A 144,179-nucleotide genomic window follows, 5' to 3' on the forward strand; every position below is an offset into this window, starting at 1 on the left:
TCAGGTGACTCTTCTAACCATCCACCCAAGTATCCTTCTGGTAAAGAAAATGCAGTGAAATCCAAATGAGCAACCTGTCAGCAAAACACTGCTGCGGACATTATTAATCTTCCAAACTACCCAGATCTATCACATGCATAAAAACCCATCATTGGGCACTTGTGGAATGGGCATCCCTCACTTAAAGGAATGGTCACTGTCAGCAAAGTTTGAAGTGCAGAGACTTTCCATCAAATCAATCTTATTCTCCCATTGATTTCCATTACAAAATCTGAGGTGCATTCTGCCGTTAAATCCCATTAACTGTGCACCAAACCCTTTGGAAATGGCATGTTTAAAAGAAAAATGAAATTCTGATAAAACATTGACAGTGATATTTAATATATTAATAGTAATGCTGTGCTGTATTCGACATGTCAGAATGAAAATGCTCAGGATAAAACATAACGTAATCCTACAAAGTGTGCTTCATATACAGCGAAGGGTAATAATTCCCCAAACATCAGCCACTTCATTTCTTACTGGTTTCACAACTGTCTTGGCATTTCTATCACTACATAGCCAAAGGAGTGTTTTCTTTTTCTTATTTAAAAATATTTTCTCCTTTTCTGCTGGTCTCTTTCCCAAAATCTTTGTCCAGAACCCCTGAATAGTTTGTGATGCTATTCTTAGGTGGGGAAAACCAGCCAGCCTGGCCCGGTCACAGTGGTTTATTGAGTCCTAGAGCAAACTAAGCCTGGAACATCACTGAAGGCCAAACTCACAAAACTGAAGCTGCCTTACTGTGAGCACATCCAGAGAAGACAGCGTTCTTTGGAAAAGACAGTCACGGTGGGAAAAACACAGCAAGCAGGAAAAGAGGAGACGCATGTGAGATGGATCGGCTCCACAAAAGGAACCATAGGTGTGAGTCTGCAGGAATTGGGCAGGGCGGTGGAGGACAAAACACTGTGGACATCACTCATTCATAGGGTCACTGGGAGTCAAAGCAGATTCAGTGACACACAACACACACAACACACATGCTCCTGGGAGATGCCCATCAGTGGAGCGACTGGGCATCTCCCGGAAGGAACGCTGCAGAGGAAAGCAGGTCTCTGAACACTGGACTGGACACTGACTTCGGAGCTATATATAGTACTGCTGTCTGACATGGGCGAGATACCTGTGTTTGCTGTTTTATCTTCACCCTATGCACTTGTATAATATATGTTACATGATGAAATGTTTTGTACCATGTCTGTTGAATGACCGATTCAATTTAAATAACAATTTTGTCCTACATTAGAGGACAGTCACACTTCTAAGTGCTGGTAGCTCACGCTGGAGAGGTGACCTCAGTTACTAATCTTCACAGGATTTAGACACCACAGGTCATAACGGCATTGAATGTCCAACATGCTAAGGTCTGGGCAGGACATTCTGGACAATAAACTTTTGCTGAATTCCTGAATTCCTTCCCCTTATCATGTGGGAAGTCAACAATGTTAAGCAATGGACTACTTGAGTGAGAGCAATGTGCGCACCAGCAGTGCGTCCCAGGCCCTCCCTTAACCCCTTCGGTATGACACACTGCAGTGCAAAATTCAACATTCAGGGTTGGATTGAAGATTTTATTAAAAATAAATGTTTACTAAACTATAACATACCCACAGAACTCTGAAAAGTCAATAGCAAGATTGAGATGTTTTCTGGAGATCATCAGGCTACCTGCCAAGAGTTTTTGGTTAAATCACCAAGACCAAGAGGGTTTTTGCCCCCCGCATCATATGTCCAGAAATCTCAACATGTCAGAGTCTCAAAAGTGACACACGCAGGGAGTCAGATCCACACTAGTTAAACGCCCGAGGAACACAGTTCCAACTAAAATATCTTCATAGGGACAATAACAACCAGAACCATAACAATGGTCACCAGGCTCCCGTGGCTGTGACCAGCACATTCTTTCCCTGCAGGCAGGCCAACTGCGAAGCCAAATTATGAGCTGAGTACACAACGAAAACAAAAGGAGATGTGTCTTCTCGAGGAATGTTTTATGTGGGACATGATCGCCCCGATAACGCTGCCACCTTCCTCTTCAGTCATAAAACAACTCTCTGGTTTTATGTGTGCATGTATGTCAGTGTATGGACCGCCACCTCCATTTTCTTCCAGACTCAAATCATGTCTCTCACAGACTTGTTTGCCCACCTCCCCGTCTCTGACACGCCTGTTTTCTGATACAATCAAAGCAGGTTCCCCATGTTCCCAATACTCATCTACAGTAAGATTGTGAATGGAAACAAGTTACTTCATGAAAGTATTTATTGATGACATGGCCACTTACACATTAGTCCACCATTCAAACACCTCTTTAAAACCCCTGGATCCCTCTCCCCCTCTCGACCCGCCCCTCCCCATGGTGGTAAGCATTTACAATACAATGCAAATACATCAATTCCATTGCAAAGTAAAATTGCAAATCTTGCAACAGGTGTAATGTTTCATGATGTCAAAGAAAGTGAAGTTGGTAAAGCAACTGGCAAATGAGGATCTATAGAGTTAAACAAGTGAATAAAGGTACAGTCAACAGGGATGATGAGAATAATGAGCTTTACACAAGAAGGAGGGAATACTTTGGATATCAAAGAATTAATTGAGACCCTTGGGAAAACTATGACACCCTCAAATATTTATACAAAGTGACCCTCTTTTTGATTATGGTGTAAAAGTCAAATATGAAATAAAGCATATTTGATAAGGTGCTTCACACTTTGTAGAAAAAATTAAGCCAACACTAATCTCCTTGACTTATTACTTATTTATTCTATATTAGGACATAGTTGTACTTACAATGTAAATTTTGATCAACATAGGATAGAATAAATATATTCTAATAGTGTTGCTTTGTTTTTTTAAAAAAGTCCCCAGTAAACCTTTTCCCCCAACTAATTGCTCTGAAATTTGGTTCCTGTTTTAAGTAGCTTTACTTTAAGGAGGCTTTACCAGCGCTAATCACACAGTGCTAATGAGGACTTCCTGTACTAATGAAGCAGAACTTTTCCAGTAGTAACTGTCTGATGCCTGGATTGTGTCTATTTGCAAATTAAACTTTTACTCTTTTGTTCATTAAATATCCTCATTTCTTAATTCTTCGGGGGGGAGGTAACTTATTTACTCTTAGGAATTTCCTATAGGATCACTTCCAAGGGTGGTATTATTAAAAGTAATATTAGTGTTTAGAACCTGACCAACAAAAGAAACAAGCCAGCAAAATAGAATCAGAGACATGGGAATAAAGAACAAACTGATGGTGACCAGAGGGCAGGTGGGTGGCAGCAGAGGCGGGGGAATAACAGGGGAAAGCAGGGGAAGGGTCAAGTCAAGGAACATGAATAAAGGACCCATGGACAAAGACAAGGGTGGGGGGTGCGGACTGAATGTGGGAGGCGGGGGTGGGTAGCACAGGGGAGAGTAACCAGGAAGAATGGGGACAACTGTAACTAAACAATAATAAATTTTTATAAAAGTAATATTAGTGTTTCCAAAGGCAACTCATTTAAAGGACACAGACTTTGGAGTGAACTTGGAGTCAGACTTACATTTGAATCTGCTCCTGCCATTTAACAGACATATATGTTAATGAGCAAATTGTGTGCCCTCTCTGAACTTTGGTAGCTTCATTTGCGAACAAGGAGCAATAATAGCTCCCTCACAAGACCGTGGTGAAGGTCAGATGCAAACATGCGTACAATGCCATGTACAGAGAAGCCATTCAATATGCAGTAGTTAGAGCAGTGCTGTTTATTTTTGGTTTGTTTGACTGCCAAAATTCCCTTGTGATCTTCATTTGCTGATTAATTTGTACATTCAGAATCTTTGCATGTGTTTTACAATGTGCACCTAAAAGTAGCTAACTATGACTAATATTGAAAATATACCTTTAAGAGTGCCTTGTTGTGTAAATCTCTTGGAATGAATTCTAAAATATTCTGTAAAGTTTTGAAAAATGTCACAATGAGGTTTTCAGGATTTACACTGCGAAATTTTGGTTGACTTCTTCTGTAAGTTAGATGACTGATATTTACATGGGAAAAAACCTCAATGGAAGCCCCCCTTCTCCACACGCAAGCAAATTTTATAAACAAATCTTGACTTAAAAGCAAGAAACTGCCTTTTACCGCACAGAGAGTCCCATGTAGAACACAGTCTTGAAAGTCATATGCTTCTGGATTTGAACCCAGGCTCAACTGCTTCTTAGTTGTGTGACCTTGATTGATCAACATAATGTTTCTAAGCTAGGGCATCTTCATCCATAAAGTTGGAGATAACGAAAATACCTACCCCAGGGTTGTTGCGAGACTGAAGTGAGACATTACCTAGAAAATGTTCACGTGCCCACACAGCCCAGCACATTGAAAGTACTTAATAAATATTATTATTTGTAAAATCTTCAAATTCACAAGTTAACAAGTATGTCATGCTTTGTTAAAAAATGGCAATAGTGTAACTCAAAAAACAAAATTTAGTTCATTTGATGCTTAAACATCAAGTTATAGGCTTTGGTCTTTTGCCCCTGGAATTTCCTATATCTGAGTTCCTCTCCTTCCCCCGTTACTTCCCCATGAACCTGGCTTCCTCCCCAGTGCTTCTCAATGGCCTCCTCCCCATCCCCCCCCACAAAAGGAACAGCATGGTGGGCAGGGCGAGGAGGGGAGACCTTGTTATAGATTGGCAAGGGCCTTCTACTTCCCCTCCTTCTCCGAGACTCTGGTATATACCCCTATGGGTCCCACTCCTTCAGATATTATTTCATTTACTTAACTAAAGCCAGGGGATAACAATGGCTAACATTTGGTACTCACCTAAGAGCACTAGAACTATGTACTAGATGAGTTACAAACGTTATTTTGACTCTTCATTAACAACTAGGCAAGTTAGATACCACTGTTCCTATGTCGGAGATGGGTAAGCAGAGGGCCTGAGCCTGTAAGTTGCTTCAAGTCACACAGCGATTAGTTGCAGCAGCATCAATGACCACAAGGATCAAGTTAATGCTTTAATCAGGATGTGATGGCTCTAACTGGTTTTCTATGTCTGGGAAAGGCCTACCCTGTCTTCCAGAGAGGCACAGGGGCTCTCTCACACTGGTGCTAACACACTCATGTGCTATCACGGTATCATCTTAATCATGTATGACTTTTAATCTTTTTCTATCATTTGTCACCTAGTACTACGTTTGTATGCGTAATACTAAACGTACGAACACCCTCGCGCATACCATGCATTACTACAATAAATACACCAATTATACAATGGATGCTGTAGATCTGATCAACAGAATTCCAGATATCAGAAAGTAAACAAACTATACTCTCCTCAATCCCAGTAATTCCTGGTTAATTTCTCCTAGCAAATATTTAATTTCAAATCTGTTCGTTCTAGAAAGCACAATCTTTCAAACATTATGATACGGAATCCCACATAGTCAGAAGGGAAAACTGCGATGAGCCACTAAGGTGGACGTGTCTTTTCCACTAGGAGTAGAATTAAGTAACTGGATAAATAACGAATTCAGCAATCATTCCAAAAGTGGAAGTTCAGCTCACAGTCCATGTGGGAGAAGCTTGAACTACACTAACCATTTAAGGTCAAGAAAAGAACTGGTCAACCCTAACAACGAGCGCTCTTCAGGGTTTTCACCTGAGATTGAAGGATCCCTATACATTTCTACATGCCAGCTTCACTATACAATACGGTGCCACTTCCAGATAGAAACCTCTCCCGAAGCCACGGGGGCAGCCGGGCTAACGTTTAATCCCCCTAGAAAGCTGACGCCTCTCGCCTGCGCCCCATGTCTACTACTCACAGTCCCTCCATTCTTTTTAACACACTCGAGCGAAATGCCCCCTCCATCAATTCTAACTGGGAGCCGGACTCCCCGCCTGGCCCCCCACTGGGGGTCAGAAGGAAAGGGAGGGCGAGTGGCCGTGGCCGCGCGAACCCGAGCGCTCGCGGGGCGGGGCCGCGCGCGGCGCGCGCGGGGGACGGACCGGGCCGCTCTCCCGTCTGCTCCCCTTTGTTCTGTGCCATTGTGTAGCGCTTCCCCTCCAGGCGCTGGTGTGCTGTGTCCCGGCAGCCAGTGGGGGAATTTGTAAAGGGGCTTTTTCTCTTTTCAGTTTACTTTTTAGTAAGTGAGGATCTCCCTTGCACGGCCTCTCCCTTGAGGTTCTTTAAGCCCCGATGCCTAGGACCCAGGCGGAGTGGCAAGTGTCATTCCCTCCCCGCCGACAGCTTCTCCGCGGGTCTACTGCCCTGCTCCTCCTGCAGGAGGCGTCCTAACCCCGTATTCTGGACTTGCACCTCCAGACCGGCCGCGTTCGGGCCGTAAAGGCGACACGCGACCCCATCCCCTTCGAGGGGCGCAGGCACCAAGGCAAGGATCGGAGGCCGGTGGTCGGCCCGAGTCTGGCCGCCCAGGCGTCCGGGCTACCGGCGCGAGTGTCTCCCCGACCCTCCCCGTGCCTTGCGCTCGCGCTCCCAGACCGCCAAGCAGCCGGCTCAGCCCCCTTATATAGCCCTCTAAAAATAGCTCGCCTCGCACCGCCTTGTATGGCAGCAGGGAGATCCTCAGTGCACCAATCCGCGCTCGCCGTCAGGGACAAGCCCCGCCTCGGACCCCGTTTTGCGCTACCCATTGGTCCTCAGTGACTTCATGAGCCTCCTGTTTACCTTACATGGTCACACGCGGCCTAATGGACGCCCTCCTCCGAGATCCCACGGCTGCGCGGAGAGCTGGGCGGTGGGAGGGAGTTTGGGGAGGGGGAAGAGCAGGAGGAGGAGAAAAGGAGGAGAGGGGGGAGAGACTACAAACTAGCAAGGATGGGGTGGGGGTGGGGAGGGAAGGGAAGGGGGGGTGGGGAGAGAAGCGATCGCGAGAAAAAAAAATGCAACCTCCCAAAATAAAGAGCAAAGATTGCATTAGGAGCGAACAGCGCTGCAGAAATAGATGGCAGCTTCGTGTCAGTGAGTTTGCATCCCCCTTCCTGATCCACGAGCTGGAGTGATTAGAGCCCTGGAAGGCAATTGTTACTCCCGTGGAGAAGTCCCCTTTTCCTGGCAGCCGTCTGCACTGTACACGCTGGATGCCTCTCTCCATCCACCCCACTCTTTTCTCTCTCACCTTCTCTCGCCCTCTCTCCTGCATTGATTTTTTTTTCCTTTTTAGTTGACTGAAACAAAACAAAACAAAAGGGCCACTGGATGTCTGCCTTCTTGGGGGGTGAGCCAGACAGACTGACAAACAAACAGACCCAACTGAGTTCGGGGGAGGGTTTCTCCTCCCGTTTTGCCCGGCAGCAGCAGCATGGACGTGTTGGCTAGTTATAGTATATTCCAGGAGCTACAACTTGTCCACGACACCGGCTACTTCTCAGCTTTGCCATCCCTGGAGGAGACCTGGCAGCAGGTGAATGATTTAAATTACTTGTGTAAATCGTGTGGTGGCGGCGGAGACGCAGGGGCTGCGTTGGTGTGGGCTTTGGGTTTGAATTTTTTTGTTTTATTTTTCCCCCTCTTTTTGGCTGTTTGTTGTTTAAAATGTTTTCGGAGACAGTCATCTGCGCTTTACCTCTCCACCCACCCCCTAACCCCGTAGAGTGCCGAGCCGAGCAGCCGGTCGAGCTGCCTGCGTTTCAGTCACCAACATACATACATCCTTGCGCCCACGTTGTCGGGCTCACTGTCCCCCAGCAGAGACCTGCCTAACTTCTGGGGTTCGGAGGAGTGGAGAGGGAAGGTGGTTTGGGGTTTTACGAGGGGTGGCTGACAGGATGCCGCTCACGAGCTCACCTACCTGATACCTTGAATCAGGCTCATCTCTTTCAACTGGTACTGACAATCGTCAGTTCGGGGGGGGGGGTGGTGGTGGTTAGTGTCAGTAAAGAATAGGAACTTGATTTTGAGATCAGAAGGTGGGCAGCAGCGAGAGAAGCCCAGTGACAAAAGGTACCCAAGGCTGTCAGAAGGAGGACGGGAAGATGTAACGCTGACCGTGCGTTGTAGTTTTCCCCAGTGCAATGCCTCCAGAAAGAAAACACCCTCTATGTGTGTCCTTGTTTCTCTCTTTCTCTCTCTTATTTGTTTGGGGTCCCTTTCCAGTTAGACAGCAAAACCTCCGGCAAGGGACACGGTGTGCTTCCATGCCTCTGACTTTGTCCTAGAGGACTAGTTAAGAAACTCCTTAGGATGCTGAAGGGCACCAGTGCCAAGTTGGCTAGGCGTCCCAGTGAGGGCAAAGTGGGGCTGGTGACAAGTTCCCTGGGCTTCGTGAAGTGGAATAAAGTGCTGGTCAGTGAAAAGTGCTAGAGGTCTGCTGCAGAAACTGTGGTTTTCTCAGCAAGAATTAGGAGCTGCTGAGGATTCTGCAGGAAAGATGGTGTGTGGGAGGTTGAGGGGGTGGTGTAGGTATTCTTTGAAAATTCTACAGTGCTTACCAAAGAAAGTCCAAGAAAACGGTCTGGATTTACACTTTGGAAGTGTGAACTTGCACAGTCTATCTTAGAGAAATCCAGTTGCCCTTGGGGAGGGAGGGCTATAGAGGCATGGTGTGTGGTTGCTCTTGTAACTTCCCTGCTCCGTGACAGGAGCTTGTTATGGCTAATGAACGGCTGATTTTCCTCTGCCAGGATCCGAAGTGGGATTTGCCAGCTTGAGGCTGGGATGTAACAGTTGCTGCTTTAGTGAGTGAGGTTTGGCTTTCGGTACAACTAGCCGAGTGGCAAAGCTGATCCTCTGTACCATTGTTGCTAGTTGCCACTGTCCCTTGATTGGAGGCTGCCAGTTGTCCTCCAGGTATTGGCATCGGTTGTCTGTGTGTCCACGCGTGCATTCCTGCCCAAGGATGCTGGCAGGTATCCTTGACTTTGTCTCTCTGAATGCACACACAGTTCGTTTTTAGCAGAAGGCATTACTTCAATACAACCTTTCCCTATCCTTAACAAGATTATTTTATGAAGGGTCTCACTACATCTTCTTCCTCCTTTTATTTCACATGCTAATTGAACCAAAATACCCGAGTTTCATTTTCTGAAATAGCTGTCATTTCACACTGTCAGCTCACTGGTGTCAAATGGTTGGGTATTAACAACTGTCTAGACAGGTTAGGAAGGGAATCTGTTGATTTAGTCAGCATGCCTAAGGCAGCTCTTGTTTGTGACTAACTGTTAAGCAGTGTTGGAGGGAAGAAAGTTGGCTTTATTTGTTACAACGTTCCCTCCTGATGAATCACACAACTTTGTTTTGGTTCAAGTTTTCGCAGTAGTAAAGCCTGCTTTGGGGGAAGGCCTCTCCAGAGAAACCTGCTTTTTTAACATCAGTTTGGACCACGCAGGAGAAAATCTAGATCTGCAAAGTAACATCATTGGTTGGATAATTAGGGGATGTATTAGATCTATTGTTTCCTCAGAAGCCTTCTCAGCTTTTCGTTAACCCCTCTCCTCCCTCCCCACTCCGTCCACCCCTTTCAAGGAACCTCTTTCATAGTTTCTATCAGCCGGCAAAGGAATTTTCAGCTCCCTCCCACCCCCATGTCTTGCCTTAACCCTCTCCAACTGCCAACGACCATCATCTTAGAACCCTTCGCCAAGCTGTGTCAGAGGCATACACACAGTCCATACTGAAACATGGCTTGTGGGGAAGCGCTCCTAAATAACACCACTCAGAGGAGCTTTCTGCTGCGGACTCTATAGTCACAACTGCCGTATGTTAAGGTGACTGACTCTTAAGTTCATACTGATGACAAAACCTCCAACCTCTCTTCCTTCCTCCCTCTCCCCTGCCCCCCTTCCCCTTTCTGAGTGTAAGGAGGGGGGGTGGTTATATGCAACTGTTGGTTCCAAATCAACCATCAGATGGTGAAATTTTGAGACTCCTTTACTCAAAAGGCTCAAGAAGGTTGCCACAAAGAACCCGAGGCAGGAGGAAGTTTCTTCATGCTCTGGAGTAATGAGATTTTAGAGGTCAAATAAGGAGCAATTATTAGATGTTCTTTGGAAAGTGAACAGTGTACCTGGCCTCGAGGAGATGAGCAAAATACAGAGATTCCAGTAATCTGATTTAATTTTGTTTGTACAGAAAGAGTGGCTTGGATGATAAACCCAGGAACCTCTGTGCATTTGACAATTGCGGATGAACAATTTGGGGATTTTATTTTAAACATATGGTCTGGGATAACTGTCCTGCTTGATAGTCAAGTGACCGTATGATGGCCCTTCTGTCACAGGGTCACAGTCTGACATTGAGTTTCCAGGCAATGATGCCTTATCCACATACAGCTCCAACTCTGAAAATCATTACTGGTATAATTTTAAAATCCAGATGGACATCCAACATTAACTGCTCTCTGTTCCTGGGCTCTGACTGCATGCTTAAGTGCTCAGCCCAAGTATCATCCTCTCTGCCTGTCATATAGCTGTAAATTACACTGTGCTTATGTGGCCTGTTATTTTACAGAATTCAACTGATGTGCAAGTCTTAAGGCTACCAGCCTTAACCTCTTTGGAAACTTGCAGGACAATTTTCCAAGAGCTCTCTGAGCAAAAGTAGGAAAACGTCAAAGGGAGGACAGAAACTGGAGTAGCTCATAGGGTACCACTTGGGGATGGATAAGGGGAGAGCCATTGATGAGTTTTGTTGCCAATAGAAACCATGATTTCTCTGGACCCGCTGCTGACTTTAAAAATAAAAAGGATTTGATAAAATATACTCAGTTGTTTTTCTTCGGGCAGCTACAAAGACTTAGAATTTGGGTATATTCTTTACACCCCGCCTGCTTGTGTTGTAAGTGTAGGTCAAATGATGAGGTTCTCAGTCTCGTTTGTATTTTGCTCTGCTCCATGCCATTTTGTGGCATGGTGTATTTACTTGAAAACTCTTACAGAATTATGCTTGTTGTTAATGCTGATTCATAATTGGCAGATGGGGTCAGTTTCAGGCCTCCTTCTTGCTCAGAGAAAATTTTCCACTGCTACTGGAAACAAATAAATAAATCATAGAACATTCCTCCCTCCTCCCCCATTTCCCCATTGTTTTAAACTAATGGCATATTTGGCTACTGTGAGAACTCAAACGTCCCCATAACACTGCAATTTCATCTTGGTTTCAGGCACCCTGAAACACTTTTACAGGCCTTCGGAATGAGGCATCTCTAGGGGACAACCTACAAAAATGGTTGCCTTCCAAGAACAGCCTCATGGTACAGGGGATGGCGCTGGATCTGGGAGCTACTTTGCCTCTCCTTCTGTACAGCGATCTTGCCTCCGCACACTGCCTGGGCAGCCAGGTGCTGTCTCAGCCAGAAAGACAAAGCAAACTGGAGGGTCCCTGCATCCGCAGGTTTGCCTCTTTCCCCAATTTGCAGAAACCCTTGTCATGAATTAGAATTTCTTGGCAACAGCACCACCCAGGGAAATTTGTAGACACAAAGGAGCCTTGCTAACCACACTGAAAGGATAAAATAGCTGGTGCTTCTTCTTTTTTTTTTTTCAAATGTGATTTGTGTGCTCTTCAGTTACCATAAGTCTATTTTTTTTTTTTTGAAACAGTGTCTTGGTAGATAAAAAAAATGAGAACTGTCCCTGTTAGCCAGATTTTCCTGTATAAGGATGCAATCCCTACATAAAGTGTAGCTTTACAGATGAAAGCACGTGTGAATGCGATCAATCACCTACTTAGCCTTTCGTTAGGATTCATGTCCATGCTCTTTTTAATAGATACATCTTTGTGTAGGTGTAGGTGTTCTCAGACACCATTCAGTCTACCTGTTTGCAGTTTGGCATTTTAAATGTTACGATGCAGATTTTTTTTACTACGTCTGTCTTTAGTGGGTGGGGGGATATAAAGGAAGTGGTGACTTCTTTGTTCTCCATGAAACTCCCACCCCCACTTCTTACCCTGAGGAGAATGTGATGTTGGGGTCCAATCCATTTAAAGGGCAGAGCAGAAGATGCACTGTGACAGGCTCACCCTGAAATGATTTATATATGGGCATGCCAGAGACCTGCAGCCTTCAGATGTGGGCTCGTGCTCCCTCCCAGCCCGTTCTAAATATAAATGCCAGTGGGGGCTGTTTGCCTCTCCACTTAAATGGGAAGAGTTTAGAGAGGGTCCTAATGGGGCTTTTAGTAGCCATTCTTTTATAAATCTTCAGATCCTTCTCCTTTCAGAGAATTCCCACATTTTACATTTTCAGTACCAGAAGGCATTGCAATCTTCTTTAATCATGCTGCGCCTGTTGGGGAAAGAAGAATGCAGTTTGCTCCGGCCAGTCCCGACTGGCTCATTTTGGTAGGGCAGCTGCCCACACGCGGTAGGAGAGGCCCCTATCTTTGCAGTCTGTGGTAGCGTGTCAGGGGCTTTTACCGCCTTTGCTGGACCCCAGGATGGGCAAATGCAGAAACCGCCTCTGTGATTCTGGTTCACTCAGTTCTGTCAGTAAGCATGTGCGCAGGAATTGGGATTTGCTGAAACTTTAGGACAGCTCCCCAACTGAACCTGCCTGGCACCCGAAGGGCGAGGGGTGGAGATTTTGTCTCTGCAGTAAATCCCTTTGCTTTCCCAAATCAGTCGAAGGCTTGCTTTGCGTAAACAGGTGGAAACATTTTAACCCAAATTGCCGAGTCTTACCAAGTGCAGTGATTAAGAAACTCTACGACCATTGCTGCTGTTAAACTCCCTGAACAAGTGACAGTATCTAATCATTAATGTCACAGGTAATACTGACAAGTTAAGAAACATTCGTCTGCCCAGTTACCTCGTGTGTTATCTTAGAACGTCTGCATGAGAAAACATCTTGATTCAATTTAGTGTCAGAGTCCCTGAAATAAACAAAGCATTGCTGTTAATAGGACATGCTTTTACCTAAGATTGACCACCCCTTCTTGCTCCTCTCCCTACTTTGCCTTTATTTTCTGCGGCTGAGTTGGAGAACTATTTGTATTGCTTTGAGTCTCTTTTGTCTTCCTCACTCGATATTCTGGTGGGACCCTGAGAACTCGGTCCTGCTGAGTATACTGTGTCTGTTGCAGTCTCCATTGGGGCAGCTCCCCGCTGCCCTGTCCGCCACGTGTGTGAGGTGTGCGTGTTCCAGGGGAGCAGCGGTGGCCTTGGAGTGTGGGCCCAGGAGCAGCCTGCTTGAGATGTGAGTGACTTCTGATTGCCTGGTGAAGCCATTCCTGATTGAGCTGGTGGATGCACCTAGTCACACCTTGTGGGATTTTCTTTGTGTATATTAAATTGTGGTGTGAAAAATATTTCACAGAAAATACCTCATTTCTTGATTCTAGTTACGTGCAAATACTGTATGAGTGATGCAAAGTGGGTCCAGATTCTGCCTTGGGTGAGCTTGACAATTCAGTAGAGGAGAGTAAACATGTTAAAAACTAAGCAATACAAAGTTAGAATACAATTGCCAAAAAAAGAGGAATTTTAAGTTCTCTGAGTTTTTCAACACTTAATTGTGCCTGTCTATATTTACCCACCTTGTTGTAACCGTGTTTACAAAACCTGCTTGAATTTTACTAAGTTCTGTTGCGCTTTTAGCTAATGGCACAGGCAGGCGGACTGGTGGCCCTTTTAGGACAAATGAGTATACAGTGTGAATACACATCTGTCCATAATGGCCAGGAAACAGCATCCATGTCTGTGTCACTCGGAAATGACTGGAGGTAATTAAAATAATTAATGTAGAGCCATATGCAATATCTATTTCTGAATATGGGTTTATTGACATTTCCTGAGGGTCATATTGAAAGTCAGGCCCCGGGCCTTGTGCCATAGTTAGGGCCATAGACTTAGAATTTCATATCCTAAAAGGGTCTTGGTTTCCTCAACTGCAAAACACGAGGGTTGCCGCAAGTCATTGTTAAAGCCAGGTGAGATATTCGTCCTCCAGGTTCACTCTGCTGTTATCACTGATGGCTCTTCTGGACGCCCAAATCAGTCCACTTGCTTTTCATCACCTTGTTCTGAATATACTTTGAGCCATTTCTCCTCCCTCTGTCTCTCTTTCTTCTTAAAGGAGGCAAGAAAATCTCTCTGACTTTGGACAGTACTAGTACATGGAATTTTGGAATTGTCTGAGTCCTAAATGAATGTGTGGGAGAAGGCTTATATATGCAACTTAATCCCTTTTCCACTTTTAATAATGTGTGGTAACCTGGAAAATGTACACTGCCTTGAAGACAAAACCACAAAAGCCCTCAGTTACAACTTGAGTCTTATAAAAGCATGTACTGTCACTTAGCTCTAGCTGGCATGGCTCAGTGGATTGAGTGCCGGCCTTCAAACCAAAGGGTCGCTGGTTCGATTCCCAGTCAGGGCATATGCCTGCGTTGTGAGCCAGGTCCCCAATAGAGGGCACTCAAGAGGCAACTACACATTGATGTTTCTCTTTCTCTCTTTTCCCCCTCCCTTCCCCTCTCTCTAAAAATAAATAAATGTGATCTTTAAAAAAAATATGCTGTCACTTAAATAATATCAAATGGAGGGGGAGTTAAGGGGGGGCATTGAGAGAACTTGGAGGGGAGTTGGGTAGATGATAGAACTGGGATTTTGTGTAGAAAGCGTTGGATGTGAAATGGCTTTGTCTCCGATGCCTCTCCAACAACAGGCCTCCACGGACCTGTAATGACGCTCATGGGCAGATTCAGGAAACTCTTTTTTGAAGTGTTTTTAAATTTATTGAGAGGATTGGATGGACAGTGAGGTTGTAATGTTTTACAAATTTAAACAGAAAACAATGTTGTGATAAGCAGTTGGGAAGAAAGTCAGCTTCTGTGAGGTTTTTAAAAAGTCCTTTTTGGAAAGCAAATGCAGGGTTGCTCTACTCTTCTTTGCCCAGTGAAGTGTGGCCCTCTCCACCCAGTCTCTGGTGGTTGTGTTGGTGAAAATTCTTTGTTGGAGGTTGTTTCACAAATCTGTTTCACCACTAAGATCTCTGAAATGGAAATTCCCATCCCAAATGGAGGCTACTCGATTTCCTCAAAGCTGTACTCTACTTCTCCAACTCCAGACACGCCCCTGAGTTCCAGGCCCACACACCTGAACTGGGAGGTGGGACGGACCGCACAGCAGGCCTCGCGGCTCGTCCGGCGATCACGCTGCAGAGTTTTCCTCCTCCACCTTTTCCTGCCCGTCCTGGCTTTCCGATTTCTCGTACTGATAGGGGTGTTCTTCCTGTAATCTAGGTTTGAGGCTTCGGTTGGCTTCGGCCCCTCCCTTTCCCTGGAATCGAATCAGTAGAAAAATCCTATTGATTTGGCTCCTCCCAAATCTCAAGCTTGTCCACGTGCTGCTCCTCTGCCATTGTCTGAAGGCAGGCCCTGTCACCTCCCCGGGACTGACTTTCTACTTCCACGACCAGGGCTTCGAGTGGTCAGAGGTGCCCTGCAACACAGAGGATGAGGCCAGACTTGTACGAGTCAAGAGGTTCCAAGACTGGGTTTAGAGAATAGTGTACACACTCGTCCTTTTGTGTGTAGCAAAAGCCATCCAAATGGATGACTCTGCTTTTCCTGCTTCTGTCTTTATTTGTGTCATTTCTGTCAGCCTTTTCCTTCCTCCTCCCTCTTCCCCTCTGATGCTCTTTGTCCAAATCCTACCCATCAGTTAACAGGGTTGCCACATCTTCCAGGAAACTCCCCCGTCCCTTCCTCCGCCCCTTCCTTGGCCAATAATAATCGCTGCTGTTACTACATTCTTGTGTAGAACTTTGTATTTCCTTGTGATGCTTTTCAGTTTTGTCTTGTAGTACAGGTTTCCTTTTTATTTTCTTTTTTTTCCCCTGTTGTCTTGTTTTTCCAGTTGGGTTGTGTGATTTAGAGCAGACTTGATGCCTTAGGTATAATTTTGATGATAAACTTTTGGTACAGAACCCCGCAAGTCTTTAGAGAGCCTTGTGCTGGGCATTCCGTGGATATTTAAGGATTGTCATTTGACTTGACTTAAGCTTTGCCTGTCTGTAACAATGGTTTTTCAACCGTGGGTGCACCCCAGGCCAGTTAAATGAGTATCCATTTGGGTAGAATGGATAGCAGTCAGTGTTTTTTAAAGCTTGTAGGTGATTCCAGTATGCCACCAGGGCTCACAGGTTTAATAGTGTGTGTGTGTATATATGTATATACATATACATATACATATACATGTATACACATATATATGTATGTATGTCAGAGTTGTAGGTGCCTACTCCACTTATGGAAATAGTTCATTTCTTGTGTAACTCGAACCTGAGTGTGACAGGGGTTCATAACGAAGCAGGCCAGTGCTGGTGGATGTCGTTCCTCCAGCTCATTGATTACCAGCACCTGCCCAGGCTTTATTCCATCCTTTTTGCTTTGCTTTCCCTCCCCCGAAGTGTCTAACGCAGTCCCGTTTGGCTCACGTTTCCTATGACCCACCAGAGGTTTGCTTCACCTGGTCAAATTCCGTTTCTGGTAACTTTGTGTTGTTGGGCCTTAAACGCCAGCCATGCTGTGCTTCAAGTAATTCATTCTCGGAAAGCCCTCGGCCATGATTTTCCACTTACCTCAGCCTGCACTGTGGTTTTCAAAGGGTGGGTGCGTGCATGAACATGTGTTGGTCGATGCCAGATAGGCATTAAGTAGTAGCTCTCCATATTTGTTATTGACCTCACTGTTTGGAAGTGGACTCTATTTATGTGGAGTTTCAAAGGACCCATGCTTCTAGTAAGAGGAACAAAAATAAACGGGAAGAATTGCTGCTGAGGACATTCAGTGAAGGAGGCTACCTCCCCGTCCATAGAAGGCTTAGCGCTTGTGGTAATGACCGTGGGCATGTGGTGATCTTCACAAAGAAGCCTTAGAAATGCCTCTATTTCAAACTGTGATGTTTGCCAAAATGTATGTACTGTAGTTACATCCTTTCATCTATAAACTGCCTTTGATAGGGGTACGGTTGGCAAGAAAGAACATCCTGAGAGGAGCTCAGAGCTTAGGGTGCAAGGATGCCTTTTGGAAAGCTCAGTCCAGCTGTGAAAACGGCAATTAGCCGGGCAGCAATTGCTCTGGAAGGGAGTGCCTGCCTGCTCCTGCTCCTGACCCCACGCTCACCCTCACCTTCCAGAGCCCAGTGAGCAGGAATCCAATGGCGTGGTCATAGTGTCGGCTCTTATTTTTGGAAAGGCAGCAAATTCGCTCGGCGTACAAAGGAGTGGAAATAGATTCCTCCTTTTGAGCTTTTGTGGCTGGTTCATTTGGTCACGGTCAGACCCTGTTAACAGAGCACAGTTCCTGCCCATGACGGTGAAGGATGACTTCTGTGAGCAGGCCCCGATGCGGGGCTGAGCCTCCCGTGAGCTAGCTACCTGGGGTGCTGTTCAATGTCATTTTGAGTAGCTTGCTTCACTCCCGTGTCCCAGGGGTTTGTTCGGCCCTCACCTGTGCATTTGCCCCCCTCCATTGAGGTTATTAAGGTTCTTGCTTTCTTTGATATGGACTGAGAGATGACTTCTCTTGTTTAGCTGTGAAAGTCTAACAACCATCTGTATTGAACTTTTGTTCTCAGGAGCTCAGGGTGTTTCGCTCACAATCCCATCATTGGCACATTCCTTCTGTGACTAAGGAGCAGGCAGGTCACAGAAATTCCCTTTCAGAGGTGAGAAAATCGGGGCAGACGACGATTTAGCAAGTTGTCTTAATGTGGCTACAAAGCAAATGACTTGCAAAACCAGTGTTGGAACACACTTTCCTCTTTCCACTTGGCTAATCTTCTTATTCTCATAATAAGCATCCTCATAATATTCAATATATGTATATCAAATACTCCCTAGAGATAATATTTTTGAGCACTTACATTGAACATTTCCTTCAATCCTTACGACTGCCCATGTGTTAGACGTTCTGTTTATCCCCATTTTCCAGATGGAGACATTGAGGTTAGAGGTATTAAATGGGTGGCCTGAAGTCACACAAGTTGGAAGTGGTTGAGCCAGGGTGCAAACCGAGGCAGTCAGCTCAGTACTCAGAATTTTTCCACGTACACTCTCCTAGTTAGGTAGGAGGCAGCAAGGCAGAAGGCCAAGGTCATGGCCTGGCAACCAATGGACCTGTAGAGGTTTGAACAGCTCTCTGGTCTTTTTCTTGGGCCTTGGATTTCTCATCTAGGAGAGAAACTAAACTATACTAAATGTCCTTAAAGCCACAGTGTTTTTAGTAGTCAGATTACTTGGAGGCTTTGCAATAAGGCAGATCTGGAACCTTGAGAAAGCCACATAACATCTTTGAGTCTCAGTCCGTCACCGGTGGAACGGAGTTAATAATGCCTGCGTGTTAGCTCTGCTGCCCTGTGCCCGGAACAGAGCATCTACTCAGCACGCGCTGTTTCCTCCCCCGTTTTCAGCTGTTCTTCCTCCCCTCAGGGCTCTTTTTCTAAATACTGTCCCTTGCCCCTCTAAGATCCCTGTGATCCTGGAGTGTCTAAGAGAAGGCGAATGATGGGCGGCTGGGCAGGGGAGTGTGCTGAGCATCGGACATGGCATTCCTCCATGCACTCACAGGAGAGGCTCTCATGAAGCCACTTGTACTGAGAACTGGAGGAAGACTAGCAACACCCATTACCCCCAGAAACTGGCACTAGTCTTGACATCCTTGGAATTTGCTCGGTCTGTTCATGCAAATAGCCGACTCATTCCCTTTTCTTTCCCTCCAGTTTTGCTCATGACTTACTTCTCTAAAGTTTTTCCAGTATGCTGTTATTTTTTTCAGGAGCCGGAATTAGGCACAAATAACACAGTACAGTGCTGGTTACTACACCTGCCGTTTCTGCCTTACCTGATGACTGAGCTTACAGCAGCTTATGAGAGTGAAGGAGGTTTTATGAGATCTATAAATATCTCAGATAGGATTTTTATTTCATTTTCCCCCTTCAAATAAGACATAATGGAAGCACTCACACACACAAGGAATATTCTTCCCGTGATAAAGTAGGGCATTTTTGAATTGGCCTCTGAAAAGCAATAATTTGATGTGGTTGTTCGTGTGGGGAATTTTATGGGGGAGGGGAAGCGTCATGCATATGCTGCCATAAAACTCAAAGATCATTTCCTCATGTGAAGGGTTAGCCCAGCACCTACGGAGAGATTTATTTCAGAGATGCCAGCCCTGTGTGAGGCTGCACTCCCTCCTTCCTAGGAGGTGTGTATTTGTATTTTCTTAGATACATAGAAACCATGGGAGGTGAGCCCCGCTGGCTGGTGGCTGGCGGGAGGGGTTCCCTGACAGAATGTTTCCAGTTCTTGGTCTGGTGGCTCCCTGCTGTCCCCAGGGAGGTTGTTCGCCACCTACTCTCCCCTTCAGGGGTTTTCTGGGAAGATTTCACACCACTTAACTGATCACAATTGGATTTTTTTTTCCTGAAATTTCACTTAAAAAAAAGTCTTAGACTTATCCAATTAAAAAAATATGCATTAACCAATACCAAGAAATAGAAAGATTTTTTTCACCTTGCTCATTGACAAGTACCTAGAAGGAACCCTCAACTTGTAACTTAAAAAAAATACACATTTTTAAAAACAAGCGGTGATAGCTCTAGGTACCTCACTTTTCCTGTCTGTAAAATGGGAATCAGGAGCTCCATTTGCTGAATCTTACTCAGGGCCATTAGGACAAGTTTAACTACGGATTTAACTATTGTTTTTGAAAACTTGGCATCTGACTTTATGACTACTTAGATTGTTTGCTTGTTGGTTGGTTTTTGCACAGCCTCTCCTTACGTGTGTCTTCTCCCAGTTCTCAGTAGCTTTGTGTTTAACTAGATGATAGTTCAGTTTGTTCTCTGAAAGAGTAAACCATGTGAGTTTAGTACATTTGAACTAAAGGCATGCAGAGGATTTTTCCCTACTGCTGTTTAATTTTTTTTCCATTTAACGTCATCTCGGTGTGTCATGTAACCCTAGCACTTTCGCTGTGCTGCTTGCACCCACTCTTTCGTGCTTATCATCAAAAGATGCGACTTCTCTGATCCTCAGGGTCCTCACGTGTGTATTGTAGGGTAGAGGTAGGAGCGGTTAAACGATTGGAGATACAAACAGGAAGCGCTTAGGTTGAACTGGCTTGAAGAGGTGTTTTATTTGGCCAGCATACACGTTTCAAATTTCTTTTTAACTTGAACGCTTTTAGACAGATCATGCACTCTTCAGTTAACCTTGTCCCCACTGTTTCCACCTTGCTTCGTTTCTGATCCCTGATCTGGTGAGCAGGCGTTTGGGTTTTGACCCTCAGACTGGAAGCTCCCTAAGGCCCCTTCCTTCCCACAATGCTGTGACTTGGGGACAACCTGTGTTTCTCCATCACAGCCTCAAGCTGGCTTGCTTTCTACTCTTGCCCAGACTCCATGTTCAGTTCTTTTTAGATTTCTGTGCCTTGTTGAATGTCTTTGTTTGGGACTTTATTTTATAAAGCAGCTTTCAAATTGCAGCTCAGTTTCTCCTGGTCGTCCAGGTTCTGTTGTAGATCATCGAAATCTGGGATGGAAAAGACCATCTGGTTTACCCCCCTACCCGCCTGGGCTGAGCAGTTGCTCCAGAGCATGTTTATTCCTTATTGGTTGGTATTTGCAACATTTTCCAACTTGGAAACTGACTCGAAGTTTCCTGAGCATACAGTCTCTTCTTGGGCTAAGGGAGAACAAATGGGACAATACCAAACAAAAAGTTGTTTTGGTCAGACTGCCCTCACTAACAAGTGACTGCTATTGTCTTGGTTTCTTTTGTCCCCCTCAGAGACCCAACTGGTCAGTGGTGAGAAAAACTCTTCTTTGTGGAAGGAAAACCTGTAACCAGTGCTGAGGTTTCTGAGTCTGACGTTGGGGCATGTTGTATAGAATTCCATTAACTGCTTTCACTACTTATTTTTTCGTGGAGCTGGATTTTATATGACTTGTTTCACTGAGGAAATGATGCTTTTTGTGTGAGGAACTCCAGGGCATTATAATAAAGTACTTTCCTGAGGCTCAAGTAATTTGCTTTTTTCCTACCCTCGGCCCTCAAATACTGCCAGCAAGACACTTGCCCTTCATTTTCTAATGCTTTCAGGATGCTGTTCTACATTAGGGGGTGTTTGAAAAAATTTTATTCTTTTTTATTGACTACCTTATATTACTCAGGATATCATTTAGGTCGACCAGATGGTGCTTTTCAGGGTCATTCTTTTCCTGTTAAAAAAGCCATTCCTTTGAATTACTTGATGTTGAGTATTCCTTTTTGTTTTCTCCAATCTGCAATTACTTTTTTTCTTCTTAAATACTTCTGAGTGTTAAGTAAAGGTCCAGGGTCATTATCTTGTGTGTGTGTATATATATAAATTATCTTTAAAATTAATAACTTTATCTTACTATATGAACAAGCTACTATTAAAATATTTCTTAAAAATACTTCTAGAAAGGAGGGAGGGAAGGAAGCAAAGGAGATAGGAAAGAAGGGAGGAAAAGGAAAGAAAGAAAGAAAGGGAGAGATACTATGTGGACTTAAAATGCATTTGCATAGTTTTCCCTGTGAAAGAGAAGCAGAGTGCAAAGCTTTTGTCTTCCCACCTGAGATGCACCTGCCTACTTTTTTCTCCTACTTTTACATCTGTGAGCTCTTTTTTTTAATGCTCCTTATTTCCAGAGACTAGGATTTTACCAATATTAGAATTTGAGGGCCACTTGATGTCTCATGGCAGTCCTCCTTAATTTGTAGATAACCTGCCTGAGCTTTAGAGATCAGCATTTAAGTCCAAGCCAGTGTTGGCCTTCAAGAACTGGGGGCCGCTTTTCAATATTTTCAGCGCATTTGCATGTTGACACAGTGCAGGATGCAGCGTGGCTCACAGAGATGCTTCCCAAAGGATGCCCCGCTGTATTCTTCATGAGCACTGCGTTAAATAACATCAGAATCCCCGTGGGAGGCAGTATTTTTCCCTTTTCAGTCTTTTCCCCCCTCAAACCTTCCGATTAATTCAAGGAGAAAGACCCACCTTTGTGGGAGTATGTCTTTAACACCCAAGGCTTAATAACCTTTTCTTCTCCTCTGCCTCTTCCTTCTCCATCTTCTTTTTCTTTCTTTCTTTTATTTTCTGATGAAGAGGGAACAGATCTGTCTCAGACCCAGAAGTTTTGACAGGTAAACATCATCTAAAAGTTATTATTATTTTGGTTTTGTAGTTTTTATTTTATGATTGTCTGTTATTGATGGACATTTACAGGAAAAGTATTTAAAAAATGTGCAGCCTTAATAGACAGTGCCTTAGTGAGGCAATTGCAATATAAAACCAATAGGGAGATGACTGTGCTGATGAAATATTGATTTGGTAAAATGAATAAAGGTGGGATGAAAACGAAGTTGGGGGGACACTGGCGTGGTAGAAGATTCAAGTGGTTTGTAATGAGAAAACCTGGAATTTAGTCCTGACTTAGTAAGTATAAACCAGGGCAAACTGCTAAAGTGCATTTTCCCATTTGCAGTGTGGGGATTATAATAATAGCATTGTTCTCATCAAATGATATATGGCTGTGAAAGTGCTTTGTAAACTGTTACCATGCCACACAATGTTACTGTTTTCTGGTCTGTGGTGGAGGGGGAGGCTTTTGTTTCTAGCCTTAAACCAGGACTTCTTGTTGGCCTTCTTCCTCTTGGTTCCTATTCAGTTTTCTGAACAGAAATGCCGCAGCTCCTTATTTGTTAAAAAGGAGCTGTTACTTGTGCCTTACTCATGGAACTTGAAAAAACTTTCCTAGTGGTTGTCTAAAAGTGGGGATATAAAACTTTCTGATTTTTCTTTGTATGTGTGCATGTGTTAGCTTTTTAATAAATGTTGAGAAAGTAAAAATTAGTCTGTAGTATGAAGTCTCTTAAAACTTCTGGTTAAAGATAATATATTTGGCTTCATTATTTTTAGATAACACTTTTTAAAATGAAATATTTTATCACACGGCTGACACGATTGTGTACGTGTGTATGTGTGTCGGTGCCCATGGGTAAAGGAAGTTTGGGTTTTATGTAGAAGTGAGAACTCTGGGACGGTTTGCGTCTGGAAGTGGAAGTCTTTGTGGCTAAAGTGACTCATTAATAATGGATTGTCACATGTGTTAGATGACAAGAAGATGGGGACTTACCTGGAGAAGGAAGTCCTAGACTTACCAGGACCTGTCAGCCTGACTTCCAGGGAAGCCCACACAGGCGGCACTCTCTGGGACGTGGGCCCTGTCCCCATCCCAGGGCAGCCCTGGTCACAGCTAACTTGGTAAAAGGGAGATGGATCTTTCTGACGTGAGGACCACCCTGATGGTGGTGGTCAGGCCCCCTGAACTCTTCAACTAAGGATGCTCAGCTCTCCATGCTGCCTGAGACAGGTGCCACATGGACAAGGATTTGGGAGCCCAGAGTTTCAGGTCCAAAGGGCCACTCTCATCCTGTCTTACCTGGAGCGCTGACAGAAACGAGGGCACGCCGGGACCTCTGTCTCTGAGAGGGCCACCAGGGTTTTAGCCCACCTCTGTTTTGTGGGTTGAGTAGCTCTGCCTTTGTGCGTTCATTCGAAGTGAGAGCTGGCATCTGGGACGGCTCCGGGGAGCCGGCCGTGCGGTGTGAGGGGCACGGGCCTGTCTTGCTGTGTCTGCCTGCACCGGAGCACAGACTCGGTCCCCCTCTCGTCCTGGGTGGGGTGGCATGGGGAGCCCCAAGGCTCAGTTTCCACTTTGCTCCGGCTCCAGACTTTCAAGGGGGAAGTAGAGGTGGAGAGGGACAGCAGTGTCAGCTGTTTGACCCACTTCTGCAGCGATTTGTTGAGACATACCTTTGGCTCAACCTCTTACATGAGAAATTTGATTCTGGGGTCAGGCACGTGACAGAACACTTGAGTATGCAGCTGGGTTTTTGCCATAGGTGTGATTTGCAGGGAAGTGTGGCCATAAAATGCTTGAGATCATGAATTGGACGGACGCCGCATCTGGAGAGCCGTACCTTTCTTTGCAAAATTAAATATTTATGTACTTTGAAGGTTCGGTTTTGATTTTTAAAAAGAAGATAGAAACCCACTGAACAATTAAAAAGGCCAACCACCATGAAATGTTTGGAATCAAGCGGTAACATTTCCAAGTCCATAACAAATAGCTTTACTGGAAAACATTGTTTTGTTCTTTAAAGAAAATCTAACCCGTCCTAAACCATTTCAAGAACTGGCAGATGCTACTACAGCCCCAGCCAGCAGGCACCTTGGAGGTGGCAGAGGCCGGAGCTGGGGCTGGCTGGCCTTCAGCAGGAGCTCCTTCCTCATCCGTGACTCCTCCTCCTCTCACTGCAGGGTCCCTCCTCCATGGCCTCCCCCATCCGGCACTAACTTATTTCATTTTAAAATCACTTTTTATTTTAAAATAACTATAGACTTATAGTGAGTTGCAAAAATAATACACAGAGTCCCCTGTATCCTTCATCCAGGGTTGCCCTCTTATATAGCTACCAGAGGACTTAGCGCATTTCCAGGCTCTTGCTGTGTGGAGGTGGGGTGGGTGTGGCGAGAGGGACCCTCTGGAAGGGCGGGTGAAGCCCTTACCCGGCGCCGCTGGGGGGCAGAAGGGGAGAGAGAGGGGGCGAGGAGGAATCCAGGCCTCCCTCGCACCAGCCTCTGCGGACCTCAGGCTTCTCAGCTGTTAGAGTGAGAAGTCAATTGTCTTTTGTTTGAATGAGAAAAAGTAAGGAATGAAAATATCTGTTATATACGCTGATCCACATAACATTTCAAGTTAGAAGAATGTGTAAGCACTTGTTGACAGTTGAGGAGAGACGGGAGATTGCTGGGACGAGGGAAGGGAGATTTGAACTTTTCAGACCTTGTTTGTTCCATTTAAATGTTTTGGATCTTTACGTATGTTCATTACTTTTATTTTTTTTAAAAGAACAATCCAATGATGGAAAAATGGAGTATTTATGCTTTCCTCATTATGGTTTGCTAAAAAAAAGTTTTATATGTTCATGAAAAATATTTCAGACTTCTTGAGAAGCTCAATAATTTGGCTGTTCTTTTAGTGGGGCCAGTAAATTAGCCCCATTCTCCCTTCCCTACCTCATTAGAGAAAATACATACAAGAATAAGAGAGACAGAGGTTAAAAATCAGATTTATTGTTGATAAACTGTGGATTTAGACCCAGCTGGGTGGTGCCATGTCATTCTGGCCTCCCACTGAGGACCCCACCCCCACCCCCTGCCAACTTGCTGGCTGATGCCCCTGTGGGTGAGAGGTTCCCGAAAGCCGGGCAGGGGTTCCCCCAGGGCTGCCTGGCGCCAGTGCTCCCTCCCTCCCCGCGGCGCGGGCACAGTGAAGCCCTAGAGGGTCAGGGTGATGGGAGAAGAGTGGGCGTGGCCCTTCTTTTCCTTTTCTTTTTCTGTCTTGTCTTTCTGTATCGCCAGTCACCTTTCTCTCTGGGTCAGGAGTGAGTGAAGGGAGTAAAAGGAAGCTTTACTTCCAGGATATTCTTGGAGATAGTTACTTGTGGGAGTGGAGGCCACTCAGGGAAACATGGGACAAGGGAAAGGCTTCTCCTGGGCAGAAGACAGACCGAGGACTAGGGAGCACTGTGCCCCTGCGGGATTCCCAAGGAGGGGACAGAGGAGCCAGAGGTGCAAGGGGAGGGCCCCGGGTGCAGGGAGGAAGACCGGAAGCAGCAGCGACAGTTCTGCAGTGCTCCCACTCAGGGGAAGGGGGTGTCGGTACACTGTCCTGGGCCCTGGGACTTCAGGATCGTGGGCCGGGTGGGGACTGGGAGCAGCCAGGGAAGGGGAGGGACCCAGTGCATGTTTGGTTCTAGTGGGTCTCAAATTCCCCCAACCTCACCTGCAAGTGAAAGGGGAACGCATGTGAGGACTATTTACCTCACATGCGTTCCATGGGGGGCATGGAACATAACCCCCACAGGTAAGGAGGGACGACTGTACCCCTCTTCCAGTAGAGCTACAGTCGTCCCTCCTTACCTGTGGGGGTTATGTTCCATGCCCCCAGTTGGCTCCTGAAACCGCAGATCGTATTGAACTTTATATATACAGTGTTCTTCCCTGTACATACATACCTACAATAAAATTTAATTTTATACTAGGGACAGTAAGAAGTTAACAATAACTAATAACAAAATAGAACAATTATATCAATATACTGAAATAAAAGTTATGTGCAGGGCCCCTCTGTCTCTCTCGTGCTGTGATAATCCATCTGATAGTCAAGAAGGCCTCGAAGTGATGAATGAGTAGGGAGTCTGTGTAGTATGGATATGCCGGACAAAGGGGTGATTCGTGTCCGGGGCGGCACTGAGCAGGACAGCGTGAGATTTCATCATAGTACTCAGGAAGGCATGCGATTTAAAACTCATGCATTGTTTATTTCTGGAATTTCCCAGTGAATATTTTTGGAGCATGGTTGACCATGGATAACTAAAATGGCAGAAAGTGGAACCACAGGTGTTGGGGGAGCTACTGTGTAGGTGGAGAGTGAGAACAAGAGGCTCCCATGCCCCCAGAACACTGCGTTGGCGACTGCTGTGTTCTTTACCTTTCCACCTGTCCCCTCGCCCCTCCTTGGCCACTTCACATGAGAGCAGAACCCATTCCTTGTCCCTAAGTCAGCTGGCGTTTGCTGATTAGAGCATGCCACTTGCCAACACAGGATGACAACACTGGAATAAACCCACTGTTCGTAACAAACCATTGGGATTATTGAGAAGGAAGTAGAGAATGCTTCGCTTCGGAACTGTGCTCCATCTCCCTGCGGTGATTTCTTTTTTTGCTTCTCTTTCTTGAGGATTTTCTCAGTGGTGCCTGGTCCATGACTAGCTGTTAGTTACTCCTGCTCGAGGAAGTGAAATCAACCATGACCTATATCAACTTCTTGGTGTCACTCTCCCAGTTCTCTTTCTTTAACTTACTCATTTCATTCCTCCCTCTCTTTCTCCTTCCCTTCCTTTCCCTCTCCTTTTTTGGTATGCCAAGTGCTGAGGTCAGTGCTGAGGATGCGGTTGTGACCCAAACAGACGTGGTCCCTGCTCTCTTGGAGCTTAGAGCCCAGAGGCGGACCCAGAAGACCGATAACTAACTATGGAAATACGCATTGTGACCGGGACATAAAGGAGAGAACCAGGGTGCTGGGGAGAATAAATCTTTAGTGACTTTCCCAGTCACCCCTGAAAGAGGCAAGGAATTTTCCTATTCCTCTCATAGCTTTTATATACTTCCCCAAAGTGTTCTCAAAATCTTTTCCTGGAAGTTTACCGTTACTGCTCCAAAGGAACCTAAAATGGTACAGACGTGTGAGATCAAGAACACTTAAAGCGCGTATTTTACCTGTATTTCACTTGTTACTAGCTTCCTCTCGGGTTTATAACTTCCCAGCCACGTGGGATGTATTCGTAGATGGTGTTTTAATCTTGCTAAGCAAAGACGTTGTTACGCTTCATATTCTCTGTATATTGTTGGCCTTGAGTACATGTATTATTGTTTAAAGATCTGCTTTTAACCTCAACTTCTTTTCGAATAGGTTTATATTATTTCTTCCATTGGAAAAATAATGAGGGAAGTAAAGAAAAGGAAAAGTGAATGGGTCTCTCCATGTCACGGAGCAAATCACGTTAGGCAAGAGATCTGAGTAAGCCTGTCTGCTTGGGCCTTGGGGTGTTACTGTGTCGCGCGTCCGGACAAAGTCTGTGTATGTAAAAGCAGCAGGTAGTTTATGGTCATCAGTGGGGGCAATTTTTAAAAGTATAGATATATAAGCATTCCATCCCTTAAGTTCTGCCCCAGGACTTACTGGGGAGTCGCCATTGTCCCCTTTTGAGAGATGTGAATGAGATCAATAAAGTTATCAGCCACATTTGTCTGATTCAAGCTTGGTGTGTGGCTCAAGGAATAACCTTTCTGGGAAGAGGGATGCTTTTTTTAATAGCAAATGGATTAAATGGAGGTAAGTGTGCTTTGCAACAGGCACGCTTAACCTTTTACCTACAGTCAAACGCCAGAATCAGAGAAACTGCATTCAAAGAGGATGTTATAAAAATAAGACTTTTGCTTGATTTGTGCGAGTGGAGAAAAGATTTCGGGAGTCAGATGTATCTGAAAACTGACTTTGTTTGCCTTGCGTGCCTGCCAGTGTGCAACCTCTCAATGGCGATGACTGGCACCACTGAAGGATGGTGGCAGCATACCAGAGAGACCGAGGCGTGTCTCCGTAAGAAGGGAAGGATCCAGTGAACCCCTCTTCACTGGGGGTACGTGCGAGTTGGTGGTGATGCTGATTTGGTGATGGAGGTAGAGGGATTGGGTCATGTGACCTGGGTCAGGGAAGCCCGGACTCAGCTGTAGGGAAGGCCAGAGAGGGATCCTAGGCAAGTCAGAAGGGACTCAGGGTTGGCGGTTTCATTTCCAGGAGCTACAGCAATAGCACAACACCTTTTTCTGGGGAAAACAGTCGCAGAGGCTCATTTTGGTACTTGGCGGAGACTCAGAAAAGCAGAGTGAAAAGTTAGCAACAATAGGAGTCTCTAAAATTTGTGACTGCAGGTGACAGAGTCCCATTTGTGTGATGTATTTAAAACTTTCGTCTTGGGTTAGCCCCCTGGCGTGACTTGTTGGAAGTCTACACCAAACAACAACTCTTTGCCTTCCAGACCGTGCTCAGTCGAGCTGTATTTTCTTCCAGTATGACGACCCCTCGGCTAAGGGAAAGGTCTTTTTCGGAGGCTATCAACCACGGGTTTGCCTGTTAAGTGTACGCGGCAGTCACCTGCCCAGAGTTGACTTTAATGAAGCATCCTTTCCCTTGGAGCCAGCCTGCCTCCCCCCTACCTTCCTTCTCCACCCAGGCAAAGAGCGAAGCCCTCTCTTATGATTTTGCAGAGTTAATAAGGCTGCTCTATTGATTTTGTGAGCCTCTCAGGCACAGGGACTGTGTGGGGGTTGGGCCCAGCACTCATGGTGTGCTTCCTCCAACTGTCTTTCCAGCCCTGGAGCTTTTGTTTTGATTCTGGAAGCTTCCGACAAGGGCTGTATTTCCAAAGGTCAAATGCGCCCGCACATCTCGTCCTTAATGAAGTAGTGCTCGCCGAACTTGCCAGCGTTCTACCTGAGCAGTAGCAGCAGCGGCCTTGTGCCCAGATCCGATTGCTGGACGCTCCACCCTTGAGCAGTGCCTCAAGGAGCCACTGAGGACTATTGGCCAGGGGAATGTGGTCAGAAATGCATGTCTACAGGAATGGGTGAGGCTTCCTCTTTGCTTAGAAAGCCAGAAAAACATCAACAGAGAGCGGCTACAAAGGAGAAAAACATACTCAGGCACTGAACCTTTGGTTCCTTCACCAACAAAACATTGGATGGTTTTTAATGAGGGAATTTCACCTTTTTTTTTTAAAGGAGATAATATTTTTTCAATCACTTTCTTTCTTCCTTTTGTTCTTCTCTTCCATGTTTTCTCCTTCTTTTTCACTTTAAACCTGGTGTGCTCAGATCTACTGATCTCTGAGGAACTGATGTTTCTTTGAGGATGAGAATTTCTTAATACATTGACCTTTTTATTTTGCCTACCAGGAAACTCAGGGCTGAGTTTACTTCCATGCTTGATTCAATAGCATTTTTTTAGCTAAGATTTTTTTTGGAGGAGGGTAACATTTATTTCTGCGTTGTTCTCATTTCAAAGTTTGTTATATGTGCATTTTAAATTAGGAGTGTAAATGTGAAAAGGAAAGTACCTCAGATGATTTTCTAAAACATTTAGTTTCAGGAATATTACTTGGCAACATTAATTTGCCCATAGGGCCTCACTAGTATCTTTGAAACTCTTAATCTTTTCCCAAATTGATATTATTATTATCCAGAAGAACAAGCAATTTCTGTTGAGTAAGTGTACTTGTAAAACTCAACCAAGAGCAAACCAACATTATTGTCAGCCAGAAATATCGGCATGTTTTTTAGGCCCCGGGGATGCATTTCTTGCCGCCCTACAACATGCAGCCCGTGCATCGAATGTCTGATTTCCACACACTCAGCAGGGCTCGGTACACCGCCGCTCACGTCGTGTGCTCTTTCTAGAGCGTCACTGCTCCCTCTCTCCACTTGACAGAAGCTCACACGTTTTCAAGGCCAGCTCAAATGTGACATCTTCACATGGCCTTCACTGGCCTCTCCAGGAGTGAATTGGTTCCTTCTCTGTGTTGCCCTAACGCTTGATTCACCTCTCGTTATTAGTCGTACGTATACCCTGCTATTTTTAATTGCCTGTGTTTCTGTCCCTCTGGCCCTACTATGGCCTGGCCCCTTGTGGGCGGACATCAAGTCCCAGGGTTCTCGAAAGTGTCTAGCACAGTGTCTGATACAAAGGAGAAGTTTGGTCAAAAGTTGTTATGTTAATTTAAAAGAAGCACCAGATACAGTACCCTGTCCCTGAAAGGCCAACAAAATTCAAATAGGTACAGCCTGCTTATCTGGCAGAGTTCTTTCTCCCTGGTCATGCTCCCGTCAGACAAATCAGCCAGTCGGACCCAGGCATCCCAGAGAAGAGCATGCAATGAGGGGTAGTAGTGGCTCCTGTTTAGGAAGTATTTATGGAGAAGTTCCTGGTCACGACAGGGTGCTCAGCCCAAGCAAAGTTTAAAACTTGGTGCCAGACCTCCAGGCTCTTGAAGGCTTGTCATAGCACCGCCTTCCTCCTGCGTGACCTTTCACAAGTGCCATCGCAGCAACTTTCCCATTCTGGTTTGCGGTTCTTCTTCCGAGCAGGGATGCAAGCTGAACGGTGCCGGGCAAGAGTAGCTGAGCAGAGGATGAATGAAGAGCTGCTCATGCGTGATTTCCTCCAGCTGGGCCTCTCCTCAGACAAGGAATTTCATAGGACAGCTGTGGGACGTGTTTATCGCCGTCCCCACCAGTCCCCGCTGTCGTACTCCTGGACTGTTTCACCAGACTACGGTATACACCTGGTCCCTGTGGGAATTTGAGTTTGTGAATCCCCTCACCTAGTTTTGTCAGCAAGGGCATCGTCAGCTTCGAGAGGAAAGCATCCTCAGAAACAACACCTGTCTGCCACAGCACTCCAAGTGCAACTGGGTGGCCTTGTATGGTGAAGCCTCGTCTAGGAGACCAGACAGAAACCGCTGTCCAGAGTCTGCAACTGAGATACTTGGAGGCAAGCAATTCTATGAGCAGAGGGGTCAGAGTAGCAAACTTCATCCTGCTTGAGCCTCGCTCCCCTTAGGCGAGTAAGATTGGGTCATGAGAAACAGGACCAAGGAGGAAATGACTTGAGGAAGGCCACAAAGCTAGTTGTGTAGGAGAAGCTGGTAGAAGTCCCCCTGACTTCGGTCTGTTTGGTCTCCATGACATCGTATTGCCCTTGATTTTCTACACCTATAAAAAGTCCGAAGGTTGAAGGATCTGGATATCTAAGATTGATTAGGCACTTATCCCAATAAGATGCCTAACAACCTGATTTTCAGCAATGATGATGTTCCACTAGCACACATATCTAAATCACAGTGCTGTTTCGCACCCACTGGCCATTGTCCTTTTTAGGTTGTTCCTACCACATGATTATAGACGAAACCACTTGAAAATCATTGTTTAGGTTTCATGTAGGGAACAGGGCCAAGTGCCCATTTTGCCCTTGAGCTGATCTGGTGCCCGAAGTTGGATGGATCCCCCTCCCTGGAGGCATGTTACCTAATAAGAGCCGGCTGTTGGCACCCACAGTGTTTGCGCAGGCGTGGGGTGCCTGCAGTTCTCCTGTTCTCCAGGGCTGCTTCTTCCCTCCTTTTCTTCTTGCTGCTTTCACTCATCCCTTGCCCCTTTCCTAGCTGCATTTTCTGTCTGAAGATGAACAGAAGGGGTGAGTGATTGATAACAGTGGTATTGCAGCGAACCAAGAGCCACAACTGTTCTGAAGGACCTGGGGGAGGGCGAGTGTTGGATCTGGTTTGATCAAATTTGTATTTTGACATTTACTAAAATTAGGACATTTTAAAAATGATTATAACATTCAAATATCCCCTCTTAAAAAGAATATCACTTCTGCTTTCCATATATTTGGCATTAATCCAGTAAAGAAATGAAATTAAATTCTCAGTAAACTGTTTATAAATTTTCCGTGTTCCTCTCTTTACGAAAAGATACTAGATCCATTTCTTTCTGTCTCAGTGATTCCACTTGATGTTGACTGGCTGGAATGACTGAAATCCTGTTTACTTTTTAAAATCCAGCAAGATATGGAACAGGCAGGGAGAGCTCAGAAATCTCCTAATGAAGGGTGCAGCGTAAGCCGAGTGCAGTCTCCCGGGGAGAAATTACATAGAGATGCTAGTGCAAAAGCTTGTGAAAGAAATTTGGGATTGGTGGTTGTGTTTTCAATTTTAAGAGATCTTGAACTTTTGTCAGGCATCCTAATTCCTTCAAGGTTACTGCGAGATGATAGTTTGTTGAATTTTTTAGAATGTTTTGAGGCTCTGGTAGAAGATTCAGAGTTGGACCAGGAAAAGCTTACTCCTTAGTAGTCGAGAAACTTTTTGTTCTGTCTCTGGAATTATCGACAGCACGGCTACAGAACTGTAGAGAGCCCGATTTCCTTTACCAGACAGGATTCCCCACCAGCAGGACTTGAATCCTTGCCGTCTAATGGTCTCACAGGGGGATTCCAAGATGACATGATAAATATTGATAAGCATTTTCAGAAGCTTGAGCAACAGAATTCTCTGTAAACAAGTACATGTCATCTCATGTGGCTTGGACGGGAAAAGCCCAGGTTTCACCTGGCTGCTGCAGCTATGACTTGGGTCCTGATTCTGGTAGCCTGTTTTCTAGAGAGAAGGGAAGGCTTCTACAGATCTCTGACTCAGTGAACTGTGAGGGGGGAGCTCAGGGTGTGCTTTTAACAACAGCCCAGATAAAGCACCCTTTTCCTTAGCAAAAGTGATCCTTTCGTTCACGTAGTTGTTTGCAAATCCTGTGACCGTGAATGTCATTTTCACTTTCTTTTCCCCAAAAGCACATGCAAGAACTCAAGTTGTTTAAGATTAAGCCGAACATGGCCAAATTTCATGGCAATCGCAAATCTAGACACATCAAAATATCTTCTTAATTAAGGTACTGGCTCTGCTGGGGCACACATTCCAGGATTCTCGGCAGAGAAAACATGTTTTCTTTATAGGGGAGTTTTATTAGCAGCGATGTTCCGGTATGTGGTTCGGGTTAATTAATGATGTAGTCACACTGGTGTCTTGCCATGAGTTGTATTCCAGTAAGTAGGGCACTAGGAAATCGAATGGGCATATCCTGTTGTGCCAAAGAGGAACCCTTAATTTGGACCAATAAAATACATCTGAGTGAGGTCTGTCAACAGGGCCGACTAAGCAAAAATTCTTAATACGGATACCACCTGAAACTGAGAATTCTTTCCCCATAAACTATCAGGTAGCACGAGCATTGGTTTCCAAGAGGATATGCTGTTCTAAAACATTTTGTTGGCTGAGGTGATTGAGACCTCAAAGGCCCAGCCCACCCACAAGCTCTGGTGGACCTGACCTCCATTGTGTGAGGAGATTTGTACCAAGAACCACCTTTCCCCCGTGAGTGTTTTTATTCATTCTAAATCACGGCAGTGTTTTAAAACTTAATTTATGTTGTGCATGTGTAGCAAGCTTCCTTGGAGGTTGAAACAACAAAGCAACTGGATTGGAAATTAGATTTCCCCCCTTATGCTGCTAATGTGGTTCTTGTTCCACTGGGATTTCCCCTTTGCATGGGCTGATGATTTCTTTGAAACTGTATGGAAATTGGTTCCGACAGGAACAAAGGGAAGAGGGGATGGTAGTGATGATTCAAATTAGTGTCTCTTCTTCAATGAGCGTCTGGTGCGCCTGAAAGTGCGTGTCATCCCATATCAGCTGAGCCACCTAAGGTTAAGTAGCCAGAGCTACTGGAATCCAAACTTCAAGGGCCTCGGCACTTGATTCTTCCCTGTCAAGTTGGGTTGAATCGTTAATTTGAAACCTGCAACATTGTAGTGTGGGTCAGGAACGGGCCAAGCACAATTTCTGTACATGATGGAAAACCTCTTCCTCTCTCCCTCCTCTTTTGCAGCCAGCATGTGACAGATTTCTCTTGCCTACCATAGCGATTTTCGACCTTTTTCATCTCACGGCTCACTTAAGTAACTACTAAAATTCTGTGGCACACCAAAACAATATATTTTTTTGCCGATCTGACAAAAAAATAGGTATAATTTTGATTCATTCACACTGATGGCTGTTGTGTTGGCTGTTGTCATTTTTTTCTTTGACCATCTAAGGGAAAAGAGGTCAGTGCCCTGTACAATCAGGGAGTGCATGTTTTGAAAAACCTTGCGACACACCGATTGAAAATCGCTGGCGTGGCATAATGAACAGAAGAGGGAATGGCTTTGTGGCCATGGGAAGAATGACAGGTTTAGAAAAAGGCATCTGAAATACATGAAAAAGAACCTACACTTCATTGTCAGGGGCGTGTGTGTGCACACATACATATGCTCACAGACACACGTGCACATGAAACCCATGAAGCTTCTATTCAGTATTCGCACCCTTAGCTCTTGCCTGGTTCAAACGCCATACTCTCTTAATTGGATTTTGGCTCACTTCCAGTTTCAGTATTTGAGGGTTCCGTATCTGTGAAATAATGATCCTGAAATAAATAGCACCTCTCCGTAGAGATGTCTTTTTTATGTAAAATTCTTAAAGGGAATGGAGAGGAAAGAAATGCTCCTGTGTTTAGGAAGTTATGGGAAAGTCACCCGAATGGGCCAAAAGAGGAGTTTCCAGGGACCTCATCTGTGGAAGTAGAGTGTATGGCTGTGCAAGATGATAGAAGACACGAGTTTCTGATGACTGCGAGGTTTGAATGGGCTTTGCGTTTAAGGTCCGTTGAATGTGGGGATGCCAATATTGGGGACCGAATTGATGTGATCCTCAAGTGCTTCTGAGACCAGTGGCTAGAGATGCCTTTATCAGGGAGGTTCATTTGGGTGATAGAAATGGCAATAAATGACGTCAAGTGAGTTGAGCCCCTTTCTTTAATCCGTTCCCTCAGGACAGCAGTTAATAAGCACCGGGTTTGGAGGCCAGAAGAGGGGTGGGTTTTGTTCGTCTCTGTGACACTCAGGGCATATGATGCAACATGGACTGCTGAGAAGAAATACCCTCTTTGCACCTGTTTGAAACGGGCAGATGTGAGGACCAAGACTGACCGCTTCGTCTTGAGAAGAGACTCCATTTCACTACTTTCTGACGAGTGTGAGTCTGTGAGTGCTGAGAAGTTATGATTGAGCCTTTTGACCTAATGAGGCAGACACAGTAGGGTCAAATGAGCTGGGGAGACCAGGTAACACCTTCTGGAATTCCAGGATTGATTAATCAATTGGTCCATATATTCATTCACCTAGTAGGTCTTGAATGCCTTTTCCAGGCACTGTACTCCCTACACAGGTGCACAGTCTCACTTCTGCCCTGTGGCCTTTTTTGGACCTCTCAGTTTGGGATACCGGATCTGTATCAGAGAGTAAGCACCAAAAATTTTTTTTTAATTGAAAAACATTGAAGAGATAATAGATGAAATCACCTGTAGTTAAATCTTTAAATACTGAAATGTTGGTAATAAATGTATACACATTGTTTCTGATGCTCTTGGGGTGAAGAAGGAAGAATTTTTGGTTTTCATCATGCTCTTGGATCCCTGCCTGACCAGGATTGTGCTCACTGTTGCTTTTCAACTGGATTGCTTTTTGAGAGTTGCTCCATCCATCCATCCATCCATCCAACCATCCATCCACCCACCCATCCATATGACAAATGCTTGAGGCAGGCTGTGAATCAGGGCTCGTTGTGTTTGAATAGCCCACATCCCAGTGAAATTTACATTTAGATGCTGCTGGGGCTGATATCCATGATGAACCAGAGAACTGGTTTTATAGCATCATATTAACTTGGATTAGTGAGTGTCTTAGGCTTTGTGATCGAGGCAGTGAGGCCCCTGTGCAGAGGAAGGTCCATCTACCACCTCCTTCCAGGTTCTTCCCAATCGAGCAGCAGAGGCATTTGTCAGTGTCTTTGACCCTGTTCTGAACCAGCCCAGCCATTCTCACTTTGCAGTCTTGACTTTTCTCCTCCTATTTCCCAGCATCCCAGAACTCCAGACTAGTAGGCTCCTTCAAAGTCCAGTCTACCTGGTGCGTGAGAAAACGGATCCCAAGGAGGAAAGTCTCAGCCTGAGTTTCTTGTTTACTTAACCTTTTATGCGCACCAGCTTTACTTTGACAGTCATTTGGTATCGTTTATTTCCCCTTTCCATTTGTTTACATTTATTGTCTTCTTGGAGGTGGAGTGAAAATTAGCCACAGCACACACAGTGACAGTTGCAGGCCCTGCTCCCAGCACGTGACGCAGATCAAGTGATCGCATCCTCACACCCTCCCGTGTGGGAGGGTATATTATCATCTCATTTTACAGGTGAAGAAACTGAGGCACAGAGAGGTTAAGCAACTTGCCCAGTAGTGATGGGAACTGGTAAGTCTTGAACCTGAGTCTGGACCCAGGTGGTCTGGCTCCAGGGCTGGTAGTCTTACCTGCTTGCTCTCTTCTGCCTCCGAGTACATGCAGGGCCAGTCTGTCTCCTTAGCAGCACAGTGGCACACCCACGCAGCCATCGTAAATACTTCGGGAAACCCCAGATACCTCAGATTAGGTAAATGTACAACCATCCAGGTCAGGAAAAGCGGCTTAGGGCTTGCCTTCATTACTTTCTGACTGCCATCTTTCACAGCCTGAGGAGTGTGACAGACACCCCTCCCAGCACCCCCACATTGTCTTCCACATTCCACAGTGGAAGTTGAAAACTCTGTTTTCAACAAATTATCCTCTGGGATCACCAGCCACTAAATTGCATCTGCCACCCAGGGCCCCAATGGGATTTGAACCTGTTGTTTTTGGGAAATTTGTATATGTGTGCAACTGTGCTTTGGGGTAAAAGAAGCAATTGTGTAGATATATATACACATATATACACACACACACATATACACACATATATGTGTGTGTGTGTGTATACACACACGCACACATTTATATGGTGTATTTAATTAACCCAACTGAGAAGGATATAATATTGTTTCAGAAGGAAGTCAATGAAACGAGTTTGCTTTAAAAAAAAATCCCAGTAGCCTGAGTCAGGCTGTGCAAGTGATTTAGGAGAGGAAGGGGAGGTGATGTAATGGGTTCGGCATGTTCCCGTCTTGGCCGCTCTGTGCAAAGGGGCCGGGGGAGTTTGGGAGGGTGTGTACCAAGTGAACAGGAGCCGGTGGGGGTAAGAGCAGGTTGTAAAACAGGATTAATCACCCCTTGTCAGACCTTTCCCTGGAACTGTGTTGTCAGTAATTTTGGTTTGAATGAAGGCTGTCTAGCCAATTAATGTTTGTTTCCTTTGGCAAGCCCTGTTGGGGAAAAGGATGAGATTGGTGAATTTAAATTTTTTGTTTTGTTCCTGCATTTTGGAAGAAGAGGCGAGTAACGTGAGTTTGGGTTTGTAATGAAAGCTCCCCTGCCTGCCCCCCCACCCCCTTAAGAGGCAAGAGGCAAGACATGGCCAGCTGGTGCCTTGAACTGACACAGGTGCAGAGGCTGTGGGGGGTGGGGAGCCAAGAATAATTACAGGTTTCTGAAGCATTAGGCTTGCCTGACACAAGCACTGATGGTGAAAACTGCTTTTTATGGAAAATTAATGGCGAAGCTGAAAAACTGTCGGGGCCGTTGTTGTTCTTGGGAAGCCATCATTTCTCGGGGGTGGGGCTTCTCCCAGGTCCTTGGCCCAGGTCCTTGGCCCAGGTCATGAGCTTCTGGGACAGAGTGCCCCCTTTCCCAAGCAAAGAGGACGAGTGCGCTCCTGCACGGGGATGGGGTTTTCCTTTAGGAGTGTCTCTTATGCATTTTTCTTTCCGTCTTAAACTTCACTTTCAGCCAAGATCTAAGTCTTGGCTCTAGTGTAGGATGGTTTTTTAGGGACTCTTAAGGCATGAATTTAATTTTGTCTATGAAAATGTAATGACCAAAGCAAAGACAGCTAATGAAACTTATTTTCAAGCTATAGAGTAGCAGATGGGATTTCTTCCAGTATGTGTCCAACTACACGGAGGCTTAGTTGGGACAGAAGACAATAGCAGACCCAAGTATGTGGTCCAGCTTGCTGTACATGAGCAGTGGTGTCTCTTGACCACTCAGAAGACTGACTCTAGTTATGGCCTAAGTAACTAGCCAGGTGATAACGAGTGAGTCTTCTTCAACAGCCGTTGAGGGTAGAGGCCAGACTGATAGACTTCACACTGGCATGTTCTGAAAAGTGGCCTCTGGGAAAACAATGCTGGACCAAGATACAAATACCTCCGGGTGCATGGGCCATCAGGTCCCTCGTGGAGACCATTAACTTAAGGATCACAGTCGCCATGAAGGAAGACGGGGCTTTTCCAAGTTGGTGGAGGTATCGGGGAGCCCAGTGCCATCTTTCAAGGCACATAAGACCTGGGCCCCCCATCTTTGCCCAGGTTGTGTGACTTTAAAACTCACTTTAACATTTAATTCAGATTTGAGTTGTTTGGGGCATTTCTTTATATGCAGCAACTAAGGAATCCTTGGAAGATGAAAGAGGTTTTTGAGGCGTTTATTTCAAAGACATCACCCTCTTCCCCAGGCCTCTATTCTTGTCTTCTTCCTTCCCTACTTCCCCGAGGAAAATATACCAACACACATTTTCTTTCATGTTGGAACAATTTACAGAGAAGTGCTGAAGAGGTTGTGGTAGAAATTCCCCGACTTGCACGTTTATTTAGAATTCAGTTAATTTTCACAGCGTTGTCTCTCAGAATTTACAAATTACTAGAGGGAAATATTTAATTTGGCTTCAGCTCCAGCAACCAGTTGACGTGAGAAACAGCGGAGAGAAATGCGATCTCACACGGTTCCAGTACGGTGGTTATTTTGTGGAGTTCAGCAGTTCTGACAGTGATGTGTACTACCGGCGTACCTCTGGGGTGTGCTGTTGATGGTTGTTGTTGTTTTTTTTAACCTAATAGCTAAAAAATGCAGTAAGAGATTTTCTCTTATCCTATATACTTGTTTACCCACATTTTCTAGACTAAATTCATTCTCTCCTAACCTTCTACCCTAATATTCTCTGGCAATGAAAGTCAAGAAAAAGTAAACATTTATTTAAAATTTATATAGGAGTCACTTTCTGGATCTTAGAAGGTTGATTCTTGTCACTGGTTCATATATCTTTTCTGTGCAAGTTAGGTTCAGTGTTAGGTTCTCCTTCTCAAACCTGCTTTGAAATGTCTAGGAAGACAGGCAAGAAACTTGAAGTGCTTGGTGTCAGAGGTTCTCCCGTGGGCTTACTGAACTCGCTCATCACGGTGCTTCTGTCCCCTCCACCAGCCCCTGACAAAAATGGTACCAGACCTCTCTGGCCATGCTGACTGCTTCCTTTCCCATCTTTCAACTTGGACCTAATTTTAAAAGACTAGAAATGTGTCAGAATTATTACATCATATCATCCTTGGGAGGGAAATAAATCATACAATTCCCATAAATACCAATCTTTGCAATCCTACAGAGGTTTCCAAGTTGATTTCAGGGGTCAAAAAAATAAAGATTTTGCTAAAAAGTGTGATGTGTAGGCGCATTCATACTGAGCTAGAAAAGGATGGTATTTTAGAAGATTGCTTTTAAAAAGAAGCCCAAATTACCCTCCTATCTGTAGTTTGTTTGTGTCACTTGCAAATTTCACTCTGGAATATAGATGAAGATTTCAAAGCATAAAAAAGTAATTAAGCTTTGGGACACTCCCAGGAGAAAGGTAAGAGATTCGTCTCCTTGTTGCTGTACCTGAGACCCTCTGGGGACTATGGCACCATGGCTAATAGCACGTGACAAAACCACACATAGTAAATGTCAGGAAGGGGCTCCCACGGGCAGCCAAGTGCAGTTCACCTGTGGTGTGCAATTACCTGGGAGAGCGCTCTTTCCGGGAAGTCACGCCCACCCCTTGCTCACTGGAAAAGCATCAGCAGCATTATCGTTGTCACCAGATCAAGGTCTGATCTCAGAAGAAGCATGACTTGACGAATTTCCGTGAAGTGGAAAGCTATATTTCTGCATATTTTGCATCTGTGTTCTTTCTACAATTTTTTTTTCTGTCTTTGTACTTTTAATTCTTGAACCTTTTAGGTGAATGAAATAGGTGGGATACTTGGGATTAATACTTGGCAGTTAGCTGAAGGGACCACAGATGACTAATAATTGATTACAAACATAGGTGGCATTTTATTTCAATGATTCTATATTATTCCAGGAAAAAAATTAGCAAAATGCAACTTCTTTTATTTATTTATTTTTGACTCACCAACTCAAGTATACATGGACCCAAAGATGTCCAAGAATTTCTCATAATGGCACAGTTATTGAGTGGTGGCAAAAATAGTGGACCCATGACTTGGTATCCTGTTCAAATGAAAAGACACAGAAATAAAAACTAGGGCATTTTGTGTTCTAAACCCTTGGTTTTAAAGGGGTGGCGCTGGGGAACCTGAGCTAGAGTCTGCCCCACCCGGACCCAGATGTGACCAGAGCGATGGTGATGGGACAGGGTTGTGAGGTGATTCTGGCTCGCTTTTCCAGAAACTTCTACCTCTTACAACTCTACATCGCTTCAGACACTGAGACACCTCTGCCATCCGAGATGACACCGGTAGAAGTTTAGCTCTAAGTGATTGTTTTTATTGGTTGAGAACCCATGTGGTATAACTACTATGATCATTGCTTTTACGGAGATCATGGTCTTAATAAACCAGACACACCCACCGGTTTATGGGCTCTTAGATGCATTTTGGAGATACTCTTTAATTGTTGAGGATTGAGGAGGGGTGGCTTTCAACACTTGGCAGTCAGCTACTTTCAACACCATTTTTTTTCTAGGCCAGACTTTACTGAAAGAGACTTTATGTTGAACTTGGAATGAAAATGATCAGTGGGAGGGAAGGTGAAAGGATGTGTCAAGCATATGGGCATAATGTGAAGTAAAGAGAGGAAAACAGGTGAAGGATGATTCTTCGGGGAGGGTTGTAGGACAAATGGCAGAAGTGCCCAGATATGTGTGTAATCCTGACGGACAGGTTTTATGGAATTTATGGTGAGATAAGGACAGGTTGAACAAAAGTCATGTTGGCAACCTTGGCATCATCATACCCCTATATGACCCAGTTTTGGTTTGTTTTTAAAGATTTTATTTATTGTTAGGGAGGGAGAGAAACATCGATCTGTGAGAGAAACTGACCGGTTGCCTTTCGAAAGCCCCCAGTCAGGGACCTGCCCTGCAACCCAGGCATGCGCCCTGGTGGGGAATTGAACCTTTTGTTCTGCAGGACAACGCCCAGCCCACTGAGCCGCACCAGTCAGGGCTATATGACCCAATTTCTTACGTATCTCCTGAGCCTGTGAAAGTACCCCTCACCAATAGCTAGGAGATTTTGGTAAACTTAATTTGTACTACAAGACTTGGGACATCCTGTTCCCTGTCAACTTCTCACTGTGGAACCTGTCATAGAAGTAGTAGGCATGGCAATAATAGGTTTGAATTTTTTTTAAACTAGGTCTTGGATTATCTCTTTTAATAAGCATGTTTCAACAAGCGGTAAGGTTATGAACAGAATGGAGAAGGTATTAAAAAAGATTTTAGGGTGATCAGTTCAAAACTGATTCCATGTGGTATTGTTAGGCACCTAGGAGAAGAAAGCATGCATTTCAAAGTTGAGATATCAGAGAGCCTTTCAAAAGCTCAGCTGTGACTCGAGTAATAAGAAAACCCCTTTGCACCAGGTCCATTTCCATCCCATTGCTGACCCTAGTGGATTTTCGAGGGGGTGGAGGTTGAGCCAGTGGCTCCAGCCTTGAGTTGTATTGTTAGATGAGGCCGAGGGAAACCTTATTTTTCCAAGTTAAGGTACGAGGCAGACATAATCTGTCATTAAACTTATATCTACCAACTCAGATTTGGAGTTTGCTGTCTAGAGTGTCATCGGGACAGAGTAAATTTTGGGTTTTGGTGGAAAAACAAACACTTGAACTCTACATCCAAATGTATAGTCTGAAGATGCACCTGGTTTGCTGTTGGGTGTTTTCTTCTCTTTCTCCCTCTCTCTTTTGAAATTATTTAGACTTACAGAAAAGTTGCAAAATTAGTACTTAAAGTTCCTGTATATACTTTGCTCAGCTTCCCCTACTATTACATAACCATGGTACAATGATCAGAACCAGGAAATTAGCATCGATATGATACCGTTAACTGATCTGTGCACTTTGAAACGCAAATTTTTCCCACCAGCGTCCTTTTTAAAATCCAGTATCCACGCCAGGGTTCATTGCATTTTCTTGTATCTCCTTAGCCTCCTTCACTCTGTGGCAGCTTTTCAGCCCTCCTTTGTTCTTCATGACTTCGGTACTTTTAAAAAATACCAGCTAGTCATTTTATGAGTGCCCCTCAGTTTGGAGGGGTCTGGTGTTTTCTCCTGATCAGGTGGAGGTTATGTGGTTCTGGCAGGAGTGACCCAGAATAACATTGCACTCCTGTCAGCCTGTCATGGCAGTGGTACGTGACATGAGTGTGTCTTATGACAGATGCTGCCTCCTTTGATCATGTGATTCAGGTGGTACACGCCAGGTTTCTCTACTGTGAAATGACTGGTTTTGCCTTTGTAACTAATATTTCGTTGGGAGGTACACTTTGAGACTAGGCAGGTATCTTGTTTCTCATTATCCTCCCATCTACTAATTTTAACACCCATTGGTGATTCTTGCCTGTAGTTGTTATTATTGTGTTGTTTGCCTAATGGAGATTTTCTGTTTCCATCATTCCTTCTGTGTTTATTAATTGCAATTTTACTGTAAGGAGGAGCTGACTCTTCTTCATTTGTTTGTTCAGTTATTTACTTCTATCACTACAGACTCATAGGTATTAATTTTATTCCATGGGTTAGACACCATTATTGTCATTATTCATTTTTGTTGTTTAAATTGTCCAGACTTGGCCATCCAGAGCTCCTTCAAGTTGGCACCTGAGTCTTTTTGACATACCTCCATCACTTTATGAGCACACTTCCTTACCTTCTGGTACCACAAGATATTCTAGGTTCTTTTCTATTCTTTGCCCCAGCCTTTGAATCAACTATTTCTCCAAGGAGTCCTGGTTCCTTTATTGGACAATGATATTTAGAAGCCAAGACCTCTGTGGCAGGGGTGCTCATTGCTACTGGAGTATCTTTGCTTGTAGATTCTTCCCATAGACAGAGCTATACTGTGTGTGTGTGTGTGTGTGTGTGTGTGTGTGTGTGTGTGTGTGTAGAGAGAGAGAGAGAGAGACTCATACATGTATATACACATTTATTTCTATATATACCTCTGTGTGGTTGTATTAAAATCTATGTGTAACTAATGATACCTCAAAATCTAATTAAACATCATAAGGCATTTCTTTCTTTTTTAAAATAAAGTTCTTGTAATCATTTTAAAAATTGGAGACAAACTTTCTCTTTGGCTTGGAAATAATCTAACATTAAAACCCACCTCATTCTTAACATTTCAGTCTTCAACATTCTTGATGAGTTTTTGATTGACAGAATCTTCTCTAAGCTTTATCCCTAGCATGTATTACAAGAAGTTGCTTTCTCAAGACAAAAATTATTCCACAATGATTTCATAGGGCTATTCAGCACATCTTAATGGGTACTCATGCTTCTGTAATTCTCAGATGGAATAAGAATGTCCTTCATCGGGGTTGCAAGTGACAGCTTCTCTTAAGCGGTCCAGACTTTCCCAGATTTTAGTGATGGGAGGTATCTTCATACTTAGATCATTAGTATGACCCGTGTGCACCTGGGACTCAAACTAGGGCATACTGGATAGGTTGTTACTATTATTTTTAAATATTCACCTGAAGATGTTTATTGATTTTGGAGAGAGAGGAAAGGGAAAGAGAAACATCAGTCAGTTGAACTTACAGGCTCTCAGATGGGGCTTAAACCCACATCCTAGATATATGCCCTGACCAGGAATCGAACCCACAACATTTTGGTGTACAGGATGATGCTCCAACTAACTCAGCCACCCTGACTAGGTTATTTTTTACATTTTTTACACTCTCCTAGGAGAGTATGTAAATATGCTTAAATATCTTCAGTTCCTCAGAACTCTGAATATAAGGAAATAAGAGCTTCGTAACAATCACAGCAAGTTTTTAGTGACTTTAAAATCTTTGAGCTACAAAACACATAAAAGGACAGAACATGTAAAACCTCTATTTATAGACAGTGGTGACTGGGGGCGTAAACTAGTACTTGCACGTGAGGCGGAGAACGGCCTCAAGGACTGCTTATACCCCACGACTCCGCTGGTTTTTACCTGGACCGTATCTGTGTCCCCAAAGTCTGGTTCTGCTGTTTGGACAAAACTAAAGAAGCACTACAATTGTGTTCCAGAAGACACGGGTTAGTGGTCATTTCCAGGATTGCCAGCCTCAGTCTGGTTCAGGATAGGGTGTCTGCATTTGGCTTTTGTCATGTGGAGTAGAGTAGAATGATTAAAGTAATGGTATAAAGTTGATGTTATCTTTGTTTGATAGACATTATGTACCTGTTGGGTGCCAGACACTGTGCTTGGAAGGTGACAGCTTAAAAAGAGAAGGGGAGCCCTGGCTGGTGTGTCAGTGGATTGAGGGCCACCTACTTCAGCCTGAGAACCAAAGGGTCGCCAGTTCGATTCTCAGTCTAGGGCACATGCCTGGGTTGCTGGCCAGGTCCCCAGGAGGGGGCATGTGAGAGGCAACCACACATTGATGTTGCTCTCCCTCGCTTTCCCTCTTCCTTCCCCTCTCTAAAAATAAATAAATAAAATCTTTAAAAAAGAGAAAGAGAAGGAGAAGTTTAAGGGAGGTTTCAGGAGTAAGATCCTTTAATTCAGAAGTGAATTACCTGGAGCTTAGACTGAGGGTTTTAATACTGCAGAGAAGAAAATTACAATTTCTAGCAATGAATGAGATGGGAAAAGGAAAGGGAAATTTTGAGGCATAGACTTCAGAAAAGGGGCAAGTATAGGCAGTGCAATTTTTTAGACCTGAGAAGGTGGTAGTGTTGCCCGTTGCAAACATGCAGTGGTGGGAAGCTACTCAGCAAGAGCTGTTACTTAATAAGTGAAGCAGAATTAAAAGTTACTTTTCCAAATAAGCTTTCCTTGGCTAATACCTCCACATTATAGAGTGTAGAATTCATTGTCCATTCATCTCCTAAGAGCTTATCAGCACACTTTATTATTGTGTTACTTGCTGTCACTTTGCTTCATAAAGTTACATCATTTTTAGCTTGTAATTGCTTATTCTGTCCCTGCATCTCAAGGATCTCTTACTGTCTTCTCCTCCTAATGTGCAGGCAGCCCTGCACCTTGCTGTGAAGACAGTAGTTGAATGAACACTTGTGACATGAGAGTTGAATGAAGATTGGAACTAGTCATTAGTTTATACTATTAAAAACCAACAGTGAGACCCGAAGGTGATTCATAGGTACAAGTCTGTTTTTCTAATTCAGTAATGCAGAGTTTTACCAGAAGGCTGATTTAAAAACCAATCTTTTGAAATGTCACCACAATAAAATCCTTGACAGATGCAACACAACTAGGTCTATCATTAAAATATATTCTTAACAGAATAAAGGCCTAGAATCAGAACACTGGTTGAAAACACAGAAGCTGTACAGAGGCAGTGAATTAGGAGCTAGTCACATTTGAAATTTGCCATCAGTATTTCTTTGTTGAAGCTCAAAAGTTAGAACAAATTGAGCTGGTGCAAGTAAGCACCATGGTTTTTTTCCCAGGTTCTGGAAGAGTAGGATTTTTAAGTGAGGAAAGCTTTTAAACCAGAAATTTAAATATCCACTTTTGCCATAAAAGTGCTTCCACCATCTTACAAAAGACTCAGATGCACCAGGGATGAAGATTTGTTGAAATTGTGACCTCCTGGTTCCTTTTTCTCTGTTTCTTTACTGGTTGAAAACTTCATGTTGAAGTTAAATTGGGTTTTATCTTTAACAAGTCAGATAGCTGTGTTTGATTAAAATGGACTTGTGCTCCTTGCCACAAAATATGTAGCAGTTGTGTTTTGAATGACTTACTGTGAACAACAGGGGGGCTTGTACAGGTATTCTTTTAGGACAGCGTTCATTCCTGATGGGCAGGGATCCGTGCTCCAGGCAGGACTTGATGTGGGCTGCTTGTGCCTGAGGTCGCCCCTTAGTTCGGGGGGATGTGGTTTGTTCTTCAGAGCAAGCTGGGAAATTGGCTTAGTTTTGTGATTTGCTCATCTACTTGAGAAATAAAGTTGGCCTAGGGGGAGTCTTGTCTTGCTGTGGAGACCTTGTCTGACTCTGCTGCTTCGTGCTTAGGTGGGAACTCTTAGGGAAGCCTGGAGCATCTCACCTGCTGAATTGGATTGTGGGGCAGGAGATCAGTTTAACCTTGAATGTTCTCTGGGACCTGGATAGTGCGAGAGAGCCCTCCTGGGCCTCTAGTTTCACATCAAGTGTAGTGGTTGAACTCACTCATATGATGTGACCTTATGAACCCTTCAGGAGTATTCAAGGAGTCAATAACAAGGTCACACCTCCCAGTAGGAGACTTTCAGATACGGGCCGTGAAACCATTCTCTGTATCTTTCTGAATCTTCCTCCTCTGCCTGTCATCTTGTGGCCTCATGGTATTCTTTGCCTCTGATAGCTGTTTCTCTCCCCCCTCCCTCCCCTCTGCAGACATGCCTTGAATTGGAACGCTACCTACAGACGGAGCCCAGGAGGATCTCGGAGACCTTTGGCGAGGACTTGGACTGTTTCCTCCACGCTTCTCCTCCCCCGTGCATTGAGGAGAGCTTCCGGCGCTTAGACCCCCTGCTGCTCCCTGTGGAAGCGGCCATCTGCGAGAAGAGCTCGGCAGTGGACATTTTGCTCTCTCGGGACAAGTTGCTATCTGAGACCTGCCTCAGTCTCCAGCCAACCAGCTCTTCTCTAGACAGCTACACAGCCGTCAACCAGGCCCAGCTCAACGCAGTGACCTCATTAACGCCCCCGTCATCCCCTGAGCTCAGCCGCCATCTGGTCAAAACCTCACAGACTCTCTCAGCCGTGGATGGCACAGTGACGTTGAAACTGGTGGCCAAGAAGGCCGCACTCAGCTCAGTAAAGGTGGGAGGGGTGGCAACGGCAGCTGCAGCCGTGGCGGCAACCGGGACAGTTAAGAGCGGACAGAGCGACAGTGAACAAGGAGGGGTGGGGGCTGAGGCATGCCCCGAAAACAAGAAGAGGGTTCACCGCTGTCAGTTTAACGGGTGCCGGAAAGTTTATACAAAAAGCTCCCACTTAAAGGCCCACCAGAGGACTCACACAGGTAGTGGTACAAGTTGGCCGCACGTGGTTTCTTCTTTTTCCTCCCTTAGCCTCCTGGTGGGAAGGGCTTCTCTTTATTCCATGGCGTCCCTGCCAACCAGGAGGTGATGGGAAGGCAGGAGGGCCTGGGTGGGGATCTCCAGAGGTCCTGAGCACAGGACATGGGTTTGTCACTCATGTCAAACTCGTGTTTGGCTGGTGAGACCCTTTCAGAGGCAATGCTGACCCTGTACAGCATAGGATCGAATGATTCTGAGGTTGCGTAAACGGGGCTCTGGTAGTGTGACTCAGCCCCATGTGATCCTTGCACTTGTCACTTTCTGACACTTTTCCTTGTTTCATGAGTGTAGTTCTGCCGTTCTGATCAGCAGTGGGATCTGAGGAGGTCCATCTAAAAGAATTCAGTTAAACAAGGTAGCCGGGGTGTCCCCATTCACTCTTTTCCCAGCATCCGTGATTTTTCATCAAAGCCGTCAACAGCAGGAGGGTTTCAAAGTTCATTAGATGTGATTATTCTATAATTAATTGGCATCTCCTCTTTTGCATTGTTCTCTGGCGCATGCTTTATGGAGAGGTGGCAGAATGGCTTTTTAATGAGCTTGTTACTGAGAAGTTGCTGAAGTGATTACGTGGCTATGTGTGTGGTAGGTGTGGGGTGGGGACCGACGGGTACTGCATATTTTACTCAGGACTTCTGCAGTGACTCCCAGGAATCATATCGATCTTTGGAGTGATGGGATGATTTGGAAGAGTGGGGTTTACCGAGAAAAGGCTGAGATTGGCATTTTCCTTGAAACTGGTCTTTGTTTTCTGCGTTGAGATGGAAGCTTTAGGACTGGCATCTCCTCTTGGTGTTAGCATCCTAGGAGCAATTACTGTCATTGGTGGGTTTTTAACAAGTCCCGACAGCATATTTCCTGCTGCTTGCACTGTACAAGCTGAATAGGGAAAACTCCAGAAGTATAAGCCGCAGAGCAAGAGTATTGTTGGAGAGAAGTGGGTGATGAATCTCAGCTAGAAGGTGTCCGACAAGAGTTCTGTGGGGGCTCACCACTCATCTTTCTGGTGCTCTCTGGCGGTTGGTGGACTGTGCCACCAAGGAATCATGCATTGCAGAGTTCACGGGCTGGAAAAGCAGAAAAGCCTGGGTTCTAGCTTCCATCCTGCCACTAACTAGCTCTGTGACCTTGAGTGTGCCCCTTTACCTCACTGGGCCTCATTGCCCACACCTGTCATGTAATCTGGCTCTTAAAGCCCCTTTCAGCTCTACTGTTCTGGGTTCTGTGAAGTGTCTTTGCTCAGGACAGGAGAACTTCCCTGCTGTAGGGATTTGTAATGTGACTAGAAGAAATGACCGTTTTGAGCCACAAAGTTCTTCCCACGGGAGGGTGAGCATTGACATTGCTTCCTCTCAGCACGGGACTCAGGCACGCGCTTCTCTTACCCTGAACTTCATTTCCCTCGTGGCTCTTGCTCGGTTCATGGGAAGGTTTCCTAAGACAACTCTCGAGCCCTGTGGTTCAGGTGCAGAGTCCCACTCATGGTTTCCCATCAGAGTTGGCCTTCAAGTTCTCCACTGCACACACACCAAGGCTAATGTTTCCTATTGTCAGCATTATTTTTCTGTGGTATTGTCCTCAAGGTCATTTCTTTCTCAATTCCACAAGTCAAGTAATGACAAGACATTCCAGTGTTCCTTTCTGCAGTCACGCCTCGCCTCCCGCTCCCCCTAGGAAAGCAGAGAAAGCAGGATGAGGCGAGAACGTTGAGTTTCATTAGGGGTATAGAATTCATGGTGATGGACACATTTCGGAATTATTGACACCAAGACAGGCCATGTCCTGTCTAGTATGGTGGCTGGACAGCTCTGGGGAAGCAGAGATTCCTTTCTGGGGGGTGGGAGGGGAGTTCAGAGCATTTTCTTCTTTTTCTTATCCCTTCTTCCCAACAGATGTGTCATGTCAGAAAGATCACTTTTTGGGGTGATGTGTTATTTGGTGCTTTGTTTGAGGGGACTTGTGTACTCAGTGATTATCAAGGTGGAGCTCGTTATGTTCCCCAGCACGTCTCAGCACTTTACATCTGGGGGGCTGAAGCGGAAAGACTCCTCCCCGAGGGGAAGGCACTCAGGCCCCCTGCGTTGCTGGGAAGGCAGCACTGTGGTGTGACTGGGAGCGGGGCTTTGTGGTTAGGTTAGTTAGGTGGACTTGGGTTCGAGCTTTGGCTCTACCGCCTCCTGGGTTTGTGACCTGCGTGAGTTGTTTCTCCTTACGCAGCCCCATCTTCCTCATCTGTAAAGCAGGGACAATCGTGTTTACCTCCTAGGTTGTTTCAAACATTAAATGAGAAACTCTATGCAAAATACTTATAAGAACTTATTAAAAGATAGCAGTAGGATTCATTGTAGTTATTACTATTGCTGTAAATATTGAGCAGTGATGTTTTCATGGGAAACCACCCCCAGCTTCCAGCTCTATATAAACTAGCAATAAGCCACTTAGCCGAAGTTAAATACCAGCAAAAAGCAAGAAGCCCTCCGTCCTCACTCCTGCACTTCCAGTGTGCGGGTGACGATGCTCACCGACACCAGTTGTGGAGGCTGAGACTGGACATGCAGGCTTTGGCCTTTGAAGCCGACACGAATGTAGACCAGAGCTTTTCTCAGACAACACAGGAAGCAGCCGCCTTGCATCCTCAGAGACAAGCATGGAGGGGAAAGTATGTGCTTATAAAAAAGAGAAACAGACAGGAGGGACGCAGAGATGGGAATGAAGGATGGAAGGAGGGAATATGAATTAATTTGGATTAAATGGATGAGAATCAGAAGTATTTATTTGGAATTGGTGTGAATGGGGCACATGGGGAACTGAAAACAAAGGTGATAATTTATGTGGTGTGGATGAACTAAGAATAATGAAAGCAGCATGAAAGATGGAACCAAATTAAGTGCAGACATATCAAGGAAATGGACTGGTAAAAGCTTGAGGGCAAAGGTGTATGGTGATGGGAATTCGAGATGAGTCTGCTGATAAACGTGAGTGAACGGGGAGAGCTGCTGAGGAATGCTGAAATAAAATGTTAAAAAATGGGTTCTGGTTGGACTCAAGCAAGCTATTTTAACACAAGGCTCACTTTAATTCAGTGAAAATACTTCTGTATTTTTCAGTTAGGAAGTGTTTGGGGACAGAAATAAAAAAAAGGATGAGAAAACCATCCAGGAGAAATATTGGCATTTTGTTCTCTAGAGTTGTATATATGCTCTCTCTTCTGTGTGTTGATATGTTGAAAAGGAGACAGTTGCAAAAATGAAGTCAAGTCCAATGTGCAAGTCTTTGTGCACAAGAAAGACAGTACTTTGTTGGCAAGGTGAGATTGGAGGAGTTTTTAAAGTGTTCTTCACTCAGTCTTTATATAGACAGGATTTAGAATTTACTGAGCTGGAAAAGGTATGCTCCCCCCACTCCACCCCCTTGGGCTGTTCTTTGAGGATGCTGAATCCTTTCAACTTTTTGCTCTGGAGGATGTTAGGCAATGAGGTGTTTTTTTTTTTTTTCCCAGGTAGCAGATGTTCAAGTTGGTAGCTAGGGCACAAATACTGGTTTGCCCAAGGAGGTGAAGGTGTGGATGGGGGAGCCAGGGGGCGGGGGCGGTGGAAGAAAGATGAGGCCAGGCCTGGGACAAAGGGAATATTGTGAAGCAGCAGAATCTCAGTGAAAGGAGGCAGATAACAATGGACATATGGTTTCTTCATCGGGAAGAGCCCTTAGTGCCGGCACGAGGGGAAAGTGTCCTTCAGCAGCTGAGCCGTCCGCCGCGGGCCTTTCTCTGCCCCTCTCTTTCTGCTCTCTGTAGAATGTGTTTTTCTTTCTCGGTGATTCAACCATTATGATCATCTTCTTGGACTCAGCTAAATCATTCTGATATTTTGATGCAGGAGAAACCTTTACTTTCATTTTTCTAAAAGTCAATGTATTATGCTCATTTTTTAGCAAAAATCAATTTGTTAAAATGTTAGTAGATGCTGTGCAAAAAAAAAAAAGGTTCTTTTTCACATTTCTTCTTGATCACATCTCAGATGAATAAAAAGCAAAACGCCTGTGATTGAAATGATGCTTTGTGTTAAATGAGCAGACTTTTCTAGTATGGAAATTCATATAAAAGCATGTTCACATTTATACTAATAAGAGTGAGTCATGTTAGTACAGTCAGGACAAAGGGCGGCAGTGAAATCGTTGGTGGCTCTGGTCATGGAGGAAGGAGGAAAGAGGCCGTGGTCTCACCCGTGCTCATTGGAAGGTTCTCTCTGGGGACTGGGGTTACTTCACTCTCACCCATGGGTGGTGGTGAGAACATTATAGATCGTGCGATGAAGGATGAAAAGGGTATTTTCAGATGGGAAGGTAATCTAAGCGTGCAATTAGCATTTTATATCTGCTTTGGGGCAGGTCATAATCGATCAAGATGGGGCACAATCTCTTAAGTTTAATTAGGGTTTATGGAAATGGTTTGTTTTTAAATGAAAAGGTGGCCCAATATATTACAAACAAAAAGGTGGGTGTTGTGTTTCAGAGGCAAACAAAAGTGGTTATTTTATACATGTAATGAAAGTTCTTCAAAGTTTGAAATATATTTCTTTAACTTACTCAACAAATAGTATAAAGCACTTGCTGTGCATTTTTGAAGTCCTCTACAAATACTAATCCTTTTAACTCTTGTGTTAATATAATGACATAGGTTCTCCTTCTATTTCATAAATGAGGACAGTGAGGCGCAGACAGGTCAAGCCACTTGTCCAGTTTCACATGGTCCCTGAGTGGCTGGGCCAGGACTCGAACAAAACACTGTTGCTCCAGTCCAAGCTCTTTTATGCTAACTAATGAGAGGAAAAGAAGTCAAACAGATATTTTTCTTAATAACCGATTATTAAGAGGAAATGAGAAACATATACTTTAAATACAAATTGACAATGAGAACTACTCTAAGTGTCTCCTAAATAGATAAAAGGTGGGAGGGTCTTTAAAGCAAAGTGCCTCATCAAGTGACCAAGACCCAGAACAAGGAAATTGCAAAGGGATGGTCTTCCGTTTCCAAGCCCATTATTGTTACTAATATAGCTACTATTATTGTGGTCATTACTATTAAACCGTTTTTTAAACCTAAGTGTTAAAGAGAGACTTTCTTGTAACAGTCCCAGTGGACTCATTTGAGTGCCAAATGCTAACACTCTGTACCTATGAAATAAGAAGGGTGAATGTTATCACATGTAGAGGAAACTGAGGATCAAAAATCTGAAAATGTCTCAGCCCAGGTTATACAACCTGCCGTGGGCAGAATCAAAACTCGACTGATATCTCCTGTCCCCTGGGCTTGAATCTTATTTGATAGATCACCTTGCATCTTATTTACTTTGTCATTCAGTCATTCCATAAACAGGTATCAAGTGCCCGTAGCTGTCAGGCACTGTGCCACGGGGGCCAGCAGAGGAGGGGGGAAAGGCAGCTTAGAGAATGGGGGCACTTAAGGCTCGTTAACTGCGAGTGGGGGCTCCTGTCGGTGGTCAGCAGCAGCACGGATGGTTCCGAGATAAGTCCCCTTTCTCTTTCTGGACAGGGTGTTTATTGATTCTGTGCATGTTTTTAAACGATGCCAATGTGATAATACACTAATGTATATAAATGGAAGCCCTAATTCAAGGTCAGGCATATCAGCAGGACACAATTGAATACCTCAGTCTAGAACTCTAGGGGGCCCATCGACCACTTTCAACCTCCTTGGTGCCATAGATAAGAATTCTTTGATTTTGTACAATAGCAACTGAAATAGGGCAATTTTAAGACATTAAAGGGCCTTTAATATTCTGAGACACAAGGCTGCTGATGTTTATCCATGTGTTGAGGCAGAAACTCATTAAACCCCGATTATGGGATAGAAACTAGAATAAGGGTTAACTGTTCAGTTCACGAGGTGGAGAGAGTTTAATAGGAGTGTTTGATATCTTGGGTTTAGCATATTCAAGATTTAAGAGGAAGAGTTTGTTAAAGGGAGTGTGAATGAGGTGGTGGGAAACGATGGGAGAATTTTATGGTTCAGGAAATCTTCAAGTTTCACCACATGGTAATTTAGCAATATGCTGGCTCTTCACATTTATGAAGATAAATTTAGGCAAACATATATTGGGCAGAATATCTTACACTCAGCATATACACAGCGAGCACATTTATTTTATCATAATATGGTAATAAATGTGGGCTTTGTGAGATGCCTATTCCGGATGTCCTTTTAAGGGATAATTAGTAGCCACACAGTAAATAAACATGTTAAAGTAAGAATGGAGGACAAAGTAAGAACAAGAAATGAATACATATTTCATCATACACTATTTATTGAAAACCTGCCATACGAGACACTGTTCCTTCCCCGTCTCTGAAGACCTTGCTTTTTGATGGAAAAGCCTGAAATATATTTTTCATAAAGTCATTACATTTGGAAACTGATCTCAAAAGAGGATAGAGGATGGATTGAGGGTGGGAGGAAGGAAGGAAGGAAGAGAATCGAGAAATCTCATTTCAGAAAAGGCAGTGGAAGTAATAGAATTGTAGAAATTTGAGGATTTAAAGGTTGGGCCATCTCTGTTTGATAGAGAGGAGGATTGTGAGATGTCTGGACAATTGAAGGAATGACATTGGGAAGACCAAGTATGAACTTGAAAGAAAACGGTTCCCTTTAGTAAGTAGGTAATGTACAGACGCGTTTCTGTTATAATAAGAATGTGAATGACAAGGATGATCACAGCCATCCTGTATATATGGGGAGATGTGAGGAAAGTTCAATGGAGCTTTGTAAAGAGTGCAGGTACGATGGTATAAAAATTCGTCGGTGGTAGGCAATATTTCCCTTATGTCTCCAGAAGTTGAAATAGTAATTGAGTAGTTCTGTTTGAATGAGAAAAAAAGAGTGTAAGAAAGTCATGTGTAAAAATAAAAGCAAAAACAAAACCCCCCAAACCTCTTTTTAAACACTGGGACAATTCTCTTTAAAAGATTCGTTAAAATATAAGGAGAGAAAAAATATTTGTAAAGTAGTGTGTTTTTCTTTGAAAAAAAAACATCCAGTTTGAATATAGTAGAAATTCCAGCTAAAACCTTGAAAATGGATCATGAGAAAACACACTTTTCATGTAGAGAGGTTAGTTCTGATAAGCGAATGGAACTCATTGGGAATCCCACTCACCATGGCCCATTCGTAATGGGACTCAAAGCTCTGCCAGGCTACTCGGGTACCGACAGAGAGAGACTGGGTCTCTCCAACCGGGCAGTTTCGATCTGTCCCCACCCTAGCAGAGATGAAGTGGATTGCTCTGGGCAAACCTGTTTCTGGCATCTCAGTGTCTTCCTCCCTCGTGCCCCACCTTACACCGGGTGCTTTTCTGCGCCGAGTCACTTCCTGCCTCCTTTACATCAGAAGGGATCTGGTAGCCATACACAGGATTGGTAGAGTACACGTCCATCAACCATTGCAAAACACTGAAATCTTTCATTATTATTTTTTTAATGTTCAGTTGTGGGGAACTGTTCATGGAATTTCAGGAATCCGCAAGCAAGTAGGGAGACAAGCTGGGGGTGTGTTGGAAGCTAGAGCAGCATTCCCTACCTCCACTCCCGCCCTGTTCCCCTCCCCTGCTGCAGGGTGTTCTACATTTTTTAAGAGCACCTTCGGTCAAACACTTAAAAAACTGATGTATTGTCATGGCAGCTGTGAGGCTAAATGTTAGTAGAAGCAAGACCATTCACAGCAATCGTAAGTTAGTGACTTTTGAATGTGCTGGTTATTTGGCTAACCGGTGATGGCGTCGTTCCCCATTCCTGCCGCATTCCCGTGTTCAGTCGCCAGTGTGAAGACGTGACTAGCGTGTATAATGGAGGTCAAGCTACTTAAATTATTTAAGAGTGCCTGTAGTCAGGATACGTTTTTCCTGGTCTGTCACATGTTTCTGTTCACCCTACCTTCTTCTATATCTTTTGTGCTTATTGACTTGGGGACTGACCAGGATTGGACCTCTTAACGCTTTTAGAAATGGAAGACCGCCCTGGCTGGCGTAGCTCAGTGGACTGAGCGCGGGCTGCGAACCAAAGCACCGCAGGTTCGATTCCTAGTCAGGGCACATGCCTGGGTTGCAGGCCATAGCCCCTAGCAACCACACATTGATGTTTCTCTCTCTCTCTCTTTTTCCCTCCCTTCCCTCTCTAAAAATAAATAAAAAATAAATAAAATCTTTAAAAAAAGAAGAAAAAAAGAAATGAGAGACCAGGATGCCCCATTGCCAGTTCCTTATGGAACCTAGGGCCAGCTTTGTCCCAAACCAGGCCTACGTGGCTGACACCCTTCCTTTTGGGACTATACATGTTTTCCTTCAAAGGTTATGAATTTTAAATTTGAAGTAAATTTATATTATAGACCACTCATCTGGTATCCTAAAATATAACTGAGGTTTTTTTGTTGTTGTCATTTCTACCTTCAGAGCGTATCCTCTTCCCATTACTAGAACTGACATTTAATTTATGGAATTCAGCCACATAAAACAGTACTTTACATAGGATTTTCAGGCAGCCAATGTAAAATTTTTAAGAATCCCAAGTTTGTTGGAATGGCATAGTTTCAGCCGCTTCACTTGGTGAGCAAAAGTTGATGAAAAGCTGTCAGTCCTTTTGTTGGGAGCAGGAAGCCGGAAGCCACCCTCTGCTGAGAAAGTTCTTTTCCTCCATGGTAGAGTGTCGCCCAGTCAGGTGTGTTACAGTGTGTGATGTCTTTCTCTAGAGCAGCGATTTTCAACCCGTGTGCTGCAAGAATTATTAAAACATTCAATACCTGACTATTTAGTCAGGGGCACTGACCTCTTTTCCCTTAGACTGTCAAATTAAAAAAATGACAACAGCCAACACAACAATAGTTGTCTGGTATGGATGAATAAAAATCATACCTGTTTTTTTGCCAGATCAGCAAAATATATATTTTTTTGGCATGCTGCAGAATTTTAGTAATTAATTTATATATGTCATGAGATGAAAAGTTTGAAATTGGTGCTCTAGAGCCTTTGCTGTTTTTGCAAGAAGGCAGTTTTGTGAGAAGGACTAGAGATTGTTCCAGTACTAAAGCCAGTTTGGTGAGACAGGTTCTAGGGGGTCTCAGGTAGAATGATATAATCTGTACCCTGATGAATAGAACCCAAGAAGAAGGTTGAGCCTGGTATGTATTTTAGTATATACAAGAGTGGCAAGATACAGTAGGAAATATTTTAGGATAGCTGTGCAGCAGTCCTGTTTAAAGTTGTCTGTCTTAATTTTGCGTGTGTATGTGATTTAATCTTGCCTCACTGGAATTCACTAGTGTGATTACAAACTTCTAGTACGATGTTTGAATCACCTGTACTCAACTCCTGCTGTAGAAAGGAAATTATGATTCTTCATATTGAATCCTCAATTGGTCATGAGCCTATTGAAACAAGTATTGGTGTTTTAAAAGGAGCAACAAAAGGTACATCTTCCTTCTCTGGTATTGGTAATAAGACATTTTATGTTCCTTGTGTTCAGCAGGGAGTGTCAGAAAATCAATATGAATAAATTCAAGTACACAGGATTCAGCCTATTCGAAAATGCAGTGAACAGCAAAATGACAGTATGCATTATTAATTTTTTTTTGCCTCACCCACATGTAAATTCTAGCATGTAGAAAAGTTACCATAGACTACTTAGAAATTTAGGCAGAAAGCAGTCTGCCGGCTTTTTTGTTTTTTGTGTGGGTTTTTTTTTTCATTCTTTGTTGTTGTTTAGTGTCTCCAAGCTTACAACTAATCTGAATTTGGAACTAAATACTGTCATTACAGAAGATTTTTTTTCTGAGTTCTTCCAATTTCTCTGGGGACAAAATAATGGCCGCTTGAAGCAGTGGAGAAACAGTAATTAGGGCAAATAGTAATACTGTGCATGATTGAGGAAAATGTGAGGAAGGGAGGGAGAAATGCAACAGACAGACTTGTACAGCCTGTTACTAGGAAACCACATCAGCATTAAATACAGTGTGCTAATTGGCTATCCTGTTTCTGCCTGGGTACCAGCCTGGGCCTGCTACACAGCTGTTTCTGCTCTTTCTGGTTGCTAGGTAACTGCATCATTTCCCCCTCCCCTTTGTGTTCTGGAGGCTAATTGGCTACTTCTGCTTCTGGTGTTGCTGCTGGGTACCAGTCTGGGCCTGCTGCTCTGCTGTTTTCCAGAGGGATTTAATGGGGGGGAGGGGAAGGAAAAGGGAAGGAAAGATATGCTGGCAATTAATGGAGCATAAGTGCAAATTCTACACAATGTCTGGCACCTGCGTCCCCTCATCCTGCTTTCTCAACTAAATCTTTCAGCTATGAAAACACATTAGAATCTTGGAAGTGTCTTTTCTCTGCGTACCTTTTGAATATGGCTCAAAAGAAACAAGGCATTTGAAGACTTATTACTTAAATGGTGGATTTGGTCTTCTTAAGAAGGAACTCGAAAATTATTACACATCTAAATTTGATATGGGCATGACAGAATTTGTACAGACATTAAAATTATTAACTTATTAACAAGACAGCATTTTAACATATTAAGAATAGTGCCACTTTATCTCTTAAATGGTCCAAATTCCTTTGTAGCCATTCTTCTTGATATCAGACAAGTTTAAAGTAAGAAATAAAATGGACTGAAAGTGATTATGAGATTTTCCCAAATGTCGTATTCATTTAGAAGGAGCAAGGGGAAGCTCCTAGGCCCATGAATTTGCATTATAGATTTCATTCCAGCCGTGCGCACAGCATACGTCTCAAGTACGTTCTGGTGATACATTGTACTTACGTAGAAATAATGCATGTTTTGCACACCTCATTTTCTTTCCTTATAGAAACAAATGTGGCACAAAATACATCTAAAACCAGTTCTGTGATTTAAACAAGCGTAATTACTTTCCATATAGTTGTATCTCCTATTTAAGTAGAGGTTTCCATTTCATCAATATTGACATTTTCACTGAAAGCGTAGGGAGAAAGATTCTTTAGAAGTGAAGTGATGCTTCAAGAGGGTTTCACTTTAAATAGTTGAGAAATGTATGTAAATTGGGGCTCCTTAAAGAGGCGACTCCATCCCCCTGGGAACGAGCTGTTTTATTGAGAAAACTCAGAGCATGTTGTATGACTACGCACAGCAATGGTGCACAAAGGCAACTCTTACTTGACGCTAATGGCTGGTTCCGGTTTCCCCTACTGATGAGACCTACCATCCTCGGCGGAACGTGAAGCAGGAGGACCTCCATTCTGAGCAGTAGGCCCTGCCACTCTAAGACCAGATCAGCCTCTGTGGAATCATTGCTGCTCCAAGTATTCTTAAAACAGATCAAAGGCCTCAGATGAGGCTGGGATGATGGAGAGAATATTGCAGTGTTCCATAGATCTTAAGGAAACCAGCTAGCTGGTAACGATCAAATTGCAAAAGGAAACCTTATTATCAGAGGATAACTATGGAGCAGATATAGTCCTGTATCTGCTATTTTTATCGAGAGGACTCGTTGTTAATCACTCAGAAGTATTGGTTTATTAAAAGACTTAGCCATTTAGTTATGAGGAGCTATCATAACTCAGAACATTCCCTTCATTGCTTGACAAGTTTTATATTGTCTTTGGGAGGAGCTGGTTTTGATTGTTTCGGTGTTTAGTCTTTGTTAGTGGCAGATTGTCAGAATAACAGTTTTCCCTGTGTTATTACGGACTGTCCCTTGCTGACTGAAGCAGCACCTGGGGTGAAAAGTCCAGAGAAGTCCCTGGTGTCTGTGTTGCCCACCACTTTTCAACCGTCCCTCGGCTGTGGTTATGTGCCTGCATTCTGGCTCCGGTAGGACCTGGGGAACTCAGGGCAGGGGTCTTTGAAAAGGCTGAAGCAGTCATGGTTAGCCTCAGCGGTGAATGACACTGGTACCCACTCCTGAGCTTCCTCTCTTTCTGCGTTCCTGGGTGGGCATATCTCTGCTCTTTAGACGTCTCCATGTTTAGAGAGATAGTGGGAGCGCAGGCACACTTTGAGGCTTGAGGGAAGGAGATACTCATCGAGCTGCTTCAACATTAAGATTCACCTTTGTGGCAGAAACCTGCTTTGCTAATTCTTCTCTCCACACAAAGCAACCATCTCTTGCATGAGGTGGAGCAGTTGACAAAGCTGGGGAAGAGATATCTGGTGTCTGCTGGCTGCCCAGCAGGTATGCCTTTGTGCAAACCAGACAAAGGTGCCTCTTCTGCGGGCAGCAGTGGCCTTGGATTCGGCCCCTCAGCCCTTAGGTGGGACGCCCTGCGCTCACCCCTCATGGGGCTGCCTGCTTGCCCCAGGAGCTGACCCACGTCCTTGGGCCTTTCTGACCCTTCCGGAACTTGTGAGGCTGATGAGGTTCCGGCAGGAACATGAAAGTCACACAAATGGTCGAGGCAGGTATTGAGGCCTTCTCTCAATGACTAAAGAGGCCAATCTGTGCGAGGGGAAAGCTTTTAGCCCCACCGATCTCCCCAGAGGTGAGATCATTAGTTGCCTAATGCAGCAAATCTCAACCTGGGCCGATTTTGCCCCTTGGAGACATTTGCCGATGTCTGGAGACATTTTTGGGTTGTCACATCTTGGGGGAGGGCGGAGTTTGCTACTGGCATCTGGTAAGTGGAGGGCTGGGATGCTGTTAACATCCGACAGCGCGCAGGCCAGCCCCCACCACAGTCCTCGGCCGCAAATGTCAGCGGTGCGGAGGTGGAGGAACGCTGGCCCAGCGCAGCCTTGGCTGCCCTCCACGTTTTCTCTTTGGGTTACGCTGCACCGCCAGCAAAATCCACCCTCGCTCTTTTAAGAACCCCGAACAGGTCTTGCCTTCCTTCTTATGATCTTTTCAAAATTGACTAAATATAAAAATTGCGTAATCTATTACTTCTGTCGGGACTTAGAATCCCCCGTGATGAGAGGGCAGTCTCCCCACCTCTGCCAGCGGCTCCGCTTTCTAGATGCAAGACAGTGCGGCTGGTCACCGGCCCATGTACTCCCCCCTTGGCCCATGTACTCCCCCCTCGGCCCATGTACTCCCTCCTCAGCCCATGTACCCCCCCCCCCTCGGCGTAGGCTCCTGACCTGTGCCACTGAGACATTCTGCTGAGGCAGGGGTTTGGATCCCAGGAGCTGCCAGGCTGGTAAGTGAGAGGGAGGCTTTTAGCCAGGAAATGGGCCCAGCTGACCAGACACTAACGATCATTTCCTACCTGTCCTCTCCTGGACAGCAACCTCCCCGAATAAGAACAGTTGTTTCCTATCAGAAAGGAGGTTGACTCTTAGGGCAGAAATAAGACTGAGGATAAGTGTTTTCAGGCAGAAAATAGAACTTTTATTGGGAAAACTGGATTGAAGTATGTGGCACTTCAGTGCACTTCCTTTCATTCACTATTCTGGTTCCAGGGAGAAAGGCAATCTCTCAGGTAAAAGGATTTAAATGGCATCCTCTAATGGACGCGTACTTTATGCTTGCATTTGTCAGGAGATGTGAATTATGCATTGGCCCTTTCAGCCACATTCACATGCATAGAAAATAACATTGTCAGACATGTCATCCCCAGATACAATGGACAATATGCTATTATAATTGTGGGGCATTGTCCTAGCTGTTTGGAGATAATACTGCTGACATTATTCTTCTCATACATGTCAGTGTGGCTGTAGGGAGTACGTGACATCTGTGTCTTTCACACAGATTAGCTTATCCCCTACCGCTTGGAAAGGTTGCGATTAGTGAGCTGGCCTCCTGGGGTCATGGTAAGTGCCCTGTTTTGGATCCCAGTTGTTGTCGGACCTTAGTTTGAGGTCCTATAGGGAATTAGTAATGTCGATCTTGATGACCGGGCGTGGCGAAGGTTGTTTCGTCAGCTCCCCCAGAGCAGATGTGCTAAAGAAAGGGTAGGCTGAGGCACTCCTACTCAGATCGGCTTTGGGAAGGAGAAGCAATTGAGTATCAGGCCTGGAATGGGTGCCTCCACATGATGGCTTTATGCAAGTAAGCAAGCAGTGACAACACCACCTCTACTGCCCTGTATAGCTTACCAGCTGCTTTCACGTCTCTCATTTCGTTTAGCCCCCACCTACCTATGTGGAAAAAAAAATATTCTCATTATTCCCATTTTACAGGTGAGAAAACTGAGGCTCAGAATGATTCCCCCCCAAGGTTTCTCTGCCAAACGGTAGAGCCTACCCCATTCAACAGAATTTCCTTTAGAAATCAGCTGTTTTTTAGGGGTGGGGGGCAGTGCTAAGTTAAAACAGGATAGAACTGAACTTAGCTGTATTTGTGGTTCAGCAGAATAAATTGCTTAATATTTGCCATCCTACTTATTTCACACATATGCTAAGTAACGTGTGAGTTATTACTTGTCCAATGTGACAACAAATTCAGAATAGCTAAGAAAATGGAATGACTGTCATATATATATTCTGTTTTGATTGAACTTAAGAATCCTTGGTCTTAGTTGATTTTTTTTTCTATTTTAAGAATGCAAGCTAGTTTTGAAGATGCAAACAAATGCAAGGTATTGATTCTCAGAATGATATCGCATTACCAGTGAACTGCATAGTTTAGAATGTTTTTGGAGAGAAATTATAAAGGGCAACTTCTCTTTGGAGTCCTCTTTTGTCACTCAGCTGGAAAACCCACACGGAGGTGCCTTAGAGAAGTAGTTGGGGGAAGCTGTGGGCAGGTGGATGTTGGTGTGTGAGTCGCACATTGTTGTCTTAGGCAAATCAGAGTTTTTCTAGGGGACTTGGAACAAATCACTTGTAATTCTATTTTCATTCATATGATAAACGTGTAGTTGAAGAGAGTCCTGTTTTATCCCCCCTTTTGTCTCACTTATATGGATGTGCTAAATGTCTTCAGAGAAAAACACTTGCCTGAAACCCGAATCACAAATCCCCGTGCGAGCAGAGGCCCCAGACTCAGGGGAAGACGCGGCTGCCGTGTGCAGCCCTCGCTGCTCCGTGCTCACACGAGCCTGTGGCGAGGAGCCGCTCTCTGACTAACGTTCTGCCTGCGGGATCGACAGGAACCTCCCAGCCATGGGCGTTTGCATCCTCTTCCAGAGATCCGAGGGCAGGAAAGATGTTAACGCCAAAAGACAAATTCCTGGAAGGTACAAGGAATAACACACATGACTGCTAAGGGCTCTGCTTTTCGGAGGCTTGTTTGCCTCCCAACAGCAGATTGGTTTCTTTGTCCAATCTTGCGTTCCTGTGCATCTTTGTATTTTCAGATTTACTTCCCCCTTTTATTTATTCTACCTGCCAAAGGAATGATGGTAATAAGCCGTTGTGACTGGTAGGACCCCACTCCCATTTCATATTCTCCTTTCTCTTGCTTAGGATTTGCCACTAAGCATTTAGAGAGCTTTCCAACCCACCTGTGTGTCTTTTGCCCCCTCCCACAGGCAGACCTTGAAGTTTCTCTGTGGTTTTCCTTGGCGTCCATCTTCTCCATAGAGAATGGTTAATAAGCAAAGGCAGGGACTGGAAAGAATCCTTGCAGCTAAAGGAAACCTTTCATACATCTCTCCCACTGCTGTCATCGCGTGAGCTGGGAGGACCATAGGCACAAAGCTTATGGGATCAATTACCACGAGCTCACTGTTAAACATTTTTTTAATCTGTTGTGAGAAGAATAAAGCAATAATTAAAATTAACTGAGCAGCTTTTGCTCTATTGAGGCGTTAAATCTTTGTGTAAACACAATCACATTGTGCAAACAGAGTTCTTTTCAGTTGGCTGATTTAGACAGTGAAACCACTGAAGTTTGGAGGTCTCTGGGTCAAGGGCCCGTTTTGCCACGGTTTGAAAGGTCACCTGCTGATTTGTGTCTCTGCTGTGCTGCACTGAGGGCCCCGAGCGGGAATGATTCCTCGCCCGCCGCAGCACAAAGAGGAGCCGGCTGGCGTTTGGCAGATAGTGGTCTGAACAGAGGGGGCAGGAAAACCCGCCCACAAAGCAAGCCGGCTGAACCCCGGCGGGTGGGGAGCGCTGGCGGGTCCCCGGGGCCCCGGCAGTGAGCCGGCTCGAAGGTGGAGAAAACAGCAGTTATAAAATATAAATGTGTTTATTATTACACTGGGCCCATGCTATATAATTTTACACACACTCATATTGGTGATTTATGGCTGCGGCTCCATACGGAGGAGAAGCTTGCTAATTTATCCAAATTGATAGGGAGGCTCCTGAAGATGATCAAACTGGAAGGAGCTGTAACTGAGAAAAAATGTTCTCCTAAAACAACCAGGAAAAAAAAACATTAAAAAGTGGCTGCTATGTCAGAGGCACCCTTTGTTCGTTTATTTTAATAAGCTGTGCTTCGCTTTAATTATTCATGATAATGCGTGTCCTAGAAGGAGCGTTCCACCCGTGTCCCCGCAGCAGAGGCTGTTACTGCTGAAACAGCCGGCCTGGCTTTTCTTGCAATGGGCGTGTTTTTCCCGGAGAGAGGTGAGGCAGCTGGAGGGTGGCAGGGTTATGCACACCTGCTGCCCCTTTCTGGAGTAAAGGAGAGAGGTGGGGAGAGGGAGAGCAGTCCCTGTCCAAGTTTGGGGCAGACTGGTCCCGTACCTGTGTCATCGTCCTGAGCCCTCCCCAGGCGGAGGCCGGGCGGTGATTTTCCCTGTCCTTGGCAGCAGGAAACGGAAGCCTAGAAAAGCCCAAGGGTAGGCAGCTCATCAGTTCGGGTCTGACTCCCGAGTGTTTGGAGCCTCCTGCGATATTTTGCTGGAATTCCCCAGGAAGGAAGCCAGGACGGGGCTCAGGAGCGAGACCTTCTTCCTCCCTGCTTCCACCACGGCCCATCCCGTCTGCTGTGCTTTCCACCCGTTTCCTGGCCTTAGCAGCAATTACCCTCATCGTTTCCGACAGCTTTCCTAAGTGTTTCTTGTCTTGGCAGAATCTTGAATTACTTGTTCTGGGAGCTCTTCAGAAGGAGAGCACTTTGGAACAGCACGCACTAGTTCCAAAGTACCCAGAGCATCCATGATTTATGCCCCTTCCGGAGGAGCTCCACCGTGACCCAGGGTAACCTGGTGGACCAGTTCTACCTGGATGTCTAATTACTGAAGGGGAGGGTGGGGCTGAATGACCACCCACGCTTCATAACAGAACCCTGGGAGGCACCCCTGATACATACCCTTTTATTTCCCCCTTATTCCATCCATTTCCATATCCCGTTGGCACCGCGTTCTGTGTTTTGTATCTGCTCACTCCTCTCCATCCCTGATGCTGGGAGCAGCACCACCACTGCTCCAGCCGCTGTCTTGTCTCTCCCAGACTGTGGTAGAATCTCCTGGAGGGTCTCCTCACATCAGCTCACTTCCCTCTGCAGCCCACTCCTCATTTGGTAGCCTGAATGACATCTGTCAACTTTAAGTCCAGTCATGTTATGCCTCTGTCTAAAATCTTGCAGTGGCTTCCATTGCTCTTCGGACAAAGTCCACATTCTTCTTAAGTGTGGTCCCCTAAGGACACGGTGCAGTGGAGACACATACTGTCAGCCACGCGTGCAATTTTGAATGTTCTAGAAGCTTTATTTAAAGAGTAATTGGTTGTGCTAATTCAATCATTTTAATATTAGGCTTTTATTTAACTCAATATATCCAAACTTCCCATTTCAACTTGTAATCAATATAAACAATGATTAATGAACTATTTTACATCCTTTTTTTCCCCAAGTCTTTGAAACCTGGCGTGTGTTTGATACTTGGAGCACATCCCGGATTGGATGGCTCACATTTCAAGTGCTCAGGAGCCATATGTGAAATCAGATTGGACCGAGCGGGCCCTCAAGCGGTCTGGCCCCTGCCTGATTGCTCAGCCCCATCACGTCTCTCTCTCCATTAGGACACACCCCCCAGATCTTCCTCTTTGCCAGTTTCTGGGTGAGGCGTGGGTGACGACGTGGCAGAGGATGAAGAACCTCTCACCCCTGCTAAGGAGTTTGCGGACATAGCTGAATGCTGAGCCCTCTTCACTCCACCCTTCCGCCCTGCAGGGCCTGCAGGCAGCCTCCGAGGAGTGAGGAGTGAGGTCCTGGCTTTGCAGTTGGCCTCAGGGGTTTCCACCTCGGGTTTGTGTCTCTAGGGCTGTGTCAGGGGACACAGGTGATTTTTGAGAAAGTGAAGGGAATGAAATGGAAACATGCTGGTAACATGAATTTGTGGTTATCAGTCTCCTCTGAGGAAAATTAACTGCCTACCCCCTACTGAGGTCCCGTAACGAATAACACTGTTGCATAAGCTAAAGACAAGAGCGTGGAACCCGGGGCAGGAAGAGTGAGTTGTTGGTCACACCCCTGGTTTTTTTAGTCTCAGGAGATGACATTCCTTCACTTATTTATTTTCTATATGGGTGCCTCTAAATAGTTCAGAGACTCTCTCCAGTTGAAAGATTTCTTTTATCTGCAAATATTTCCAAAGGAAATGTAAACATTCATTCTGTTGTGAGTGTAGGTAATTAATTAAAGAAGAGGAGAGTGAGGTAGTGGTTAAGCCTGTAGACTCTGAAGGTGAGACTGCCTGGCTTTAAATCTTGACTGTACCACTTACAAGTTGGCAAACTTGGTGAGTGGCTTGATTTGTCTGGCCCTCAGTTTCCTCATCTATACAGTGGAAGAAGATAAGAGCATGTGTCTCATAGGGCTATTGCAAGGATTAAAGGAGAGAATATAGATAAAACCCTTAACATTTTATAGTGCCCAGCACATAACGCCTGTGTGATAAATATTAGTCAATAGCCCATTTCCCAAGGATTTGTAAAACACTGTCCTCAATCAAGGTTGGGTGGAATTGGAGCATAAGGCTTGGTGGAGGATGATTGTTCAAGGTATATTCTCTGGAAAAGTATATTTACTATCTAATTTGTTGTTATACAACATTTTGTATATCTTTGTGAGAAGACAAATATAGACATCTCATCAGGGCTTGATTCTACCACCCATGTGTCCAACAGAAAAGCCAAATATATTTCAGTGAATACAAGGCCTGGTAAAATACGAGGTCTGTCCAGAAGGTATCCAGTCATGTAATATGAAGAATAGAGACATTTATTGAAGAAGATACAAGAAACATTGTACATAAGACAATGACACCTCAGTCCCCTTAGAAGTAGGCACCTTGGAACCTCATAGTTCTCCCAATAACCATCAGCTGCCCCACATATTTTCCTGAATCTCATTGACAATCTGAAATCTCTTCCCTTTCAAAGGTGATTTTAGTTTTGGGAAAAGCCAGAAGTTGCAGGGTACCACATCTGGGCTGTGGGGGAGCTGAGACACCTGGGTGATTTGATGTTTCACCAAAAAACTCTGCACCAGATTTGATGCATGAGCAGGCACATTGTCGTGCTGAAGCTGTCAATCACCAGTTGCCCGTAGCTGTGGCCTTCTGAATCATCTGAAATGTTTCCACAGAGGAATGTTCAGGCTTAATGCAAAATTGGATGTAAATTCATTGCTGTACTCGCTCCATCATCTTGAATGCAATGGCTACACGGTATACATGCTCACTCAATGGTGTCTGCCACCCCCATTGACTAGTACAGTGAAGTTGTCCTTGTTCACACATGCACATTCCAGTCCATCCTCCCTAGCTGCCCGGTTACAGTGATGTCACACAAACTGTTCTCATTATAATAACAATGGTTGGACTTCTTCTGAACAGACCTGGTATATACCATATTTTAGTGATGCATAGGCTTTGGGCTATTTTTCTATATTTGGTGTTTAATTGTGGTGTTTTGTCTGATTCCTTTGGTGTTTTAATCAGTGACATTTTGCTAGTTGAGGAGTTGAGGCTTGAGGTGTCATCACTGAAATTAAAGACCAGCCCCAGGAGGTAGCCCACTCCTAACACTTTAACCTTGATCTCTAACCATCTTAGCTAGAACCAGGTGACTTCTGGCCCTTTCTTCACCAGGGAGATATATCTGGGCACTAGGTGTTGATAAGAGCCACCTTAAATAAAGGTGGGTTGAATAAAGGTGGGTTGAATGAAGAAGGATTTTTGTTTGGAGCATTTTAATAATCTCCTGGCCTTTATAGAACTTTACAGTATACACGGCACTTGCACACACATCATCTCTCTTCACAGCAGTCCTGTGAGGCCAGTGTTAAAGAAGGGATAGTCCCATTGTGCAAAGGACAAAAGTGAGACCCAAGAGTATGTAACTTTCCTAAGATCACATAGTAATCAGAAAAGCTAAGACTAGCACCCCGGCCCCCTGATGGTGAGTTGTGCCTGTGTTTTCTACTAAACTGTGCTTGTGCACATGAGACACTATTAACAGAGGTCTGGTGACCTTTCTGAAGAAAAGAAGTGAGATCGAGATGTAAAGTAATATTTATATTGCAAGTTCTGGCCATTTGGGTGTATATCATTTTCATTTATTGGTGGCTGTTACCCTTTGAATTAATAAGAACATAAATGAAACTATTTGTGATGGAGACACAAGCCAACAGAAACTTAAAGAAGATGTAAGATTCTTTTTTTCTCTTTCACATGAAAGTCTGGGCTCTCAGAAGGCTGTGCTCCCAGAAGTTGTCAGAAGCCCAGATTCTTTCCATCGCATTGGTGGCCCATCCTGAGGGCTTCCACCCTTAAGAAATTGCCACATCCATGCAATTCAAGATGGCTATCCCCAGGCCTACTTTCTAGGAACCTAGCTTTCGTGCAGCTATAAAAAAAATGCAGCTTGAAATTGCACTTGTCACTTGCACTCACATCTCATCAGCTAGAACTTGGTCCTGTGTTAACATGCAACTGCACAGGAGCTGCGACAGAGTCTTCATTCCAGGTGGCAATGAGCCCAGCTACAATTGGGGGATCTCTTAGTACACAAAAGCAGGGAATGAATATAGAAGGACACGCGGAGGTGGCAGGTGCTGCTGCACTCTTCGTCTTCACAGCTTCTTTTTAGCCTGCCATGCAGACATTTGAACATGAAGCCTTTGACATCTGAAATTCTAATGTATACATGGTAAGAGAAAAATCCTACTTCATTGCAAAATCAGAATAACTGCGTGAAAACTGGGTCCCTGTGGCATGCCAGAAGTTTTGATTAGAAACAATGTACATTTTGCATTTTGTGACAATAGTGCACTATTGGAAGACTATGAAGTGATTAGGAAATTAGTTACTTGACAGAGCAAGCATATAGGGTCTAGTTTACCACATCTTAATATTTCTTGTGTCATTGCATTGTCTTCTTTGTAGCAAGATGAAGATTCAGTAGAAGAATGAAGGGAAAGTATTTTGTAGCCGTGGGTTTGGCACTGACAAAAGCAGGACTGTTTGAGGTTAGGGATAGAGAGGCTGACAGACTGCATGAGGGCGTTTCTGCATATGTGGGTGTCAACATGTTTGTGCTGAATTGTTTGCAGATTAGGGGGCACGCATGTGTGTGTGTGTGTTAATGTGGATTCTATGGGTGGCTTTAATCATTGTGTTTTCTTCCCAATTATTTTTATTACAAAGGGGCAGAACAAGGATGTGGGAGGATTTAGGTTACAATGCTTAAAGGAAGGTTTGAAAGAGGACTAGTAATGTATGTGTATGTTTGTCCGATCAAGTTGATCGAGGGCTTTTGGCATGTCTCTAACATTCTTGAGGACACTAAGGTCATTAAACATGGCCTTCTGTCCTTGAAGGCCTGCTGGTGTGGCTCTCACCACCTCTCCAGTTCATTCGTGAAACTCCTCCTCATATACTCACCATCCACCGCAGCTGTAACAAACCACCGACTTTCATCTCTGGGCCTTTGCACGTGCTGCTTCTTCTCTCTGAAATGTCCACCACTTTTTTCCCCAGCATCCTGCAAGTGTCAGTGAGGCCAATCTCCTCTGGGACACCTGTCCTGAGGGTTCTACAGCATCTTAGGTCCTCCACACACCCATGCACATGCCTTTTCAGACACCGTGGGTCTTGTGTTGTTGGCATGCAAGTGTGGGCCAACGCTTTCCCACCTGGAGACGCCTCTGCTGCAGAGACCCTTTCCTCGTCCCCTCCATCTCCAGCAGGGCCCCTGCTCAGTGCGTCTTAGAACCAACAACCAATGTTGGTTAAAGCCAACAACTCATCACACTGGGGAGGCTGTATTTTCACTATCCGTGAATTGGACAGGAAGTCTCACTGTTTTACTTTTCCTGCTCACCTGTGGACAGAAATGAGGTGTTTGGAGATAATGCACGTTAGGGCTTATGAATCTGGAAGGCAAGGTGGTAATGACGTTTTTGTACTGTTGATTTTTGATTAGTCACCGATCTCTTAATTAGCAAGCGTCTTACTGAGTGCATATAACATGCCTGAGCCTGCGCTAGGCGTTGTGGGTGATGACAAGGAGGCAGGAGAGAAGGCATCCATCCAGCTGAGGGCCTGGACACTCATTGGGTTCTCAATCCAACTTTGAATGGGAGGTGTAAGATGTCCCAGATTAAAATTTTTTAAGTGTTTTTCATGCAGTATGGGTGGGGAAAAGCAGGGCAAAGGATTAACCCATAAAAAGATAAGTATCTGCAAGAAATAATAGATAACAGAGGGTAAAAACTCAGAGAAGGCTGTAGTTTTCTGACCAGGAAATACTTGAGGCCCGCATGACGGGGAGAAGACAGACACGTTCTGAGCAGAGGATATCCTAGAGAGTGGGAAAGGCCGGGAGGGCTGCTTGGGGATGTTGGGGAGTGGAGGGGGGTGCTTGCAAGGAGTGGGGGGTGGGTAAGAGAAAAAAATAAGTGAGATAGTTTTGTGGTCATATTTTCCTAAGTACGTAGGCAATGGTGTGTGAAAAGCATCTGTCTTAGGTTACTATTTGTCAGCACAAGACACAGATTTTTCTTTTGGGTTACTCTTTTTTATACTTCATACCTGGGTAAGGTACTCATTTAGATTGCTTTAGCTAATCAGGCAATTCAGCCTTTTAAAAAAAGTGTTTGATCATCTTGGAAGAGGGTGATGGAAACAAAATTGATGTTTTAAATCTTGACTGATTTAATATTTGCCTCTAAAAATCTCTAGGGAATTGGATCCCTGCCTTTTCAAGCTGAATGGTAGCTGGTCAAATTTGGACTTCTGGAAGGTTGATATAGTTACCTTTTCTGGCTTTTTAATTTTTGGATAAATTGCCTTATAAAATATTAGTATGCTTAGCCTACTTCTTCACCATCTGCATTTATATAGCCAGGGAATAAAAATTAAGATTAGCTTTAGCTTAATCATAACAAATTCAGGATGCTGAAGCCAATCATTTGATAAGCTTCAAAGCTAAATCTGAGGTGGTCTGGGGTTATCCACTCCTATGGAGTTTTGTAATAATACCATGGGTCCATCTTTTTTATATGTACGTCAGATACATAGCAGAAAGTTAACTTTGCATCCTAATAGTAAATGATTTAAGTTTATATTTTCCAATTTTTAGTTAGCAAAAAGAAAAAAAATGAATGTACCTAGGATAATAATTTGGCATCAGCCACTAATGTGATACGTGACAATTGATGACTGCCGTGGCCCTGGATCAAGAGCAGGTTTGATTCAGCCTCGCCTGCCTGCCCTCCTGTCCTGGGCCTCCATGCCCTTCCTTCCCATGGCTCCCGGGTGCCCTTGGGCTGCTCTAGGTCCGTCCCAGGAAGCGTCAGGTGGGCCTGTGCTCTACAAAGCCGTGTGCTCCACAGTTACTCGTATTTTTATTACCACACTACGTGCACGAAGAATACATTCCTGGCTGTCCCCACTTGAAGTTGTACACCAGAGTTGCCAACTTCTGCCACTGAGTGCCCCTTTGGGGGAAGGGTTCCCATTCTGTGCTGGATTATTTCTAAAGGGTGTACTTTTGTTCTAGAGGTATCATCACTTTCAGAGTGGCCAGGTGATATTTTTGATACTAATTTAGCTTGGAACATGTGTGAAGCTAAACCAACATTTCTTCATTCCTGAAATTAAATTTTTAAAAGTGATTCAAAAATTAATGGTTTGGTCATTGTGCTAGCAATAGACTATTCCTGCATGTGGCTATGAGTTTAGAGTTCATATTTTTAATAATAAAATTTCCCCCTAAATACATCAAGTTGAATTGTGGGAATGTGGCTCACGAAGTAATATCTTTACTACTAAATGGAAGAGACATCTCACAGATTCGTTTGACATAAGTTCATGTGGTTCAGTTGTCGTCTTGACAGGGAAGAAGGTAGATGTTTTAACAACTTTTTCCTTCAAATTTAGTATACTTAAGTTTCTAAGTGGACATTAAACTCTTCGGGATTATCCCTAAGAAGCTAATAAAAATAATGTTTGAAATTAATGTGGGACAACAACAACAAGAGCAAGGAAAAAGAATGAAAACAAAACAAGGAAAATTTCAAAACAAATTAACCACGATGCCAGTGAAACACTTGTTTCCGCTAACCGCCACGCTTACCGATTTCACAACGTGAGAACGTGATGTTTCAGGTGTGAATCCTGATGTCTGAAGTTTTAAGTAAAGTCTACAGTTTTGTAGAACTGCATTTTTAAGAGTGGTGGGATTTTGTTTTACTTTGTTGGGGAGGGGATTAGTTGTACCTCACTCAGCCCATTGAAAAATTAGAGTACTGTATACATTTTTATTTAAATAGAAAATCATTTGACTTTGAAAATATTATGAAACTCCGTGGCTTATGGGAAACATGCTGTGGTACCTAAAAACACACGTATTGAAGTCACAGGTTGTGCATTGCAAAAAACTCCACATGCCAGCAACTACACTTATTCCAGCACCTGGGGTGGTTGCCAGTTTTTGGGACCAACCAACCCAGTCTTCCCCCAACATTTTAAACAAATTCACCAGGAATCTAACAGTTGACTTGTAAAGGAACGTTTTGGAAATGTTAACAGACATTAAAATGGAATACGGCCCCAAAGGTTGGTTTAATCCTGTGTATTTCCTGACTACGTACGCTTCAAAGGCAAGGTGTACGTGAGAAGTGACTCACTGCCATGCGTGGGCTCTACTTTAAGCCTGGTGGAGAAGCCCCGTTGCCCTTGCCCAGAGGTGATGGAGGTCTGTGCCGTAGCTTGCTTTGGCCTCCATGCCTGCACACTCCCTTTTGATGTCACCGTGATCATCCAACTCCTTTTATCCATTTGGGACTTTGTAGTTGACCAGTCACTCTCTCTCATGTGCTAGATTCCATTGAATCTCCCTTCCTGCCAATAAGGAAGCAGAAGATTTGTTTTTAATTCCTTCTCCACACGATTAAGAACAAAAAGTCCCAAAGAAGTTATTAGACTCTGCAAAACCACATTGCTGTTATGTGCCAAAGACAGAACGAGAAGAATCTGTTTTGGGATGATTTACCTATTTTGTTTTGATGACGAATCCATTTTGAACCACCAGAGCAATGATTCAGGCTGCACGGAGGCATCAAGGGAGGCTTACCCTAATGGTCTGCTCCTACAGAGGCCTGGGGGTTCCCTCCTCCACACATCCGTGCACGTGGAGCCTTTCCCACCTGGGGATGCCTCTCCCCAGCGTCCGTGGGCCTTTCCCACCTGGGGACGCCTCTGCTGCAGAGACCCTTTCTTCGTCCCCTCCGTCTCCAGCAGGGCCTCTGTTCAGTGAGTCTTAGAACCAACAACTAATGTTGGTTAAATCCAAAACTTGACACACTGGAGAGGCTGTATTTTCACCGCCAGTGAATTAGACTGGAAGTCTCACTGTTTTACTTTTCCTGCTCACCTGTGGACAGAGATGAGGTGTTTTTGGAGATAATACATATTATAGCTTACAAATCTGGAAGGCAAGGTGGTAACATAGTTTTTTGGGCTGGGTATAGGGAAAAGTTTAGGATAGGAGGGATAAGTAAGTGCTTATGCTTCTGTTGATAGTGGGATTTCCACATAGAAAATATATTTTAAACCAATGCTGTCCAAAACAGAAACACATGGAAGCCATATATGCAATTTTACATTTTCTAGGAACCACATTTTTTAAAAAAGTAACAAGAAATAGGTGAAAATATATCCAGAATACTATGATTTCAATATAAAACCAGTAAGAAAATATTATTAATGAGATATACTTACATACTTTTAAAGTTCTAAGTCTTCAAAATCCAGGGCATGTTGTATATTTACAGCATATGTAAGTCCCTTTAATGGTTAAAGTGTAGTTTTACCCAAAAAAGGAGTATAAAATATTATTCATGTTACTTCAGTTTTTAAATTTTAATTAAAATTAAATTAGAAGTTCAGTTCTTTTGTCACCTTAGCTAGGCTTCAAGGGCTTCCAGCTGCATGTGGCTGGCTGTCAGGAGCGGTGGGATTAAGTCAGAATCCTTTCTCAGCTGTCTACGTGTTCTGAGGTAGGAGCTGCACTTCACTGGGGGTATGATTTAAATGTTAGCTTATACACTTCTTAACAGCCACTTTAAGGTGGTGATCCAGGCCGTGAGGAGTGAACCTGACCTAGGCAAGTTATTGTTTTATTTGTTGTTTAGAAATAAAAAAATAGGAGTAAGTATTTGTATGCTCTGTAAAGTGACACGTGCTTTGTGCTAATTCACCAACTCAGGTTCTGGTCCCTAGGAGGCCTTCAGGTGAGCCAGTAATGGATAAATGAAAAAAAAAAAGTCAACATGGAACATAAGTAATGAGTACACATTCTATGCTATGTTATAGTTATAGATACTTTTGAAATTCTGAGAAATAAAGCCCTGGTCTCATTTTCCATCAATCACCTAATCTAAACACTGTGAAAAAAGAAAACATTTAAGATTCAAATGAAAATTAAGAGGAACTCAGACAATTTTCCAAAGCAGAGTTAAAAACATAGGGTATTTTTTAGTTACAGCACATACACACAAAAAGGATTGCCAGCTGATGGAGCAATGCTCACTGCTTACTCTTTTTCCAGTGTTAAGAAGGCATGGTGACATTCTCTCTCTCCATGTCTTTATTCCCCAGGTGGCTGAAATTCTCTAGTGCTGCTGAGTGTTCCGTGAAAGCAGTTGATGGGTCTTTGCTGATTTCCTCTAGACATACTCATTGGCAACATAAACCCATTACAAAGTATTCTTCCTCCTTTCCATTTTGCTTTTCCATTTCCTGATCTGCAAAATTTCAAGCTCCTAATCCAAGTCCTAAAGAGACTGGGACCTTGACATGCCCAGATAACAGACATCTAGTAACCACATTTAAAAAAATAAAAAGAGATAGATAAAATTAGTTTTAACAAAAAACTGGGCATGCCAAAGTCCTAAGTCTCCTTAGCAATTGGATTAGGAACTTGAAATTTTGCAGGTCAGGAAATGAATGCGGAAAATTTGCGTTAGTGATGTTTATTTTCAAGGGACTTTTAAACCTGGAATGCAAGAGTCTGACACATGTTCATATTTCATGCTAGCTAGAGTCTGTATCTTAAAGGCAAGTTTAGACTGCAGTACATTTTGCCTATCTCGTATGCTCTCCCAAACACATCTTCACTGAGAGCCTTTACAAATGAGTTCCAGAAAATGACGCACTTGGTCTCCCAGAGGGGATGTTGCCCGGGAGACTGGGGTCCCAGGTGTAAGATGAATGTTTCAGGACGAGTTTCAGGATACTCCTTTATTAGGCCTGGGCAGATAGAAAAGCAGTAGAAGTGATCTTTGATTGAAGGAATATTAAACCTATTGTAGAGTTGCACATCTTAGTCCCTGTCTCAGAAGAGTGGCCAGGTTTAGACAGGCAGGCAAGCAAGCAAACATTTTCTGCTCTTCAGCCAGTTTAGTGCCCAGAACGAGAGGGACTGAAATCACACAGGCTGTCCTGCCTGTTTGTGAGTGCTTGGGTCTTTGCTGCAAATCAGGATGCTCTGTTCACATAATGTATGCCACAGCATTGGGCTAGGCCTTGCTATAGCGCTTTTAGTATCACAATGACCAAAACAGATGCCTGCGTGAAGCTTATGCTCTAGTAGGGGAGGTAGACAGTAGTATGAAAAACAATGTGCAATCTAATTGTAAAGTGATTAAGTGACATGGAGAAAGCGACAGAATCTGCTGTTTTCCAGGGGATGGTGAGGGTAGGTCTCTCTGGGGAGGAGGCATCAGAGCAGTGATGTGAACGAGGTGAGGGAGCCACACAGAGTGCTCCACGAAGAGGGGGGAGCAGGTGCAAAGGCCCTGAGGTGGGGGAGCAGGTGAGATGATAGGCCCTGGTAAGTCTGGGGGGACGGGGAGGAGGAGGTGTGATTAGAAAGGTAGCCTGGGACCAGATCTTGTAGACTCTGCTTTAGGGCCTTACATGTTTTCGACTTATTCCGAGAGTGCTAGGAAGCCATTGGAGCACCTGCATTTTAATTCTTCACCTTTTTCGGGTCTTAAACTTATTCGGCAGTCTGGTGAAGCCTGTGGAACCCTTTGCAGAATAATACTTTTAAATGCATAAAATGAAGTCCAGAGGATGTCACAGAAACCAATTATATGGAAATCTAAAGGATAAGGCGCCCTGTAAAGGACACACATGCTCTGATTTACATTTTCAGAGGATTTCTCTGACGCACGGAGGTGGAGCAGGCTGGCGGGGCCGAGGATGGACGCAGCGAGACCGGAGCCCTTGCAGCCGGGTGCTTTTCACTCGCACCACAGGGCAGCCATCTCCAGCGCAGCGCTGGCCGCATGGCCTCTTGAGTGCAGGAAGAAGAATGTGTAACTTCTATTTATATTTAATTCACCCTAATTTTTAAAAAAAGTCAGCCTAGTGCATCACTCCACTTTCTCTTTTTGTAAATGAACTGGAATCAAAGAGAAAATATCAGAGCGCGCTCACTAACCCGTAAGACGGCAGCAGGTTTTGTTGCGTGTGACCTTTGTGTCATTTGTATATCACATACATGCACATATGTGTTCCCTTGTGTGTGGCAAATTCCAGTGTAAAGTGTATTTTTTTCTTTTTGAACTACAGATTACTTTCAGCATTAGTTTATATTGGTTTCGGGTGTACTGTGTCGTGGTTAGACAGTCATACACTCTACAAAATGTTCCCCTGGATATTTGCAGCACTCACCGGGCACCACACGTATTTATCTCAGTATTATTGACTGTATTCCCAATACTACACTTCTCTTAAATTTCTATATTGAGTGTATGTTTCATAATATCCTAATATCTTAAGACTTCAGTGCATTTATATAATTCATGATAAATCTACATATGCCGAAGGAACATGTTCAAAAAGTAGTTATTCAGTATGTGTTTTCGATCCGTCAGATTTGATGACCGTGGTGTAGGACAGGTAACAGAGGCCGCCCTGGTGCAGACCACGCTGCATTTCAGAGGCCATTTTGTGGAAGAGCAGGAATTCTTGCCACGATTCAACCTTGCCGAATGTCATCCCCATTTCTCAAGCACCCTCCATTCTCTTCGAGAGCCCTCATTTGGCTATAAATCTATTTATATCTGATGAGACTTGCTGTCACCTCGGAGGTAACCTGTGCTCCCCCAGGGAAACAATGGCCTAGGCTTTATCTGCAGATAGGAAACGTAGGTATTGACATTGCTCCGGAAATGCAGGGGGCTCTGAAGAGCGTGCTCCCATCCGAGCACCGTGAGCTGCGCGGGCCCTTCAGGCTCCCGCGACGTGCCCGCCTTCGTTCGCGCCCGCCTTCGGGACGGGAGTCCTAACGTTTCACGTCTCTCCCCGGTCTGCCTGTCTCATGCAGAGCGTTCTTGCACATTTTCACTCACTGTGGAGGTGCCGTGGGGTGAATGGCAGGCATCACTTCGGGCGCCGTGCAGCTGTGTCGGGCAAGGGTGTGCCGTTTTCTGCCCTATACCGGGGAGCAGGGTCTGGAGTGGAGCACGGAGAGAAGGGAGGGTGAGGCAGATGAGCAGATTTGGCATGAAATCTGCTCCAATTATGACTGAGCTGCTTGTTTCTTTTTTTCTTTCTTCCCCTCCCTTCCTTCCTTCCTTCCTTCCTTCCTTCCTTCCTTCCTTCCTTCCTTCCTTCCTTCCTTCCTTCCTTCCTTCCTTCCTTCCTTCCTTCCTTCCTCCCTTCCTCCCTCTCTCCCTCCCTCTTTCCCCCATTCCTCCTTCCCTCCCTCCCACCTTCCCTCTCTCCCTTCCTTTTTTCCCTTGTTTCTGAAAAAGAAAAAAAAAAAAGACTTCTTTTACAAAGAAAGAAACCCAAGCTTTTTAGAAAATGAGCAGAAATGTTCAGGTGGACCATCAGGATGAAAACCAATGCATTGTGAATACAGGTGGCTTCACCACCAGGAGCAAACAGTGGGTGCTGGTTGTCTTGGCCTTGTAAAATTCCCACAACGTCACTGACCTGCTTGCTAATAGAAATTGGTTTATGGAAGTGGGTATAGAACCCCGGAATGAGGTCAGCCTAATCCCACTATTTCGGAGCCCTAAATATGACATCGTATTTTCAATTCTTTATGGTTTTATTTCTGCTTCTCTGACTTCTTAACGCTGCTTGTTTCAAGCAATGCCCCTTCATTTGCCTGAGTTCTTTCTTGGCTATTTTAAATTTCTTGTTAGTATTTGGAGAAATGGCTACTTATAGGTAAATTAATCAGACACTGGGAAAACAGCTTGATGAATCACTATAATATGACTTGGCTAAACTATCAGGGTACAAAGGGGCGTGTCCTCAGTATGTTCTGTGTAGCTCCTCGCCATAAGCAGGAAGCAGTGTTAGTGATATGATTCAGAGTCAGGTTCAAGCACTCTGTAGTTGCTGTCTACACAGTTGCCAAAGGGATGCTGGAATAGCTACTGGATGGGACTGTGAGTTTGTGCCAGAATTAATTACTAAGAGCCTACGTTATTTCCTGGGAAGTAACCAAATCCTTGATATTGTTTGTCAAAATAAAACAAAACAGAACCGATTTTTAAAATTCTGCCATGGAAAAAGCAAGCAGTTTGAAATTAAACAAACAAACAAACAAACAAACCCAGTAAGGACATCCACTTTAATCTCTTTCGTGTTCTCCCTGTCCTTCCTGTGTCCTTTAGAATGTGGTTGCCTATGATGGACGGGTCAGTTCGATTGTGGCATTGATTCTGGGGACTGGATGTCTCTGCTCGTTGCTGCAGAATATCATAGGATTTCCAGATACTCTGCTGCATTTGGGCTGTGTGTGGTCCTCGTGGCTCCAGGAACCTCCCATTTGATTTGTACTGGAAGGCCTTTGGGGGTGGAGGGCATGTTGAACTTCTGAGGTCTTTGGTGCCTCATTTCCCCTTTTCCTTGTTGTTGTTCATGCTAGATTCCCTTGAAGTAACAAAGCCTTGTGAGTAATCAATAGCATTAAGAAGGAAGCCGACAGGCCACTGTGAGAGGGGCACTTCTCTCTCCCACTGGGGTCGCTTTTTCCCCCCTCGAGCACCCTGCCCATTCAGAGCAGATCTAAAGCATGCCCAGTTTTTCTGACCCGTTCTCCATCTGTAACCAAGAACACATCTCTGGTTTCTGATATTGAGGTTGCCTGGAGGGACTCCGGACCCAGGTCTGGAGCCTAAGCTTTGGAAGTTGTTGACACCCGGCTAGGCCTGCCTCCTCAGTAGCCCCTGGGCACGCTGGTGAGCCGAGGACAAGGAGTTCAAATCAGTTGACCATTTCCCTGTGCCGGGCTCAAGAAACGTGTCTTCTGTACACGTCTTATGCATGGCTACCTACTTAACCCTCGCAGTAAATGTGGGACACTCACCCTGCCCGCTCCCCCCGCCCCCATCTGACAGGTCAGGACACTGAGGCCCAGTGTGTGTAACGAACTCAGAAATATCCCAGGTGTGCTCACTCCAAAGTGGACTCGACATCTCCCCTCTTCACCTGCTGTTCAGCAGGTGCACTTTTCTAAAATTTGGGCTTTAAGGATCCAGAAGGTGAACTTTTAACCCTTCTCCGTGATTCATTTTTTACTGGTTCCCAAAGCTGAATGGGTTTCCTCCTGTGCTCCCAGCTCTCCTTCATGTCTTCTTGGTTCCCTTTCAAAGACATGCCCGCGCTTCTCGCTCCTCTTCTCTACGGGTCTTGCCGAGCACTGGCTCACTAGGGCACCGGTTTAATGAAATAGAAATTTCAATCATGTTTGGTTTGATTCTTGGTGATACAAATAAAGCATTGTGATCACTTTGTAGTCAGGCTTAAAGGGAAGAAAAAAGGTGGAAAGAAGAAAGTGAGTCAAGTATAGTCTCGGGCAATGTCTCCTTACGTGCTGCCTCGCGAAGGTCTGCCTGTGAACAGTGGAGAAATAATGGGGCAGCCACAGACAGTCCTCTGGCGCCTGCGTATCCTGAAGTTTGGGGGTTGGCAGTTTATAATAATTACAAGTTATGGGAATCTTCCAGGTGCCGGGCGCAGTTCTAATTAATAGATAATAGATATAGATTCACATAGTATTAGTTTATCCTCTCCAGACCCTGGGAGGTACGTACTATTATATCGCAGAAAACAGAGGCAAAGAGAGGTGCGTTAACTCGGGCAACTGGGGGCAGAACTCAGGAAGGTTGGCCTCAGGGCTCATGACCACTGCACTAACCTGCCTCTCAGGTCCAGGGCTTGGTTCCTGATGAGAACCGACGAACCATACAGCTGGCAGGGTAAATCTGTGTCATGTTTGGTGACCGACATTGATGGGCTAAAAAAAAATGGTCCCAGGAAAAGTCTTGTACTTTCTCTTCCAATTCCCTCCATCTGTTCGTACTGTGCGGAAAGGTCACTTGAGTCCAAGAGCTCGAATTTCGTGCTTTTAAGCAGCTGCACTGTGGCTGAAACCCCCGCTCTACAAATTGACTTTAAAAATATTGTGTAATAAATATGTATCTCTCTCTAATATGATGCTCTTGGAGTCATTTAAGTTATGGGCTTCTTAAATAGGACTTTGTGACTGTATTTCACAGAAATGCCGGGAATCGTCAAGTGATGTTTCCTTTCCTCTCAAGCTGTAGCCCTTTTGGTGACTGTCCTTCCACTCACACATTTACTGGAACGAGCCGTGTTCTGGGAGACCTGAGCTGTCTGCCTGGCCAGGCAGCTACCTGGCTACAGTTGTGGGAGGCGGGGAGAGGAGGGAGGAGACTGAAAAGGCTAAGACGGTAAATTACTGTATGTTCTGGAGAAAAATAGACTAGAAGCGTTTGTGGTTCTGATGAAAATAGCACATTTCCTTTCTGCCTGGACTTTGGGGGTCAAAGTGCTCCAGGGAGTAGCAAAGAAATAAAAATTGATCCCTCCACAGTCAAAGGACATGCTCTGACTTTGGGAACTGATGTGACAGCTGCAGATTGGAGGATCTTTTGATACCACTTTTTGAAGGTTAAAAGAGTAATAATAGTAACAGTAACAACAACTGACATTCTGAGTTTAGGCAATGGAGTCTTTCAAGATGGATGTATACGTCCCTTTTCCAAGACTGACAGGCAGGTAGCAGACTCCGATCGGTGTGTGGCCATTTGTCCCTGTCACTGACCATGGTCATTCCATCTCTTCGCAGGTGAGAAGCCTTATAAGTGCTCGTGGGAAGGGTGTGAGTGGCGTTTTGCACGAAGCGATGAGCTCACGAGGCACTACAGGAAACACACAGGTGCAAAGCCCTTTAAATGCAACCACTGCGACAGGTAAAGAAACTCAGAAGCTTCGGGACGGGGAGGGAGGACGGTGGGGGTTGGTGGGGGTCGGCGGATGGGCTGCCCATGTGCTCTGGGTTTCATCGAAAGCCCCTCTCCCAGAGTCCCGGATCTGGGAACACCTTTTACTTCTCCGCCGAAGAAACCAGTGACATAAGGGTGCCTCCATGTGTGTAACTGAGAGATTGTATGAATTCTTGGCTCAGGTACACAGGTATTTGCTGAACACCAGCTGTGGGCCGGGGACCGTGTTAGTCACTGGATGTCAGTAAGACACAATTCCTGCCCTCAAGGAAATGGTGAAACAGATCACTTTAGTATAAGATAAAAAGGAATGGGACGGAGAGTGGTTACCTGTAGCTGCTTCTCCTGATCTTTTTATTAACATCAACACCATTTTCCCTCGCCCTCAGTCATGTGAGAGAGTAGAAAGCCTGCTTAACGGAAGGATGCGAGTTATAAGGCTTTCCTCTGAAGGATTATGAGACATGAATTTGCTGAAGACAGTTCCCATTCTTCGGGGGCCTGCCCCAGTCTTTCTCCTTTGAAAAGAGGCACAAAGGTCTCAAAGATGGCAAGGCTTTGAGAACTTATCCTGTAATTCCATTTCAAACCTTCAGCATTTGATCGTGGAAGAAAGAGCACGTAGCAGCAGATACTACACAAGTAATAGTATCTGACAGCCTTGGCATTATCAACCAATAAACCCCAAAATGGAGACTCTGCAGGCCAAGGTGAAGGCAGGATTAGGTTTAGACATAATCAAATAATGGGCTTGCATCTGAGCGTGTTATCCTTCTAATCCTATTTCTGTGTTTAAAAGGAAGCTTAAGAAAATTAACCATCTTTTTAATGCAATACTAAAGGTCTCAGTTATGATGAGAAAAATGCTTCTAATACGATAAAAGCCCTGAAAGCCTCAGGGTTCCCCGGCCTGGCCAGCAGCTCGAGGGATGGCAGGAGGGGCTGCAGGATGCCCATAGAGGCCTGGCTCCCCTTGGAAGGAAATTCGATCTCTTCCGCATCCTGCCTCCCCGGTCCCTGGGCAGGCACCAGGCACCTCCCCTCAGCAGGCCTTCCCCCGGAGTTGGAGTCTCCAGTGTTTGTTTGCAGAGCAGGTCAGGGGTGGCCAAGTCTCCTGGTGGCCCGTTGGCTTGGTGCGCCTTTAAGCTGCTTATAAAGGAACATTCATGTTTTTCCTCCTTTTTTTTTTCTTCTTCCTGAAGAGGCTATTTTCCTCTTATCTTCATTCTCGAAGAACTAAATAAAGCCCCCACGCCTTCTGCAGCCCAGAGATAACCTCCCACCCCAGGGCTGAGGAAGTCCACTTGTCGAAGCTATTGTCATTCGTTCCTTTGGAGCTTTCTTCTGCTCCCCAAGAATGCAACCTGTTTTCTCGTTTCTGTCCCGTTACCTGGAAGTCCCAGCAGCTCCTCTGCAGATTATATTTCAGTCAAGTTTCTCCTTATTGGGCAGCTTTCCCCCAACTCCCACCTCACGTTGATCCCTCTCTAGCCCTGGCAACTAATAAAGAAGCTACATATGGGGATGCCTTGTCTGCAGTCCTCTGGGGGAGAGCAGCATATCCACCTTGTGAGCTGTTAGAGTGTGGAATAGGAGGCACACGCAGGTCCCCCGCCCCTGGCGGGTGGTGAGGCCGTTCCTTGCAGGTTGCATCTTGTGGATGCTTTCATCCTTAGAAATGGACAGAGAGTTCTTCAGGGGAAATGGCCAAAGTCAGTATTTCTTTCTTCAAATCAACCGACTTACCGTGAAATGTACAATTGTGTAGCCATTGATGTATTAGGATTGAATCTGACTGTACAATTTGTGTGGGAAATATTTCAAACCAAGTAGATATTTCAGTGAAGGATTTGTCAGAGATGGGCAATTTGGTTAGTCTTTTTGCTTTATCAAAATATACTATGGTTTCTGGAGCTAGAAATTTTCTAAGCAGATGGTACAAATTCTGCGACATGTGTGGTAACTGGGAGAGATTGTGAGTCGCTCAAGGTTTGTGGCATTGGCCAATTGTCAGTGCATTTTCAACAGTGTCAGACACGAGAAGCTGGACTCATTAGTGTCTCAAGACAGGGAGCACCCTGCCTTTCAGTCGCAAAGATTGCGCTAAGAATAATGCAGGACTGGGAGGTGGCGTCGGGAATTGGAGTGGTCCAGAGCAGATGAGAGGGAAGCATCGAGTGACTGAGGACTTGGCATTGCTTAGAAGACATTTTCCTTCAGAAACAGATGGCATCTGTGGCCCTTAACAAGACACTGGATCCTGTGGTACCATAATGTGTGTGAGCATGAGAAACCCACCTTTGGCCTCTTTCATTTGAGCAAAGTACCCTATTTTGGGGCCAAGCAAGGATGGGGGTTCCCTTTCCTTAAAGCATGTACCATGCATATTTTTATTTTGTGTATAGGCTAGAAAAAAATGCATAAGTGTTTGTTTTGCTAACACTTAAAGTTGCTAGATGCCCTAAAAAAATGCCTGTATTTCTGGCTTTGTCTGGAAAAATCAGACAACCCTGTAACAGTGGGCTTGTGTTACCACGTAGCCGTAATGTCCTGGAGCCGAATATTACTCACTACCCATTGGAGATGGCCACGTGATCACCAGTTTCTCACTGTTCCCACCACTCCCTGTGGTCTCCCGACGTGAAGGCAGACCGTCAGGCGATGTGGATTATCACACTTGCTCCTTTGTCTACTCCTAGGAGAGCAATATTTGGATCCATGCTTTCTCAAAAGTGGAATCAGAGAGTGCTGTGTTTCTTACACTTGACCCACTGCCCTCATTGACTTCACCTGCCTGACCCCTGAAGACACTGGGTTTTGTGACCCTTGGCTGCAGGCCTGGGGTTGGGGACGGGGTACACATTGAGGCAGCTCTGCCATTTCCTGGCAGTCGGCCTGAACCGTGCAGCCCACTGAGTGACCAGCTGCTAGAGAATGACCCACATTGTTTCTCGGCCCACAGAGCATGAGGCTGCTTCCACTGGTGACAGTAGACAGGCCATTGTTCTACCGACTCAGCATGGTTGTGATCCAGGGAGGCGGCTGCCAACGTAGTCCCTCAAAGATCTTGGGCAGCTGAGAGGAGAATTTTGATCTTTGAGCCAGCCCACTTCTGGGTGGTAAGAAATACCAGCCAGTATCTAGCCCTTTGGTGCCCTAGAGGGTTGCCGTTGGCTTAATGCCCACATGACTTTAGTGTGCCTTTTTCATAAGCAAGAGAAACGACCATTGGGGTTTGACTGGTTCTCTGTAATGAACAAATTTCAATCATTAAGGACTTTCTTATTTAAGGTCATCTGCCTGCGGTATAGTCATAAATACCCTCTGGGGGTGTATTACCCTTAGAATTATTTGATTCTGCATTTCTGGATGCTGAGTTTATCTTTTACCTTTTACTGCTCCTATGTGGAGCTCAGTAAGTATAAATTAATAAATATAAATTAATCATGAATAAGTGTCTTGCTGGTATATTGAATTTAAATAAAAACCTCAATGGTGAGAGACCTAGTCTAATGTTCAGTATCTTATACTTCTTAGAATTTGAACAAATAATGATGCTAGCTTGATTCTGGAGGGATGTATTATGTTTGATATCATGTTAAGGATCTGGTTCCCCCACCCCACTTGTTTTTTCCTGAAGAAGTTGAACACCTGTGTGTATACTGCTATGCACCCCGCACAGAGTAGGCAGTTGGTTAAAGGCAGAGTAAAAGCCTAGAGCGCACACATTACTGAATGGTCATTTCAAATGAAGTTGTGTGTCAAGAATACTGTTTTCCTCTAGGTTTCCAGGACATAGAGAGGGAAGGAAAGAGGTTTTGTCCACTGCCAAGACCTCTCCTTCACTTCACTTCTTACCACCTCAGGGCCCCGTGTCCCCTTTAGGACAGGCAGAATGTTCTGTCTCTGCTTCGTCGCGGTCTCCCAGGCCTTTGCTGATCAGGCCTGCCCAGAGGAACTTATGGGCTAGTTTTCTAGTTGCCACCGTTACCAGTTGCCACAGATTTAACCTCCTTTTTATATATCTTTACAAATTTATCATCTAGTAGTTCTGTAGGTCACAAGTCTAACACAGGTCTCACTGGGTTAAAATCAAGGTACCAGCAGGGCTGCATTTTTTTCTAGAAGCTCTAAGGGAGAATTCGTTCCCGTGTCTTCTCTGGCATCTAAGGGTTGACCACATTTCTCGCCTCCTGACCGCAGTCCCCCATCATCCAAGCAGTTGAGGCCTTCTCATGCTGCCAGTCTCTCTGGTCTTCTCTTAACACTTTCCTCTCTCATTTGGGAGGACCCTTGTGATGACACTGGCTCTACCCAGATAGTGCAGAATAATCTCCCTATTTTGCGGCCAGCTGATTAGCAAATTGATTCCATTCACAACCTTAATTCCCCTTTGCCTTGTAACCTAACACATTTACAGGTCCTGGGAATTAGGTGTAGACATTATGGGGGGACCACCCTTTATTTTGCCTGCTACAACTCCCTGAACTGGACATCTCAGCCCCCTTCTTCTCAGTCTGAAAAGCAGGTGTGGCTCAGCGCCTGGGCTCTGGAGTCAGACTGCTTGCGTTCAAATCTTAGTGATGAATATCTCATCTGGTGGTGGGGGTAAGAATGGTACCTGTTCCGAGGGTTCTTGTAAGGATGCTAACTTTAAAAGGGAAATGCCTGCAGTGAGAACTTTTCAACATAGATCTTCTTTCTCTAGGCTGTTGGGACACAGGAAAAGGAGAGGAAAGGGAACAGGCGGGGAGGGAGGGAGGGAAGGAAAGAGAACAGCGGGCACTGCCGTGTGTGCACCTGCAGGGCGGAACAGGGTTGTGCACGTGAAATGCTAAATTCCCTGCTGGCTGGGTTGCTTTTCTGTGTGCCAATGGCACCAAGTTCTTGTTTTTAAAGAAAATGTTATCGGTGTTTTACAGTAAATCAGATCCCCTTTAGAGGGTACCCTGATGGTGCTCTCAGGGATTTTCCGAATAACTTGCTCATTCTAAATCAGAGTCTGAAGTAAGTTGGCATGAATAGAATTGTTATTATTCAACATGTTACTGGATTAGAGTGTTTTCTACTATACTTTTCCCATTCTTATGTGTTTTTTATTTTACCTTTGTTCTGTTTTACTTCATTTCCTTGGGGTTCATCCTGCACATGTATCTGTTTCAGAAATAAACACACGGTGTCTAGAGAATGTTGGGGCAGAGGATAGAGTGAGGTTTGTTTGTTTGTTTGTTTGTTTTAAGAATAAACGAGCACAGGGAAATCCTGTACTGAACAGGAAAAATTGCTAGCCTGAACAGGACAACATGCTAACATCCTAACAAGAGTTTTGGACTGTGCCGTTTTCTTGGGCCTCAGGGTAGCTGGGAAATATTCTCACAGGTGAACATTAAGTGGCCAGTTTTGAGAGAAGAATCCACAGCTAAGAACGGCTGCTGTCTTATGTGCCAACCTCACTGGGATTCTCGCTAGAACCTTAGTTTGTAGGTTGTGGAGATATGGAAATGCCCACTCTGTTAGTTATTAAATACAGACACCTGACTCAGACTTGTATTAGCTTGAAAGGGTATTCTTAGCTCAGGTGACTGAGAACAGAATTAGATTTGTCTTCAGGCTTGGCTGGATCCAGTTCTCCGATATTGTCATCAGGACTTTCTCTATCCACTGGCCCAATTTGTCTCTCTTGACTTGATTCTCAAACAGGCTCTCTGCCACCTGGCAGCCCTGGGCTTTCAATCTTAGCAGCTTAGCAGCCCCAGTGGAAAGAGAGCTTCTTTCTTCCTGTAGTTTCAGTAACTATCCCAGGGCTGGCTCTTACTGAGCTATATGGGTCATGTGACTGTTGCTTAGCAGATCACTTAGGAGGAGGGTCAGCCCGGGATGACTGAGAATGCAGAAGAGTTAGTTGCTCTCCAAGGGAAACTCAAGTTGGTGATGTTAGAAGAAACGAGAAAGGGTGAAGACAACCACTGTACCTTCTCAGAAGGTTGAGGAAGACACCCAGTGATGGACCTTAGGTACCCAGAAGCAGTTCAAAAAAGTGGGCGTACAGGTCCACCTGTGATCTAATCTCAAGTCTGAAGTCTGTCACTCACTAGCCATGTGACCCTAGCCTCCGCTCACCACACATACCCCAAAGGGTGTGATACTTACCGTGGAAGGTTGCCGAGGAGGTTACCAGGGTGATAACATTGGGGCAACACGTAGCACATGCCTGCCTATTATATGGTACTCAGTAAATGTGAGCTCCCTTCTCCACGCTTGTTCCTGAGATGAACAGAGAGTGTCTGTGTAGACCTGTACATAGCATAGGCAGCAGTTCTGGGCTTTCACTGTAAAGCCTAAGACCAAACTTTGGGTGTTGAAATGTTCAAGTTCCACCATTTGACAATACAAGCTACTCATTTGTAGTGTTTCTATAGTATATGGGTATGACACACGTTTCCAAAGCATTTGCACATTCATTTCTTCTTCAATGATGACAACTATGATGATAATAGCTAACACCCATCGAGACCTTCCTGTATGCCAGGCAATAGTTGAAGCACTTCACATAGATAGTTTCATTGAATCCTCACAACCCAGCTAGGAGGTAAGTGCTGTTTTACAGAGGAGTAATTAAGGCACAGAGACATAAGCATGCTCAGAGTTACACAGTTATTGGGAGAGCTGGCGTTGGAACCCAGGCAATCTGACGCCTGAGCCCACCTTCCTAACACACTACCTTATTTCTCAACACACCTGTACTGCCTCTCTTTCAGGTAGGGTTAATAATTTTCTTAGGGGTGATGGAAGTTGAGTTTTCTACCTGGACCTCTCTAATATTCTCATTGTTGTTTATATTTCCTAGGTGTTTTTCCAGGTCTGACCATCTTGCCCTCCATATGAAGAGACATATCTAAAAAACCCTAAAGGCCATAGTGGCCATGACGCCGGCCGTTGTCTGAAGGAAACCCCATGAGGCAGAGGGCTGGACTTCAGGCGGGGACCCATTGCCTCGCAGAAGAAAGTTCTCCCTTCCAAACCTCTGTGTACACACACACAGACACACACACCCACATGCGCTCTCACGCACAGACCCCCCACCACACACACTGTCGTGCACTCCGCTGTATTTAAAATATATACGTCTGTTCTTTATGCCTTGCCCTAGCCAGATGGTAGAAGACGAAGAAGAAGGAAGCCCGGTGAACTCAGCAAGGCAGACTGGCTGCTCACTTCAGCACTATTGGAATTATTTCCCGCCATTGCCAATGGAAATCAAAGAAAACGGATGTGACGTTTCTGCAGGCGGACAGCCGTAAGAGGGGCTTATTTAACTCGCTTCTCAGTGCAACTTGATAGGAGAACACAGCGTCTTAAAGTTGCATATGTGTAGCACTAATGTTCCTTTTTAAATAGTTGGGGGAAAATGACCTAGAAAACCAAATTGCAGTTTGGTAGCCAAAATTAACTCTTGGTTTATTTGTCCTTTGTGTGTGAAAAATCCTACTATTCCGTGCGTCCAACTTCCTCAAAGAACTGTTGATTGGTTTTGGTTCTTCTTAGTACCATTGAGATCTTTCGAGTCAATACCAACGGCCTTAGCGGCGACAGACTCTGGAATAACACCTTACACCTTTCTGGCCTGCATTTCTCTAGACTTCACTCTTAAGGGAGGAATTTTCTTTTTTTTTTACTTTTTGACTCTTGCACACCATATGCACTAGGGATTCTGGAAACTTCTAGCATGACTGCAAAGTGGCCAAGAGAATAAAGTCCTTGATGATAAATCACAGTCTCTCCCTTGAGCCTCACCTTATTGCCAGTGCTAGATTTTTTCTTTTTAATCTCTCTGTTTTTGCTAATGAAAACTTGAAAAGCTTATTTGGAAGCTTAAACGTTTTATCTTTTCTCCATGGACTAAACCTCTCCAGGACTCCCTCAGCACGTGGATGTCCAGCTCTCAAAGCAGCCAATCAGATGGGACATCACAGTTCTGTCATCCCCTGGAGGCATCATGACCTCAGCTCCTAGCGATCAACCCTGTGCTGTGTGTCATGGCCGCCCTGTACCCAGTTCCAGCCTACATGTCGCTAGTCTCAAAGGGCAGCTGCATATTGAACCTAACTCTGGGTTATGACCTGACAAAAAGCCAAAAATATCACTCTTTCCAGGAGTTGGGAAAATGGAAGATGCCTCCCAAGTCTAGTGGCTTCAAAAAAACATCACCCTATCTTCCTCTCATCCCCACTGAGCTCATGTTCCTCCACTCGCTAAAACACACGATGCAACGATGCCATTGCGGGAATGAAGGGTGGACGTTTCAGGAAAGGGTTGAGATGTTTCTCTCACGGTCTGGCTAAAAGGAGAGGCATATTTCTAATTTTTTTCTGGCTAGGCCCTCATGACTTGTGACTTAGAGCACCCAGGATCAACAGAGGCCTCACGTTTACTCTGCAAACTGTCTCCAAGGGGGTTACATTCCTTGCTTTTCATCCCACACACACACCCGATGTCGGTCTCTATCTACTCGCATTCTTAGCTAGCTGGCATTGGCCTCAACTCCAAAGACTGCCTTTAGGACCATTAAATGGCCTATGCAAGCAAGCGGGGTGGTTATTAGGACAGATTGTATATTTTGTATATTCTGGGACCATCCCTTCAAGACACGTCTCAAAAACAAAAATGGCATTTGGTCCGCACACGGTTGCTGCTCCTTCATACCAGCTGGCTCCCCTCCTACCCTCCTTTGACTGTTTGACTCATTGACTGTTAAAACGCTACCCCATACCAATCTGGGATGCAAAACTGAAGTCTTTAGAAGGAAGTGATAATGTAAGAAACACAAATACATTTATGACAGCAACCTTCAAGATCCTTGGCATTTGGTTCCTCAGCTTTCTGCAACCTTTGATTTCACTGAAACGTTGAAACTACTCCTCTGAGGGTAAAGGAACTTCCTTGTCACAAATGTCGTAGCTGCCAATTGGACCCTGGGGGCATTCTGAGGTCTGGCCCTTAAACTTTGCTTTCTCTTTTTCCTTTTTTCAATGTAGACCAAAAACAAAAAAAAATTACAAAAAAAGACCCACAACAAAACAACAATAAAAAACCACCCTAAAACACACACACAAACACACGCACACACAAAATCTGCCCATTTGCCAGAGGCAATTATGTATATGTTAGTTGGAGGGTATTTTAAAAAATCAGTTTTATTCCAAAGATTTAAAAGTAGACATGACTTAGAAACAATTTCTGGAGCACTGCTTGCTGACAATCTCGTAGTTTTCGACTGCATTTGAGTGCATTTTGTGGCCAGTCCATCAGGGCGTACCACGGGATTATATTTGAATGTGTGGTGCATCCTTTCGGGATGAAGGATGTGTGAGGAACCTTGAACCTCAACTGTATTAAACTGTAGCGCCTCCAGTCAGTGCACTAGATGAAACGTTAGACACCCCCGATTTTCTTGGTTCGCTGGTTTCCCTTCTTGCAGCAGCCTCCGGCAGGAATGCACGCACACTCCAGAGACGGCATTGGCCGTGGCCACCATGATTTACAGATGTTCTCTCCCCAGCTGGAGCTGCTCTTGCCTCTTGAAATGCTATTATTAAGGGTTTATAATACTTAATTTAATTTTTGAACTGACCAATGCAAGGCTCTATTAAAAAGAAAGTTAAAAACAGAATGCAAAAGAGTAATCATTGCTTGTTTGCTCCCTGTTGTCATCTGTGGTCTTGAAAAGCTCTCATTTGAATGTGGCAGAACAAAAGCCCGTTGGTCCTCATCAGTGTCTGAACTGTTCTGTAGTTCCTCTCTCTTTTGTATCAGTGAGGTCCTTTGTAATCTGCTCCCGACCTTTCTCAGAGCAGGGTGCACCGAACCGCACTGGTGGGGCTGGCTCGCTTCAGAGTCATTTGTTGACTGTGAGAATTGGCCGAGAATTTGGTGGGTGCTAAGTGTATGGCTTTGAAACTGTTCCTCTCTAACCCGATTGACACCTGTGAATGATAACCAGTCCTACCCTTGGGAGTCGGGGTACAGCCCCAATCATTATGGAAAAAAGATTTGTGATCAAATGCCCAGCATCTCCGAAATGACAGAGATGCTTGGGCAGAGCCTGCTGGTGCGAACAGGCTTTCCAAGAAATGACTTGAAAATATTTTGCTCCCAAAAGGACCGGTTATTTTAAACAGTGCTTTAATGGACCTTTGAAACACATCGAACCGCTTTTTCATTTAAATTGTTACCTCCTAACATTCCAGGGGATCCCAAATTTAAAAGGAAAAACCTGGCATGGTGTTTCTTGTGATCGCCCCCTCAAGCACACTTAATCCAGGGTTCGGAGTTTGATGTACAGAACGAGAGTGTTTCTAAGCCATTGACAGTTTTGACAATTTATTTCAAGTTGTGCTTCTTTCTCCTACCACCTGGCTGTAAGTCAGAGACGTGGAAACCTGAAATGACGTGCTGCTCCTAGCTACTGGCCTCCTGCCCCACTGACGGTTCATCTGCCCAACTTAACGCCTGGTGGTAATGGCTATTATGTCCAGAAAGAGATGATCGGACTCCATGACAAAGCTGCATTTTATAAAATATCGAAGACCCCCCAAATGAACTCCACGCTGACCATTTCCTTCTCCTCCTCTTTACGTGCTTTCCCTTGCAAAGCCCTCCCAATACCCATGTCTCCTCCCCTCCTGCACCTCTTGTGCCCTTTTTACATCTTTGATTGCCTGATTCTAACAGGGTAAAAAGACAGCCAACCTCACGCATAATTAGCAGAACTGATTCCTATTTTTTGGAAAATCTTCTTTCAATCTAGAAGCCAGAGAAGATTTTTTAAGGATTTTAGTTTGGGATAAACACCCAGATTAGCCATGTCTGTTTGCATCAGAGGGGAAATAAGTGGTACTTTCAGGGCGGCTCATCCAGGATACTCAGAGCATTTTGCCTGTAGCCCCCACTCCTGAATTCTGTGGCAAAGCCAAAAAGAAATAAACAAAACCCAGTGATTAGTGTTATTGGCTCAAAATGGCACTTCATAAAATATAAAATACAGTGCAAAGTGCTTTCACCTTCTCTTTTGCATGACTTGGTTTTCAGAGAGGAAAGAAGCTAGGGAAAGTCAGAGAGAGGCAACTCTTTTAACTACAAAAATCAGGTTCGTTGTTTCTTTTTTAAAAGTCTCATGAGGGCCAGCATGGCTGGCCACAGTTTTGCACCCAGATCTTTGCCAAAGTGAAAACTCATTAAGTCGAACCTGGTTTCGGAAGCTTTCCCTGGCTTCTTCTGGAAGTGGGCACCTGCCAAGTGGGGGGTGGGGGCAGGAGAAGAGAATTTTCATTCTGGGTCTGGATTAAATTTCGGTAAACATGGTGATATCTCAGTGTGAAAACGAAAGGGGCTGGCCCGAGTATACATCAGTGCCTCTTTGATGGCCTCCCTTCCTCAGTGAGGGCCATTGGGAATACTTGCGTTGGAACAACGACGACAAAATGTGTCCAAGGAAGCAAAAGTGGCTTCTCAGTGTGAGATCCCATGACCGTCTGCCTGAGGCTTCAGGGTTTTCTCTTGCTTTTAACACTCTCTCTCCAACCTCTGTTGGTTTCTAGTGGGTCCCAGAAAAGGGGATGATTAAGCTGCAATTAACTTTCCTTGTGTGCACCCTTCCGATCTAGTACTGTATTCTTCAGGTGTTTTGCATTTAAATGTAAGTCCTCGGAAAACAGGTATCAAAAATGGAGAGAGAAATCTTAGGTCATCACTTCACAAATATCCCAAACAAAATACTCTTTTCAAACAGGGCTCCCTCTAAGCGGCCACAAGGGAAGGTTGATCCGTTCTTTGTTGGGGACTGTTTATACAATTTTTTTCAACTGTGAGCTTTGGAATCGTACATTACTTTGACTCCAGCTTCTGTCTACTGCCATAAAATGGACCCCACGTCAGAATAATGAGGGTGGTATGTCTGCACACACCTAGGTGTGTGCACATGTACCTATTGTACCTTCGCAGAAGGAAAACAGGCTACTGACGTTTAAGAGGAGTAGCCACCAGTGCCTAATATCTTTTTTGGGGGATGGATGCTTATAATTGCCAGTATATTGAAACCACACTGGGAGTTCCACATGAAGGGGAAGGGCTGAGGGTGGGGAGAGGGGACATTTTAATCCTGGGCCTTTGGACCAGAGACGGAATAATTTCTGCATCTCTAGGTCCTCAGAGGCTTCTGGACTCATTGGCTGGTTCTCAACCTTTTCCTTTTCTCCCCAGCATGCATTTCCTATACTCAAACTTAATTTCCTTATCTTTTACTTTTGCTTCATTCCAGGGAGGAAAAGTACACCTGTTTGGCCAAGATCTCCTTGCTAACACAGAGGCAAAAATAAATGTTTAATAGTTTTGAAGCCTCCCCTTCCTTTCCGTAAACCTCCCCCAACCCCTCTCGTCATCCCTCCCTGTTCCCGCCGCACATCTTCCCGGCCTCCGCCGTTTTGCTTTCCAGTCTCTATTATCCTTCTTAACAGGCTTGAAGAAATTTGTTTTTGCACTATACATTTTCTTTTTGCCAGATGTGTCTAACAAGTGTGTTTGGAGAGACCTACTCCCAGCCCCTCCCGCCCCCTGCCTCCCCGGTCACATTCTCTCAGGCCTTCTCTGGTATTTATAATATATCACAGAAGTACCCAGTCTTATAGCCCTCGGTTATGCCTTTTTTTGACATTTTATTTTTTTTAAGCTTTTTATATATATATATATAAATATATTACTTTGTCAAGTTTTTTTGCTGTACAAAAGTCTTAAGATTTAAAACTATTATTTGTATTATATGATGGTGGTATGTTAATGTTACAAAATTATTAATGAAGAAAAAATTTATTTTTGTTACTGGTCTGTTTCATAATTCTTTTTTAAATTGGTATATTGTAAGATATCTATGCAAAAAATGTTATGTGACGCATTTTTATTTAAGAATGTAATATGTGTAATAAACAGTAGAATGTGTTTGGCCTTGGAATGCCTTCCTGTATTTCTCCTTAGCTTATTTCATTGAGAAAGAAAACTCCTCGAAGAGACACAAATGGGTCCTTATCTACCGCATGAGAATGTCTTTCTCAGAGAGAGAAAGGGAAGGCGGAAGACTGTATTAGGCCATTTTTCTTTGTTTGGGAGGCGGTTGGGCGGGGGGTGTTTTATGGTTTCAATGAGGCGGCTCCGCGCCCAAATGGAACAGAGCTCTGACGACGGATTACTTCTAGGAGGAGGAAGGGAGCAGACTGTTGGAGGTTATGAAAAGCAATATTTTAGAATGAGGAGGGTTATGGGATGCTCTTGGTTTAGCGGGGTAGAGGAGGCTTACTAAAAAAGCAGTTTACTTGGGGAACAAGGGGTCAAGTTTGTTCTGGGATGGTGTTAAAACGGAAGCACCTTTGGAAAGGATGACTGGTGGGAGGGTGAAGCGGGGCACAGGTGAGAGGTGGGAGGAGTCAGTTTACAGGAGGAGGCGGGCAACCAGACGGGGAAGAGCTGACTAGCCAGAGGCAGAGGACTCTGGGGGCCTCTACGGGGCACGAAAGGCCAGGTGCAATGTAAGTGGCCTGAAACACCGAGGGGGGGAGATGAAAGACCCGGGGAAAACTCAGAACTAAAAGGACCACTGACAGAAACATTCTCTTTCACACATAACTGACTCCCAGTGAAGAACATCAAAGTAAGGAGGACGGTAGAGAGTCTTAACTGGTGTCATTATCCCAGCATCCCTTCCAAGGCGATTCCCCAAGAGAAGTTGTCTCACTCACTAGAAACAACAATAAACGCACCTGTCACTTACTTGGGACAAAGTACTACTCACGCTTTCTTATCGCACTTTGGACTTATGGAAAAGGATACAAAGGTGAATCTCTTTGATCGCCCATCAAATGAATGTGACAAGAAACTTTTCAGTAAATTTTCACGTTCAAGACTGTTGCCACAGTGACTGACTTGCCGCCTATGTACAGTCAGGCCTCGGAACGGGAAAGCAGCAGTAAGGAGTGTGGCAGAGGGTTTGGCAGGGAAGCTGAGGGATTTTGTTCTCACCCTAATATGACTTCACGTAAAGAGAACCGGTGATGTTGCAGGGGCCAGGAAAATGTTTTTGAAAGCAGGCAAGTGAGCTAGCTGGGCGACGGGGCAACCCAAGGCGAACTGACAACAAACTACAGGACCCGGTGGGTAAAACACGGGGGCCCGGAGGCTGTGGTCCAACCTCCTGGCCCCCAGTCAGCTAGTAGAGCCATGACTAGATGAGTGATTTAACCATCTCAAAACCAAAGTCGTTCACCTAGAAATTTCTTTGCATGAGGAAGTATAAGAGAGCTTTGCAGAATTACTTAAAACAAAGCTTATTACCCCGTAATAACAAGCCTGACTTGTAAAAGGATATCGAATTGGATGTTTTAGGTGGAGCACAACCTACCTTGTGCCAAAACCTTAAGAGGAGAGGGTGGTAAGTCTAACCTATTTGGAATAAGGAAACAAGCTGGTTTATTTAAGTGAGTATTCTGGGTAAAAAGTGCTCTCATATGTAGAAATATCTTTTGCTTAAAATATATCTAAAAATTGCCTACTTTGCAACATTTTCGAGCATCCATTTTTGCAATATAATACACATTTGGGGTGACTCCAAACTGAGGTTGCCTGACCCCACCCTAAGCGACTCCGCACTTTATACTGAGTGGCTGTATTTTCTTTGCTGTGCTATTCCTATTTGGAAGTTGCAAGTTCTTTCTGTCACCTAGCAATATTTTTCTCCTCGTCAGCTAGCACGTATCAGAGAATCAAGCTTGGTAAGTTACTACAAAAATAACTATAATTTGAATTCAACAGACAGTAATCTGAAAGTGTAACCTGGATATTCTAGGGGAGTGAAGCGTATAAACTTTGTGACAGCTGTAATTTGAGGTCGCCTATTCCATTGGGAATTCTGGGCTAATGGAGAGGAATCTCGTAAAAAGCAGAGCTCAGTGGGATTGATAAATAATTTAGTGTAGCTAGCTCATCTTCCACTTGCGATGATAGGTTTAGAAGAGGAGGTGGTTAAAACTTTTAACTGAGACACGAATTTGAGGTGGCTGGTAGGTGGTGGCTTCCTGGGTCTTCCACGAGGAGCCAATTCACTGCTCCTTCTCCAGCCTTAAGCGTTTTGTCCGAGCTCTTACAAACTATTGCTGTTGACTGGCTTGAATGTGACCTATTACTTTTTAAAAAATTCTGCCTGATTATAATCTAGTTACACATACCACCACACTTTATTTAAAAATAGCAATGGTGCGAGGGGAGGTACAGGGTGGAGGGGAATAAAGGCGAGAAAAAAATGGGACACCTGTATAGTACAATCAATAAAATATATTTAAGAAATTTTTTGAATAAAAAAATATAAAAATAATGAAGTGATACAAAGACAGATACCAGAGAGTGGGAGGACAAGACTGATGTTTGTGTAGCATTTTTCACTTCATACCACTGTGTCTGAGCTGCCCAACGACGCTGCACAGTAATACGTATCATCCATCACCATGGCCCTTTGCCCTCACGGATAGAGAAACTGAGGTTCAGAGAAGGCATGTGGCTTTGTGAGGGCCCAGGGGAGACCGTAAGTGGTAGAACTGACCCATAGGTCCCTGACTCTCAATTTAGTGCACCTTCCTCTACCCCTCACTGCTTCTGGAAGGTCAACCTGGAGCTAACTCAAAGCAATTCTGACTTACTGTGTCCATCTCCTCTCCATTAACCTATAATATACATCACATGCCGCAAATGGAGGGGATCTTGGAGACCTCCTTCAATGCCACCAAACTGAGACTCACAGAGGTTGCAACACGCCCAGGGTCATAACAGGAGTCAACCCAGGGTTGTTGATATGCAGTAATGATTTACTATTTGTGGTGGTATTTCTTAAATTCTAGTCACTTGAGTACAACCTTCAAGATTCTTGCACTATCCTTGCACTATTATTTCTTTAATATTTTTCATTAAATTGACCCACTTTTAAAATTTAACCTATGTTAGCTTCACCCAAAGCAAAAATATTCCTAAAACCTCTGATTTGTCTGTTTTTCCTTTAAATACAAAGGAAAGATAATGTAACTCAAGATAAAAATACCTTTGTGTTACATTAAAAATCTCAATTACTAGTGGTGATGCTGGAGAGGCCCTGTTCCACGCCATTCCCTAAAATGTACTCTGTACCATTGCTCTTGAGCTAATTATTTAGTCCATATGATGCTCCTTGGAGCACGTTTCAAATTGAATCTCAAACTAAGTGCATGTGAAAATTTAATAAAGACTGATTTGATGACTGGGAAGTTACTTAAGGACCCAGAGGTCTCTCAGGAGGAAGAAGATAATACGGCCCTAAGTGGAGTGAGCATGCATTCCCAGCCGCGCCCTCCCATCTGCGGAACACCCATCTTCCCTCGGGGAAAGGCGCTGTCCGTGGATCGGCTGGTGGCCAGGCCCTGCCATTACTCTGGGCGTGGCGCCCTGACCATTAGGCGTGGATTGCATTGAGGAAGTCACCCTTCCTCACGTCCCCCAGTCAACAGTCAATGCTTAGAAACAAATGTTACAAAAATGCATTTCCTACGCTATCAAATGGCTTCAAAAAATGGGCTCACATTTATGAGATGTTTCCTGAGATCCCTGGGTCACCCCCTATACAAGCACATAACTCAGCTCCCGAGGTGTTTTCCCAACCAGCTTCCAGCACCTGATATTTACATATATTAAAGCTTCTCTATTTTTAAAACTACCACTAGCCAGGAAGAGGTAACTCTTTATGTTTTATTCATCATGGGGACTGTACTATGAATCAGTTGATTCTATCCTTTCATAAGGAATGGCTTTAAGTACAAGGAGGATGAGAGAGATGGGGATTATGAATAGGGAAAAAATACAGAAGCAGGTGGCCCACTTTGGGACGCAGGAGTTGGGGAGGGGTAAGCAGACAGGCAGGCAGTTCTCTGCCCATCACTGTGGAGACACAGGATATCAGATGACTTCATAAAGGCACTGGAGCAATATTTTGTTGCCGGCAAAGTCTGCTACATGATCAAAATGAGCATCTACAGAAAATTGGGTCTGCAGAGCTTATCACAGGAAACAGCTACTGGTATATGGGTGGCCTCTAGTTAGGTAATAGTAACGGGTCTCTGGTTACGGGCTCAATTCTGTTCCTTGAAGCCACAACTTCCGGGGTCCTGGTCTGGTGAGCTGAATGCCAAGTTTCCTCCATAAAGATGGACTGTACCTGAGTCGCTGGGGGAATTTTTAAAGAAACTTATTTGTGGAGTCTAATATCAGAGCCAAAGCAATGATAGGTCTTCTGCAGCTTTATAATATGCTGTGTTCTTGGGATTAAGTCTGCAGGCTGTTGTGAAAAGTAAGAAATAAACACCCTGATCTTATTTACATGCTCGGGTGAACTCATGAAGGCAGAGACCAAAAGATTTGCCACTTGAAGCCGCAAATGAATTGTCTCAGTGTCAAATTTGTTATACATTCGTTTTTCATCCCTGCTTAGAAATACCTGCTTACACTCTAATGTGTACATAGGATATGATGACAATATTAATGAATGGTCAAGATATGAATCTTAACTTTGGATGTGGGAACTTTGAACACTTTTCTGTTCCCAATCTTGATTTTTTTGTTTTTGTTTTCATTTTCTTTCCCATTTACTTCCTTTTCCTCTTTTTTTTTAAAGATTCCATTTATTTATTTTTAGACAGAGGAGAAGGGAGGGAGAAAGAGGAATAGAAACATCAGTGTGTGGTTGCCGCTGACATGCCCCTATTGGGCACCTGGCCCACAACCCAGGCAGATGCCCTGAGTGGGAATCAAACCCTCAACGCTTTCATTTGCAGACGGTCACTCAATCCAGCGAGCCAGCCAGGGCCCTTTTCCTCTTTTCTTTCTCCCTTCTTTCTGCACCCTGGTAACTGAAAAAAACCGTGAGGAACTGGCTCCAAAGCCCGTCCCGGGCTTCTCTGTGAGGTATTGCCTCAGTGATCTGGCCCCAGGCGCTGCTTCTTCCTCCACTCCACCTCCTCTGCACCTTTGGAGTCACTCTCTCCCCATCAGGGGCTGTCTGTGTTTTCAGCATAATTTAAAATGGTGCTGCTAAGAGAGTTTTGGTTGTTTCCCTGGTTTCCTTGGGTACAATTAGAAACAGAAAACCGCCCGATGACAGGGATGCTTCCAATACAGCCTCAGGTGTTAAGCACTGTCATGTGCCGGGCAGTGGGTCAGTCACTGGAACATGCACGTCATATAGAAGTGAGTCACCCACATACATACCCACTGGAATGTTTGTTACCAAGACACAGGAGCACTAATAAAAGAATAATAAAATGGTTGTTTGGTGATTCTTAATCCCAAGTATCTTGTAAAGTCTCTTGTATAAATTTTCTCCCTTAGCTCACAGTCCTGTCCATTGCAGTACAGGTGGGTTTTGGTTCGTGCAACCTGATCATCTCCCAAATGAAAACTGACTTCTGTTTAAAGGCATGCAGAAGCCAGCTGTGCGGGGTGTTTCTCACAGTGCGGGCCGACAACCACCTGCATCGGAATCATTGAGTCCTTTTCAAAAATGCAATTTTCTGAGTCTCATTCTTTGGAGATAAGAACCAGACATCTGCATTTTAACAGGTTCTCTCAGGTGCATTTTCAGAGCACCTCATAGTCTGAGAAGCACTCATATGTAATGCAAAGCAACATTTCAAAATGCAAATACGTGTTCTCTAGTTTTTGCTCTGTAGAAATATGGATTTTCATATGTACTTACGATCTGCTCAGAGTGTAGTATTTTGTTCCTCAGACTGCATTTGCCCGGGACTTGTCACAGGGACAATTGCCCTGTCACCGGTTCACTGGGTGACCTCCAGGGAAGTAGCTGATCAGGTAACATCCCAAGAATTCTCTTCGGAAAAGAGCTCTGGTGGTGACTCTTTGTGGCCAACAAGTTTCTGCTTTGCTGGTGCTCGTTCAGCCCTCCCACTTGGCCTTGGCAGTGCATGCCCTATGCTGAGAGGGTCTCCGGCAGAGGCCCTAAGCCCGGAGTGGGAATGCCAGTCTGTTACCGGGCCTGGAGGACTCACCCACTCTGGGCCTTGCCCTTGGCTCATGAAACACCAGGGCCCCCCTTTCTGCATCAAGTCCTCTTTGTTTTTTCAAACCTCCTTCATCACTGCCACATTCAAGCCACCACATTTCACCTTTGATGCGAAAATTACCTGGGACCAAGAGCTCAGAGGACCCCAAATGAGTGCTGTCTGTCACAAAGCCCTTTGAGCCAAGCTCCATTTTACTTCCAGATTTTATCGTAAAATCCATGTGGCAGTGGATAACATGGGCTTTTCTATAGTCTGAAAAAGTGATTCTAAAAATAGGCCTGTGGAAGACCTAGCAGGAAAAAATAGGCTCAAAAGAGGAATTTTCAACTGATTGCAAAAGTACTTCCTGAAAACAGACGTTCAGATACAGGTTCCTGCTGGTCTTCCTCTGGCCCTCACACCTGAGGGATGAGAGGGTAGGCTCAGGGAACAGGAAGGGAGTTGCCATAAATCTGAGCTAATTTGGAAAGGGAAGGATGAAGCAGATACTCAGCAATCGATAGAGCGACGTCTTGTTTTGTGGTCAATGTTTACGGCTCTGTTGCTGGAATGTGATCCTGCTGCATCGGAACATGTGCCATTAGAAGTGAAATGAGTTCACCTCGTGCCTCCTGGAGTAATTGGTGTGCCTCTCTCCTCCAGGTGCAGGAGGCCAGAGTCCCTGCCTGCAGCTAGAGAAAAGGTTTGCGATGATGCTCTCCATCCTCTTTAGCTTTTACTGTTTCATGAGTCCCAAGAAAGAGAGAAGAATGACCGATGTCTCTTTCTTCCTCTCCTGTTTGCAGGACGGGAGGTACAAATGCCATTTCTCCACACCTGAAAGTGCTGTTGGGGGAGCAAATGGGGAATTGGAACCACCGTGAGAACAGGGACTAGATTGTTTCTTCCCTAAGTTCAAGGAGTGATACATTGCTCAGCTGCCCAGGGGGAAAAAAGCAAAGCATATGTTTTCTTGTCATGGAGAGGAGAGGGTATAAAAAATGCTTTGACTGAAAAAGCAAGTTCACTAATTGATTGTTAATGACTACACAGCCCTAAATGTCTGGAATTTGGTGTAGATTCAATATAATTTGACATTTGCCAACCGTTATTAAATCTCTTTGATGATCTCCTGGTGCAGCGTGGAGGAGCAGCTGATTGGCTTCTGGGGATGGAAAAGCAGGCTGGCTGGGCAGGGAGTCAATGGGGTATCTGGAAAGCAGCCCTGGTCTCCCAGCTCCCCTCTGCTTCCCCAGGCCCGCTCCCGCTGGCGCTCCTGACACTTGGGTCTTCTGTGGTCCCCTTCCCGTTTCTGCAGGCTCTCTTCCCTTCTATTTCCCCTCATTCTCCAAGTTGTATTTCCTTGCCAGCACCAGTCCACCTGCCCTGCTGAAAGCAACATATCCTTTGCTCTATTGGTTTCTCTAACTCAGAAGTTAACATCTCTTTGCAAAGAACAAAAATTTGCTACAATCATAGTGATATAAAAAAGATGAAGATAAAGATGAAGGGGTATTTCATGAAAACCCCTTGTGGGGAAAATAGATCCTGGAATTTGAAAGTCATTGGGCCTTCTATCTCATTTTCTCTCTCTCCTTTCTCTCTTCTCTCTCCTGCTACCTCTCTCTATTTCTGAGTTTCTTTGCCTAAAGCTCTGCCCTTCTTTCTACAAACAAGATTCTACAAATGCCATCCTCATCCATTGCATATGATCCAGTGTACCTCCGTGCCTAGCTGCTCGCAAATAACTCCCTTAGTTCTAGCCTCTACAGGACCTGTCACTTGGCTACCCACAGGCATGGGCAGTCTCCAGCTCCCAATTCTAATTTCCCATAAGGAAGAACTTAATTGGCCAAGCCTGGGTCTAGGGCTCATTACTGGCCAAATCAGCTGTTGCCAAGGGAAGGCAGTAGCAGGGGCCAGGCATGTACGTGGTGTTCATCCACCCAGAGCCGAGAGTGGGCCGTGGGCAAGGAGGAGAACATGGGCAGCTCTGGTATGCTTCCTCAGGGCCGTGTCCCAGATCCCCCTCTTCATCTTGGGGTCAAGTATCTCAGAATATCCAACACAGTCTTGCACATAGTTCCATTTTAATCTATACCAACACTTGTAACAACCCACTCACTGCAGCAGAGCCACCAACTCCTCCTCATCCATGCTTCAGCTGCATTTCCTCTCAAACGATTTAGGAGGGGGAAAAAATCAGAGTACCTTTCATGTCTGTTCTAGAAGAATTGAGAGAAAAGCTGCAGCCATGGAAGGGGAAACCACAGAACCCTATTATAGTAAGACGAAGGTGAGCTTTCTTCCATTAACACGCATGGGAGGCAGCGCAGGGCGCGGGCAGGAAGGACAGTGCGAGGAGCCGGGAAACGTCCTCCAGCCCGAACCGTGCCTCTGCGGAACTGTATGGCCTGGCGCACACCACTTAGCCCTTCTGGGCCTTGCTTTTCCTTTCCAGAAATACAAAGAGAATAGATCAGATGAATCTTTAAGTCCCTTCTTATTCTTAAATTCCGTGATAATATAATTTCAAGAAGTACTTGATTAGAACACCCTGGACTCCTCATACAGAATGGCCCCAGAGAATGGTTCATCTTTGCATACATTTTTTTTTTTTTACTCATTAAACAGAGATTTGCTGAGAATTTTTAAGCTAGCTAATCTCTTTGCTAGGCTCTGGGTGTACATGTAAATGGCAACACACAGATGATTTCTACACTCACAGTTCAGCACATGAAGGAAAATCTGTACCGGCTACATGGCAGTATTTCTGAGGTAAACTTTCCTTTCGTGGCACATGCTGTTTCCTCCTACGGAACTCTGCATAACTCCATGAGAGATGGCTCCTTTCTCTCTGCCTCCCTGGGACTGGAGCCTTTGCTCTCTCAGTGAGGCGCTTGGGGACCTGACCCTGAACTGCTGCGGAGACCAGGGACACAGACGGAAAGAGAAACTGGCCAGCTCTTCCACCTCCTGAGGCAGGTCTTTCTAACAGGACTTCCTCGTTAGGTTTGGAATACATTCCAAAACCATCGAAAGCTTTTATATTCAAAGATTATTGCAAAAGCGTTATGAAACGCAATCAGACATTAATTATGGATTACCTCCCAGACCGACCATCTGAGCCTCTGTTAGCAACTTCAAGAGTGCTTTAAGAATTACAAGAGTTAATACATGGACGTAGTGGGAGGTGGGCCTGGGCACGTTACAATGCTCCGTGGTGCCGGTTTTCGTTATCGTTACTAACAAAAAACTCGAATGTTTCAGGGGAGAGTTTCCTGGATCTGAGTCTAATCACAGTCCTTGAGAAAAAGGACATGCTGTTCACACGCTCCCCACATCTTGGACGGATGGCCTCTGCTCTGGGCTCAGGGAAGGAAACACCATGGACAGAGAGGCTCCGCTGGCGCTGCACAGCCTCTCTGATTTCCCTTCTCTCCTGCAGCCACCCCGAGCGTGTGGCTCCCCACCCGACTCCTTGCCCAGCTCAGCTTCTCCTTAACTCTGGAATCGCCGGAGAGGCTGGGGACAATGTCTCCCAGGTTCCATCCTGCTCTTTCCCAGAGACTTCACCCCGAAAAGCTAGTTGATGTGTTCTCAGAAAACCCTGGTAGGAATGTTGGTCCTTTTCTTCACTCAGTGTTATTTTTTCCATATTAGAGGTCTGATTTCCTGCAATTCTTGGAGAGTATGGGGAGGAAGAAGGGCCAGGAAGCTGGGCACAGAGGGGAGCAGTGATTAAGCGCCCACTCTTTCCGGCCTGCTCCTCTGCAACTGCAGGGAAAGCGGCTTGAGGTGTTGCTGCGTCGGTTATTTTTGCATAGAGAGAGCAGTGTCTTTGTTAATGGACCCTAGATGATACAGGCAGAAGATTCAGCATTTTTCCCTTGGGTTGTCACCAGCAGTGTGGCTTTCCTGGTGTGTCACCTCACGGGCCCGTTTCCTCAGCCCCTAAAAAAAGACAATACTTGCTTGTTGAATGATTTGGATTTCTTCAAAATAAAATGTCCGGCCAGTCTAACTTACTATTATTATTGTAAAAGGATTCTGTCCTGTGAAGTAGTTTTCACCAACCAATCACTGTTCGAGTACTTGTGAGAGTAAACCTATTATAGGGTTGCAGGGTTTGATTTAACTATTTAGTTTTTTGAATAACAGCTCTCCACAGGTACCAAATGAAGAGAAAACTACTTACCCGGGTGCTTACTAGTGATACAATAGGATAATAGTGAAAGGAACGAAGTCTGTCCAGAAAGTATTCAGCCTTATAATAGAGACATTTATTGAAGAAGATACAAGATACAAGAAACACTGTACATAGGACAATGACACCTTGGTCTCCTTCAAAGTAGGCATGTTGGGACTTCACACTGTTCTCCCAATCACCATTGCCATATTTTCCTGAATCTCATTGACAGTCTAAACTCTCTTCCCTTTCAAAGGTGATTTTAGTTTTGGCAAAAGCCAGAAGTCAAAAGGCGCCAAATCTGGGCTGTAGCGGGGCTGAGTCACCTGAGTGATTTGATGTTTTGCCAAAAATCTCTGCTTAAGATGTGATGCCTAAGCTAGAGCATTGTTGTGATGAAGCTGCCAATCACCAGTTGCCCACAGTTGCAGCCTTCTGAATCATCCCAGTAGTTTCCACAGAGGAATGTTTCAGCTTAATGCAAAATTTGAAGCAGATTTGTTACTCTACTGGCTCATTTTGAATGAAACGGCCACACAGTACACACACTCACTCAATGGCATCTACCACCCCCACTGACTAGTACAATGAAGTGGTCATTGTTCACACATGCGCATTCCAGTCTACTGTCCTTGGCTGCCAGGTTTCATCGATGCCACACAAATCATTCCCGTTACATTAACAATGGCTGTACTTTTTCCGGACAGACCTCATATACCTCTTTTCTTTATTGTTGAATAGCTTGTCGATAGCCTTGATAAAGTGCCTTGTTTAATAGTCATAATAAACTCCAGTAGGATAGATATAATCTAAACCCAACTGCTACCTGCTCCTTGTCTTTTGAATGAGAGTGAGTGATTTGCCCAAAGTCACAAAAGGACTAAGCAAAAGAGGTGAAAACGTCCCTCTGCTATTCATTCTGTTTCGCACCTACCAGGTGCTGATGAGCATTTCGTGGAGCAAAGTCTACCCTACCTGGATGAGACGCCCCAAGATTTGGCTCACTTAATAGATGTTTATGTTTATAATTGAATTATTATAGTGTTCTGGAAGTTTGTTCAACAACTGAATTTTACTATATTTTTATTAAAGTAACCAGTCCATATTTAAAGTGTTGAAACACAACTACATATTGTATTTGGTCATTTAGAAGATCAAGCTTTTTTATTTAGTATTGTGAAAAGTGTATGACATGGGAATTGAGATAAGGATTAATTAATTCATGAACTTATCTAATGAGTACAATAAGGTAAAGACTGTTCAACACTGGGGATTCAGAGATGCCCAAGGTAATTTACATTCATTATTGAGGTAGAACTGTATATCTGTGTTAACTTATTTATTTTTGGTGGTGACAGAAATTTAACTTGAAATAGTCTATGCCCAAAGAGGGGTTTATTGTTAGGACTAGGGTATAAAGCATTAAGATGCCAGAGTATCTTTGTAGAAACTGTAAAAGTGAAACATGATTTCTAGAACAACCAGAATGGGAATTCAAGAGCTTGGCTGGCCTCTGTCTCAGCTCTGTTCCTCTTAGCTCATTGATTCCGTTCTTCTGTGTCTGAAGATTTCCACTTCTTTGGCCCTCATGTCAGTTCACAAGGCTGCCAGTAACTGTAAAATTTATTGCTTGAAAATCAAGAGAGATCAAGTTCCTTTTATCAGTTCCTGTTCCTGAACTGGACCAGGAGCTCTCCCTAGACCCAATGACTCTGTTCTTTGGGAGATGGCGGGGGCAGGGGCAGGGACTGTCTGGAAATGAGCTGCCACTAGGAAAGCAATGTGGAGAGAATCCTGGGAAGGATGGACAGTCTCTATACTCATGAAGCTCCTAATCTCATGATCCATAAACAGATAATACTCTGATTACTTTAGCTCAGTTACAGAAATATATCAGATCACTCTAAAAACAGAAGAAGGAGCAATGACTAGGCCTAAGAGAAATCCAGAAATTTGTACTAATTAAGGTTCAAGTTGCGCCTTGAAATACAACAAAATAAAAAAAAATTCTCATTGAGGAAAGGGCTTTACAGGCAGAGGGAACAGCATGTTCAAAGGCTCAGAGGCATGGAACCATGGTGTGGAGCAGTGAAAACATGAGGCTGGAAAGAAGAATGTTACCATTCATTCTATGTCCCTATCTACCTATAACCCACCCACTTTTCCACCCTCGAAGGAGCAGATGAGATCCTGAAGTGATGGAGACACATTGCATAGCACATTTGGCTTTTCAGAGAACTTTTCCATTAACCCTGTCATTGGACTCACACAATGTTGCTATGGTAGAGATAGGACACGCATTCCCCCTGTCCCTTTGTATGGACGAGGCAAGGTATTTTTAAAGGACTGTGAACTGACTAAGGTTAATTCAGGGGTAGAACTGAGAGTAGAACCCAGGTTTTCAATCCCCAACTCAGTACTCTTTCAACCCCTTCTGGGAGTTTTCCTTAACTGCCTTTAACCTAAGGTATCAAAACTGAGTCACTAAGAATGCAGTCTATTGTGACAAACCACTGGGATGGTCCCAAATAGAGTTATGCATATTTTATGTTGGTCAGTTATTAAAATATCTTGTAAAGCCTCCATCCCAGAAAATTATCCAAAAGAAGAGATTCTTGTCACATGGAACGGGAAGGGAGAAAGACAAAGATTCCTATGATTTATTTATTATGATCAGTACCTGCAGATTTAAGCAAATCATATAAATATGTATCATGAATGGGTGATGATTTTTCATCTTATAAAAGAATTTCCTGCTATATTTTAAGCTACATTTTAAGTTAAGATTTTTAAGACAAAGACAGGGAATGTGTCCCATTTTTTAAAGAGCCAGAATTTGCCCAATGTGGCCTGTTGTGCCTGACACTTAGTTTGTAAATATTCAATAAATGTATGATGAATGAACGAACAAATGAATGAGTGAACACAAGAAATTTTTTAAAAATAAGGACACAGCCCTGGCTGGCGTAGCTCAGTGGATTCAGTATGGGCTGCGAACCAAAGTGTGGCAGGTTTGGTTCCCAGTCAGGGTACATGCCTGGGTTGCAGGCCACGGCCCCCAGCAACCGCACATTGATGTTTCTCTCTCTCTCTCTATCTCCCTCCCTTCCCTCTCTAAAAATAAATAAATAAATAATTAAAAAAAAATAAGGGCACAACATAGATCTATGATTAAGAAGAGCGGGTCTTGGTGTACATTTAGGATCAAGCCTCCATCTTCTTGGTTGTAAAATGAAAATAATAATTGAACTTATTTCCAAGGTTGTTTGTTTATTGAATAGAGATTTATTGAGCACCTACTATGTGCCAGGCACTGTTCAAGGTTCAGGAAGATGGTTCAGAAAACACAGGTGACAGGGTCCCTAGGCAATAAACAAGGAAATAAGTAAATGAGTTCATTAAAATTGTGAGGTGGTGATATGAAGGAAGTAGACAGGGTAATGCAGATGCAATCGTGGACATGTGGGCTACTTTAGACAAAATGGCAAGAAGAGGATTTTCTAAGGAGGTGACATTTGAACTAAGACCTGGGGAGAAGAGAGTGAGCATCCACAGGTAGAGTTAAGGAAGAGCTTTCTGTGTGGAGGACGCAAGAGCCAAGCTGGGGAGCGGACAGAATTCTAGAGCTGAGGGACAGAAAGGAGCCTCCTGGAACAGGAACACGGAGCCAAAGAGCATGAAATAGGAGAGAGGCTGGAGACTGGCCAGGTCACAAAGTGCCTTGTAGGGCCAAGTCAGGGACTGGGGCTTTGCTCTGTGAGCAGTGGGGATACACTGAGGAATTTAAACAGAGGGGTCCCCCTTACCTGATGTACATTTTCAAACAAGCACTTTGGCTCAGTGAAAAAGCATTAGCATCCATCTAATTGCTCTGGTGAAAAATCTGAGTCCTTCTTTGCTCATCAGTTTCCCTCTCACTCCCTATCAATATATCCAGTGAACTCCCTTTTGAAAATATACCCCAGGCATTGTAATTTCTATCCATTTCCATGAAAACCACCTTCATCGAAACTACTATCTCTTGTCTAGGCTATTGCAATACTACCTCAGACATTGTATGTTGGAAAACTTATCAGACTTTCAAGGGGAGAGGGCAAGTAGGCAGTGAGATATTTAATGCTAAAGCCAGGCTGAGGATTATATGAGATAATGCACAGAAACATAGGACACAGCACCTGGCTTCTAGAATGTTCTACAGCACCTGGCCTCTAGAATGTTCTTAGCACACGTGATTCTTTTATTTTTATTTTAAAAATAACACTCATTCCCCTGGTGCTTTTCAACATGATGAAGGGATTTGGAGCAGGAGACTGGGCTTTTTTGTCCTAGTTTAAAAGAAGTGTGACTTTGGACAAGTCCCAATGTCTCTGAGTTGCTGTTTCCTCCGCTGGGAAATGAAGATGTGAACACCTGTTCTTCCTACTACACAGGGCTGCTGTGAGCTTCACATATAATGATGGATGTGAAAATGCCTTGTAAGCTGAAAAGCATCTTTTCATGAGCGATCAACCATATGAAATTATGTTTAATTCAGTTTCCTTTTGTACCTGACCTCTTAGGTTTCTATCCCGTAGGACAGCATTGTAAATAAATTTTACTATAGGGCTCCGGGGTGTTCAACTTACAGAAAGATTGAGTCTCAAATTCTTGAACCTCTGCCTCATATAACCCACACCAGGGCTGTCAAATAGATCTTTCTGTTGAAGTGGAAATGTGTGTCCATGCTATCCAGTACAGTAACTACCAGCCATTGTGGTTACTGAGCACTTGAAATCTGACTCGTGTGCCAAAGAAACACAGCATTCTATTTTTAAATTTTAATTAATTTAAATGTAAGTAGTCATATGTGACTAGTGGCTACTGTATTGGACAGTAAGTCAAAAAACCCTTACTTTTTCAGGGTTCTCACCTATAAAATGATGAGGTCTTTTCTAGACTGTTACAACACACAATTCAGGAATAGATAAGCCAATTTGGATAAAATAAGAGCTGAATCACTTTCCTTATTCTTGAGTTGAAGATAATCCTAGATTTTTTAAAAAGTTCATAGCTGTTTTATTTATTAAGGAGATAAAAGACTTCAAAACAATGACAACAGTCCTAAGTAAAAGGCCGTCCCGGAGGGTGAACTACTGAAGAGACATTTCTCCTGGGAGTTAGATGTTGGTATCAAGTCGACTACTTGTTTCGAAGTGAACATTTTCCATTTCTCATTAAGAAAAATCACTAGGTAAAAATATTTGGAATTAATAAATAAACAGATGGCTACAGTGGGAATTTTTTTATATGACGGTGACAGTTGTGAGGTCATAGAGGGTTTCCATGATGAAGCTGGCACTAATTTTGTCTCTTTGCACAAGGACTGTTATGCTGTTATTGGATATTTAGAACATTAGTTGAAATATATAGAGAAATAGACAAAAAAAACAGTAATGTGATTGAATTGTTTGAGGGAAAAAAATGAGAGCTCAGCCAAAAAAAAAATCCCCCAAAACAAACACACCCGAAGACAACCAAAAGGACTAGAGACGAGAGATATTGAGAAGTGAGAAAAGCTTTTGAAGGGGAGAAAAATAATATAGAACTGAAATAAGAAAGACAGAGAGGGAACAGATTGGGGTAGGCGGTGAGAATCAGAGAAGAAATTCCATATCCATTTGTGAAAGACACCAGGGAGCTAAGCGTGTGTGTGTGTGTGTGTGTGTGTGTGTGTGTGTGAGATGGGGACAGGGGCCGTAAGGAAGACCAGAAAAAATCACTTTGGAAAGAAAGAATGATAGGTAGTAAGGACAAGGAGGGACAGCTGTCATCTCATTTAATTAAGAAATTATTAATGGAACAGACGGGCCAGCCATAGCGAACCTTTACTGATGAGATGCTACTAAAACCGCAGATAATAGCAGCTGAAAAGTTATTGAGAGGAAAAGTGGTAGGAATGCTAATTTAATTGATAACATTATACTTAACACAATGCTTATAAATTTTAAAATCACACATTAAATAAATTAAAATGACTCCGGTTATCATCTAATTATGGTTGTTTAAATAATGTAATACAATTAAATGTTTAAAAAAAAACCCCTAATTATGGTAAACGATTACTCTTGTGTTCTGAATTCTCCTTTCAAGCAGTTAACTGTTCAAACCTATAGTCCTAGTGGAGTAATTTTCTCCTGATGGCCACACCTTTAACCAAAGGCCAAACCTATAAAGCTTTGGGTCAAAAGAAGATAAATGGCAAACTTAGCTTCTAAATGCCTTTGGCTTTTCCTCTTCTGTTTCTTATTGTTTCACGATAACGGTATCTGGTCTTCTCTCTTCAAACAGTCACCTTGTCTATTCTTTTTCCTTCCACCACCAGCTAGGGCTCCCAGAGAACATCTCCCTGCCTTCATCATAAGCAAACTCGGCATCCATCGTGTTAGACTAAGCATAATATGGGTCGTACAGGAGCTCAGCCACACCAGTTCACTTCACTAAGGGCTGTCTGGGTTGAGAGCCAAGAACCATAAACCTGTGGCTCTGACCATGTTGTTGACCGCGGCTGAAGGAGAGAAAGGCAACGTTTTGCTCACCTGAGTACTTTGTGGGGAGTCAGTCCTGAAATTAGCACTTGGAGTAATCACTTCATGGTGGGTAGAAAGAAAAGCACAAAACAACTGATTAATTTGAAAATATCTTTATTTTTCCTAATAATACAAAAATGTTGCAAATTATTAAAAAAAAACAGGTAAAGTTAAAGCTCTTATAACTCTACCTAAACAATCATCATTAAGAAGTTGACTTCGCCTGGCTGGCGTAGCTCAGTGGATTGAGCTCGAGCTGCGAACCAAAGTGTCGCAGGTCCGATTCCCAGTCAGGGCACATGCCTGGGTTGCTGGCCACAGCCCTTAGCAACCACACATTGATGTTTCTCTCTCTCTCTCTCTCTCTCTCTCTTTCTTCCTCCCTTCCATCTCTAAAACATAAATAAATAAAATCTTAAAAAAAAGAAGTTGATACATTCCCAGAAATCAACCCACATATTAACATAAATGGGTCTTATCTATGTAGCATTCTGTAGGATTCTTTTTTTAACTGAAGGTATAATGGCCATATTTTTATGTTAGTATGCCATATTTCACTGAATGAAAGACACTTGTGATTGTAAGATTATGTACCAGGAAGAAAAAAATGCCGCAGATTATAAACTGTAGGCTCTGTAGATGATAAAACACATCTTTATTTCAGAGATGTTAAAAAACTTAAAAGGTATCCTATAAGTGATGAAATACAGTACTAAAAATTTCCTTAACCTATTGAAAGCTGCATAATGTTCCATTGTAAAGCCATATCATAAATTACTCAACAAATCTCCAATTAGTAGACATTTGTCTTGTTCCTCATATTTTTAAATGTCCGTGAACTTCCTTGATGTACATCTTTGCCCATGTTGTATGACTTCCTCAGGTTAAATTCCTAGAAGTAAAACTGATGGATTAAATGTGTTAATCCTGTTTATGGCAGGTTTACACTCTTACCGGTTCTGTTTCAGAGGGCTTATTTCTTTAGATCCTCAGCAATTGCTGTATCATCTACTTAAACCTCGCCAAGAAAAACTGGACCTCAACCAGAAAAATCCAAAGCCATGCACCTCATTTGCCACCCACTATCATTTTTATTTTTCTTCTTGGTATTTCCAATACTCGAGAAACTTCAGTAGTTTGAAATGGTGACGTCCATTTCAGCAGAGGATTCCTCAATAATGGACGAAGCCCAGATCCATTTATTTGCGGACAGTCACCCTTAGCACAGGGCTGTAGTCGATGATCTGCGTTACTGCTCTTCATCTTTCTGCAAATTAGGGACAAGGCCTAAGGATCACACCTCTGGTTGAGACTTAATACGAAAAGCACCAGTAAATTAGATTGGGGCTACTTTCCTGAACCCTTTTGTTCATTTGATCTGAAATCAGTGAACCTATACTTTGGAGACGCAAAGATGAACAACTTATAGTTCCTGCCCAAGGAACTTACAATCTAATCAGGGAGATGAGATACACTCATAAAAACTTACAGAACAACAGAATATAAGCTCATCAATTGCACGAGACAGGGTATGATTTAGTGTCAAATGCGCAGACATTAAGTCCAGAATTTGAATGAAATTTGGAGACAAAATGCTCTGTCCCTCTGAGAGGCACCGAGACCAATGCTAATGTGCCGTGGCCCTCCGGAAGCACAAAGATGACACATGGTTGATTCTACTCAAGGCAGCATCTGTGTCCTGTGCCGTCCCTCAGGAGTCTGAGGCACATCCACAAGCGCTCAGTCTTTTCCTGGAGCATCAGAAGCCAGCTGTCCCAGCGTCCTGTGAGCTCTGGGGGGGAGGAGCCGGGACTTTTGACTCCAGCTCTTCTTCAGGAGGAGCGCCCAGGGGCAAGATACAGATCCCAGGATCCTGAGAGCACAGACTCACCGTTCACCCACGCACGGCTGCTGCACTGGGAAAGGGGGGATTTACCATATTTCCATGCCCAGTGGTATAGGGACTAAAGTCCTGTTCATAAAGCAAGCTTCTTAGTTAATCAGTAATTCAAGATTCGGGACATATGCCTCCCAAAGCAAATTAAGAGAGAGAGGGAGAGGGAGAGGGAGGGAGGAGAATGGGGCGGAGGGTGTGTGTGTGTGTGGGGGGGGGGGACAGAGAGAGAGAGAGAGAGAGAGAGAGAGAGAGAGAGAATGTTTTTATTTATTATTTATTTTATTTTATTTTATTGTTTCTGAAGCCAGATACTTATAGCTTTTAATAGCCACCATATCCTGTCCTACTTCAGGGCTCTGATTTAATAAGGGTGACAAGAAACAAAGGACTCACTTGCTAATATGGAAAGAGGGCAAAAGTACCTGCCTCGGGCCCTCTAGGTCAGGGCTCCGGAGGTAAAGGACAAGCAGGCTGTGAACCTGTTGGAGGAGCCCTGGATGCTGAGTCAAGAAAGACACCTTCATGACTCAGAAATGTGGTCAGAACGCCAGGGAGCATTTCAGAATCCGTGCAGGTTTGGACACGAACCTCCTGAATCAGACTCTTCGGGTGGGTGAGGCATTGTTTTTTCAAGAAATTCCACCAGTGACTCAGATATGCTCCTTTGGTTAAAAAAAAAAAATCACTGAACTTGGTATTTTCTAGCAAGTCACTCCCAGCCTCATTTCTGATGTTTTGGGGCTTCTTTGTAACAAAAAAATAAAGAAAAACAAAACTGAGGTTCTAAATCATTTAAATAATACATTTTAATTTCATTATTTATGTTTATATTTAACCTAACAACTCTTAATATAAGATTGCAGTGCAATTGAATCTCACAAGATAATGAAAGATTTATGGAAATATTAATTCTTGGGGAGCCGTGGGCAGTCTGATCCAAAAATGGAACACAAGTTAAAGGTTGTATGATGAATGGCTAGTTTCAGTCCTGTCATGGTAACTCTGAGACTGAAGATAGTACCTCATTTGGTGAAATGATTAAAGTATAAATTTGACCCTCTTCATTAGTGGGAAGGCCAGGCCCTCGTCTTCCTGCCTCCTCTTCCTCATCTCCCTTCCACTCTCTCCCCTTCCCATGAAAGTCCTGGGTTCAGATGTGATGATCAATGACTCCTTGGTCATTCCATCTCTAGGCTGACTACTCCCCCCCAAGGGGAGAATTGTTAATGATAATATGAATAAGAGCAGCTAACATCTGCTGAACTCTTACTATGTTTCAGGCTCTATGCTACAGGCAGTAAATAGATTTTCCTTTCCATCCCAGTAACGTAGGTCCCAGAGAGTCCACAATTCTAGAGAAGCCTTCTGTTTTCCACAACAGGCTCCATACTAACATATTGCAAGTGCGGAATATGGTTCTTTTTTACTCTTTCAGCCAGTGTGTTGGCTTTCACATAACTTTCATTACTCTTTAGGATACTCAAGCACCCATCAGACCCCAGGTCCTTGACATTGGACAGGGTCTTATGATTTGGTGACCTAGAAATACATTGATCTGGTGAGGTCAGACTAGATATGTGAACAGAAACTTCCAAATGAAATGAGAATGAGAAGTTGATGGGAGAGCTTGCAGGTATGCACACTGAAGGGTCACAGCTCTGCCACCTGCTCCTTGGGTGGCACCTTTCCTCCTTCCCACCTTGGAGTCTAAGCAATGGCTTCCCTTCTCCTTAGCTGATGTCTCAGAGGAAATGAGTCCCTCTGAGGCCAGGGTTGCATCCGTAACCATGTCCCTCATGCCATACCCCCCCCCCACCCCCAAATTCTCCTCCAGACGTTTCACACTCCTTTTTCCTTCTCTGTCCCACAGCTTCTGTGGGGTCCTCTTCTCCACTCTCACATACCCTCAAGACTTCTCTTTCCTCTGTGACTCTCTCTAGCCATTGACACAGCTTTCAACCGTTCACAGCAACATTTCTTTTGAGGGAACAAAAGAGGATTCTACAGCTACTCACTGCACAGTCTTGTTATGCCACCAGCGTGCAATACAGTTTCTCCTCCCACTGTGCTTCAGTCCACAACATGCCTAAACACCAGCCACTGCTCTGACTTTGTCTCAGTCCTGCATTTGGGGCCACTCCACTGGACTTAGGACACTCAGTTTCTGCGTCCTCAGTGCCTTTCAGAGCCAATTCTTCTTCCTAATCTCTAAAACTAGTGATTTTCAAAAGATTCTGCCCGTTTGTTCTCTATCTCCTCTCTCTAGCCAACTTTATCTATTTTACCCATTCATTATAAACAAGTCACCAACCTTGTCCTAAACTCCAGGTTAGTTTTTTTTCCAACTTCCTTTGAGACATTTTCAACCAAACATTTTTCTGAAATTTCTCCCTCCAGTTTCTAAAATCATACTTACTAATGTTCCCTACACTCAGACCTAAACTACTTTTCTCTCTTAACTTCCCTATTTTATTCATTCCTTGATCTAGAAACATGTCTTGATCTAGCAACAACTCAAGGCAGAAGCATCTCCTGCCCTTCATCTGGGTGAAGATAGAGGAGGGGTGGGCTCTGCTGTGTCACTCAGACCAGGAAAATAGAGGTTCTGCCATCTTCAATGCATGACTTCCAAGGAGGCTTCAGGCACTGACATCCAGATGGCAAGAGGAGAAAGGGACGTTGGGACTCCAGTGGAGGCTTATTCAGCCACATCAGCAAGCGGTATGCATCACTTTGTTCTCATTCCATTGGCTAGAACTTGGTCACATGACCTAATTGCAAAGAAGACTGGCTACTGTTAGCTAGCTGTGTACCCAGAAGGAGACGGGTTGTATTCAGTAGTTAGTTGTCTTCTATTCTCCCCGTAACCAGTGTTCAAATCCTTACAACAGTTTCTTTTCCCCTTCCTCTCTGTTCTCCTCCTCCCCTCTCTTCTCCTCCTCCTCCTTCCCCCTCTTTCTCCTTCTTCTGCTACCTTTTTATCTTCCAGCTAGTCACCAGGTCCTGCTAATGTTTCCTCTACAGTACCACTGCTTATATTTGGTACCACCATCTCAGCTCAGGCCCCTGTAAGCTCTAACTGGACAACCACACAGTCTTCTAACTCAGGTCTTTCCCCTTCTAATCTCTCACTTATTCAAGCAATTATATTCTAGGCCCCATGTTAAGTGGCTAGGGAAAAAATAAAGAAATTGATAGTCTTTGCCCCTGCATTTATAATCTCATGGGGGATATAGATGAATACATGGCTCTTACCACGTTGGATTATTACTTGTGGTGAGGAAGTACAGGATAACAAGAGAAACATGTGGGAGGGACCACAAACTCCCACTTAAGAGAACACAAGTATACTCTACTCACTGACCCCCTCATTGCCCTCATTGGTCCCTGGCCCACCATCCTGAATGCCACCAGAAATGATCCTGTATATTTATGTGTGTGTTTGCTGTTTTTGTGTCTTCTCCCAGAATGAAAGCTCCACCAAGAGCAAAGGCCATGACTAACTGGTCAGCAGTGCATCCATAGGGTCTAGAAAAAGTACTAACATGTCAAAAGGGACCTAGTCTAGGAGGTCCAATTAGGTTTCTGGAAGAAATCATCTCTGGGGTGAGGCATGAAGGTCCTTAGGAGTTACTGCAGTTTTCTGATGCTCAGAGGGAGATGGGATGGAAGACATTATTCTAGGCTGGAAAGGAGAGAAAGCATGGCTGAAATTCAGCATCTGAAAGAGAGGGGTTGGTGGTAGAGGGGTGAGCATGGCCTTGTAAATTGTGTTTGTGGGTTTGGATTTTCTCCTAAAGCCAATGAGAAACCATGAAGAGTTTCAAATAGTGGAGACGCATTAAGACCCTATCAGAGCTTTAGATCCCTCTGCCGCTCTTTGTAGGCTAGATGGGAGGAAGGCAGGACAGACGGCAGGACCAAAGGCAGCACAACCTGTGACAGCCCAGGGGACAGATCCTGGTGGCATGAGCCAAAAAGTGCCAGTACATTTCAAATTAATTTTTCAAAAGTATTAGCTCAAATGATATTATTCTCCCAAAAAAGTCTTCAAATGGCAAAGGTTGCAAACAATTGGACAATGGCTACATTTCTCCACTTCTGTTTGATCTTCCCTTCCAACTCAAGTGCTTTCTCCTCTTTTTAGCTTTCCACTACTTACCCCTGCTCTGAATCGTTCTAATGTTTCCTACTTATCCAAATCAATTGGTAGGAATGCCCTGTCCTATATCTTAGTAACCTTTTCATTCATCCCCAGCCTCCCCTCAATAGATGGCTAAGATCTTCAAAAACTGACTTTTATGTTATTTCATAAAAATGTGCTTATAGAAATGTAATGTGAACAAACTAAGTCACACTAGGGTGTTTGTCACTGATTATGACAGCTTCCCTTAGGATACTGAAATTTTAAAAAAGGGAAAGAAAACTCTTTGGGAAAGAAAAAGTATGTATTCCAAGTCTTTCTGAAATGATATCTTTCCAGGATGTTCCAGAGTTCACATATGGCCCAATGCTACAAATCAATCTGCATGCGATTTCTGACACCCTTGGGAAGAGACGTTTGGGTGATGGTACCCTACAGGTAGTACCTCTGCGGGACCGGAAGCCAGCACACCAGCACTTTCCGGGAGGCCAGTAGCTCCTTCCTGCCAGAGGCACGTTCAGATGCTGACTCTCAGACACCCAGGAGGTCCCATTGGCTCCAGGGAGTTTGTGCCCTTTGTCTGGTCTTTTACTGAAAGGCTCACTCACAGAGCAGAGAAATAGGTTTTAATTTCAGGTCGTGTTGGTGTTGGAGGGTTGCCTTAGTCTGAAAACGTTTCTGTTAAAAGTAGCCTTTCTCTTCCTATTTCCATCCTCCAAACCCTAGGTCCATAGAGGCCAGACTTGCAATTCAAAGAAGAAAGCACGGGAGGACCTAGTGAGGCTTTTATTATTTAAGGGCTTGTGCTCCGAGGGGGGTAGAAAGGAGTAGGGACAGTGTTTGGAGCAGCCAGAACAATTGTCACCTGGGCAACCAGTTATGTGCAAACTAGGAAGTAAAATCGAAAAAGCTGGTTTATATCACCTCGTGTCTCCTCTCGTCAGGCCAGAATAAGCCAGTGGCCACTGCTGCTGAGGCAAACACCTCAATGTTAAAACATCATTATCACCCTTCTATTTATCTTCCAGTCCACACATACGGTTCTTCAGCTATCTTCATCTTCTATTTTTCTTTTTCTTTTTAATAATTTTTAAAATAACAGGCATTTCTCTTTTGTAGGATTTATCTTTGGATATGATTTGCTCTTTTCATTTCACACCATGCTTTTATTTACATTAAAATGCCACCTTTTCATAAAAACTATATTTTCAATGGCTCTTATGAATGCAGTGTTAAATCATTGTGGCATTTATTGGCTTTGGGTATAAAAAGATGCGAGCACATGTCCGCTCAGGCACTGATATATACGCGTACCATTCACCAGTTTGTGCAAAAAGGTAAACAAAAATATCACCGCCCCCCGCCCCGTTTTTTTCTTTACACAGTCAAATTGAAAATACAGTGGCTAATAACAGAGATCTAAACCAGAATTTATTGAAAGCGTCACCCACATATCTCCTGATTTTTTTTTTTTTGATATTGAAAAACAATTTGCATGCACTAGGGGAAAAAAAAAAACCACCAAAAAAGAAAAGAAAAGAAAAAAGGGTGGCTAAGTAAGCAACACCAAAGTTGCTTAAAAGCAAACAGCAACAGTTGACCTGACCGGGCTGCTAATCTCCAATCTTCTCATTGCCTGACTCTTTGGAAGGGGAGTTCAGGGCAAATAGCAAGTGAAAGAAAAGAAAACCAAGAATTTTCATCAATTACACACTGGGAAACTGCTCCCATAAAGTAGAAAGTTGACTGCTTTTATTTATTGGCCCTCCCCTGGACTGAAGGACCAAAGATGTTTTGTACACTTCAAAGTAAGCGGTGGGCGTGCAGGTCCTCACTGATGCCCAGAAGGAGAAAGGTGGCGTGTTTATATACTGTGTGACCATTTTGGACTTCACACTTTGCAGATTATTGTTTTTGCTCAAAACCAAACCCTGAGAGGAGTGTGAACTTGATTCATGCAATATATCAAGTTCTAAGTCAGGTTGAGAGTCTGAACCCCTCTCCTCTCAGCACCACCCCCCTCCCCCATGGCAATCCTCCACATGCTTCCAATGCTATTGCAATGATTCAGAGAGCTCAAACTGGGTTGTTATTTTTATCACTCAGTCCCAAAAGTAAAATGTTTGGCTAATTTGGTCCTTATTCCCGACACCCACTCCCCATATTTAGACATGGAAGAGCGAAGACAGAAAGGAATGCTTAGGCAAATTAGTCTGAAAACAAAGCTCAGGAAAAAAAAAATGAAAAGAGAAGGGAAGGGAGAAGCCAGCAGAAAGGAAGAGTCTAGACAATCCCCCTTTGTTTTCAGAAGGCCCCCCTCCTTTCTTCAGACTCTTGTCTTCCTTCCCTCATTAATTTTGCTCTGCAGCTATCTCTTAGCCCTCAGGTAAGGAGAGATCAGAGCCAGCGCATTGGCTCTGGAGGCTGCGCTCCCCGGGTGGCCGCGACCTGCCGGGCGCTCAGAGAACACCCGCGGCAGCGGAGACCAGCGGGCACCCAGCAGGCGCCCAGGCTGCCCTCCCCGAATGGAAGGTTTTCTCATCCCTCCAAGACCCTGAGGGAGATGAATAGTCGCCCTCAGCTCTGGGCACTTGTTCTTTCCCCAGTGTCCTTGACATATTAAAAATATCCATTTTAATGTCTCTAAGCAGAAGGAATAACCCCCAAAAGGTGAAGGCAGGGTGTGGACAGAATTATTTAAAGACGCTGCTGGGAGCCCAAAATAATTACACTTTGGATCGCCGTGCCTTCCCGATGTAGCACTGGTCGTCACCAACATTCTTGGGGAGTTTGAAAAGAGGGCTTGAAATGAACAGACTTTCAAAACAATGGCTTAATACTTGTCGTCTGCATGACCTTGACCAAGATGCTTAAACTCCCTTAGCCTCAGTCTCCTCATTTAGAAAACTGGGATGATAACAATCCTTACCTCAGAATGCTTTGAAAGCAGTAGACGAGCTAGTGCGAGCTCGGCTGAATCTGGTGCGGCTGTGCGTGAGGACGTTGCACAGGCTGGTGAACAGTAGTGAGAGAGGCCGGTGTGACTGTTGTGGCTGTACATTGATTTTAATTATTGGCGAGTTGACCTGAAATCTTAATACAGGTGTACTCTGTGTCAGTATCTAATGAAGAATGTCAGAAAAAAAAAGAATGGGCTGTGATATCTGTTTTCCTGTGAAGTCAGGAAAACAGAAGCCATTCCAAGGATTTCAACACAAGGGATTAGATACAAGAACTGATCATGTAGATGGCAGGAGGGACAGGAAGTGAAACAGGAGATAGTGAAGCGATCCAGAGATTAACAACATCAAGAAGCTGCTGCTTAAGAAGGAAGAAATAACCTTGGCTGGTGTGGCTCAGTGGATTGAGTGTGGGCCTGCAAATCAAAGGGTTGCAGGTTCGATTCCCAGCCATGCCTGGGTTGTGGACCAGGTCCCCAGTGGGGGTCTTGCGAGGGGCAACCACACATTGATGTTTCTCTTCCTCTCTTTCTCCCGTCCCCTCTCTCTAAAAATAAATAAAATCTCTAAGAACTGAATAAAGACTGAATAGGGAAAAGGTGATATTACAGAGACAAGAAGCCAGGGACTAAGGTAAGAGCTGGCTGAGACCTCGAAGGGAGGGGCTTACGCCAAAGAGGAGTTTGACCACTGTTGTAAACTGTCAGCTGCAGCAGAGGCAGAGAGCTGCCTGGGTTTGCCCTTCCTCCTGCCCTCCAGCATTGACGGATCTCGGCCTGCAGCCTATCGTCGAGGCTGTCTGGAAACTAGTCTGCAGAGCATTAACGGCTACAGAATCAGCAGAGATGGACTCTGATCTTGGAGGAAGATGAACTCTTCATATCTATGAGGCTGATATATTGAAAAGAAGCCATTGTGATTCTGGGTCTCAGCTGTTAGCTGGAGCACCTGAAGATCAGGCAGTCTGAAGCCAAGTGGTTGTTTTGTCATGAACATAGCTGAGGCACAAGACGCTAGAAACATGGCAAAGGAGGAGGGCTGACAATCCCACACCTTTTGGGAAGCTTTCTGAAATTTCTTATCTTCCTTTTTTTCCCATCTAGAGAGCTCTTATCCATAATCATTCAATAACTTCCATCAAAAAAGCTCCATCATTATTTATCAATGCTGGTTGATCAAACCACTATTTACCATGGTGAAAAAATGACTTTGTCACCATGAAAAGCCAACGGTGATTCTTTGGCCCATTAAAGAGTGCAAAGGGGAAAGAAAAATGGTTAGCATCTTTGCTTTCTGCAAGATTGCTTTCCAACTGAGGGATGTCCCTTAGAAAATGTATTAGTCTTAAATATGAGAGAGCGCGCCAGATAAAGACTCCACCTGACACATGCTGTGAATGTTCCGCTAGCACCTGGGCTGCATCTCTCTGCCCTGGACCATAGCACTTGTTTCTTATAAAGTGCCAGGCTCTGGCTCTCTGCCCAGCACAGAATGGGCTCCCTAGCCATTTCATTACCAGAAATTACAATGATCATCGGCCTAACTGGGAATAGCGTGATCTGAAACACAATTATAAGTAAACTGAAAAGTCTGGGTGGCCCGGTGATGACTAATCAGAAATATTACTGCCTGGCACGTCGCACCAGATCATATCTCAGGATCGTCGCAGGTTGTTTTCATTTTCAGAAGCACTCGGTTATCATGAACATGACTGGAAGGAATAAAGTCGTTGTTAAAATCTTCAACTTAGGTATCAAGGAACTGAAGCACCCAAAGGTCCTGACATCAGGGTCAAAGGCCCCAGTCAGAACAGTTTCTAAACTCCCATGTACACAATCATCATTCGGTCTGGTGTGATTGCAAATCTGGGATTCCCACCCTGGTCAGTGAGGAAAAAATAACCCTGAAAAATGGGATTTCTCATGGTTAGAATAGTACACACTAATTTAATGATGTGGGGGACGCCCAGTCCAGGAAAAGCATGCTGCAGGAATTTCCCAGAAGACAGAAAGTACTGGATTATGGCTCTATTTGCATCTGGAAATAAGTGTAGGAAAGATCACCTTTGTATGAGTTATAGGGACCCAGCCTCAATGTCAGTGTCTCTACCAAGGCCAAGTCTCTCCTCTCTGAGGTGAAACAAACAAGCCAAAGAGGGACTATGGATTTGTTTGCCAGGATGGAAGAAAATGTTCCAAAGTGTGTTGCATGGGTTTAGCCTAGCAATAATGCAGTCACACAATAGCAGAACGATCCCTTGTTGTTCCAAGTCTCAACTTTTGGCTAAAGTGTGGCTCAGGCTAGCCCAAGAGGCTGAGGACCATGAGGTAAGAAAGGAGAGTCAGTTGTTCTGCCTAATGTAGTCCAGATGAGAACAATCAAGAACCTTGAACGTTAGTGGTTCAATCCACTCTAGATTCTCTGCTCCTAAACTGCAAGGCTAGTCGGAACAGGTGGAAACAGCACTGTGTGGCGGTCCCCAGCAGGAACATCCACTGGGAACATCTCTGGAGCTGCCCAAGGACAGCCATGGTGGCTGGTAAATCAAGCCATCCCTGTGGCCTCAGTGAAAGGGTAAAGAATAATAAAATGAAGACAAAATTTGTATCGGCCTTTCCTGTGCATTAAATATAAGAGAAGTGTCCCTAAATGAATTGCAGTCTTTCTGAAAATGATGCTCTAGAAAAAAAGAGCAAATATTGACACTTCAATAATGTTTGCCCAGCAATCAGTGAGCTGTATACAGCACTCAGGGTATCTCCGTTACTGGAATCAATTAGGAAAACGGAGAATTGATATCCTCCGATGAGAAATATATGGTAACTGCTGACAGTACAGATAATGTCAGCTCTGCAAATCATCTCTGAAGTCACAGGTCTACCTGACGCTGTCATCGATGCTTAGGGAATCTGTCTCAGAACACGGATCTTGCTTCAGGAAGAGCCAGCTGCTGTTATTACACAGCTGTCTCCTCTAACATGCAACTCCCTTCCCTGGCAACTAACTCTTCCTATCCATCCATCCACCATTCAGCAGATTTATTGAGAACCTACCTAGCGCTAGCAGTGTTTTAGGATGGAATGAATCTCTGGCTCCAGTGTGTGTATATAAAGGAAGACATTATCGTATATCTTAGTATTAAAAATAAAAATAAAAATGAATGAGCCAAGTGAGGATCTGAAAAAACAGCGTTCCACTTAGGGGATCCACAGATGCCAAAGGCCCTGAGGTGTGTTCAACTGCCTTCTCTTCACCTCCCGGTGTGTTTAGTTGTTCCTCAGTCTCTCATTGCTTCTCAGACTGGTCCGTCCTGCTTTCCTTTGTCCTCACCTTCTTCTTTCCTCCTCCCTCCCTCCCATCCCTCTTTTTATTTTACTATTTGTCTACTATTTATGCTGTCAGAGGTCTTTTAAGGAAATCTCAGGGCCACAAAGGTCTCACACCATTAAGTCTTCTCAAATAGATTTGTGTTGTTGCAGTTGCTTGGATTCCTCTCTCGCTCTTTCCACACAGAGTTTAAGTTTCTTGAAGTGAGGACACTCTCAAGTGTCTTCAATTTCTGTGGATTGCCCAAAGTGCCCGGTGTAACAGGGGCCACATAGGAGAGACTCTATAATAAATGGGGGCTCAGACTGAAATGCTTGTGGCTGGAGAAGGTTGTTGAGATGAATTTGCCCACCTAATATATTTTGTGGCTATTCCTGATCTCCCTCCTTCTGTTCCTTACAGGTATCTAGTTTATCTCCAGACAAGTCAAAATTGTGTAAGTACTCTGGGCAAGAAACCCTGAGATGTTGCTATGTGTATGGTTTTCGCTCTGTTTGGGGTCTCAGCTGTCATCCTATAAAGTCACTGATAACATTTTTATTGATAAAGGCAGTGCAGTAACACGTATCTAGGTTTTAGCCTGTACAGTATAATTTGGTGGATAAAATTGAAAGATAAATTTTATTTGCTTCCCTTAACAGGATATGATTCCAAACAGCCATCTGATGATTCGTATTGTTTGGGAAAAGCCCCAATCCTCCGCTTTTGGAGCCAGTGAAAATTTTGTTCATAGCGCTCCTCTTTTGAGAGAGGAAAGATTTCGTGCCCCCGGGTGAGAAGGGGGAAGGGTGCTTAACGTGAATTCTCAGCCCTCGGATTTCAGGATCACAGGTCTGGCCACCTAACCTAGAACTAGTGTAGATGAAAAGGGTTTTTATAGCTGCAAGCTGGTGCCATAGTGATGGGATGGTTGCTAAGGATGTCATTATCACTCTGATTGCAGGAATCGGCGAATTAATTGGCATGACCTCATTTAAGTCCTTGGGGCCTACCTGTTCACAAATTACAAAGGAGACAAAAAGTAGATCTTTTTATAGTGTCAGGAGGCAGCACCTGTTCACATTTAACATAGCATTTGAAACGAGCTATAACACACATTATTTATCTCCCTGTTATCTTTTTCTCACCCCGTGCCCTCCTTCCTACTCTTTACTACACAGAACGAAGACGTGGCCTGCTTACATTTTTTTCCATTGCTCTATTTTTCCCATTTCCTCTAGAGGAAGGGGGAATTTTTTTTTCCCTGAAAATCAGCCATTAAACTGAAGAAGGCTCAAGGAAATGAACTGAAATGTCTTGTAGGAAGAAAAATAGCACTGTGAAGATGAAAAAAAGCCCAGGATAATGGAGATTGATTGCTCGCTCTATCTATGGCCTCAAATAAAACTGATTGAATTTAACATGTTAGGTTACAGTTAAAAAGCTTAGTTGTTTCAGTCAGGGTAATACAGTTTCAGATTTTCAGAGGCAGCCATTTATTTATTTTTGCATTTGTGAGTCATTTAGTCATTCCCCTGTGAGTGAGAATACATTTATTTTCCAACTCCCTGCTGTTAGGCGTTCTATTAATACCACACTAGTTGAAATAAATGGAGCAGTAGAAACTCTTTGGTGGTGAATTTGTTTTTCAGATTTTTTTTTAATACTGCTATTTTGGTAAGTTGGCTTTCCAACCTCTCCAGCAGTTTAAATATTCTTAACTTCTCAACCTTTCCCTCTCTAGCTTCACTTTTGATTGTTGCTTTTGCCTCAATATCAACAATTTGAAGGTCACCTGAAGGCTTACAACGCAGGAAATGGACACAAAAGATGGGGTGCATGGTGAACAAATACTAACCAAGTGATAGGGTTGTCAAAAATTAGGGGCAAAGCGACAGTTTTTAAATACACGTTTGCCCTCCAAGCTTTTGTACTCTGCCCAAAGGGGAAATCCAACCTAACAGAGAGGGAAATTGGTTCTTCATACAAGGAAGTGGCCAGGGTCAAGCTGTCCAGGGTTCTAAAGGGGATTTTCAAAAGTACTTTATTGTGTAAGCACAATGAGGTTTGCTCATGCGCCCTTGCAGTAAAGCTGAGCAAAGATAACGTCCTTGTTATTCTGAGCAGCTAATTACTGTCAGCAATTGTTGTTTGTAATGAACACGAAGGGGATAAAGGCAGGCTTGTGAGGGAGGGGATATGTTGGTGGGGGGGGTTGTCTATCCACCTCGGTTTTGAACCTAGTCGAGCCCTCGGAGGCTCATTGGAAGGAGCCGCAGGAGTGCTCCTTTGGGGACACGCTCCGAAAAGCCCCAAAGGGGCATTGGAGGAAAGCACGTGGACGCACACACTTTCCGGCACTTGCAAAGGTCAGACAAATAATCGAATCACTGTTCCTGGGCTTTCATGTCTTCCACTGCACTGAGGAGGATGGGGGAGGAGAGATGGATGAAGACAGGGAGGTAGTAGTGTCCAGCCTCCTGCCGGTGAGGGGGAGGGGCTGGCCGAGGCACCGCGTTTCCTTCGCTACTCTCTGGGAAGCCTTGGGAAGGAACAAAGAAAGACTGACAGGGAAACAGACATGCTGGACACGTGCGTTCTCAAATACACTCGCGCGGCACTTCCAATAGGGAGTCGATAGGAGCAAGGATAATTCATGCCTCGGCTTGAAACACAGAGAGGAACCCAGCCCAGAAGTGGATTCCCGGGAGGGGAAAAGAGATGAAAACGGTTCCTCGCTTCTCTGAGTGATAGGCCGCTCTCTCCGATCTTAAATTATACCTATATCTGAGGGAGGTATGAAAGGGGTACCACCTGCAACTGACGAGTGAGGAAACTGAGGCTCAGAAAAACCAAAGTGAACCCTGCAGGGACACCGATCAACCACCACGGCTCAGAGGCCGAGGGAAGGAAGGACTGACCACACAGCTCAGGTGTGTGCGGCGAGCTGGCGCCCGGGAGCTGAACGCAGCGCGGAGGAGGAAGCAGGAGCGATCAGAAGCCCCGTGGCCGCCGTCAGTCTACTTCATAAGGAGACTCACATCTTGGCAAGGCTCTGAATTGTGTCTGATTTTTTCCGCCTGTTTTATGAAACCCATAAAGTCAGTGAAACATCTTACTGGCAGCTCCGCTGTATTCTAATTAGCCCGTAGCTGGAATTCCCATTAGAGCCAGGAGAAAGCAGCCCCTCCGATCCCCTGAAAACAATTCCGGGGTGCACTGTTGAGAAGAAAACAGGAACGGAGTAGAGACCCCACTTCCTAAAGCTACTTACTTTCTCGGATTTTGGGGGGAAGCTCTGGCCACCGATGCCCTGCCTACATTACTCAAAATTTTCACCAAGCCCCCTCCTCCTTTCTGGACTCATCAGGACCTCTGAAATTTCCCAAGATCGCCTTTCAGGGCCCACCGCATCCAGAGGTGAACCATCACCTGAGACAGGGCCCAGTCACCTCCACCTCTGTCCACGGGCCAGGCCGGCTGCTGGCTGGGAGAACTGGAGTTCCAGTGTTTTCCACCCCAGCCTCCCCCAAGGTTAGTTAGTGAAACTGAAAGGGAACTCGGCTGCCTCAGCTGCCCAGGACCACAGTGACTTGGCATTATGCTGGGGACAATGAGGGCAGTGTTTGCTGGCTGTGGCTCTCACAGCAAATGCCACTGAATACATTTGGAAGGAGCAGGCCTAGCTGGACACTAAAATCAATTGGAAAAGGACGAAAGAACGTAGAAGAGTTTCATTTCTTAGACTCAGGATCCAGGGTCTGAACTTGGACGTAGGCTCAATCTCCGCTAAAGTAGATTTCGAATCTTGGTCAAGTGATTTTGCTTTTTTTGTGCCTCAGTTTCCTTATCTGTAAAAAAAACCAAACACACACACAGAGCATACGTGGAATCAGTACCTAATTTACAAGTTTATTATGAGGATTCAATTGTATTATTTGTGTGAAGTAATTAGCACAGAGTTTGAAACATAATTAGTACTTGCCAAAGTCAGTTTAACAAGCCTCATTCCTTCCAGTTCCCTGCATCTCAATTTGTAGAATTTAATTAATACGTTTTAGGTAGAGCCATCCTGAAGAAGTGAGGAGCAGAGAGAGATTTCGCCTTTGACTTTTGTATTGTGTTGTTGATGTTTTCTCTAGACACCACCCATCGAGGCGGTTAGAGAGAACGACTGGTGCAAAATGGGGGAAACTTTTAAAAAGTTTTACAAACGTTGACTTTCCTATTCCACTTAGTCTTATGATTTGACACAATCAAATGTAACGCCTTGTGAATGATAGGTTTGTCATGGCTCAGTGAAGTAAGTACCCACGTAGTCTCCCCATGTGTCCACTGTTTCAGCAGCTCTGTGGTCAACATGAGCACTCTCCACCGTGGCGGGGCGTGGGAACATCCAGTCTCAGTGTGGACATGACTCCATTCACTACAGGAAGCGAGAGCAAACATGGGGCATCCCGCCTGCTTGTGGGCAGGTTTTTCAGGAATAGCCCAGCCCTTGAGATACAAAGCAAATCCATTTTGGCTGGCAGGTGGCAGGTAGCTGCCCAGCCCTTTGCCTGGGCTGGAGGGTTAACGCAGAGGATATCAGATGACACCACGGGAGGGTGGAGCCCAGGAGCAAAGAATTCAAAGCATTTGGACATCCTGGCAGGGGAGCAAGATTAGGATGTGTTTGGGAAGATAGCAGGGCCACAGATGCTGGGTTCCCTATCAGAACAATGGGTTGAGATTGTAGAAAGTCTGCTTTCGGTCCTAGTTCTAGAGAAACTGAATACGAGACAAGCTATCAAGGTAAGGGCTTCAGGTCTGAGGCTAAGAATCAGCTGCTAGTACTGGAGAGCAGGCAGGGACTAGATCTTAATGACAGCACAGCAGCAATAACAGCACCCACTTACATAGCGCTGACCATGTACCCGGCACCAGCCAATCCACCTGCTTTAGCTGTGTTAGCTAATCCTTACAATAAGCCCATGGGTTGGATGCTGTTATCATTGTGCCCATTTTTCAGAGGAGGAAACTGAGGCTTAGACAGTAACTTGCCCCCAAACATACAAGTAGCAGAATTGGGACCCAGGCAGCCCAGCTCCGACATCCATTCTCAATCACTGAAGCAAATCGCTACTCAAATGAGTTGCTTTTTAAAGGGTTATAGGGTCCGAGACTTTGGCCAGGCCTGCACCTGCAGGTGAGTACGGAGAGTCCCCAGCAATGGGGTGAGTGGTACCCAGGGTGTAGGAGTTAGGCTTGGCCTGACACTATGCCCCTGGGAGAAAAGAATCCTAGCTCTTCCCAGTAAATGGCAGTTTATATTCCAGTTAAGAGATTCCTCTGTTCCAGTTCAGACCTAGACGTTTTGGTTTGGGCGTCAGTCCTTTCTGGCCCAGAGGTCCCCCGGGAGAGCGGGCGACTCCTGGCACAGATCTGTAGAACTCAAGGCTGCTCTAGTGGACTCAAAGGTCCATCTGCCAGCTGGTCGAGCCATACCAGAGTTCAAGGGAGAAAGTGAGCAGTTTCTGGCTGCGTTCCAATGTATAAATCATTTTCTTTGAAAAAGAGAACTTGACTTTATTGAGGGTCTACTGTGTGCTTTATATTAAGAACTGCTTTTAATATTTACAATGAATTTATTTCCCAGGGCTGCTGGAACAACATACTGCAAACTGGGTGGCTTAGAACAATGGAAATGCGTTGTCTCATGGTCCTGGATGCTGGAGGTCTGAAATCAAGATGATGGCAGGCTGTGCTCCCCTGACACCTGTGGGAAAAGAGCCTTCCTTGCTTCCTTCTAGCTCCCAGTGGCTTGTCGGCAACCCTACCCTTCCTTGGCTTATAGATCCATCGCTTCAATGGTCCGCCTTCACATGGTGTTCTCTCTGTGTCTCTTCATAGTGTCTTCCCTCTGCCTGTGTCTGTTTCCAAGTGTCCCTGTTTTGCAAGGACACCAGTCATATTGGGTTGGAGCCCACCCTAATGATCTTCTCCTGACTACATCTGCAAAGACCCTCTTTGCAAATAAAATCACATGCTGAGGCTCTGGGGGTTACGAGTTTGGGAGGGGACACCTATAAAACCCTATTCAGTTGGTACCCCTCCTTTTGCAGACAAGGAAAATGATGCGCAAGTTCACTCAGCTAGTAAGTGGCAGAGAATAAGAATCAAATCAAGACTAATTCCAAGGTCTGCTTTCTGTCCACCTGAGGCTTCCTTCTCAGGAGAGTAAGCAGTTTGCTCGGCTCCTTAAGTGACACAGGATACCTTTTAAGAACCAATGTGTTTGCTTATGACATGGCTCTGTGTCTTGCTAGTGACCGGGAAGGCCTGGTGCCTACTCAGTGCTTGTTCTTTGGACAAGCCTCTTGTCCTTGCTACTGAAGAAGCAAGATGTACACCCCATGTGATCAAGAGGAGTCTTAGAGAACGCGTGCTGGGTACCCCTAAAGGTAGGTGTTATCTGCCCCAGGTCTCCAATGTGCAGGATACTTTCCTTCCCTGTATAAACAACAGCTGCCTCGTGACACTTCTTACCCTGGAAAGATTCGCTGTTGTGCAGAGTCAGAAACTTTGAGAGGAAAATCTCGTATTGGTCCCCGATGCCTCAAAACTTAACCTCCTAGCCTCGGCATCCGGGACCTGGAAGCAATGAAAGCCAGCTCCTTGGAGGCACCAATTGGGCGGCTTCAGAAATGGTGGGAAGACTTGGGCAAATGGAAACAGTACATGGACAGCAACAACGTTAACAGAAAATAATTGGTATTTATAGGGTGCCCTTCATAGAGATCCCACATTTCTCATGGCTGATCTCCATTCCCAGGCCTCAGGAATTGGAAGAATTGGCCTGGAATGTTGTTGAAATGTAACTCCTCCCCATCTTCCTCACCGTTCTGTTTTCCACTAGAATGACAATTTGAGTTCTTGCTGGAAAGGGAACACGGGGTCAAGGGGGAGGTTTGGGATATTAACCACCATCCATCTTCTGGGAGCGAATGTGCTCCTGCATCAAATTCCTCTTTCGATTTCCTTCTTTGATAAAATTCTGCAGCATCCAGCTCCTCTCATCTTCCTGCCTCACTCGAGTTATATAATTATATTGTTTTCACTACCCCTTACTGTCTGGCTTCTGGATACCCATGTAATTATCAGATTAGCTCCCATGTGAAATCCTTGCTTTTGGTTTTCTTTCCAAAATGCTAAATATACGTCTAGTAGCAGAGAGCGGGCGCTGGCACATGAAGCAGCCCGGAATAGAACGGAGCCAGATGCAAGAGGGTCTTATCTCACTTTTTATTAGAACGTGGGCAGGAGCTGAAGAGACTCTCACTCACTTTGAAGATCTGCTTGAAAGAGAACCACATCGTAGCACTATTCTGCAGCATGGGTCCCCTCTATCTTAATTAATAAACAGCACATTTACAGGTTCCAAATAAAGAGGGCAGTGCCGTCCCAGTACGCTGATTGTTTCCTATAATGAGTAGGATGATGACTAACTAAAATGATTTGAGGTGCCACCTTTGACGTTCAACCTGAACTTTCTCCTTGCTGGGGGTTCATGCCCTTCTTGATGTCTCTATTGGTTTTACAAGAAGATTGAGAGACATTTGGAGTGGCCTGGCTTGTGTAGGAATGTTTCCACCTGTGTATTTCCTGGCAGTCAGCTCTCTGGTGAGAAGCAGAATGTTATTTGATAGAGTACTGAGTCCTCAGATAGTTGTCTCCTCTTGAGAACAAAATTAACTTGCGCAAAGGCCACTGTTCAATTACTCATCTGCAGCAGACTTGTCTCAAAACCAGTAACATCTCTCTCCATCCAGATCAGCACATTTCCACTGCTGCATATAAATGAATGGTTAGCCAAGAAAATCTGTAAGTGGCATTGTTTTCTTCAATTCCAGTTTGCTTTCTACTATTGGACTTCTGCAAGAACTTGAAAATATGAAACTCATATATACCTTCTAATCCAGGGGTGTCAAACTCTTTTTCACCAGAGGCCACATCAGCCTCGCAGTTGCCTTCAAAGGGTCGCATGTGATTTTAGGACTGTGTAAATGTAACTACTCCTTAACTAGGGGCGAGGAGCTCTACATTGAGCCCTTTGAAGGCAACTGCAAAGCTGATGTAGCCCCTGGAGAGAATGACTTTGACACCCCTGTTCTAATCATGACACTTTTTAAAGTAGAGAGAATTGTTAGAGGAACTCCAACAAGGCCTTTATTTTATTTTATTATTTTATTTCATCCTATTTCATTTTGTTTCCTCCTTGATGCCCATCCTCAATGCCCCCTGGCATTCCCATCAGTAACTTCTCAAGAGTGTTTTATGTAGATTAGTCTATCTCACCTTTCACGTATTTATTTGGTTGATTACTATTTATTTAGAAGACTGCATGATGTCGTGCACACGTTTTTAAAAGAATGTGCTATAGGTCCCATTCTTTTCCTTACTTTTCATCTAACACCATACATTTGACATCCATACATTTTTCTCTATTTAAATTCAATTCACTGCCTCTTAGCTCTGCAGATTATTCCAGTACTGCATGTGCCATTTCTGACTCTTGCATGCAGTACATTTTACCTATTCATCTCCCTAGTGGATACCTAGATTCTCTAGTGGATACTTAGATTGCGTCTAACTTTTTGGTACCACGAATAATGCTACAACAATCCTCTATCACCATGTTTCCTTATGGACCTCTGAGCAGGAGATTCTCTGTATTCCCAGGGCCAGAATTTCTGAGTTGTGAGGGCATGCTCCTACTTTATCTCACTTCCAGATTGCTATACAGAATGTTTGCACCAATTTATTATTTCACTACCAGTGAGGGTAAAACTTCCCCACATCCTTGCCAGCACACTCTAATTTTTGCCAATCTGGTGGGTGTAAAATTGTATCTCATTTCTAAAAATTTGCATTTCTCTGATTACTAATGAGGATGTATATCTTTCATATACTTAGTAACTGTTTCCATTTCCCCATCTGTCAATTGCCAGTTCATGCCCCTTGCCCATTTTTTCTTCTTTTGGATTTCCTCTTTTTCTGGCTTACTTACAAAGTTCTTGATATATTTTACATACCAATTCCACATCACTTTTGCGAGTATCTTTCCCCTAGTGTTCTGCTGATTTGTCTGTGGAAAAATGGAAGTTTTTAATTTAGATGTGAAATCAACCAATTTTTTTCCATTAACAGATTTTCACTAGCAATCCCTATATAAAATCCTTGTTTGATCATTTTTCTTCAGCTATGTTCATTCACCCTGCTATTCAACCTACCCATTAAGTTCTTGATACTCTGAACTCTAACGGTTCTCCAACTGAATGTTCATGCTTCACTTTCCCCATAGTTAACTACCTCTGGCTGGCACGGGCCTGCCTTGAGGCAGCAGTGGGTGAGCAGGAATCTGCCAAGACCCTGTGGGGATGAGAAAGCAGCTCCCCAGTAATTCCCTCTCCTTGACCTCTGACCTGCATTCCAAGGCTATTCTTCATACCACTTTTGGGCTTCCCAAGGGCTACTTGCAGTTAATGGTAAATTAAGGGTCTGTGTTCCTTTAGCGTCTTGAACTCTCTTGCCACATCTCCAAGGCTGAGTTGCAGAGGGCATGCTGGGGCAGCCAATAATCTCTGCTAACTCATGGTCTTGTTCAGACCATTCAGCACAAATTGTCGTCGTCGTTGTTTTTTTCCAGTCTAGGATCTTCATTAAGTAATCTCGTTAAGCTCTAAAAATCTTTTTTCTTTTATGTGTAAACTGAGAGTGATAGTGTTCTCGATTTTTTAGGAAGCTTGGGAAAATTAAAATCTTATGAGAATTATAAAATTATTTTACGACACCTAGAAATGGTTCTAGTTTTTAAAGTCCCAAGAATCTGTTCTCTTGATGCTAAAACCTTAGGAAAAAAGGTTCTATTCTGGTTCTTGGTCTCATGTTCATGTCTGGAGCAGCGATCCCGACCTAGGGGATGTTGCACGGGAAGCACGTAGGTCATGGCCTGGGTTTGGGGGACAGATGGACGTGGGTTTAATTCACGGCTCTGCCACTTAACACTACATCTTAGTTATCGTTGCACCTCAGGACCTCGCACAGTCCCCAGCAGATGGTCGGGCTTCAGTAAATGTGTATTAAACAAAAAAACACTTAGCATCTCTAAGCCTCAGTCTTCTTCTGTTTCAGAAAATGGGGATACGAAATTCCTAACATAAAGCTGGGCAAAGACTATGTGTTCAGTGAGTATTAATTCCCTTTTCTCCCTCCCCCTCCTGTGGCCTTGGTCACTATGTCACCCCAGTGGTTCATTATCCAAGCACCCAAGGAAGCTGAGCTAAGTTGCTGCTATTAACTCAAGATATTACCTATATTACCTATTTTTAGAACAGAGCAGGGAGGATGATTTCCTCTAGCTATTATTCATACAATAATTTCCTAAAGAGTAAGTTATGAATGAATTCAAATTATAAAATGCATCCTAGAGTCGGAATCAGGTTATAAGATACATTAAAGCTAATGAAATACTTAATTTGGAGCAGGTTTTAGAATCTGCAAGGCTAAGGGATTGGCATGGTCTGAGACAGAATTCAAAACTCATTTTGTTTATAATTTCCCAGTGTTGCCTTTTGAAGGGACACTGGTGAAAAGTGTCAGATGGAAAGCTAACCTGGTCTTACTTTTTTATTGAATGATATATTTTGTTTATTTGTTTTTATATCAGAATTGGCTTGGCTCATGAGACTACCATCCAGGGTGCAGAATGCAAAAAGGCAAACGCTAGAGAAAGTTAAGTCTTGACTCCTTCAAGCGATTTGGTGGCTAATTAGGAGATTCCACAGTAATCTTTTTTCCTCCTCCAGATGTTTCTAAAACAACGTAAGGGAGAGATGAGAGCCAAGCCAGAACTATTTAAAACAAGTCATCCACATCCTTGGCTCAGTTAGATCTTGGTCATAACATCATTGCTTCCAGTTCAGGCCTTGAGATCGTGCGTTAAAGTGCATGCTTGCAAGCAGAAGGAACGGGTTCTGGCTAACTTAACAAAATGGGGATTTATAAAGGGTGGGAGGACCCCTGAGGGAGGCTCACAGAATTGAAGGGAAAACTGAGGAACTGGACTGAGAAGGAAGAAGAGTCAGATTGCCTTCAAGTTTCCAGTTTCAAGATTTATTCACCCATCTCAGCCAACCTCTGCTGCCCGGGTGGGTCCATGCCACCCTCACGGTATTTAGGAGGGAGACTGCAATTGACCAGGCTCTAGTGATGCTTCTATCGCTAACCCAGGGGAAAGTGAGGAGCCTTCATTCACAGTGCCCGCCAGACCACATACTTTCCCTAAAGGGAACTGGGATTTCATTACTAAAAGACAATGGGATAGATTCCGGATAATCAAAAACAGAACAATTATCCACTATGTATTATTCCAAAATACAATTAAAAGGAATCTTTTAAATCAGAAGGCTTCTTAATGAGTCCATTCATGAATTTAAAATTCAAATGTGAACAAGTCATGATGTAAATTTAGTGTTCTCTTATTGGAATTATTGGGAATAAATTGAGGAAATGCCATAATCTTTGTAGACTGGATTCAAGATGGGAGTAATTTCCCTGGACAATCATTTCAGGTGGAGACCAAAGATAGTAGTGAACAAGTTGACCCTCGGGGCTTGCTTACTGACCTACTCAACGATCAACCCTGAGTGATTCAATTTACTGAGGCTTGCAAATCATTCAATATAAGTAAACAAACAAACAAACAAATAGGCCTGCAAGAAAATTTTGCCAGGCCTGAAAAGTGTTCTCAGCTGTCATCCGTATTGCCAACCTTTCTCCGGACCTCTATGGCTTCTCACGTGGACACACCGAGGACACACAAACTCTGGTCTAATCAAGGCTACTTGAATGTCTGTCCTATGTGGCTTCCAGGGAACCAGCCCCACTTCCAACACACACCCCAGGCAGTCAGAAATGGGGGAGTGCGTATTGAGGGTGGGAGGTGATTGTTTTCTCCTGAAAGTTAACATAATTTCCACCCAGAGCACGTGGCAGGAGGTGATTTTTGCAGATAAATTAAACTTGATGCTCTTCAGGGTCAGGAATACCTTCCCATTTTACTGGGGAGTTTGAATTATTGACTCTCTTATGTCTTCATTCTCTAGGTGTTAAACTGAAGAAATGAATGTTTTTGAAGTGGTTTAAAAAAAGAACTTGTTTATATCTTTCTAATGATTAGTATTTTGCTAATATTATTTAATTCATCCTTGACCATTTTGCAAAATGAGACAATGCCTAAAATCACTAAGTCTCTAATCAGTTTCAGAATATCCCTAGAACCTTCTACCACAAATGGGCCCAGCAAAAGATACGTGAAGTGCCCTCCAGTTCACCATCTACATGTCCCTGGCAGCAAACTTCAAGACTTTGGGGAGAGGCTGTCTTGCTAGCTGATCACGTGCTGCTTTTCTACAGCCCGTTTTAATTAGTTGTGTCTTTAAAATCAAACTGAAATATTTGGAGCCCTCTGAAAAGGAGAAAATAAGTGCTCAGACATCACAGTATGTATCTGAGAGCCTCGATACCGATTCAGTTCAAGAAAACCATATTTTAGGAGGCCATGTTTGGACTCTTTATTAAAACAAACAAACAACAACAACACGCCTTTACAAGTCATTGAAGGAAGGTGGTGATGCAGAATAAGGAGGGGGAGGCTTAGAATTCCAGACCAAAATTTCAGTTCTGCCTCCTGCTAGCTGTGGGCAAATTAGATATTTCCTCTTAAAGCTTCAGTTTCTTCATCTATAAAGTAGGGGAAATACATGTATAGTGCAGAGTTTGCGGTACAAATGAGATAAGGCTAATGTATGCAATGAACTTGTGAACTCCCTGCATACAATATCAATTCAACACATGATAGCTGTTAGACAAGAGAACAAGTCTACTATGCAGAATAAAATGCTTTGAGATTTAATATCTATTTGTTTTTTTACAGGAAGTAGGTCACCAATTTTATTTTATTTTGTTATTTTGTTTTATTTGTGAAGAGCAGATGGGTTCAAAATAAATCTCTGGTACATCTAACACCCTAAGACAACCCTTTAGGAAAGGGAGATTTTGGCCCTCCTTTTCAAGATCAGTCTTTTTAAATTTTTCCCCCAAAATTCCTCCCCACCCCTCCATCTGCTTCTTCTTTGTATTTTTAGTTACTTCATAGCTTTTCTCTATAGCCTGTGTTTTATGCCTTCTTCCTACTCACACAAGCAAGACAGTACTTGGTGATATTTCTCATTCACTAAAGGAAGTGCTAAGTCAAACAGCTATAGGGTCTGAAGAGGTGACACTCCTCCTATCGGGAGACACAGTGGCTAACAGCCTTCCTGCTCATTTTAAGTATAGATTATTATTATTATTATTATTGAGCTTATAGCACCTTGGCTGTTTGCCCAGCATGCCCTTGCTAACTTGGGGTCACAAAAAAGACTAATTTTCTGCACCAACTCAATAAGACATGGGGTCTGCATGATTAATATGGTCTGAGCATTTGGAATCCTGAAATAATGGCCCTACAAATTAAATTTAAAAATGGGTTAGATTGCTTTTCATTCAGAGGAATTGCTATTACCCTGTACCTTTCTTCTTGGTCCTTTCTGAGGTCTTTATTGATTTCATTGTTGCTGGATCTGATACCGTCTGCCCTGTTGTTTGGAGGAATTTCAGATGCTTACAAAGACTAGTGAATTAATGCAGGGTGGTTGGAGAAAGAGAGAAAATGAGGTGATTTAAATATGTATGTATACACATCCCTAACAGAGTTTGCTGCTGTGGTGGACACTTTCTCTGATAAAACCAGAGCAGAATTTTTTGTTCAGTAGCCACTCTCTGGGTAAATGTGTTTAGTCAGGACGAGAGCCCACTGGCCCTTGGACAAGTCAGCTCGTTTGCCCCACAGCAACCACCGTGCCCACACAAACCATTTTGATAATTAAATTCCCAGAAAACCTGTTCTGAATCGCCCAATGATTGACCGAATTTGTATTTGGATGCCGTTGCTGGCGAGAATAGAGCACCACACAATAACGCTTGCCATCTTACCATGGTTTCATAACTTTATTGGACCACCAGGGACCTGGTCCTTCCCAAGGGGAATGTTTTTCAATTAAATTAACTTGGAGACATTTAGCTTAAAGAGTCATAAATAATAGCCGAATACTCCCCTTTCCCTTATTTGTTTCTTATGGAGAATTATAACCACTAGTAATATAATAATGGAAATCCAAAATAAAATTACATAGCCAGCGAGGTGACCAGACAGTGAGGAGGGTGGAGAGAGAAACTGCAGGGGGTTAGTTGGGACATCTGTACACATAGACACTGAGAAATCGGGTTCTCCTTTGCTTTAAGTTACTAACCTGGAGACAGGAAAGAGGGAATGATCTACTTTCATGGGCAGGATTTCAGGAGGCTCAGGAAGGAGGACCGTGCTCTGCACAGCCTCCTTATTAACCAGAGCACCGAGCCTTTAACCAGAAACAAAGCGATTCTTTCTATTGTTACTTAAAAGGCTTGGAATGTGAAATCTCCCTGGTGAGGCCCGGGATGATGTAAGCCCATTAACAATGAGAGGCAAATGACTGATGTCACCTCCTCTCCTGAGAGCTGATTTTGAGGATGAAAAGAGGGGAGAGAAGACTGGTTTTGGAAGAGGGGTGGGGAAGAAAACAGTCCAGGGTCTGTCATACTTCACAGTTTTACCTACGGCTGTTCTGCGGGTGAAATATCATCCTTGCAGCAAGAAGGCTACTGGTATGGATTAAGCATTTACCGTGTGCCAGGCTCTGAGAGAGGTACTTTCCCACACAGCATCTCTCATCATTATCACAACACCGCTAAGTAAGGTTCTTAATCCCCTTTTGCTGGGGAAGAAATTGAGGCTGGTATGAATAAATTCATTCAAGACCACCTGGCTCTGAAACTGCAGAGCAAGGAAAGGAATCTAGGTCAGCCTGATTCCGAAACGCATAGGCTTTTTACGCCTGCTATGATAGCTCTTAACAGAGCTTGATCAAAAGTTTGGGGAAATTTTTTTTTCCCTAAAATACAAACCAAGTCAAAATTTTGCTGTTAACCTTGAAATATTTTAGTGAAAGGAATCAGGAGGATGAAGTCCATTTTACAGGTGAGACTGAAAAAGGATATGCAGAGCCCAACTCAGGTTTCTACGGTGAAGCAGAAAGGAGTTAGGATTCAGTGTTCTGATGTTACAGCCAATCGCCACTTTGACCTCTCCTTCTGGGTCTCCCTGAGGTGCCTCAGCCCAGCCTGTGCACAGCTGGGCCCGTCACCTCCAATCAGCCCATTACCCATACCCCTTTGCTACCCTAATCTGTTCTATTGAATATATTTCTTTCTTGATCACTGGATATCATCGTTCATCTCTAGCGGCTTAAGACAGGAATCTATACTTTCTTTTGAATTTCTCCCTCTGCTGTGCCTCCTTATTCTGCCCCCCACGTCTGATCAATCCTATTAGCTATACTTTCCAAATTTCTCTAAAATCAGCTTCCTCTTCCCTTTTCTCCTTCTGCAATGTCAACTCTTTGGCCCATGCCCCAGTGATTTCTCCTCTGTGTTAATGCTATAATCTCCTAAACAATTTGGCCACACTGCTGCCCCAGTGATGCTCAAATTGATGAAACATTGTTTTTTCTAAAACCCACAGTCTGGTACATGGAAAATGCTAAATGAATGAATGAATGAATGGTAAACAACAAATATTAAAAAAACAAGTCTTGTCTCAAGTACAAATATTAGAATAGCAACAAATCAGCTAGGAAAAAAATAGAAGCTATTTGTAATCCCTTTACCTTGAGGTAAGGTACATTCATACACACAGTGAGATATAAATCTTAAGTGTAAAGTTCAATCAGTTTTATCAAAATATGGACCAATGTCAACAGCACTTCAGTGAAGATATAGAACATTTCCATCTTATAGAAATTTCCTTCATGCCCTTCCCTGCTGATTAATGATATTGAGCATTTTTTCACAGGCTTTTCGGCCATCCATAGATCTATCTGCTTTTGTGAAATGTCTGTTCATGTTTTCTGCCCATTTTTAAATTTGAATGTAATTGTGGATTTGTAGGAGTTTTTTATAATAAGGATGAGAATTTTGTCAGATAAAACTAACATGACTATATTTTTCTAAGCTTGCATTTTTACTTACTTAATTGCAGTGTTTGAGGAGGAGAAAAAATGGAATGTTGATGAAGTCCACCTGATCAATTTTTTAATTTTATGATTAGTGTTTTTTGTGTCTTGTCTAGTCTTTGCCAACCCCAGGATTCAGTGATACTCCCATGTCCTTCTAGAAATTTGTTATAAATTATAGCCATGTAAAATTAACTTTTTGAGTGTGGTGAGAGGTAGGGAGGTCACAGTTTTCTTTGTTTTTCTTTTTGTTTCCCAAATGGATATCCAGGATCATTTGTTGAAAATATTTTCTTTTCCCACTGAATTGCCTTGGTGCCTTTGCTGAAAATCAGCTGACTTTGTATATCTATTTCTGGACTCTGTTACATTCTACTATCCTGATACCAATTCCACACTGCTGATTAAAATAGCTTTACAGGAAGTTTTAAAATTGATGGTGCAAATAATCCAACTTTGTTGTTCTCAAAATTGTTTGAGCTATTCTAAGTCCTTTGGATTTTCTTATATGTTTAAAAAAAATTTTTGTCAGTTTTCACAAAGAAAAGCCAGTTGAGATTTTGATTAAGATTGAGTAGAATTTTTAGATGTGTTTGAGGAGAATTGCCATCTTACTATATAGTGATTTTTCCAATCCATGAGTAATGATATATTTCTCTATTTCTTTAGATTTCATTTATCTTCACTTAGAGATATCCAACCTGTGGCCCGCAGGCTGTATCAGCCCAGGATGTTTATGAACGCAACTTAACACAAAATCATAAATTTACTTAAAACATTATGAGAATTTTTTGTGATTACACATTGCAGTGTATTTAATGTGTGGCCCGAGACAACTCTTCTCCCAGTGTGGGCCAAAGATGATAAAAGGCTGGACACCCTTCATCCATTTTTAGCCATTTGATGTTTTTTGGTGCTATTTTAAATAGTTTTTAAAATTTTATTTTTCAATTGTTTGTCGCTAGTCTAGAAAAATATATTTAAATATTTTATACAAGTAGTCATGTAAATATGTGAATAAACTTAGGTTTGCTTTTTCCTTTCCAATTTTTATGCCCTTTATTTCTCTGTCTTTCTTTAAGAACTCCAGTGCAATTTGAATAGAAGCAATGGAATTTGCATGCACCCAGTATTAGAGAGAAGAGATTCAGTGATTCACCATTGAATATGATGTTAGCCTTAGGCTTTTTGTAGATGTAGATGTAGATCAGGTTAAGCATCTCTTATAGTTTTTATCACGAATGAGTGCTGGATTATGTCAAAGAGTTTCCTGCCTCTGTTAAGATGATTAAACAGTTACTCTTTTTTTACCTGTTAGTGTGGTGAATTATACTGAATCATTTTTTAAAAATACTAAACCAGCCTCATATTTCTGGGATAAACCTCACTTGGCCATGATGCACTATTCTTTGTGTATTTTATGGAATTCAATTTACTAATATTTTCTTGAGGATGTTTGCACCCATGCTCATCTTGTGAGAGATGTGGGCCTGCAATGGTCTTTACCTGCAGTACCTTCAGCAAATTTTCACATCGGGGATACACAGGCATCATGGAATGGGTCGAGGGGTATTTGCTCCTGCATTTCTCTCCATTGCCTTAGAAACGCATCTTTTATAACTTGTTTTTTGTTTGCTTTCTGTTGCTCTAAGACAGTTTCTCAAATCACCTAGATTGTTTGTTAAAACAGAAATCGGTGGAACTCCTCCCCAGAGTTCCTCATTCCTAGTTGGTGCTGACACGATTAGTCTGCATGACAAACTTTGAGGACCACTTTTCTAGGAATTAAAACATGTACCTTAATTTATCATAATTTACTTAAAGTTACTATTGTATCACTTAACACAAAATGTATGAACATTTCAATGATAAAATTATATTTAATGACTATGTATTGTGCTATTGTGATATTTTACATGTACCTAACAACAAAATACAATTTTATTCCTTTTTTGTTTGAATAGTGAATTTTTAAAGCAAAATTGAGGGAAAATAGATCTTCTATATTTAATCCCATATTTACCATTCTAGATTCTTTTCATTACTTTTTGTGGATGCAGATTTCAAACCGATATCATTGCATTAAGACTGAGAAACTCCCTGCAGCACATCTTGTGCTGCACATGTGGTTGAGTTCTCTCAACTTTCATTGACCTGAAAAGGTCTTCATTTCACCGTCATATTTAAAGGATATTTTCACTGACCACAGACTTCTCATAGAGACTTGTCACTGTTGTTGTGTTCACAGCATTAAAGACATCCGTTTGTTGTCATTTTACATCAGTTATTTATGGAGAGAAATCTATTTTCACATTCTTCTCTTGAATGTAAGATGTCCTCTTGTTTCTTCTGGCTGTTTTTAAGATTTTCTCTTTATCCTTGGTTTTCAGTAGTTTGCTATAATGTGTCTATACGATCTTTAAAAATTTTTTTTTCTTGGGTTTGTCAAGCTTGTTGGATTTGTAAATTTATATTTTTCTCCAAATTGAGGAAACTTTTGGCATTAATTCTGCATATATTTCTTCATATCTTTATCTGCCCCATTCTCTCTTCTTTCTTATACCTCCAATTACACATATACTAGACTGTGTAACATTGTCTTACAAATCAATAAATCTCGGTTCATTTTTCTTCCTCTCTTTTTCAGTTGGATAATTTCTCTTTATCTATCTTCATATTCACTAACTCTTTCTTCTATAGTTTTGAATAGACTGTTAAGCCTGTTCAGTGAATTTTTCTTTTGACTATTTGTACTTTTCAGATCTAAAATTGTATTTATTCCTTTTATAGTTTCCATTTCTCTATTGAGATTTCCCATTTTTTATCGATGACCACTTTTTCCTTTAACAATTTAAACATTTTTATAATGTTATTTTAACATAGCTGCTTTCATTTCCTATCTGTCTTGTCTAGGCTATCTAGGGATCTATTTCTTTTTTATTCCCTTTTCCCTTATGGGTCACGTTTCCCTGCCTCTTAACATATTTCATTTTGTATTGTGTAATAGGCCTTGTAGCTGATTTGTTGTAGGGACCTGAATTATGTCATCTGCTTTTAAAGAATGTGGAGTTTTGTTCTGGGAAGCAGTTGAATAACTAGAGGGTCTTTTGGTTCTGTTAGCCATTTTTTTTTAAGGACTAGTCTTTTGGTTTTAACACTAATCTGGTGATGTGGTCCTTACTCTAAGATATGATCCTTACTTTTGCAGTGCAGTCTTTTAGAGTTCTCAACTGGATGCCTCAGTGCTCAGCAAGGTCCCCCATTCTGGGTACACCAGAGCTCCAGTGTTTTCTAGCACCATACAACTTCTTACTTCCCCATTCAGTTCTCAGCCCTCCAGGAGCTGCTTCCTACTAGACTTTGTTGAGTCCTGCCTTGCAAAGTCTCAGCCCAGCCTTCAGTCAAAGGACATGGGGTGAATCACCATACAGACTTTTGGAACATCTCCATTCAAAGCTTCTTCTTTTCCAATATCCTGCCCTGAAAATTCCAAAGTACTTCTGTGGTCTGAAATTCTGATCTCTGCCTTTTCAAATCAGCAACTTGGACTCTAATTTTCTATACTGTGGCAAAAGATTAAACATAAGCCCCAAGCAGAAAGCCATGAATATTCACCTTGTATGTTTCTCTTGTCTCAGTGATTACAATCCTTCATTGCCTGTTATTTAATGCTTTAAAACTGGTACCTCATGTATTTTAACCATCTTTATTCTTGTTTATGATGGGAAGACAAATCTAGTACCAGTTATTCCCTTATGGTTTAGAGCAGAAGTTTGGAAATTGTGTCCTTAGTAAAGATTTTATGACTAACAAAATGTGCTTGGTGAAAACAATGCAGTAGAAACTAAAGTCTATCTCACTGCTTCTCTCCCCCAAAACACACACACAACAATCATCTGCAAACTCTGAGCCCTACTATAGCTGGGTGTTCTTAAGTGGCCAAGACTTGTACTTCAGTAGTGCTTTAGATTTTTTCATGAGTTTTCCTCAGTTAACAATTTGAGAAGATTGACACTAAAATCCAGAATTTCTATTTATTTTTTAAAATGGGAAGATCTGGTAGCACTCAACAAGCATGGCAACAGTAGCCAGGAGCAGAGTGATGATTGCCTTCTTTAGAGAGGATATGTGTTTCCTGGTCTTGCACAGTCCCGAGCCAGTACATCTCAGTCCATCATGTTGTCCATGTGATCCCTGCAGCTATGTATGTATGTGATCTAGGCATGTGAGCAGATAATCTTATACACAGGTAGTATAATCACAATACGTAACATGATGGCACATTTTTCATGATGGCCTTAGCCCATGAATATACTCATTTTCCCAAGCTCCTTCTGGGGATGTAAACATCTGAAGAAGAGAGAGAGAAGGAAAGGGAAGAGAAAAGAAGAGAAGAGAAGAGAGGAGAGGAGAGGAGAGGAGAGGAGAGGAAGAAAGAAAGGAAAATAAGAAATGAATAGGAAAGAAAAGAAAAGAAAAGAAAAGAAAAGAAAAAAGAGGAAACAGAAATATGGAATGAAGTTAAATTTAGCCAGTATACGTTGGTCT

At 43.9% G+C, this 144,179-nt stretch overlaps 1 protein-coding gene across 2 annotated transcripts; it reads left to right on the forward strand.

Annotated features, from left to right (window-relative positions):
• Window positions 1-6,907: 6,907 nt before the first annotated feature.
• KLF7 (Kruppel like factor 7) lies at window positions 6,908-90,925 on the forward strand. 2 transcript variants are annotated; one of them, XM_045853241.1, is made up of 4 exons: window positions 6,908-7,447; window positions 46,915-47,545; window positions 81,102-81,225; window positions 88,106-90,925. In XM_045853241.1, the coding sequence occupies exons 1-4, from the start codon at window positions 7,346-7,348 to the stop codon at window positions 88,155-88,157; spliced, it is 909 nt and encodes a 302-aa protein (XP_045709197.1). In that variant the 5' UTR covers window positions 6,908-7,345; the 3' UTR covers window positions 88,158-90,925. The 2 variants fall into 2 exon arrangements, with proteins under 2 accessions (XP_045709197.1, XP_045709207.1); XM_045853251.1 differs by having other exon boundaries at window positions 46,915-47,343.
• Window positions 90,926-144,179: the final 53,254 nt, after the last annotated feature.

The sequence above is a fragment of the Phyllostomus hastatus genome, unplaced genomic scaffold (genome assembly GCF_019186645.2).
Source record: "Phyllostomus hastatus isolate PE091 unplaced genomic scaffold, TTU_PhHast_1.1 phas_contig_137, whole genome shotgun sequence".
Taxonomy (NCBI): Eukaryota; Metazoa; Chordata; class Mammalia; order Chiroptera; family Phyllostomidae; genus Phyllostomus; species Phyllostomus hastatus.

What these genes read in the sequence shown, in the direction of transcription:
- KLF7 (XM_045853241.1), top strand. Translation starts at nt 7,346, where the DNA reads ATGGACGTGTTGGCTAGTTATAGTATATTCCAGGAGCTACAACTTGTC. An exon ending in CCACCAGAGGACTCACACAG is followed by an intron (nt 47,546 to 81,101) that starts GTAGTGGTACAA and finishes ATCTCTTCGCAG; the next exon opens with GTGAGAAGCCTTATAAGTGC. An exon ending in AAATGCAACCACTGCGACAG is followed by an intron (nt 81,226 to 88,105) that starts GTAAAGAAACTC and finishes TATATTTCCTAG; the next exon opens with GTGTTTTTCCAGGTCTGACC.